This window comes from Papio anubis, chromosome 6, assembly GCF_008728515.1.
Source record: "Papio anubis isolate 15944 chromosome 6, Panubis1.0, whole genome shotgun sequence".
Taxonomy (NCBI): domain Eukaryota; kingdom Metazoa; phylum Chordata; class Mammalia; order Primates; family Cercopithecidae; genus Papio; species Papio anubis.
The window spans coordinates 28,483,894-28,627,497 of record NC_044981.1 but is presented as its reverse complement, the minus strand read 5'-3'; the positions used below and the strand labels follow the sequence as shown (position 1 = coordinate 28,627,497).

General features: G+C 42.6%; 18 non-coding genes and 3 pseudogenes across 19 annotated transcripts; 14 read left to right on the top strand and 7 right to left on the bottom strand.

The window, feature by feature from the left end:
• Positions 1-6,492: 6,492 nt before the first annotated feature.
• TRNAA-AGC lies at positions 6,493-6,564 on the top strand. The gene has a single exon. It is a non-coding gene; the product is annotated as a tRNA-Ala (tRNA).
• Positions 6,565-31,349: 24,785 nt separating this feature from the next.
• TRNAA-AGC lies at positions 31,350-31,421 on the top strand. The gene has a single exon. It is a non-coding gene; the product is annotated as a tRNA-Ala (tRNA).
• A 15,383-nt stretch (positions 31,422-46,804) lies between these two features.
• TRNAF-GAA lies at positions 46,805-46,877 on the top strand. Its single transcript has one exon. It is a non-coding gene; the product is annotated as a tRNA-Phe (tRNA).
• Positions 46,878-48,552: 1,675 nt separating this feature from the next.
• Positions 48,553-49,858, top strand: LOC101019599 (annotated as a pseudogene). The gene has a single exon (XR_160542.3). The product of XR_160542.3 is annotated as a glyceraldehyde-3-phosphate dehydrogenase pseudogene (transcript).
• A 3,905-nt stretch (positions 49,859-53,763) lies between these two features.
• Positions 53,764-53,835, top strand: TRNAA-UGC. The gene has a single exon. It is a non-coding gene; the product is annotated as a tRNA-Ala (tRNA).
• A 5,101-nt stretch (positions 53,836-58,936) lies between these two features.
• TRNAA-AGC lies at positions 58,937-59,008 on the top strand. Its single transcript has one exon. It is a non-coding gene; the product is annotated as a tRNA-Ala (tRNA).
• A 4,729-nt stretch (positions 59,009-63,737) lies between these two features.
• TRNAF-GAA lies at positions 63,738-63,810 on the top strand. The gene has a single exon. It is a non-coding gene; the product is annotated as a tRNA-Phe (tRNA).
• Positions 63,811-69,187: 5,377 nt separating this feature from the next.
• Positions 69,188-69,259, top strand: TRNAA-UGC. The gene has a single exon. It is a non-coding gene; the product is annotated as a tRNA-Ala (tRNA).
• Positions 69,260-73,797: 4,538 nt separating this feature from the next.
• Positions 73,798-76,385, bottom strand: LOC101024057 (annotated as a pseudogene).
• TRNAA-AGC lies at positions 75,231-75,302 on the top strand. The gene has a single exon. It is a non-coding gene; the product is annotated as a tRNA-Ala (tRNA).
• Positions 76,386-83,619: 7,234 nt separating the features above from the next.
• TRNAF-GAA lies at positions 83,620-83,692 on the top strand. The gene has a single exon. It is a non-coding gene; the product is annotated as a tRNA-Phe (tRNA).
• An 889-nt stretch (positions 83,693-84,581) lies between these two features.
• Positions 84,582-84,653, top strand: TRNAA-UGC. Its single transcript has one exon. It is a non-coding gene; the product is annotated as a tRNA-Ala (tRNA).
• A 12,460-nt stretch (positions 84,654-97,113) lies between these two features.
• On the bottom strand, positions 97,114-97,186 carry TRNAF-GAA. The gene has a single exon. It is a non-coding gene; the product is annotated as a tRNA-Phe (tRNA).
• A 5,735-nt stretch (positions 97,187-102,921) lies between these two features.
• TRNAA-UGC lies at positions 102,922-102,993 on the top strand. The gene has a single exon. It is a non-coding gene; the product is annotated as a tRNA-Ala (tRNA).
• Positions 102,994-111,824: 8,831 nt separating this feature from the next.
• Positions 111,825-111,898, bottom strand: TRNAK-UUU. Its single transcript has one exon. It is a non-coding gene; the product is annotated as a tRNA-Lys (tRNA).
• A 5,355-nt stretch (positions 111,899-117,253) lies between these two features.
• Positions 117,254-117,326, top strand: TRNAR-CCG. The gene has a single exon. It is a non-coding gene; the product is annotated as a tRNA-Arg (tRNA).
• A 7,651-nt stretch (positions 117,327-124,977) lies between these two features.
• On the top strand, positions 124,978-125,049 carry TRNAA-AGC. The gene has a single exon. It is a non-coding gene; the product is annotated as a tRNA-Ala (tRNA).
• Positions 125,050-127,653: 2,604 nt separating this feature from the next.
• Positions 127,654-129,946, bottom strand: LOC116275262 (annotated as a pseudogene).
• A 1,035-nt stretch (positions 129,947-130,981) lies between these two features.
• Positions 130,982-131,053, bottom strand: TRNAA-CGC. Its single transcript has one exon. It is a non-coding gene; the product is annotated as a tRNA-Ala (tRNA).
• Positions 131,054-135,772: 4,719 nt separating this feature from the next.
• Positions 135,773-135,846, bottom strand: TRNAT-AGU. Its single transcript has one exon. It is a non-coding gene; the product is annotated as a tRNA-Thr (tRNA).
• Positions 135,847-142,115: 6,269 nt separating this feature from the next.
• On the bottom strand, positions 142,116-142,187 carry TRNAA-AGC. Its single transcript has one exon. It is a non-coding gene; the product is annotated as a tRNA-Ala (tRNA).
• Positions 142,188-143,604: the final 1,417 nt, after the last annotated feature.

The following is a 143,604-nucleotide window of genomic DNA, read 5'->3' as shown; positions in this document are numbered from 1 at the left end:
CACGTTAGCCAGGCTGGTCTCGGGCTGGTCTCCAACTCCTCACCTCAGGTGATCCTCCCGCCTCAGCCTCCCAAAGTGCTAGGATTACAGGTTTGAGCCACTGTACCCGGCCTGATCCAGCTATCTTTTGTAAAATAATAAATTTATGATGTTGTCTCATGGCTAGGGTTCCAAGTAAAAGCTGTTGGATATTGGTTTGTGTGTATATATACATGCTTAAATGTGTTTATGTGTATGTATGTATATTATGTGTTATGCCTAGCATACTACCAAATGGCTTATACATAAATGAGTACTCATAAATTAAGTCCAAATGCTTTTCAAGTTCATATGAATTTAGTAATATTTAATAAATAATCTGGCTTTAAAATTATTGGTAAAATAAAAATAGAAATGTCTTCAGAATTGTCAGCATACGTTTTTGTCTCAGTTTACCAATTAGTTTTACATTTGCCTCTGCTAGATATTTTAAGGTGTCAGGGTTTGACATAAAGGCCATAAGTCTGTAAACCCAGCCAAAACCAGAATCTTTGTGTGATTTTTTGGTAAGTATGACTAATTTAATATTGTTAGCTCCGTGAAAACAGCTAAACTTCCTGAGTTATTGGCAAAAATGCCCATGTGTTTAAAGTTCTTGCCTAGGTGAACACCTGACATTCACAGTTTAACAGAAAAATAATTCAGAATGATGAGTAACTTTGTTTAATGTCTTCGTTCCCTTGAGTAATCTAGGTAAACTGCTAAAAATGAATAAATTGAGTAAATGTAAGAGATAAATGCTTACAGGTGAACTTTTTGTGTAGTTTAAAAGCTTAAAATTGTTTTAAGTACTTGTTGAATGTCTGGGTCATTTCCAATTTTAAAAAATGGCATTTATAATATAGGGCATTGGTCACACTTCTGAGCCTCTTAGTGGGAAATGAAATCTGTGATATGGGGGAAGCATTGGCAGACCTCAGTGAACTGGATAACAATAAGGACCAGGTCCAGAGAGTAATCAAAAAGCAAAAAGGGAACAAGCCAAATGGGCACCTGTATACTTGCAGGTAATGAACATGAAACAATACTGCCTGCTCTCGGGGTGACTCTCTGAAATCACCCAAATAATCCAGAAACTGCATAAGGTACAAATAGTCAGACTGGCCCAGAGCCCCTACAGCAGCCCTGTGTGGCCTGTGAAGAAGCCAGGTGATGCCGGGAAGAGGATGGTGGATTACCGCTAGCTGAACGAAGTGGTACGCCCTGTACATGCAGCTGTATCCAATATTGCTCAACTGCTAAAGCAAGCAGTACCGAAGCTGCGAAGTATCCATGCTGTGACTGACTTCATTAATACCTTTTCCAATATTCCTTTAGCTGAAAATTCACAAGACCGGTTTGCCTCCACTTAGGAGGGCCAAGAATGGACTTTCCACGTGCAGCCACAAGGGCACCTGCAAAGCCCCACCATCTGTCACAGTATGATTGCACAGGAGCTGTCTATAATCTTTTTGCCTGCCTTGGTCTCCCTGTTTCACTATATTAATGATAACGTGCTAACCTCAGAGGCTCCTACAGATTTGGAGACTACCCTACAAACTGTTTTGGACAGCCTGAAGGAGGGATAGGAAGTCAACCCCAAAAAGATACAGAAGCTTGGCATGGTTGTCGAATTCCTGAGAGTTACCTGGTTGGGTAAGATGTGAAACATACCCAAAGCTGTCATTGATAAGACAGCGCAGTAGCCTGCTCTCCAGACAGTAGAGCAACTCCAGATTTTCCTAGGTTTACTGGCTACTGGAGGATATTCATTCCTCATCTGTGACAAATACTCCACCCATTATCTACCCTAATAAAGACAGGTAAAAAATGAGATGACATAAATAGAGCAAGAGGCATTTGACAAAACAAAAATATTGGTGAAACAAGCCCAAGCATTAGAGACTCCATTGCTGTATTAGTAATCACCAGAGATGTCACAGGGATGAATTTAGGTTTGGGGCAAAAGAACCAATGGGAATGGTACCTATAGGGTTTTGGTCTCAGTTATGGGAGGGAGCCAACATGGCAGTGGAGCCACCTATAAGGCCAACCACCATATATAAGGGTACCCCGCCAATATCTTCTAGGCCCTGATACATTGATGGGTCTAGCAAAGATATCCAACACTGGGCATCAAAAGAAAACATAGACTGGGCCGGGCACAGTGGCTCATGCCTGTAATCCCAGCACTTTGGGAGGCCGAGACGGGCGGATCACTTGAGGTCAGGAGTTTGAGAGCAGTCTGGCCAACGTGGTGAAACCCCATCATTACTAAAAATACAAAAATTAGCCGGGCGTGGTGGTGCACGCCTGTAGTCCCAGCTACTTGGGAGGCTGAGGTGGGAGAATTGCTTCAACCCGGGAGGCGGAGGTTGCAGTGAACTGAGATTGCGCCATTACATTCCAGCCTGGGCGACAGAGCGAGACTCTCTCTTAGAAAAAAAAAAAAAAGAAGAAGAAAACATAGACTGGAAGTTCCACTTACCACCACAATCCAACAGAGGCAGGGCTTACAGAAAGAATGGCCTGTTAAAGACCCAGATGTGTGCACTGTTTCAGGATGGCTCTTTAAGTTCCTGGACTAAGAATCTCCCTAAAGCCATACAAACTTTAAATGAGTCACCCACTAGCACACATGACATCACTCCTCATAAATGGTTGGCAAGGCCTGTAAGACATGTCCCACAAACTCTCAGGGTTACCTCCAAGACACTGAGCCATGCTCCTGAGGCAGATGGTGAAACAGGTTCCTGAGAACACCTGTGGATCTGCCAGGCAGTGATGGCCACAGGGACCTGAAGCGGAGCTGGAATGTGCCTCCATACTGGATTAGTTTTATAGTACTGGAGGGTGCCGTGATAACTGCCATAGAGGCAGTGGTCCAAGCTGTGCTCCTTGATAGAGTTCCGAGAGACTTACTTTATCAACACATGGCAGCACCCATACCTGCTGGAGTAATTATAGTATGGATAGCATGGGCAAGGCTGGAAACTTATCAATTCGCTATTATGGCTGGTCCTTGGAAAAGAAGCCATGTGTGGTTTCGTAGTCCAGGCCTGAAGCCCGCAGTGGCATCCCTAATAGTGCCAATGGGAGAAAACACAATGATAATAATGTTGCCAGGAGTGAATACGCCCATGAGGGTTCCTACTAACCACCTGTGTTTGTGCCCATAGGTTGTTTCTGCTACTCATGGCAGCTGGTAATGTCTTTCTAGACTGAGCTGCAACTTCCGAAGCAGTCAACAACCAGTCAGATACCTCTCCCTATCAAATAATAGTGATATGCCTTAAAATACTCTGCCTTTCTCCTGACAGAACTGGAGTGACGTGTACAATAGCACTGATAATGCAACCTGGGCTCACTAGGGATTGCCTCCACTTAGAGGCTCAATCGCCAACGTGACAAAGACCCAAAATGTGCCTTTCTAGGTGCTACCTGTTGCACCTATTTCCCTGATTTAGAGAATAATGTCACAGATACTTTAAACCATTTGTCAACTCAGATCTATGATATAACCTAATTAGGTTTCTTTTAATGATTTTCAAATTGGTTACACAGTTTCCCTAGTTATGGGAATTATGTTTTGCTAATAGACATTATAATTGTAGTTAGCTTCTGCTTTTTGTGCTGCTACGTATACTGTAGATATGGCCTGTATGCACAAGCCACGGCTATACGTTATAGACCTGTATGGTTCTTTCCTTGCACCCTGCACAGGGAGTCTTGCACAAGATTGGCAGAAAGAATGTAAGAGCTGGGGGGCAGGGTGGACTGTAGTGTGACAGATCACCTACCATGTTACTTAAGAGTGTATGTCTACTCCCTGAACCCTGAAGGCCCGGTGGTGAGCCAAGGCCACGATGCCCAGCAGAGGAGCAGGTGTCCTTGAGAACAAACATCCCAGACAGTATCTGAGAACCTCCCAAGAAAAACAGTCTCATTGCTCAAACACAGTAGGCAAAAAGCCAGAAAATTAACTGAAAAACAGTTTAAAGACAGGAGGCAGCATGGATGTCTACAGCTGTCCTGCTGCACCCAGGAGTACCCTGTATCTAAGTCCTACTAAACTCACCTGCTTATTAAGCTGGACTGTCTTTGATCTTCCGGGACCTTCCCAGTTTGGGGGAAACGTTACAGTCCCAAGTTTTTCTTGTAATACTTTCCAGTCTTTCTCCTCCCCTTGCTAACTTTCCCCAGATCCTAGTTTCAGTTTCTGTTGTTGTGGCTAGATTTTCAGGCCCAGTGGTTTTCAAACTTGCCTGAGTATCAAATTCAACTGGGAAATATTAAATAACACTAGAGTCCACAGATGTGAAGATGATCTGGCTGCGACATCTGTGACCCCATAATGATTCCTGGGCCCTTTTCTGGAGACTCTGAAAGCACTCAGCATCTCAGTCTCTGGGGTAAGGCCTGGGGATACTTGTTTTTATTAACTCTCCCGGGTAAATTTTCACCTCTGGGGACTCCTGCAGTGTTGTCCCAAAAGCACTCATAGGAAGGTCTAGGGCAGAAAAACATGAGCCAGCCCTATGTGTATGAGCCAGCCCTACGATGGAATGGCTACCTGTCCACCGTGGGTTCCCTCCTGAGGAGTGGAATTAGGCTTCAGCCACCCAGGACCTTGAACTGGTGTAAGTAGGTTGAAAAATACATGAACGAATACAAGTTACTGTAAAATCAAAATTCAGGAAGCATACCATAATCCTACAAATGCATTATAGTAAACGATATGGTGCTAAAGCAATCAGCCAGCCGCCATATTCTTGTTTTTGAACTGTGTGTTAGTAGGAATTGCCCTCTACAACTGATGTTTTGCAAACATTTATTCCTTGATCTAACCCACCACCTCTAGAACTGCAGTCACTGATTCACCAAAAATAGGTCAATAATTATATTATTTGTTTTTATTAATCTTAACTTTATCTGTAGCTCACATTTTTTTCAATATTTAATATTAGAAGTGTTTGGAGTCTTTATTTAGAAATTTGGTGTTTTTGTGACCTGAAATTTGCTATAGAAACTTAACTCTTGTTGTATCAATTAGTCTAGTCTATGGTAAAATTGGTTTTGTTTTGCTTACAGTCATAGTTTCCAAGAACCAGCTGACAATAAGTGAGGACTTTCTGTATTTTTATGCTTAGGTTTGATGAAGAAGTGGATAGTCCCATAGAAATATAATTGGACAAAAGGGGGTATGATCTAATGGTTATAAACTGGGATGAACTTAGCAAAGCCTGTTTATTCAGATTCCCCTTGGCATCTCTGTGTCTTCATTTCTTTCCTCCAGGTACATTTCCTCCCCTCTGAAATGACAGTCTTATCACCTACTTCAATGAGAAGCTCAGCTAGCTTTCATGGCCCGCTTCACGGCCCGCCCAGAGAAAGACTGCTTCTGTTGTTTTCTCAAATTCTGTTGTTTTCTCAAATGCCGAGGTGCCGTGTTTTGGCAGTAGTGTGACCTGAACCCAGTCAAAAGACTTAGTCTAAGTCTCTTTAATCTCTGGGTCATAGGGTCGCCTGTGGCCCATGCATTGTACGTATACAGTATGCCGTTTCCCCGGTCTGTCCACCTCTAGAAGCACAGTCCAGCTGGCTCTGACTGGTCGGGAGGGCCAGCCCTGGACCTGGGGAGGTACTATAGGCTAGATGTTGTTTTCAGGTTTCCAAGGAGAAACAGGTCCCTTAAAGGTGACAGCAAATCAGAAGAAAACAGACAGAAAGGGATTTAGGATTTGCTCCAGAAGCTCATTTCTGGATTGACTGTCGTACCAAGGTTTGGCAAACGGCAGAAAGCGCCTGCCGGTGTGCCAAAGAGTGGAGAGGTCTAAGAACTCTCCAGGAGCACGAAGAGTTTAGGCAGTCATAAATCGCCTTGCTTCTGCATACTTTTTATTCCGTGGAGGATTCCCCCCGCGAGGTGGCGCCATAAACGCAGGTGCGTCCTCGCTGCTTTCTCTTCGCAGTACGTATCTCCGCGACTCACCACCCGAGCCTCAGAGCCCGCGAAACTCAGCGTGCGCAGGTTCTCCACCCCGAGGCTGTGCGCGGGAACCTGCAGGGGCAGTAACTACGACCGGCCCAAGCCGATCTGCAGTTCGCCTCCTGTCTTCTCTCCCACTTGGACCTAAATTCCCACGGCGGAGTTTAGGGCTTTCTTTTTATCTTCCTGCATTGTGCTCGCAGTTTCCTGGCAACTTTTCAAGGCAGAGATCCCTCCATCACAGACCTTTCTCTGGGGGCAGCCAGGCAGGACGGCTCCCTTATAAACCCCGACAGGTGGCTGTCGAGCTGGCGTCCGAGAGGGTGACCTGCAGTGGGAGATCCCAGGCCCAGCACGGGACTTTCGATATAATATTCAGTTTTCCTTCTCTCAGGTAGCCAGGAAACAATACGCAGTGAAGCTTCTTAGCCCGCCCGAATATAGGAACAGGTCATAGAAATATTTTGGCACAAGACAAGTGCGAGGGGGGTGTAGCTCAGTGGTAGAGCGCGTGCTTAGCATGCACGAGGCCCCGGGTTCAATCCCCGGCACCTCCAGGGTTTTTTTCTTTTTCTTTTTCTTTTTTCCTCTCCTGGTTGTGTCATTGTTTGCAAAACCAAGTCTGTCCTGTCTATGACTCGCCTCAATTTTGTTTTGTATTTTGTTTTGTGACACTTCCATTCTCTATCAATTCTTCGAATTCACATGGAAACGAAGGAAAACAAGCTCTGTTTTGCTTTTAATATTGATTCATTTCTGCTCTAAGGCTTTGACGCCATCCTCGGTGGCTGTATCAGGAGACGAAAGACAAAATGAAAGAGGCTGGGGAAGCACAGACTGGCTCAGAATTCCAAAACCCGAAAAACAAACAAGGCACCAAATGAACAAGCCCAATCACATTGATTACAATTCCCAGTATTCTGGAAGAGCAAGCAAGAAAGAAAAAGACAGAAAAGAAACCACAGATAATTTTCTTCAGATCTCTTCTTTTTTGAGCTGTTCCTTGGTCAAGGGACAGACCCAGAGAATAAGAAAACTGTCCCACGGATTTCCCCACCACTCTTCCCATTGCAATCTCCTCCGTTTTTCTTTTCCCCCATCAGTTGTCTCTTGTTCCTCCGATTTTAGACTTTGTATGCCTTTTATGCCCTTTTTTTTTTTTTTTTTTTTTTTTGAAACAGGGTCTCACCCTGTCGCCCAGGCTGGAGTGCAGAGTGCAATGGCGCAATCTCGGTTCACGTGCAATCTCTGCCTCCCAGGTGCAAGCGATTCTCCTGCCTTAGCCTCCCGAGTAGCTGGGATTACAGGTGTGCGCCACCCCGTCCGGCTAATTTTTTTTTTTTTTTTTTTCCAGTGGAGACGGGGCTTCCACCATATTGGCCAGGCTGGTCTCGAATTCCTGACTTCAAGTGATCCACCCGCCTCGGCCTCCCAAAGTGCTGGGATTACAGGCGTGAGCCACCACGCCCGACCTACTTTGTATGCATTTCATTGACTCATTGTTATTGTTTCTGACTTTTTTAGGGTAACATTTATTAGAGCATAATGTAAGCTTTGGATCCAAATAGAAATTATTTATTGTGTTAAATAAATTGAAGCCTTCGTGTCTGGCTGACTTGAAGCAGCACTTAGCTAGCTTTAAAAGATGAGATGAGGAAGGGAATCAGAAAATATACACATCCCCACTCCCTTCTCTTCCCGATTCTAACTGCAGCTCACGTTTTGAAGGGCCTCGCACATGCATGTGTGACCATCTCAACATATTAGCTGTGGCATTATCTGTAAGGAGTCTGCAGCAACTTTAATTCTTGCCTTCTCAGGAGGAGGAAAGAATTCGATTGAGGGGCATAAGGCCGAAGGAAAGACCAAGGCAAGTCTTAGAGCAGGGGTGAAAGTTTATTAAGATTTAGAGGCTGGGTGCGGTGGCTCACGCCTGTAATCCCAGCACTTTGGGAGGCCGAGGCAGGTGGATCACGAGATCAGGAGATCGAGACCATCCTGGCTAACACGGTGAAATCCCGTCTCTACTAAAAATACAAAAAAAAATTAGCCTGGCGTGGCAGCGGGTGCCTGTAGTCCCAGCTACTTGGGAGGCTGAGGCAGGAGAATGGTGTGAACCCGGGAGGAGGAGCTTGCAGTGAGCAGAGATCGCGCCACTGCACTCCAGCAGCCTGGGCGACAGAGCGAGACTCCGTCTCAAAAAAAAAAAAAAAAAAGATCATGCCATTCCAGCTGGGCGCCTTGGCTGTAATCGGCCCTCCTGCGCAGGAAACACTTTATAGATTTCTATAGCAGTGCTATATAGTAACTTTTTTACGGCGAGTTTTGTAGCATAGATCATATTATCTTAGGACTGATGGTAAAATTTTAGTCTAAGGAAAGCTCTGAAAATTTGAAAATGTGTAACCACCCAATGGGTTCAGCTTGCCCACTGCCTAGACAGAACCATTTATCAAGACAGGGGCATGCAGAGCTGGCTGCGCGGGAGACTCGTTTTATTATTATTCAAATCAGTCTCCCCGAGTGGATTGGAGTTTTTAAAGATAATTTGGTGGGTAGGGGACCAGTGATTGGGAAAGTTGATTGGTCGGGTTGGAGATGAATCAGAGGGAGTCGAAGTTGTCCTCTTGTGTTGACTCAGTTCCTGGATGGGGGCCACAAGACCAGATGAGGCAGTTTATCATTATGGGTGGTGCCTGCTGATCCATAGAGTGCAGGGTCTGCAAAATATCTCAAGCACTGATCTTAGATTTTGCAATAGTGACGTTATCCCCAGGAGCAATTTGGGGAGGTTTAGAATCTTGCAGCCTCCAGCTGCATAACTCCTAAACCATACTTGCTAATCTTGTGGCTAATTTGTTAGTCCTGCAAAAGCAGTCTAGTCCCCAGGCAGGAAGCGGGTGTGTTTTGGAAACGGCTGCTATTGTCTTTGTTTCAAAGCTGAACTAAGTTAAACTAAGTTCCTCGCAGTTAGGCCAGTCTATGACCAGGAATGAACAAGGACAGCTTGGAGGTTAGAAAAGAGATGGAATTGGTTAGGTCAGATCTCTTTCACTGTCTCAGTTGTAATTTTACAACGGTGTTTTCAAATGTTGATTTAAAGAAGACCATAAATTTGTGCTGCTTTCTCAGATTTTGAGAATAAGAACAAAAAATGTGTGTTTTAATGGGAGAATCTTAAGAATTTCCCTACTGAAGTGGATTTCTCTGTCCATTAACAGTGCTAAATGTTTTGTATTTCCCAGGTGGAAAAACAAAATCTGCAAGCTTTGAATGATACTTGTTACTATGTTTTGGTAACAGAGCTATTGTACTATTCCTATTTCAACGCTCAATAGTCACACGTGGCATGTCATACCTACCAATTGGACAGCACAGATATAGAACATTTTCATCATTGTAGAAAGCCCTATTTGACAACAATAATTTAAAGTATTAATCTTTTAGAAGAGAAAGCTTCAGTCCAACCCAAAATTACACAATTTTACTTTTGAAAATATTGTTGAAACACATTCAGTTTTTAAAAATTTTGGATAACTGAATAAAATCCATTTGTAAATGCCCAAACGGTACTGGAGATGAAAAACTGAAGCCTTGCTTCAGTTTTTTGGAGGGTTACGATCACCACAGAGAAGAAAAGATTCAGCCACCCATAGAGCTTCTTGAGGAAAATTTTCTAACAATAATCTTGAAAATTTGGAGTGAATTTGTTTCTGCCGTTATTTATGGGTACTTTCATGTGCTAGGCACATCAAGGTTCTGGAGAATGACTTAGGCGCCACCAGATGGCTATCTTGGGAAGACCAAAGTCCTTTGCCGTATATGAGAGTTTTGAGATGGCCAATACCTTTCCGTATGGTAGATTCTTGTTTTTGAATATGCTCTTCTGGGTTTTCAAAACACAGAGAAACTGTTTTTACAATACCTATAGTAGTTATCTAGGGCATTTTCTTTAGCTTCAATAGTTCTATCTTTAGAATGGGCTTCAATATTCATAACAGTTATTTTACTCTAATAAATCATTAACATTTTCCCATGTTTTATTGCAGTGCTCATGGAAGTTTAAAATACCTTATAATAGCGTATAATAATATGTATGAACAACGTGATGCCACATGTATATGAACAACCTGAAGCCACATGTACTCTCACCATACAGGTTAACTCTTTTTTTTTTTGAGACAATCTTGCTCTGTCTCCCAGGCTGGAGTGCAGTGGTGCGATCTGGGCTCACTGCAAGCTCCGCCTCCCGGGTTCACGCCATTCTCCTGCCTCAGCAGAGTAACTGGGACTACAGGCGTCTGCCACCATGCCCGGCTAATTTTTTTTTTTTTTTTTTTTTTTTTTTTTAGTATAGACGGGGTTTCACTGTGTTAGCCAGGATGGTCTCAGTCTCCTGACCTTGTGATCCGCCCACCTCGGCCTCCCAAAGCAGTGGGATTACAGGCCTGAGCCACCGCGCCTGGTAGGTTAACTCTTAAAACTTCAACAAGGTGTCACGCTCAAACTGGAACTACAGTTGTGCTTCACACAAAGACCTTTCCGTCAACGACTGACCACATATACGACCGTGGTTTTGTTAAGACTATTATACCGTATTTTTACTGTACTTCTTCTGTGTTTAAGTACACAAATACTTATCTGTGTGTTCCACTGCCCTACAGTATTCAATACAGTAACGTGTTGTAGTGGTTTGTAGCCTAGAAGCAATGGGCTACACCATATAACCTAGGTGTGGAGTAGGCTATACCATCTAGGTTTGTGTTAAATACTCTCTAAAATGTTCGCACAGTGATGAAATGGCCTATGGCTAATTTTTCAGATCATATCCCTGGGGTTGATCTAGGCATGACTGTATTAGTCCAGTCATCTGAGTAGATGTTGGCAAAAGGATAGTTTCCATTACAGAAAATTAAGAAGTTATGGCATATCCAGTAGAAAAGTATAGCTTGAATTTGTTTTATTTTATTTTTAATTGAGAAACAGCACTGATATCTTGATGACTTTTTAAAGATATGAACCATCAACAAATCAGAGTTGCCTGGCGGAAAGTACCAGTCAGTACATGGCATTATTTTGCATTCCCATCTGATAAAGGGATCAAGATGGGCTCATTGGTGCACCAATATCAATAGATAATTCTGATCATCTCAGCCTTCTTCACCAACTCCTAGATATAATCAAGTCTGACTTCATCAGGTCTTTCCCTCCTTTTTCTGTTTATGCTTTTGTTTTGTTGTTTGTTTGTTTGTTTGAAGAGGAGTCTCTCTCTATTGCCCAGGCTGGAGTGCAGTGGTGCCATCTTAGCTCACTGCAGCCTCGAACTCCTGGGCTCAAGGGATCCTTCCGCCGCAGCCTGCTGAGTAGCTGGGACTACAGTTGGAGCCACCCCAGCGGACCTCACCTCATCTTTGCCTCTGAAAAAAAGCAGTCAGCACACACCCGCCTATCCTACATCCTAATAAGATTGTTTTATAATTTCCACTTTTACGTATTCTTGCTCAAATGATCTGTGCCTCTTTATAGCTTGCAAACAGTAATAAATCTGAAAACACTTTTTTCTCCATCTCAGTATTTCCCTAATCCTTTCCTCTGGACTGTGTTTAACTAGTACACTTTCTTTAGGGAGATAAGTGCACCATCCGTGCCGTGAAAGACAATGAGGTACTATATACAGTGCACAGAGGTAACTTCTGAGACTAACAAATGCACCAATGTGAGGTGAACAACTACTTTCAAGTGAATATGGCTGCGTTGGTTTCTGAGACAATGAAATGTGAAGGACCTACTGTATTAAAGCAGTTCCCTGCCTACTTGAAATCATGCTTCAGGGCAAAAGCTGAAAAAGAACAGCTGGGATTTAAACCAGAATCTCCTTTTATATATATTTCCTTTAACCAGAAAGACAAAAAATGCCATACTTTGGGGGTATCATTTTCTGGGTTCTAACATTATACGTTTTAAAGGACTAGCCCTTTATTCTTCACTCATGGCTTTTCTGCTTTTTGATGTTAAAAGTTTAGGGTAAGGGCAGTGAAACTATTCTTTGTGCTACTATAAAGGTGTATACATGTCCAAACACATAAAATGTACAATACCACAGTGAAACCTAATGTAAACTATGGACTTTGGGTGATAACCTGTCAATGTAGGTTCATCAGTTGTAACCAATGTATCACTTTGGTGAAATGTTGCTAACGGGGAAGATTGTGATTGTGGAGTGAGGGGGTGTAAGCACTCAATTTTGCTGTAAACCTAAAACTGCTCTTAAAAAAATGAAGTTTATAAGATCACATTATAAGTTCATTTACCATATTATACCACCATAACTTGATGGAAGCCTGAATGAACATTTTATAAGTTCAGCCTTACCATATACTAAATTCAGGCTTCCATCAAGTTATGGTGATAGTATATGTTTGTGAGACGTTTTGCCCTGAAAGTCCTTATTTTAAAATATGTATAGTTAAACTGATACATAACAAAGCATGTGAGACAAAAGGAAAGAGGAGACAACCAGATGGATTCTAGTGAGTTTGAGCTGCCATCCTCTGACTTGCACGCAAGGCCTAAGATTTACTAATCCAACAAGTGCTTACTAAAGATTTAGGGGAAATGACATTGCTTTTTTATTTCATTTTCCCCCTAACAGTTCATTCCATAAGTAGTGCTAGGACGTTTTGACATAAGAATAGGAACACTTTTCTCAGGTTTTGAAGTCATATAAAGAAGAGCATTGTACAGTCATACAAACCTACAGTATGAGGGTGTAGCACAGATATAAGGTACTGGATTATATCTCTATTTTCTTTTTTTTTTTGAGATGGAGTTTCACTCTTGTTGCCCAGGCTGGGGTGCAAGGGTGCGATCTTGGCTCACGGCAACCTCTGCCTCTCAGGTTCAAGCAATACTCCTGCCTCAGCCTCCTGAGTAGCTGGGATTACAGGTATGCGCCACCATGCCTGGCTAATTTTGTATTTTTCGTAGAAACAGCGTTTCTGCATGTTGGTCAGGCTGGTCTTGAACTCCCGACCTCAGGTGACCCTCCTGCCTCAGCCTCCCAGGTGCTGGGATTATAGGCATGAGCCACCGCCCCTGGCCATCTCTCTTTTTTAAACACAGATTTGGGTGTAAATGTCTCAGTTATTTTAAAAACCTTGGGGTGCTATTTAATACTGTGGTTAACACTTTGGAAGAAAATGGCTAGGTTTGAGCCTGACCTTATTGGTACAGGCTCACTCACACCTTCAGAATATGGGCATTGGTAAAGGAAAAACTTCAGCTGAATTAGCTTTAAAAGAATTTAATTGAGCAATGAATGGTTTGCGAATTGGGCAACCCCCAGAATCACAACAGATTCACAGAGACTCAGCGCAGCCACGTGGTGGAAGAAGATTTATAGACCAAAAAAAAAAGGGCAGTGTGGGGGCTGAGGCCGGGCGCAGTGGCTCACGCCTGTAATCCCAGCACTTTGGGAGACCGAGGCGTGTGGATCACGAGGTCAGGAGTTCAAGACAAGCCTGACCAACATGGTGAAACCCCGTCTCTACTAAAAATACAAAAAAATTACCCAGCTGTGGTGGCATGCTCCTGTAATCCCAGCTACTCAGGAGGCTGAGCCAGGAGAATTGCTTGAACCTGGGAGGCAAAGGTTTCAGTGAGCTGAGATCGAGCCACTGCACTCCAGCCTGGGCAAGAGAGCAAAACTCTGTCTCAAAAAAAAAAAAAGAAAAAAAAGGAATGACGAATGGAAATTGGAAGTGAGGTACAGAATGGCTGGATTGGTTACAGCTCGGTTTTTGTCTTATTTGAACACAGTTTGAACACTCAGCAGTGTATGAATGGTTGAATTACAGCTGCTGGGATTGGCCAAGACTCAGCTGTTGTTATAGGCACATATTCCTAAGTTAGGTTTTCAATCTTCTCTACCCATTAAGCTAGGTAGCAATTCCTCTGCAAGGACCAAAATAGAGAAGTATGGAATCTTTCTCAGGCCATATTTAGTTTGCTTTAACAGCATAATCCACAGATTATGGTGCAATGGATTCAGCTGGTATTCAGGGGTGCTGACTCTAGTTTCAATTAAGACAAGTGAAGAGAGACAGAACTTTATTCCAGATAATGGATGTCTAGGTAATTCAGATAATCCCCCTGGTGAAGACAACAATAAAGCTGGATGATATATAAATATAATTCTTAAAGCATTAAAAATATAATAAACTAGTAATCAATTACCTGCTGAGTTTTAGTAAAAGAAACAAACCCAGAGAAGTGAATCCAGCAGTTGGGACCACTTTTGTCCTGGCAACATTTGTAATCTGGATGTAGAGGCCAAGAGACTTATCTATGTTTCTGATAGCCTCATAGGGCTAGAGGAACAAAAACAGAAACCCAGGGCTGCTCAAAGTGGGGACACTGGTGATTATGTCCCCTTAGTTTGCTTTCTAGGAGTAAAGGGGGCCTGTAAGTACACCTGCTCACCCATAAACTGCAGCTTGGCTTACCATCATCTGGGTAGCTCATAAGCCCCCAAACTTTGACATTGGTTTAAGGTGGGCTGTATTTCAGCACAATGTAGGTCCCTGAAGACACAAAGGAAAATCCTTTCTGAAGGAATAAAACTTTAACCTAGACTTCACATTATTTCTAGAAATAATTTTTTTCAAATACAAAACCCAGCATATAAACATGTGCATACACATGAAGAAACAAGTCTCCATGAAAATCAACAGAAACAACAGACACAAAAAAAGAAAAGAAGGAAAAGAAAGAGAAGAAAGTAAAAGAAAGAAGGAAGGAAAGAAAGAAAGAAAGAGAAAGAAAGAAAGAAGGAGAAAGAAATGACAGATACCAGAAATAGAATCTATTGAACTTCAGATCTGGAAATTGTCAGACAAGGGGGTAACAAAACTGCTTACTATATTCAAAGAAACAGAAGCTAATCTAAAAAATTTAAGGAACAAATTGAAAAATATAGAAACTGATAAAGTAAATTTAAAAATAAAAACCAAATTTTATTTGTAATTGAAATATATAATAACCAAAATTAAGAACTTGAAGGATAAATTAACAGCAAACTTGACACACTGAAGAAAGTATTAGTGAAGTAGAAAATAATTTAGAAGAAATTATTCAGAACAGGCACAGTGTGGTGGCTCATGTCTGTAATCCCAGCACTTTGGGAGGCCGAGGCGGGTGGATCATGAGGTTAGGAGATCGAGACCATCCTGACTAACTCAGTGAAACCCCATCTCTACTAAAAATACAAAAATTTAGCCAGGCGTGGTGGCGGGCGCCTGTAGTCTCAGCTACTCGGGAGGCTGAGGCAGGAGAACGGCGTGAACCCAGGAGGCAGAGCTTGCAGTGAGCTGAGATCGCCCCACTGCACTCCAGCCTGGGCAACAAAGCAAGACTCTGTCTAAAAAAAAAAAGAATTATTCAGAACAAAGTATGGAGATACAAAATAATGGTATTAATAGAAGAGAGGATAGGGAGATCCAATATATATTTAATTAGAATCTTTAATGGATGAGAGACAATAGGGCAGAGGCAATATATGAATAATATAAGACATGGAGAAATGCCACCTACCTTCCCTATCAAAGAAGGACTCAATTACCTTAGTTGTTTGGAGTGCTGCCAATGTTCTAAGGTTTATCTCAGCTGCAGAAAGTGAATTCTCCCAAAAGCACACCCTTCCTGGGATGATACACCTTCAACAATTGATTGCAGTGGAGTAAAAAGGTTTGTCATTTTGGCACCACAAGAGTATAGGCTATATGTAATCCAGTGCTCCTGATGGTGTTGGTTGAGACTTTGGCAGGTCTGCATCTCAGCTTAACTCACTTTTCCAGTTGGACGGCCTCATTCACAATGCTCAGACCATGGAAGTATTTTGTGTTAGAAAAAGGACAATTGGCTGGGCACGGTGGTTCATGCCTGTAATCCCAGCACTTTGGGAGGCCGAGGTGGGTGGATCACTTGAGGTCAGGAGTTTGAGAGCAGCCTGGCCAGCAAAACCCCGTCTCTACTAAAAATACAAAAAAATTAGCCAGGTGTAGTGACAGGCACCTGTAATCCCAGCTACTTGGGAGGCGGAGGCAGGAGAATCACTGGGATCTGGGAGGTGAAGACTGCAGCGAGCTGAGATTGAGCTATTGCAATCCAGCCTGGGTGACACAGTGAGCCTCTATCTCAAAAAAAAAAAAAAAAAAAAAAAGGATAATTGTCAAAAAGTAAGAAGCTATAGTAGGGGGTCAGAACTTCAGACCTATAAATAAATACTAATAGGGGCTCAGGTCACAGGGGAGAAAATGTTTGTTCTCTGCTTTTTTATACTTTGAGTTCTAGAATTTTTATGTGCACAATGTGCCTGCAGGTTTATTAAGTAATGGCCATTACCATGTGTAATGTTGGTGTCCCTGCATAATTAACTCGTCATTTACATTAGGTGTTACTCCTAATGCTATCCCTCCCCGCTAACCCACCTGATGATGGCCCTGGTGTGTGATGTTCCCCGCCCTGTGTCCAACTGCTCTCATTGTTCAATTCCCCCCTATGAGTGAGAACATGTGGTGTTTGGTTTTCTGTCCTTGTTATAGTTCGTTCAGAATGATGGTTTCCAGCTTCATCCATGTCCCCAAAGGGACATGAACTCATCACTTTTATGACTGCATAGTATTCCATGGTGTGTATGTGCTGTTTTCTAATCAGTCTATCATTGATGGACATTTGGGTTGGTTCCAAGTCTTTACTATTGTGAATAGTGCCGCAATAAACATACATGTAAATGTGTCTTTATAGTAGCATGATTTATAATCCTTTGGGTATATACCCAGTAATGGGACTGCGTTAAAATGGGCATTCTAGTTCTGAATCCTTGAGGAATCATCACACTGTCTTCACAATGCTGAACAGAGTTTACAGTCCCAACAATGGTGTAAAAGCATTCCCTATTCTCCACACAGCCTCTCCAGCACCTGTTGTTTTCCTGACTTTTTAATGATTGTTCTAACTGAAAATGAGATGTGGTATCTCATTGTGGTTTTGATTTGCATTTCTCCATTGACCAGTGATGATGAAGGCATTTTTTTTTCGTGTGTCTGTTGGCTACATAAATGTCTTGTTTTGAGATGTGTCCGTTCATATACTTTGCCCACTTTTTGATGGGGTTGTTTGATTTTTTTCTTGTAAATTTATTTAAGTTCTTTGTAGATTCTGGATATTAGCCCTTTGTCAGATGGGTAGATTGCAAAAATTTTCTTCCATTTGATAGGTTGCCTGTTTGCTCTGATGGTGGTTTCTTTTGCTGTGCAGAAGCTCTTTAGTTTAATTGGATCCCATTTGTCTATTTTGCCTTTTGTTGCCATTGCTTTTTGTGTTTTAGTCATGAAGTCCTTGTCCATGACTATGTCCTGAATGGTATTGCCTAGGTTTTCTTCTAGGGTTTTTATGGTTTTAGGTCTAACATTTAAGTCTTTAATCCATCTTGAATTAATTTTTGTATAAGGTGTAAGGAATGGATCCAGTTTCAGCTTTCTACATATGGCCAGCCAGTTTTCCCAGCACCATTTATTAAATAGGGAATCGTTTCCCCATTTCTTGTTTTTGTCAGGTTTGTCAAAGATCAGATGGTTGTAGATGTGTGGTATTATTTCTGAGGGCTCTGTTCTGTTCCATTGGTCTATATATCTATTTTGGTACCAGTACCATGCTGTTTTGGTTACTGTAGCCATGTAGTATAGTTTGAAGTCAGGTAGCATGATGCCTCCAGCTTTGTTCTTTTTTCTTAGGATTGTCTTGGCAATGCAGGCTCTTTTTTGGTTCCATATGAACTTTAAAGTTGTCTTTTCCAATTCTGTGAAGAAAGTTATTGGTAGCTTTATGCGGATGGCACTGAATCTATAAATTACATTGGGCAGTATGGCCATTTTCACGATATTGATTCTTCCTATCCATAAGCATGGAATGTTCTTCCATTTGTTTGTGTCCGCTTTTATTTTGTTGAGCAGTGGTTTGTAGTCCTCCTTGAAGAGGTCCTTCACATCCCTTGAAAGTTGGATTCCTAGGTATTTTATTCGCTTTGTAGCAATTGTGAATGGGAGTTCATTTATGATTAGGCTCTGTTTATCTGTTATTGGTGTATAGGAATGCTTGTGATTTTTGCTCATTGATTTGGTATCCTGAGACTTTGCTGAAGTTGCTTATCAGCTTAAGGAGATTGTGGACTGAGATGATGGGGTTTTCTAAATATACAATCATGTCATCTGCAAACAGGGACAATTTGACTTCCTCTTTTCCTAATTGAATACTCTTTATTTCTTTCTCCTGCCTGATTGCCCTGGCCAGAACTTCCAACACTATGTTGAACAGGAGTAATGAGAGAGGGCATCCTTGTCTTGTGCCACTTTTCAAAGGGAATGCTTCCGGGTTTTGCCCATTCAGTATGATATTGGCTGTGGGTTTGTCATAAATAGCTCTTATTATTTTGAGATACGTCCCATCAATACCTAGTTTATTGAGAGTTTTTAGCATGAAGTGATGTTGAATTTTGTTGAAGGCCTTTTCTGCATCTATTGAGATAATCATGTGGTTTTTGTCTGTGGTTCCGTTTATGTGATGGATTACATTTATTGATTTATGTATGTTGAACAAGCCTTGCATCCCAGGGATGAAGCCAACTTGATCTTGGTGGATAAGCTTTTTGATATGCTGCTGGATTCAGTTTGCCAGTATTTTATTGAGGATTTTTGCACAGATGTTCATCAGGGATATTGGTCTAAAATTCTCTTTTTTTGTCATGTCTCTGCCAGGCTTTGGTATCAGGATGGTGCTGGCCTCATAAAATGAGTTAGGGATAAGTCCCTCTTTTTCTATTGATTGGAATAGTTTCAGAAGGAATCCGACCAGCTCCTCTTTGTAGCTCTGGTAGAATTCGGCTGTGAATTCATCTGGTCCTGGACTTCTTTTGGTTGGTAGGCTATTAATTATTGCCCCAATTTCAAAGCCTGTTACTGGTCTATTCAGGGATTTAACTTCTTCCTGATTTAGTCTTAGGAGGGTGTCTGTGTCCAGGAATTTATCCATTTCTTCTAGATTTTCTAGTTTATTTGCATAGAGGTGTTTATAGTATTCTCTGATGGTAGTTTGTATTTCTGTGGGGTCGGTGGTGATATCCCCTTTATCATTTTTCATTGCATCTATTTGATTCTTCTCTCTTTTCTTTTTTATTCATCTTGCTAGTGGTCTATCAATTTTGTTTTCTTTTCAAAAAATCAACTCCTGGATTCATTGATTTTTTTGAAAGGTTTTTGTGTTTCTATCTCCTTCAGTTCTGCTCTGATCTTAGTTATTTCTTGCCTTCTGCTAGCTTTTGAATGTGTTTGCTCTTGCTTCTCTAGTTCTTTTAATTGTGATGTTAGGGTGTCAATTTTAGATCTTTCCTCCTTTCTCTTATGGGCATTTAGTGCTATAAATTTCCCTCTACACACTGCTTTAAATGTGTCCCAGAGATTCTGGTACATTGTATCTTTGTTCTCATTGGTGTCAAAGAACATCTTTATTTCTGTCTTCATTTTGTTATTTACCCAGTAGTCATTCAGGAGCAAGTTGTTCTGTTTCCATGTAGTTGTGCAGTTTCAAATGAGTTTCTTAATCCTGAGCTCTAATTTGATTGCTCTGTGGTCTGAGAGACAAGTTTGTTTTGATTTCTATTCTTTTACATTTGCTGAGGAGTGCTTTACCTCCAACTTTGTGGTCAATTTTGGAATAAGTGCAATGTGGTGCTGAGAAGAATGTATATTCTGTTGATTTGAGGTGGAGAGTTCTGTAGATGTCTATTAGGTCTGCTTGGTCCAGTGCTGAGTTCAAGTCCTGGATATCGTTGTTAATGTTCTGTCTCGTTGATCTGTCTAATATTGACAGTGGGTTGTTAAAGTCTCCCGTTATTATTGTGTGGGAGTCTAATTCTCTTTGTAGGTCTCTCAGGACTTGCTTTATGAATCTGGGTGTTCCTGTATTGGGTGCATATATATTTAGGATAGTTAGCTCTTCTTGTTGTATTGATCCCTTTACCATTATGTGATGTCCTTCTTTGTCTCTTTTGATCTTTGTTCGTTTAAAGTCTGTTTTATCAGAGACTAGGATTGCAATCCCTGCCTCTTTTTGCTTTATATTTGCTTGGTAGATCTTCCTCCATCCCTTTATTTTGAGCCTATGTGTGTCTCTGCATGTGAGATGGGTCTCCTGAATGCAGCACACTGGTGGGTCTTGACTCTTTATCCAGTTTGCCAGTCTGTCTTTTAATTGGGGCATTTAGCCCATTTACATTTAAGGTTAATATTGTTATGTGTGAATTTGATCCTGTCATGATGTTAGCTGGTTATTTTGCCTGTTAGTTGATGCAGTTTTTTCCTAGCATCGATGGTCTTTACAATTTGGCATGTTTTTGCAATGGCTGGTACTGGTTGTTCCTTTCCATGTTTAGTGCTTCCTTTAGGAGCTCTTGTAAGGCAGGCATGGTGGTGACAAAAGCTCTCAGCATTTGCTTGTCTGTAAAGGATTTTATTTCTCCCTCACTTATGAAACTTAGTTTGGCTGGATATGAAATTCTGGATTGAAAATTCTTTTCTTTAAGAATGTTGAATATTGGCCCCCACTCTCTTCTGGTTTGCAGAGTTTCTGCCAAGAGATTCACTGTTAGTCTGATGGACTTCCCTTTGTGGGTAACTCGACTTTTCTCTCTGGCTGCCCTTAACATTTTTTCCTTCATTTCAACCTTGGTGAATCTGACAATTATGTGTCTTGGGACTGCTCTTCTCGAGGAATATCTTTGTGGTGTTCTCTGTATTTCCTGAATTTGAATGTTGGCCTGCCTTACTAGGTTGGGGAAGTTCTCCTGGATAATATCCTGCAGAGTGTTTTCCAACTTGGTTCCATATTCCCCGTCACTTTCAGGTACGCCAATCAAATGAAGATTTGGTCTTTTCACATAGTCCCATATTTCTTGGAGGCTATGTTCATTTCTTTTTACTCTAAATTCTCTTCTCACTTTATTTCATTCATTTGATCTTCAATCACTGATACCCTTTCTTCCACTTGTTGAATCGGCTACTGAAGCTTGTGCATGCATCACGTAGCTCTCGTGCCATGATTTTCAGCTCCTTCAGGTCCTTTGAGGTCTTCTCTACACTGTTTATTCTAGTTAGCCATTTGTCTAATCTTTTTTCAAGGTTTCTAGCTTCCTTATGGTGGGTTCAAACGTCCTCCTTTAGCTCAGATGAGTTTGCTATTACTGACCTTCTGAAGCCTACTTCTGTGAATTCGTCAAATTCATTCTCCGTCCAGCTTTGTTTCGTTGTTGGTGAGGAGCTGCGATCCTTTGGACGAGAAGAGGCGCTCAGGTATTTAGAATTTTCAGCTTTTCTGCTCTGGTTTCTTCCATCTTTGTGGTTTTATCTACCTTTGGTCTTCAATGATGGTGACCTACAGATGGGGTTTTGGTGTGGATGCCCTTTTTATTGATGTTGATGCTATTCCTTTCTGTTTGTTAGTTTTCCTTCTAACAGTCAGGTCCCTCAGCTGCAGGTCTGTTGGAGTTTGCTGGAGGTCTACTCCAGATCCTGTTTGCCTAGGTATCACCAGTGGAGGCTGCAGAACAGCAAATATGCAGAACAGTAAATATTGCTGCCTGATCCTTCCTCTGGAAGCTTCGTCTTAGATGGGCACCTGGCTTTATGAGGTGTCAGTCAGCCCCTACTGGGAGGTGTCTCCCAGGTAGGTTACACGGAGTCAAGGACCCACTTGAGGAGGCAGTCTGTCCGTTCGCAGAGCTCAAACTCTGTGCTGAGAGAACCACTGCTCTCTTCAGAGCTGTCAGACAGGCACGTTTAAGTCTGCAGAAGTTTCTGCTGCCTTTTGTTCAGCTATGCCCTGCCCCCAGAGGTGGAGTCTACAAAGGCAGGCAAGCCTCGTTGAGCTGTGGTGGGCTCCACCCAGTTTGAGCTTCCCAGCCACTTTGTTTACCTACTCAAGTCTCAGCAATGGTGCTCCCTCCCCCGGTCAGGCTGCCACCTGGTGTTTGATCTTGGACTGCTGCACTAGCAGTGAGCAAGACTCCATGGGCATGGGACCCTCCAAGCCAGGCTCAGGGTATAATCTCCTGGTGTGCCGTTTGCTAAGACCATTGGAAAAGTGCAGTATTAGAGCAGGAGTGTTCCGATTTTCCAGGTACAGTCTGTCACAGCTTCCCTTGGCTAGGAAAGGGTAATCTCCTGACTCCTTGCACTTCCTGGGTGAGGCAATGCCCTGCCTTGCTTCAGCTCACCCTCCGTGGGCTGTATGCACTATCCAACCAGTCCCAGTGAGAGGAACCAGTTACCTCGGTTGGAAATGCAAAAATCACCTGTCTTCTGCATCAATTACATTGGGAGCTGCAGACTAGAGCTGTTCCTATTCTGTCGTCTTGTTTCCACTCTATTTTATTCTCTTCTAACGGGATTTCTTTTTCTTTTTCTTTTTTTTTTTTTTTGAGATGGAGTCTCACTCTGTCCCCCAGGCTGGAGTGCAGTGGCACAATCTGAGCTCACTGCAACCTCCGACTTCCGGGTTCAAATGATTCTTCTGCCTCAGCTTCCCCAGTAGTTGGGACTACAGGCGTGTGCCCCCATGCCCAGCTAATTTTTGTGTTTTTAGTAGAGACAGAGTTTCACCATGTTGGCCAGGCTGGTCTCAACCTCCTGACCTCGTGATCCACACACCTCAGTCTCCCAAAATGCTGGGATTACATGTGTGAGCCGCCGCGCCCCATAATTAAGTATATTCACATTGTTATGCAACAGATCTCTGAAACACTTTCATCTTTCAACACTGAAACTCTATGCCCAACAAACACGAATTCTCCTCTCCCTTCCAGCCAGTCCTTGGCAACAACCTTTCTACCTTCTGTTTCTGTAATTTTGCCTACTTTAGATACTTCATGTTAGTGGAATCATACAGTGTCTGTTCTTTTGCGACTGGCTTACTTCACTTACCATAATGTCCTCAAGATTTATCTATTATTGTAGTGTGTGATAGGATTTCCTTCTTTTTTAAGGCTACATAATATTCCATTGTATGTATATACCACATTTTGTATATCCATTCATCTGTCAATTGCCATTTGCTTTGCTTTTACCTCTTGGCTAGTGTGAATAATGCTGCAAATATCTCTTTAGGATCCTACTTTGAATGCTTTTGAATTCTTTTGAAACCCCTCCCAGAATTAGGATTGCTGGATTGTATGAGAATCATAATTTTAATTTTGTGTTGGGAAAACTCTCACCAACCATTTTCCTCTAGTCTCACACCACAATAATCATCAATATAGAAGACTACTGTGGGCTAAATGTGTGAAGGTTTTTCCCCACACATCAAGCAGCAGACACCAGCTAGGTGTCCTCCAATTCAGTTCTGACACTATCTACCTGAAGGTAATTTCAGTTCCTGCAGATCGGGAGCTCAGTCCCCAAGACCTCCCCCTATAGCCTCAGATACCAGTTGCAAGTCCGGGTCTCTGGGACTTCTTGACTGACTGGTTTCAAGTTGGGGTTCCTACAACCTCCTCTTTGGGTTCAATTAATTTGCTGGAGTGGCTCATAGAACTCAGGGAAACATTTACATTTACCAGTTTATTATAAAGGATATTATAAAGGACACAGATGAATAGACGTGAAGGGCAAGGTATGGTGGAAGGGGTATGCGGCTTCCACGCCCTCTCTGGGCATGCCACCCTCCAGGAACCTACATGGGTTCAGCTATCTGGAGGCCTTCGAACCCAGTCCTCTTGGGTTTTTATGGAAGCATTCCTTCCTCCAGGACATGAGGCTGGAGCCTCCCAGGGGAGGGTCTTAAGACCCATGATGAAAAAGATGGGGTAATATTAGAGTTCTGCCTTGGGGCAGGTGAAAGGAAGGCAGGAGAGAGATTCTGTTCCTTGAGGCCTGCCCCTGAGGCCTAACACACACAACATTATAACAAAAGACTGTAACAAGGGAGATGGAAGTTATGAACCAGTAACCGTGGATGAAAACATATAACTTGTATATATACATGTATATATATGTATATAGAGCACGAACTCCACACTGTTTTTCATAATGGCTGCACCACTTTACTTTCCCACCAACAGTACACACAGTTCCAATTTCTGCATATCCTCTCTAACACTTGTTAAATTTTCTGTTCTTTTCACAGGACCGTCCTAACAGATGTGAGGTTATATGTCATTGTGATTTTGATTTCTATTTCTTTAATGATTAGTCATGTTGAGCATTTTTTCATATGCTTATTGGTTATTTGTGTATCTTTTTCAAGAAATGTTTATTAAAGTCTGTTGCCCATTTTTAAATCAGGATATTAGTTTTTTGTTGTTGAGTTATAGAAGTTCCTTATATATGGTGGATATTAACCCTTTATCAGTTGCAAACTTTTTCCTCCTGTTCTATAAGTTGTGTTTTCACTTTTTTGATTGTTTCCTTTGATGTGCAGAAGTTTTTAAGTTTGGCGTGGGCCCATTTGTCTATTTTTGCTTTTGTTGTCTGTGTTCTTGGTGGCCTCTCCAAGAAATCACTGTCAAATCCAATATCCTGAAGCTTTTCCTCTATGTTTTCTTCTAGGAGTTGTATAGTTTTTGGTCTTACGTTTAGGTCTTTAACCCATTCTGAATTAATTTTTTTGCATATGTATGGAGATAAGGTCCACTTCTTTCTTTTGAATGTAGATACCCACTTTTTCCAATACTGTTTGTTAAAGGATCTGTCCTTTCTCCATTGTGTAGTTCTTGGCATCATTGTCAAAATTATTCATCCATATATGCAAGGATTTATTTCTGGGCTCTCTGTTCCATGAGTCTATATACCTGTCTTTATGTCAGTACTACAGCCATCTTTTTTTTTTTTTTTTTTTGAGATGGAGTCTCGCTCTGTCGCTGGAGTACAGTGGCACAATCTCGGCTCACTGCAACCTCTATCTGCTGGGTTCAAGCAATTCTCCTGCCTCACCCTCCCGCCGTAGCTGGGACTATAGGCGCGCACCACCATGCCCAACTAATCTTTTGTATTTTTAGTAGAGAGAGGGTTTTACTATGCTGGCCAGGCTGGCCTCGAACTCCTGACCTAGTGATCCACCCTCCTCAGCCTCCCAAAGTGCTGGGATTACAGGCATGAGCCACCGCACCTGGCCCCTACAACCATCTTAACATTGCTTTGTAGTATGGCTCAAAATCAGGAAGAGTGAGTTCTACAACTTTGTTCTTCTTTTTCAAGATTGTTTTGGCTATTCGGGTTCCCTGGAGAGTCTATATGAGTCTTAGGATGGTTTTTTCCTATTTCTGCAAAAAATGCCATTGAGTTTTTGACAAGAATTCCATTGAATGTGTGGATTACGTTAGATAATAGGTATGTATTCACAGTATTAAAGTCTTCCACTCCACAAACACAGGATGCCTTTCCATTTATTTGTATCTTCCCTGATTTCTTTTAGCAATGTTTTATAGTTTTTCCTGTACGAGTCTTTTACCTCCTTGGTTCAGTTTATGCCTAAATATTTTATTCTTTTTGGTGCTATAGTAAATGGGATTGTTTTCTTAATTTTCTTTTCAGGTTGGTCATTGTAGTTTGTAGAAATGCAACTGATTTTTGTGTGTTCATTTTATACCTTGCTACTTTCCTAAAGTTGTTTATTAGTTGTAATAACTTTTTTGTGTGATATGATCATGCCATCTGTAAACAGATAATTTTAGTATTCTTTTCCAATTTGGATGACTTTTGTTTCTTTTTTTCTTCTTCCTTTTCTTTTCTTTTCTTTCAAGACGGGGTCTGGCTCTGTCGCCCATGCTGAAGTGCAATGGTGTGATCTCGGCTCACTGCAACCTCCGCCTCCCAGGTTCTTGCCTCAGCCTCCCAAGTAGCTGGGATTACAGGTGTATGCCATCGTGTCTGGCTAGTTTTTTGTGGTGATGGGGTTTCACCATGTTGCCTAGGCTGATCTTGAACACTTGGGCTTAAGCAGTGCACCCTCTCAGCTTCCCGAAGTGCTGGAATTACAGGCGGTAGTCACCGCAATGGGGCTCTTTTTCTTGTCTGATTGCTCTGAGTAGGACTTCTAGTGCTATGCTGAACAGTAGTGGTGAGAGTAAGCCTCCTTGCCTTGTTCTAGATCTTAGAGGAAAAACTTAAGGCCACTGAATATATTATCTGTGGGCTTTTCATGTATGGCTTTTATTAAGTTGAGGTAGTTTCATTCTATTCCTAGTTTGCTGAATGCTTTTTTCATAAAAGTGTGTTGAATTTTGTTGAATGCTTTCTCTATGTCAGTTGAGATGATCGTGTGATTATTACCCTTCATTTTGTTAACATGGAGTATTGTGTATCCCTGGATATTTCACTCCCAGGCGTGCTAATCCTCTGATATTACCCTTCGTGGTGATGCAGTTTTCGGTATGCCCCAGTCACCCTGGGATAACAGTGGTGCTGGCAACGTTCTTTTTCACTCTTTTTCTGACCACACCCTACTGTTATGTTTCAGTTATTGCTGACCAGTTGTTGCATTGTTTTCAACAATGCCCTGAGGTATAAATTCCTCTATGAACAAATCCAACCAAAATGTAACTCCTTAAATGGAATAGTTTCTGATGTAAGTATTTGATATTTGTCCCGACCCCAAAAGAGTTCCTCCTAACTGCCTTATCTCCTGATGCTCTCCTGCATAATAGCCAGACTGCAGTTTAAGATCCATCTTTCTTAGATTCACAAATTTCCTCCCAATTACCTTTCATCAGAATCTCCACCATTCTTGAGAATGCCCTTAGCTTTCAACTTCTCTATTCTCTGTTACAAATTAAATTAATTATTTTGGGAAGGATTGGAAGCTATCTACTTTTCGGCTCACTTCTTCTTTTTTGTTTTTTTTGAGATGGAGTCTTGCTGTGTCGCCCAGGCTGGGGTGTAGTGGCGCAATCTCAGCTCACTGCAACCTCCACCTCCTGGGTTCAAGCGATTCTCCTGCCTCAGCCTCCATAGTAGCTGGGATTACAGGCACACACCACCATGCCCAGCTTTTTTTTTTTTTTTTTTTTTTTTGTATTTTTGGTAGAGATGGGTTTTCGCCATGTTGGCCAGGCTGGTCTCAAACTCGTGACCTCAGGTGATCTGCCCATCTTGGCCTCCCAAAGTGCTGGGATTATAGGCATGAGCCACCATGCCTGGCTGGCTCACTTATTTCTATAGGAAAAATCTCTGAGCTAGGACTCTGGAGCTAGAGGTGGGAACAATTGCATGCTTCTCTTTGTGAAAGAAATGTTCTAGATGCTGAACACTCAGTGGACAGAGTGCAGTAGTCTGAAATCCTCTTGGCTTGTATTTCCTGTTTTGAAGCCACTGCCTCACATGCTGCAGTAAGAGCTATTAGCACCTCAGTATTCTCTGTGTGCCATGCTCAAGGTAGAGTATTAACTATCTAAGGATGGAGGAAAAGTTTCTTCTCTGCCCACTGAAATTTGCTGAAAATGAAGTGACAAAGGCAGATTAATAAAAGAAAAAGACACACAGCATTTATTTAACATACATAAGCATGGGGTAATTGCAGGAGAGTGATTGCCCAGTGTCCCAGTGAAGTTCAGATGCATATACGCCCTTCTTCATACGGGAAGGGGAGATTGAAGCTGATCATTTTGTATTCCTTTTTACAGTGACATTATATTGATGTATCATAGTTTTCTCAAATTGACCCTTTTGTCAGACATTTGGCATTTGGATTGTTTCCTTTTTTTTTTTTTTTTTTTGAGAGCGAGTCTCGCTCTCTCTCCCAGGCTAGAGTGCAGTGGAGTGATCTTGGCTCACTGCAACCTTCCCCTCCCAGGTTCAAGTGATTCTCCTGCCTCAGCCTCCCGAATAGCTGGGACTACAGGCACCCGCCACCACGCCCAGCTGATTTTTTGTATTTTTAGTAGAGACAGGATTTTTCATCATGTTAGCCAGGATGGTCTCGATCTCCTGACCTCGTGATCCACCCGCCTCAGCCTCCCAAAGTGCTGGGACTACAGGCGTGAGCCACCGCACCTGGCCTGGATTGTTTCCTTCTTTTGCTTTACAAACAGAGTTGTGATGAATAGTCATGCATCTATTTTCCTTCTTATGTATGTATGTATTTATTTATTTATTTATTATTTGAGATGGAGTCTTGCTCTGTCGCCCAGGCTGGAGTGCTGTGGTGTGATACTGGCTTACTGCACCCTCTGCCTCCTGGATTCAAGCAATTCTCCTGCCTCAGCCTCTTGAGGAGCTGAAATTACAAGCGCCCGCCATCACACCTGACTACTTTTTGTATTTTTAGTACAGACAGGGTTTCACCATGTTGGCCAGGCTGGTCTCAAACTTTTGGCCTCAAGTGATTTGCTGGCCTCAGCCTTCCAAAGGGTTGAGATTACAGGAGTAAGCCACTGTGCCTGGCCCTTTTAATTTTGATAGTATATATTAGGGATAGCTTTGTAGAAGTGAATTGTGGGTTAAAGGGTAAAAAATTATACCCTTTTTCTAGATACTGCAAATTTTCTGCCCTTGGAATTATACCATTTTCCATTCCCACCAGTACTCTATGAAAAGACTAATTTCTTGGCAACCTTGACAACAAAGTATGCTATTCAATCTAATTTAGTATGTATTTCACATATTATGAGTAAGGTCAGTGTATTTGGGGTATCCATCACTTTGAGTATTTATCATTTCTGTGTGTTGGTTTCAGGTTCTGTCTTCTAGCTACTTTGAAATATACAATACATTGTTGCTAACTACAGTCACCCTACTCTACTATCAACATTAGAGGCTGGCTGTGGTGGCAGGCACCTCTAATCCCAGCTACTCCGGAGGCTGAGGCAGAAGAATCACTTGAACCTGGGAGGTAGAGGTTGCAGTGAGCTGAGATGGTGCCACTGCACTCCAGCCTGGGCAAGAGAGCCAGACTCCAACTCAAAAAACAAACAAACAAAAAAAAGAACCTATGCCTTCTATCTAATTATATGTTTGTACCCATTGACCAACCTCTCTTTGTACGCAGCTCCAACGCACACACCCTTCCCTGACCCTGGTGTCTATGATTCTACTCTCTACCTCCATGAGATCAACATTTTTAACTCCCACATATGACTGAAAAGATGTGAAATTTGTCTTTCTGTTTCTCACTTACTTTACTTAACATAATGACCTCCAGTTCCAATTACAATGGATTATATTAATATCTTTCCTAATAATTAGTGATCTTTACATGTCTGGAATAAACCCCACTTGGACATCTGTATTATTGTTTTAAATGTGCTGTTGGATTCTGTTTACTATTAATTTTATTTAAGATTTAGGCATTACATTTCATATATTTCATATGTGAAATTGACCTGTAGTTTGCATTTTTAGTGCAAACTGAAATGTTTGTGATCAATGTTATACTAACTTTATAAAATGCTGGTTTCTATGCTTCAAATAATTTAAGTAGCATTGTGATTTTTTGATATTTGACAGTTTGGTAGAATTTCTTTATGAAAGTATTTGAGCTTGGTGCCCTTTTTATTGAGTATGCCTGTTAAACTATTTTTCTTAACTGGTCTGTTTAGACTTTCTGTCTCTACAAGGGTTAATTTGAGTATGCTACATTTATCTACAAAATCCATCAAGTTTGCCAGTTATTTGCTAGTTGTGTTATATTATCTCTGATGATTTCAAAAAAGGTCTTCTGTGTTGATTATTTCCTTCAGTTAGTTCTAATTTTGTGTATTTGCACTTATTTTCTCTTTGTTGGCTAGAGGTTTGTCTATTTTGTTGACTTTCAAATATCCAGCTTTTTTGTATCTTTATTAGTTCTACTTTGTTTCTAACTCATTCTCTGAATTTATCCTTATAACCCTTCCTTCCTCATGCTTTTGTTTTATTTTGTTGTTCATTTAATAGCATCTTGAGCTGTGTTTGATTCATTTGTTGTTTTTCGTTGTTATCGATATAGGTATATGAGGGAATAAATTTCCTTCTGATAAATACTTCAGCTCTATCTCACAGATTCTATGTCACATTTGCACTTTTGTCCTTTTCAAAAAATTGTGTAATTAAAATTTGTATTTCCTTCTTGACTCGAGTTGTATTATAGCATGCTTTAACATTTTCAGATAGAAGGGACTTTTATTTTTTATTTTATCAATTTCTAGTTTTATTGCATGATGGTCAGAGAATGATGTTTGTGTAACTAATATGCTTTGGAACTTACGGAGGTTTTCTTCTGTGGTCCGTTTTAATGTATGTTTCACAGGTACTACAAAAGAATGTGGTGCGGAGACAGAGGTATACTGGACCCAAACACTCTCACCACACTCTTCCCCGTTCCTTGATTATTTCCGGTAGTGCCCCTGAATTCACAGTTTTATGAAAAAACACACTTTATTCTTCTTGCATGCGACCCATTGCAAACTTTTTTATTTTTTTAATAAGGTATTCAAGTGTGATTGACGTCCCTTTAATCTCAGTTGGGCTGATAATAGGATTAGATAATTCTATTATTCATCACATCCCCTTATCTTGTCTTTCTGCCCATTTAAGTTACTCTCCAAATATTGGCTGAGACCCTGTGGGTTCGTTGGGCTGGGAGGCAGAAATCCAGAGCTCAGAGGATGAGGTTATTGAGCCAGACCCGGCACACGGAGGGCACGATGAATCGTTCATGCTCGTGTTGAATGTATACCGCCCTCGTATCTTTTTCTGCCGAATCGGGAACGGACCAGGAGCAGATTCTTCCCGAAAGGGGGCGCAATCTGGCACGTGCTCCTCTTCCTAGCGCCCAAGTCCGCGCCTCGCTGGGCTCAGCACCCCGGCCGCCGGCGGGACGGACGCTCGGGTCCAAAGCAGTGGCTGCACCGACACGAACCTGTCTGCTTTTGTCCACCTGTCTTCCCTCGCCATCTGCATCTAATATGGTCTCTAAATGCTTCGCTTTGTACTTTGTGACTTTCTCGCAGCCCTTTAAAGCAGCGGAGAAAGAAAGGAGACAGTCAAAACTCGGGAGAAAATGTTTCATCCCTGGTTCTTCTAGTGGTGGCCGGGAAGTGACTCCGGACTGACGAGCAGAAAATTCCCAGGACCATCAATAGAGGCCTTCGGTGTAGAATGCGGTTTGCTCAGCTATCAGCAAACAGGGACACAAAACCTAAATTTAAGATATAAGAAATAGCTAAATAAAGTAGACTTTGGCTTGTTACAACTAATTGTTCTGAAAGGTAGCAAAATGGTCAGATTCCGTCTTGAATATATTCTCGAGAGAGTGGCTTCAATAAGGGGGTGTAGCTCAGTGGTAGAGCGCGTGCTTAGCATGCACGAGGCCCCGGGTTCAATCCCCGGCACCTCCAGTCGTTTTTGTATTTAAATTCTTTTCCATTGCTTTACTTTCTTTTCCTTGTTAAACAGAAACCAAACCTATTTCACAAAGGTTTCGCCATTAATATTAGTGCTGTTCCATTTCTACTCCTCAGCCTTGACACGACTCACGGGGGCTGCCCAAGCAAAAGGTGGAAAAGATGGAGCTGGAAGACAAAGACGGCTCCCGATTCCAAAACTTCAATGGCGTCGCCAAATTGACGAGCTCATTAACCTTTGGGGTATTATTACTTTGCAGTATTATTATTTAAAAAGTAGGAAATAAAAGATAAATGTAGAAATACTTAATAAAAGTAAAACGTAAGCTCTCAGACAATTTCCTTTCTTTTCTGGTCCTTAAATAGCCATGATCCATTGCAGGCTGAGCACTGAGAAACGCAGAGCCTTCCAAACCGGGAAATTGAGAAAGTTATTTTCATCAGGGAATGTAGAGGCGTCACACTTCTGACGAAATAGCTCCATTGAGAAGCATGCTCTGCTGAAGATCTCAAAGTTTACGCATTGATTTCCAGTTTTATTTTGTCTTTACTCTTGCCGGATAATTTGACTTCCCTTAGATGACGTTACAGAAGTAATTTTACCTAAGACAGGGGCGCCCTCTATCGTAAAGATATTTTTCAGACTCTTGGTCCACACAAGAGCTTGTTGGAAGAGCGAAATCTCAGCGTCACCTCAGACGTATTGAACCAGAAGCAGCAGTTTAACAGGATCCACAAGAGATTCTTTTGCATATTTAAGAAGCATTATGACGTGCTTTGACGTGGAGTAAGGGTGTATGGTATAAATACACGGCTGTATTTTTTTCCCCAATTTTCTACTCTAACATAGAAAACATAATTGCAAAATAATCTGTTTCTATTGCTGCATCATTTTTGTGTTCTTGTCATTGACTCTGTTCCCTCTCTCTCTGGTAATATTGTATTTATTAATAATTTTTGAATCACTATTCATGATTGAATATGATGTAACGTTTTCATTTTCTTTTTTCTTTTTTCTTTTTCTTTTTTTTTTTTTTTTTTTTTTTTTGAGACAGAGTCTCGCTCTGTCGTCCAGGTTGGAGTGCCCTGGCGCGCTCTCGGCTCACTGCAACCTCCGCCTCCCCGGTTCAAGCGATTCTCCTGCCTCAGCATTCCCGAGTAACTGGGACAACAGGCGCGCGCCACAGCGCCCGGCTAATTTTTTATATTTTTAGTAGGGACGGGGTTTCACCATATTGGCCAGGTTGGTCTCGAACTCCTGACCTCATGATCTGCTTGTCTCACAAAGTGCTGGGATTACAGGCATGAGCCACCACGCCCGGCCTTCATTATCTTTTTAATAAAAATTTCTCGGCCGGGCGCGGTGGTTTAAGCCTGTAATCCCAGCACTTTGGGAGGCCGAGACGGGTGGATCACGAGGTCAGGAGATCGAGACCATCCTGGCTAACACGGTGAAACCCCGTCTCTACTAAAAAATACGAAAAACTAGCCGGGCGAGGTGGCGGGCGCCTGTAGTCTCAGCTACTCGGGAGGCTGAGGCAGGAGAATGGCGTGAATCCGGGAGGCGGAGCTTGCAATGAGCTGAGATCGGGCCACTGCACTCCAGCCTGGGCGACAGAGTGAGACTCCGTCTCAAATAAAATAAAATAAAATAAAATAAAAATTTCTCAAGTTTTGCAATAAAGGCTGTGCTAACTTTTAATGTAAACTGGGAAGTTTGTATCTTTGCTCTGAAACATTTTAAATAGGATAAGATCTTGTAATCATTCCAGAATACACAGCCCTCTCCTGATCAACTACCACCAAATCTTCAGGAGCTTTTGTATTAACTCCATTTTGTATTCTAAGCCCTGTGATAGATTTTAAAGATCCAAAACCCTTGCTAATCCTAATGAATGTGTGAGCTGAAGGATATCGCAAGAATTGGGAAATCCTGGGTTTCCGATATAATGTCAGGCCACCTCTCTCCCTGTTAAGTGATTAGGAAATTTTCAGTGGAGAAAATAAGTTCCAAAAGTCGTTCTTTCTCAGATTAAGATGTCTTGGGTTTCAGTTTACTTCTTTAAAGAAAGATTCAGAGCTAGTACTGAGGAGCCACACTTTCTTGATGTGGGAAATAGATCATTTTCTGTTCTGTTGACATTTTTTCTCTCTCTTCTCTTGTTTTCAAAGTACAGTTCCACAATGTCTCTTTGCCACTTATACCCACTGTGGAAGGAGAAAATTATTCACAGGCTTCAGTCATGGGAATCAATTTGCAAAGGAATATAGTAAAAGTGTGAGGAAGAATATCATGAATTATTACCATTGCTTTATGCTAGGGCTCAGGCCCAAATGGAAATTTTTTTTATGCTCCCCACAATAGACTTTAAGGAAGTCCACCTCTGTAATTTAAGGTAGAAATGGATAGGATGCAAAAACCAAGAGTTTAATATAAGAAAGCTATAGGAAATATAGGATGGAGATTTCAAAAACATCTTGGGACAACGAAAACAAATGACATATGACAGACAGAAATACTTCTTTGAGAGCAAACAGTGCCTATCTTTGGCCTGGGACAATAGTGAATCATTTTAAGGTACATTATAGATGAATTTTGGAAATTCAACTATATTTTATTTTGGGGTTGTATACTTCAATGAGATCATATTTAAAAAATTTTTTCTACAGGGAGAAATTAAGAACCTCTTTCAAAAATCAGCTGGGCATCGTGGTGGCCACCTGTAATCGCTGCTACTTAGGAGTCTGAGGCAGGAGAATTGCTTGAACCCGGGAGGCAGAGGTTGCAGTGAGCCAAGATCGTGCCACTGCACTCCAGCCTGGGTGACACAATGAGACTCCATCTCAAAAAAAAAAAAATTAAGGACTTCTGAGAGGAATGAGGACGTGGCCATGTGTGAGACCCTGGGTAAATGTGTGGGAAGCGGCAGGTGGGCAGGACCACTGGTTGCACAGTGATATGGAAGCAGACACTACTCATTAGACCATGTAGTCAATCTGACTTAAAAGGTTGAGTTTTATTCTTTTCAAATACATATTTAATTGAAGAAAAAATATTATTTAACCCTTTACTGTCTAGTTCAGGAATTCTTTTTTAATATTCAATCAAGGTGGGAGACTTACAACAGTGTAATCAAACCTCCCTCTCCCTGTCAACAAATCAAGATGTAAATACCAAAGAATATAGAGTGTGAATTCAATTTCTAGATTATCATATAAAAGTTCCTTACGTGAAAACTATTACTCCACCCTTTTGATCTGTCAACTTTAGGAAAACAATACTCAACCAGTTATAATCTTCTCTGTGGTTCTAGATGCACTAGAGATGTCCTTCACATGTCTGCAGGCTCCCTGAACAGAGTAATTAGGTATGAATGAGTTCTATCTCCTGAGATAAGTGGTTGGTTCATCAGAAAAATCTCATATATTTAGAACTCATCCTATGTCTCCCCATGCATAGATATTTCTGAATGCTTACAGAAACTTAATAAACAATTCTCACAGTGTTCTCTGTACCTTGGGGCAAACAGAGCAAAAAAAAAAAAAAAAAGAAAGAAAGAAAAAGAAACACCTCCTTATGAGGAACTTCGAGTAATCTAACTGGTATCTTGGTTTCTTCAGGTGCAAGTCAGAGAAAAATCACATGATGACTCTGGAAACTTTCACATCATCAAACAGCCTAGATAATTTTCCTCACATCGTCCCAGCACTTTCACGTACACACACACGCGCGCGCACACACACACACACCCAAAGCTTGTAGAGTTTTTTGGGTGACACATCTCTAATACCCAATTTCAGTGAAACCTGCCATTTATGTTTCCTCTTACCTATTCCACTATCCCCATGAGCCAACTGAGAAAAATTCTGCCAAACCATAAGGTGGTCTCAACTTCAAAAGGGGCTCAGTGATATACTTACCAATATAGGTAAAGTCATATACATGGAGGATGACAATGAAGATGAATGAGAAAAGATAATACCTACTGGGAAACTGGCAGGAAATGAGACTTTCTGGGTCTTTTGTGAAAGTTTCAAGTCCATGGCGATAACCAGTGTGAATTCCAGGGTTGAAGATTATCTAGGAAGAAGTTCATTTTTTTGCTTTTCACAACTATCAGTAAATAAGTTCCTAATCTTCATATCTCAAAGGACGCTTTGAGTTCTCATTGTACTCACACTTTATTGGTGCCTTCTACTCACTCCCACCTCCACGTATTCAGGTCAGAGCACTGGGCTGAGTTCACTGTGTTTCATCAATGGGCAGGATCCTAAGGAAGAATATGGTAAGTTCAACACGTTCCCAAACAAACTCGCCTCCTCCTCCTAATATCTTATTCATTCCTTCAAAGAACAATAAGCCTCTCTATTCTGCTTTTTTTCCTCCTGTTTGTTGAGGCTTTCTTTTACGGATTCCCCACTTTCTGGCTTGCTCTATAGATCCAATAAGTCTTTGAATCCTGTGTCTAGCTACCTATGAACGTGCTTTCAAAATTTCAAAGTTTTTCTCCATCCTTGAAGCTACTATTTACTTCATGTCTTGAACATTATTCTGGACTACTCCATGAACCTCCTCAGGTGCCTTCATGCTGTAATACAGTCAAGAACCCCTTGGCAATGAATAACAAGTTGCATGTGGTTTTATTCTCACCTGGGGTTTTCTCATCAAAGTTTTGCTCTTACCATTCCTGAGGAGCAAACGGCAATAGCAGAAATGTTTTATTCAGGAAAAAGCTGGTCAGTTTTCTAATGCAAGTTTCCAGTATTTTGTGTTCCATTTCAAACTTTATTTGCCAAAATTTCAATATCCCCCACAGCTGGGGGTCTTCTAAGTTAAAATGGTCACAAATCCTGCTTCTACACCCAACACTTAGTGCTAAAACAATGAACCCAGGAATGGTGACCCACAGAATAGAGTGAGATATTCCTTTATTTTTCATTTTATTTATTTTTTTACATTTTTAGATTGGAGAAATACCTTTTTAGGGTTTTTTTTTTGTTTTTGTTTGTTTGTTTTTTGAGACAGAGTCTCACTCTGTCCCCCAGGCTGGAGTGCAGTGGCACCATCTCAGCTCACTGCAGCCTCCACCTCCCAGGTTCAAGAGATTCTCCTGCCTCAACCTCTGAGCAGCTGGGATTACAGGTGTGTGCCATCATGCCTGGCTAATTTTTGTGTTTTAAGTAGAGACAGGGTTTCACCATGTTGGCTCGGCTGGCCTCGAACTTCTGTTCTTAAATGATCTGCCCCCCTCCGCCTTCCAAACTGCTGCGATTACAAGCATGAGCTACTGTGCCCGGCTACCTTTTAAATTTTAAAATTATTTTTTATTTCCATATTTTTATTGTTTTCATATACTGCAATAGTACTTGGAGGACCACACAAATATCTCTTCGCATGAGGAGATGTAGTTCAGCGATAGTACGTGTGCCTTACATACAGGAGGCCTCAGGATCAGCTCCCGAGCACCTCCAACGGTCAGTTTCCAAGTTCTTAATACCACTCCTCAGTACAATGCACACTCAGGTGTCTTACTCTCTTTTCGTTGCCTGTCACATGAGAAGTAAACACGTGACTCAAGACGTTAATTTCTTTTTTTTTTCTTGAGTATTTTTTTATTTTATTTTATACTTTAAGTTCTAGGGTACATGTGTATAATGTGCAGGTTTGTTACATATGTATACATGTGCCATGTTGGTGTGCTGCACCCATTAACTCCTCATTTACATTAGGTATTTCTCCTAATACTATCCTATCCCCCTCCTCCCACGCTGCAACAGGCCCCGATGTGTAACGCTCCCCATCCTATGTCCAAATGTTCTCATTGTTCAATTTCCCACCTATGAGTGAGAACATGTGATGTTTGGTCTTCTGTCCTTGTTATAGTTCGTTCAGAATGATGGGTTTCCACCTTCATCCTTGTCCCTACAAAGGACATGAACTCATCCTTTTTTATGGCTGCATAGTATTCCATGGCGTATATGTGCTACATTTTCTTAATTCAGTCTATCATTGATGGACATTTGGGTTGGTTCCAAGTCTTTGCTATTGTGAATAGTGCCACGATAAACATACATGTGCGTGTGTCTTTATAGTAGTATGATTTACAATCCTTTGGGTATATACCCAGTAACGGGATGGCTGGATCAAATGGTATTTCTAGTTCTAGATCATTGGGGAATCATCACACTGTCTTCCACAAAGGTTGAACTAGTTTAGAGTCCCACCAACAGTGTAAAAGTGTTCCTATTTCTCCACATCCTCTCCAGCACTGTTGTTTCCTGACTTTTTAATGATTGCCATTCTAACTGGTGTGAGATGGTATCTCATTGTAGTTTTGATTTGCATTTCTCTGATGGCCAGTGATGATGACCATTTTTTCATGTGTCTGTTGGCTGCATATATGTCTTCTTTTGAGAAGAGTTTGTTCATATCCTTTGCCCACTTTTTCATGGGGTTGTTTGATTTTTTCTTGTAAATTTAAGTTCTTTGTAGATTCTAGATATTAGCCCTTTGTCAGATGGGTATATTGCAAAAGTTTTCTCCCATTCTGTAGGTTGCCTGTTCACTCTGATGGTGGTTTCTTTTGCTGTGCAGGAGCTCTTTAGTTTAATTGGATCCCATTTGTCTATTTTGCCTTTTGTTGCCATTGCTTTTGGTGTTTTAGACGTGAAGTCCTTGCCCATGCCTATGCCCTGAATGGTATTGCCTAGGTTTTCTTCTAGGGTTTTCATGGTTTTAGGTCTAATATTTAAGTCTTTAATCCATCTTGAATTAATTTTTGTATAAGGTGTAAAGAATGGATCCAGTTTCAGCTTTCTACATATGGCTAGCCAGTTTTCCCAGCACCATTTATTAAATAGGGAATCTTCTCCCCATTTCTTGTTTTTGTCAGGTTTGTCAAAGATCAGATGGTTGTAGATGTGTGGTATTATTTCTGAGGGCTCTGTTCTGTTCCATTGGTCTATATATCTATTTTGGTACCAGTACCATGCTGTTTTGGTTACTGTAGCCTTGTAGTGTAGTTTGAAGTCAGGTAGCATGATGCCTCCAGCTTTGTTCTTTTTGCTTAGGATTGTCTTGGCAATGCAGGCTCTTTTTTGGTTCCATATGAACTTTAAAGTAGTTTTTCTCCAATTCTGTGAAGAAAGTCATTGGTAGCTTGATGAGGATGGCATTGAATCTATAAATTACCTTGGGCAGTATGGCCCTTTTCACAATATTGATTCTTCCTATCTATGAGCATGGAATGTTCTTCCATTTGTTTGTGTCCTCTTTTATTTTGTTGAGCAGTGGTTTCTACCTCCTTGAAGAGGTCCTTCACAGGCCGTGTAAGTTGGATTGCTAGGTATTTTGTTCTCTTTGTAGCAATTGTGAATGGGAGTTCATTCATGATTTGGCTCTCTGTCTGTTTTTGATGTATAGGAATACTTGTGATTTTTGCACATTGATTTTGTATCCTGAGACTTTGCTGAAGTTGCTTATCAGCTTAAGGAGATCGTGGACTGAGATGATGGGGTTTTCTAAGTATACAATCATGTCATCTGCAAACAGGGACAATTTGACTTCCTCTTTTCCTAAATGAATACCCTTTATTTCTTTCTCCTGCCTGATTGCCCTGACCAGAACTTCCAACACTATGTTGAATAGGAGTGGTGAGAGAGGGCATCCCTGTTTTGTGCCAGTTTTCAAAGGGAATGCTTCCAGTTTTTGCCCATTCAGTATGATATTGGCTGTGGGTTTGTCATAAATAACTCTTATTATTTTGAGATATGCCCCATCAATACCTAGTTTATTGAGAGTTTTTAGCATGAAAGGCTGTTGAATTTTGCCAAGATGGTAATTTCAATGTTATGTTATTTAGACTTCATGAGCCTCAAAACCACTCAAGGCAGTTGGCAGAGTAGAATAAACTTGTTGTTGATTAGTTTCCTATGGCTGCTGTAACAAATTATCCCAAATTAGGTGGCTTATAACAACAGAAATTTATTTATTTATTTATTTGAGACGGCGTCTCACTCTGTGGCCCAGGTTGGAGTGCAGTGGCCCCATCTGGGCTCACTGCAAGCTCCGCCTCCAGGGTTCACGCCATTCTCCTGCCTTAGCCTCCCAAGTAGCTGGGACTACAGGCGCCCGCTGCCACGCCCGGCTAATTTTTTGCATTTTTAGTAGAGACGGGGTTTCACCGTGTTAGCCAGGATGGTCTCGATCTCCTGACCTCGTGATCCACCCGCCTTGGCCTCCCAAAGTGCTGGGATTACAGGCGTGAGCCACCGCGCCCAGCCAAAAATTTATTATTTCACACTTCTGGAAGCCAAAAGTCTGATATGAGTACAGTAATGTGCTACAGGTTGACATTTTAGTAAACCACAGACCGCGTATCCTACGGTGGTCTTATAAGATTACAAAGGAGCTGGCCAGGCACAGTGGCTTACACCTGTAATCCCAACACTTTGAGAGGCTGAGACGGGCAGATCACCTGAGGTTGGGGGTTTGAGACCAGCCTGACCAACATGGTGAAATCCCCATCTCTACTAAAAATAAAAAATTAGTCGGAGATGGTGGCGCACACCTGTAATCCCAGCTACTTGGGAGCCTGAGGCAGGAGAATCACTTGAACCAGGTAGGCCGAGTTTGCAGTGAGACGAGATCCCATCATTGGAGTTCAGCCTGGGCAACAAGAGCAAAACTCTGTCTCAAAACAAAACAAAACAAAACAAACCACCTGCTAAATTCTAATATAAATTGGGGAATTTGTGTCTTTGTCTCATCCTAGCAACATTTAAAATGGAATGGTAGCCATCTGAGAAGCACATGTTGTCCAAATCTTGACATCATTTCAGAACACTATCTTGCCTCTTCCTTACCTCAACAACCAAACAATCAGCAACAGTGGAATGTATATGTGTGTGTGTGTATGAGTGTGTGTGTGTGTGTGTGTATGTGTGTGTATATATATTTATCTATATATGACAAAAGTTATTTGTCTAAACTGTTTGATAATGATTTTCAGACATTATATCTTTTTATTCCTAAATACTTCAATGTGTATTTCTTAAGAATGAGGTCAATTTCTTACCACAGCACAATTATCAAATTTAGTGAACTTAACATTGATAAAATAGTATTATCTAATATACAGTCTATATAAATTTAAATCATATCAATGAAATCTTTTATAGAAATTTTTCTCCCAAACTAGGTGCCATTTCAGAATCACATATGAATCTAGTTGTCTTGACTTTTCAGTCTCCTTCACTTTGGAACAGATTCTTAATCTTCTTGTCTTTCACGATATGAATATGTTTTTGAAGAGCGTATGCCTGTGGTTTTGTGGAATGTTTCTTAATTTGTGTAGCCATGGTTAGATTCAGTTATGGAAATGTCACAGAAATCATGTTACCCTCTATCACACCAAGAGGCATGTGATGCCAGTTTTTCTCATTATTATTTACTATTATTATTATTATTATTATTGAGATGGAATTTCATTCTTCTTGCCCAGGCTGGAGTACAATGCTGCGATCTTGGCTCACCGCAACCTCCGCCTCCCAGGTTCAAGCGATTCTCCTGCCTCAGCCTCCTGAGTAGCTGGGATTACAGGCATGCGCCACCACGCCCGACTAATTTTGTATTTTTAGTAGAGATGGGGTTTCTCCATGTTGATCAGGCTGGTCTCGAACTCCCAGCCTCAGGTGATCCCCTGCAACTTGGCCTCCCAAAGTGCTGGAATTACAGGTGTAAGCCACCATGCCCGGCCCAAATGAGGATTTTCTAATTTTATCCTTACTTCCACATTTACCACTTGGCATACAACTGTAAGGAAAATCTTCCCATCTTCCATATTTATTCGTTTAATTTCCCAAGATTGATAATCACTTATTGTCGTCATTAATGCTCAAAATGTGTCAGATTTGGCCATTGAGATCCCTTTCAAGCTGGCTTCTATGTCCTTTTAATCATACCCATCAATTCTGAGCACCTACATTCTGGCACAGCAGGATATCTTAGGTTCATCTTGTAGTTTCCCTGGCACAGTCCTGGAGTCAGTGTAGTTGACACTAGTAGCTACTTTCTATTAGTATGGCTGGTTCCTTTTAGTAGGGAATGGTATTTGAAAATCAATATATAGAATTATCTTTGCTCATTGCATCTGAGGTATCATTTCTTCTAGTCCCAGTTAGCAGAGAGATCTGTGGAGAAATTTTACAATTAAGTGTATAACTTCATACTGATGCCTCTGATTCCCATCATCACCAATAGGACTATTCTTTACCATCCTCCTTTCCCACGGTGAGAACCTGGTTCCAACAACACACAGGTGCACACACTCTCATTTTCCCAATCCTAAAATTCACACAAAATATCAGAATTGCTGTTGCCTTAGCATTACAGAAAATATTCCTGATACATAGAGTTTAAGATTTGCTTGCTGTTCTTTTTCTTTTTACAATGAGAACAATGTGTAAACCATTTTCTTAGGTCAATTCTTTCCTGAATTTTCAATGCGGTTATGTTATACTTTTGAAATGCAGTTAATTTGCTCTATTTGGAAATAGATTTGCTGATCCCAAATCAGGAACAGTGCTTTTCTTTTTACTGTTAAGGTACCTTTTCATGGTGTAACCGTGCCTAAGAGAGGGGGCACTCAGATATAGGGAAATCAAAAACAGTGGAATTGTAAACACATGGTAATTGTCTTTATGACATAGAGCACATACTCAGATAATGGTGGTCACCAGTGTTCCAAATACACAAGAGTTACGAGGGGGTATAGCTCAGTGGTAGAGTGTGTACTTATCATGCACAAGGTCTTGGGCTCATTCCCCGGTACCTCCAGAGGTCCATTTCCTTCCTGGTGGCACTGTAAGAAGAGCTCCATGACCTTCCCTAGCTGTCCAAAATTTCCTGCCTTGTCAAGATATCTGGGTTGACCTCTACATCTCTCTCTCATACAGAGAGGTAATTCTTGTTCATTCACTTAAGGTTATTTGCTGCTTATGATTATCCACCTATTCTTTCTAAGCAGTCCCAGCAGTCACTAAGGTGAACCACGCACTATGGAAGCAAGTACTATTCCTGGCCATCCAGCCAATTTCTAGCTGTAAATGAAATAATCAGAAACCACAGAACCGTGTGGCTTAAGTCCTTTTGTGTGTGTGGTGTTTGTTTGGTTGGTTTTTTTGAGACAGAATTTCGCTCTTGTTGCCCAGGCTGGAGTACAATAGTGCAATCTTGGCTCACCACAACCTCTGCCTCCTGGATTCAAGTGATTCTCCTGCCTCAGCCTCCTGAGTAGCTGGGATTACAAGCATGCACCACCATGCCCGGCTAATTTTATATTTTTAGTAGAGGTGGAGGTTTCTCCCTCTTGGTCAGGCTAGTCTTGAACTCCCAACCTCAGGTGATCCATCCACCTTAGCCTCCCGAAGTGCTGGGATTACAGGCTTGTGCTACCACGCCTGACCTTGCGTTTCTTCTTCTAAACAAGGTTGCAGAAGCCCTACAAGCTTTCACTAAACGATTTCACTGCCAGTGGCTGAGGACCTGATATGCTGGTGGTCACTCTTTCCATTAGAAACCCACAAACTCTAAAACTTAATGTAAACTATTTAACTACAAGCATACAATAAATGGCAAACATAATGACAAATGACAAAAAGACCACAGTCACTTCAGCTGACATTTGGTAGGGAGAACATACTTCTCTGGGTCCTCTGAGGAAGTTTCTGCCCTGAGATGCAAGCACTCTGAACTCCAGGGACCAAGACCAGTATAGGATAAAGCTCATTTCTTTGTTTTCCATAAATAAAAATAATGAATGAACTTTTATTCTCCCAATCCCAATGGATCCTTTTCTACTGGCTGCACTTATTCTCCAGGAATAACCTCTTTCTAAGCTACTGAACAACCCACACCTCCAGATTAGAGCTCTTTGCATAGTTTCTGATGCTGGTATCACAGGGCTAAGCAGAAATCCACGCGGGGATACTCTGCAAGCATCTCAATACTATCTCGTTGAAAGGAATTCTCCTTATATTTTCAGCTCTATTTCATTTAAACAAAAGATAAAAAATTAAGTTACTAAACACCCGGAAGGCAGAAAAGCGATCTCTCTCTCTGCATCTGTAGAAGCCAAGTAAGCGAGTGGGCATCCGTATGCATCCTTTCTTTTATTCACTTTCTAAACGCTGTGATGGTCCACCACCTACCAGGTGGTCACAAGCCATCGCTAAAGTCAATTTTGAGGTCCACTTGTGAGGGATTCACCTGTTACCTCTGCACCTATAATAGGACTAAGAAGACGGTGGCTGCACACGTAGTTAACCTGTTGTACCGCGACTTTGCCTTTCCGTAGCCGCTGTGCGAATCTGCAGAGTCATTTTGAGCCAAGAGGTGGACGTGAGGAGAAAAGAAGCTCATTTCAAACGCCAGGAGGAGTTTCTTCAGGGTGAAATTGACTTTCTATCGGCTTCATTCTAAAGGAAATATGTGGAGCAAACAAACGGGAACTTTCTGTCTCATCTTTTGCATTAAAAGCAAAGCCTAGGCCGGGCGCGGTGGCTCAAGCCTGTAATCCCAGCACTTTGGGAGGCCGAGATGGGCGGATCACAAGGTCAGGAGATCGAGACCATCCTGGCTAACACGGTGAAACCCCGTCTCTACTAAAAATACAAAAAACTAGCCGGGCGAGGTGGCGGGCGCCTGTAGTCCCAGCTACTCGGGAGGCTGAGGCAGGAGAATGGCGTAACCCGGGAGGCGGAGCTTGCAGTGAGCTGAGATCCGGCCACTGCACTCCAGCCTGGGCCACAGAGCAAGACTCCGTCTCAAAAAAAAAAAAAAAAAAAAGCAAAGCCTAATAAAATTAGACGTTTCCACTGTCGTGCTCAGTCTCGAAGCTGTCGGCGGATCCCGCTTCTAACTCTCAACACAGGCACGCAGGAAATCGGGAAATCCCTGCAGCTCCCTCAGAAGCTACAGTATCAGCGGTTCCGGAACCACAAACAAAAAAACGCAACATCACGTGCTCCCCCAAAGAGCCCAGACTATCTATCGAGCGACGGAAAGAGCGGCGAGGCGCTCTCGAAGCCGTGGCAGTCTGGACAAAACGAACTAGGTCTCCTTCCTGGTCGACCCTACTTCCCTAGGGACAAAAAGGAACCTCTCTTCCCTCATATCCAGAGGAAGCGATGGAGAGATGCATGCTTAGGCTCACTACCATCCCGTCCATCCAAGTCCTAATAATCTTGAGGATGCTTTTCCTTGCCCTCTACCCCTCTCCCTTTTTGTGTTTCTTTTTTTTTTTTGAGACGGAGTCTCGCTCTGCCGCCCAGGCTGGAGTGCAATGGCCGGATCTCAGCTCACTGCAAGCTCCGCCTCCCGGGTTCACGCCATTCTCCTGCCTCAGCCTCCCGAGTAGCTGGGACTACAGGCGCCCGCCACCGCGCCCGGCTAGTTTTTTGTATTTTTTAGTAGAGACGGGGTTTCACCGTGTTAGCCAGGATGGTCTCGATCTCCTGACCTCGTGATCCGCCCGTCTCGGCCTCCCAAAGTGCTGGGATTACAGGCTTGAGCCACCGCGCCCGGCCTTGTGTTTCTTTCTCCACTTCACCGCACCCCGTCTCTTCCCTCTCTCCACCAGCGGGCGCTCGGCTCCTCTCCACCTTCCCTCCCGTTTACTTCTGAATGAACTTTTCACAATAGTACAGTGCACTCCTAGAACCATTTACACACATTTTAAGCACTGTGTTGATATTTATATATGTAGCCACTGTTTTAATTTCCACATCACTTTCCGCTTTTTTTCCCTTCTCTATATGCTCAACTTCAAACATTTCTGCAGCATAGGCTGAGGCTGCGCTCAGCTAGGGAGAGACGTCAGGCGGCGGGGATAAACCTAGAGGAATGTTGTTTCCTGTCTGGGGAGGCTCAGGCCTTACAAGAGGGAGAGAGAAAAAAAAAAAAAAGCCTGTAAGAGAATCTAAATTTTTTAACAGAAAGCCTGGACTCTCATAGGAGACCGAGTTTGAAAACTGTCCAGACATAGCGACGGTTTTATTAAAATTCAATTTGCAAGTCGTTGTTGGCTGTAGTTATTTCCTCATTCCAGAGAGGATTGTTTCAGACATTTGGTAAACGCTGAAATTGTTTCTAAGTTATTTAACAAGAGGAGTCCAATGTTCTCACACTTTTGAAGTTATATAAGAATTTCTAGGCTGAGGTGGGAGAACTGATTGAGCCGGGAGGCGAAAGTTGCAATGAGAGGAGATTGCCACTGCACTCCAGCCTGGCAGAGTGGGACTGTCTCTCTCTCTCTCTCGCTGGAATCTTCTCTGTCTATATAGATGTATTTTTATATTATATAATATTTATATCATAATATATTTTTATTTTAAATTTTAAATTTATATATTTATATGTATTGTATATATTGCGTGGTCACACTAAAATAAACATATGCTTGCCGTTTCCACTCCCTGGGTCTCCGTACCACCTAAGGAGGATGTGTTAGCACTAGACTGGTAAAAGGACGAAAACAGAGAAAAAGAATTGGCTCGCTCAGGATTTCTTCAGTTGCAGGCTATAAACCTACTACCACGTTAACGTGTCCAATAATCTTCTGTTCCTTTTTGGCGTGTCATTGAAGAACAAGACAGAAAACAAAACAAAAAAGAGCCAAAAGAAGAGAAAAGGAAAAGTCTAGATACTTTCATTTTAGTTTTAGATAATTTCCCTTAGTTTTCTGAGCAGCGTTTCCATGGTGACCAAGCATGGGAGCATCTTCCTGATCTGACCTATTCCTCGCTTTTTCTTTTTTTCTTTTTCTTTTCTTTTTTTCTTTCTTTCTTTTTTTTTTTTTTTTTTTTTTTTTTTTATGTTTAGAGACGGAGTCTCACTGTCGCCCAGGCTGGAGTGCAGTGGTGCGATCTCAGCTCACTGCAACCTCGAACTCCCTAGTTCAAGTGATTCTCCTGCCTCAGCCGCCGAAGTAGCTGGTACTATAGGCGTGTGCCACCACTTCTGGCTAATTTTTATATTTTTTGTAGGTGGGGTGTGTTTCACCACGTTGGCCAGGCTGGTCTTGAACTCCTGACCTCAAGTGATCCACCCACCGCAGCCTCCCAAAGTGCTGAGATTACAGGCGTGAGTCACCGTGCCCGGTCGTGTCGCCTTTTCTTTCCCGTCTTTTGCGGGGGAAAATTGGATCCTATTTTCGGACATAAATTGCAGCAGAACTTGTATTTTTGGATTGTCCGGAAGGTGAGTGAATGACGGGTGATACTAAAGACAACAGAATTAGGCATTGGAAGATACACTGACCTTACAAATGGCAATTTTTATATTTTGAAGAAATGACTAATGAAACAAACCTAGGGTGGCCGAAATAGCTCAGTTGGGAGAGCGTTAGACTGAAGATCTAAAGGTCCCTGGTTCAATCCCGGGTTTCGGCAGATGTCTTTTGGTTTTTGCATAGTTGTCTTTCCCTTATACAACACTTGCACACCAATTCCAGAGGTCTATATATAACTCCAATTTTTTTGCTGGTTTTTGAAAATTCCATAAAGGTAATGTACATATATATGTATGTATATTTGTATCACTCTCTCCACTGAAATCTTCCATGAAGTGTTAACTGATGGCATGTAAATTATTTAAAATCTGAAATCTAGAAAGTTACCAATTTTAAAATCTAAGAAATTCCGATATGCTATAGACTGTGGCAATTACAATTCATTTCTAATTTGATGTTATTTATGTGTGTTGGGTGGGGGTAACATTTTGCAATTAGAAACCCCTCGGTTTGTATCTTGAGTCACCTCCATAGCTCTGCAGTTAAACTGCTGGAAAAATAACTTTTGTTTTGTTTTGTTTTGTTTTGTTTTTTTGAGGCAGGGTCTCACTCTGTCACCCACACTGGAGTGCAGTGGTATGATCACAGCTCACTGCAGCCTCAGCCTCCCTGGACTCAAGCGATCCTCCCGTGTCAGGCAGGATCTGAGACTACAGAAATGCAACAACAAGCCTGGCTTTCTCTGTCTCTCTTTTGTACTTTTTTTGTAGAAACTGGGCTTCACTATGTTCCCCCGGCTGTTGTTGAAATCCTGGGCTCAAGCAACCTGCCCGCTTCTGCCTCCCAACATGCTGGGATTACAGGTGGGAACCACCGCACCAGACCTAATTACAGGAATATTTTAAGTTTCTTACTGACAGGACATTTCTTCAGCCTGGAACCCTTGTCTAGAATTTCCAAATCTTAAGTTATTTCTTTGTTGGTATCCAGGAAAGAATAAAAATAAGTATTTCTTTTTTTTTTTTTTTTTTTTTGGAGACGGAGTATTACTATGTCACTCAGACTAGAGTGCAGTGGAACGATCTCAGCTCACTACAACGTCCACCTCCCCCACACAAGCAATTCTCCTGCCTCAGCCTCCCAAGCAGCTGGGATTACAAGCATCCACCACCACGCCCAATTTTTTTTTTTTTTTTTTTTTTTGAGACAGAGTCTCGCTCTGTCACCCAGGCTGGAGTGCAGTGGCCGGATCTCAGCTCACTGCAAGCTCCGCCTCCCGGGTTCATACCATTCTCCTGCCTCAGCCTCCCAAGCAGCTGGGACTACAGGCGCCCACCACCTCGCCCGGCTAGTTTTTTTGTATGTTTTAGTAGAGACGGGATTTCACCACGTTGGCCAGGCTGGTCTCCAACTCCTGACCTCGTGATCCGCCTGCCTCGGCCTCCCAAAGTGCTGGAATTATAGGTGTGAGCCACTGTGTCCGGTCAAAAATAAGTATTTCTAAATTAATTATTCTGTCAAACATTCATGAGGGGCCCTAGAATACTGGAAATGAAAGCAAATGGGCAGGAAAGTCAAGACTCAGGTGCATGTGCCCCATTTTCCTTTTCTCACTTCAACTCCTCTCTTGAAATTCTGTGTTGGGATAATGGGCCTTTTTCATCCTGGTTTTTTTTTTTTTTTTTTTTCATTTGAATATCTTTTTTTCTTTCAAATTGGTGTTTCATTTTCAGTGTTATTTTCGTCTTACTCCTGCATACTGTGTGAGGAGACAATAATCTACAGTACTTCAACATCAGAACTGCAGCAAATTGTGAAAGGAAAATTGGTACCAAATAAGAAGCAACCTAGGCTCTCTGCTCCTCCTGTTCGAGAGTCAGCCGCATTTTCTCTTGCGTCGCCAGCGCATCCCTGAGACACCATGGGGAAGGTGAAGGTCAGAGTCAACGGATTTGGTCGTATTGGGCGCCTGGTCACCAGGGCTGCTTTTAACTCTGGTAAAGTGGATATTGTTGCCATCAATGACCCCTTCATTGACCTCAACTACATGGTTTACATGTTCCAGTATGATTCCACCCATGGCAAGTTCCATGGCACCGTGAAGGCTGAGAACGGGAAGCTCGTCATCAATAGAAGCCCCATCACCATCTTCCAGGAGCGAGATCCCTCCAAAATCAAGTGGGGCGATGCTGGCGCTGAGTACGTCGTGGAGTCCACTGGCATCTTCACCACCACGGAGAAGGCTGGAGCTCATTTGCAGGGGGGAGCCAAAAGGGTCGTCATCTCTGCCCCCTCTGCTGATGCCCCCATGTTCGTCATGGGTGTGAACCATGAGAAGTATGACAACAGCCTCAAGATCGTCAGCAATGCCTCCTGCACCACCAACTGCTTAGCACCCCTGGCCAAGGTCATGCATGATAACTTTGGTATCGTGGAAGGACTCATGACCACAGTCCACGCCATCACTGCCACCCAGAAGACTGTGGATGGCCCCTCCAGGAAACTGTGGCGTGATGGCCGCGGGGCTCTCCAGAACATCATCCCTGCCTCTACTGGCGCTGCCAAGGCTGTGGGCAAGGTCATCCCTGAGCTGAACGGGAAGCTCACTGGCATGGCCTTCCGTGTCCCCACTGCCAACGTGTCAGTGGTGGACCTGACCTGCCGTCTGGAAAAACCTGCCAAGTACGATGACATCAAGAAGGTGGTGAAGCAGGCGTCGGAGGGCCCCCTCAAGGGCATCCTGGGCTACACTGAGCACCAGGTGGTCTCCTCCAACTTCAACAGCGACACCCACTCTTCCACCTTCGACGCTGGGGCTGGCATTGCCCTCAACAACCACTTTGTCAAGCTCATTTCCTGGTATGACAACGAATTTGGCTACAGCAACAGGGTGGCGGACCTCATGGCCCACATGGCCTCCAAGGAGTAAGACCCCTGGACCACCAGCCCCAGTGAGAGCACAAGAGGAAGAGAGAGGCCCTCACTGCTGGGGAGTCCCTGCCACACTCAGTCCCCCACCACACTGAATCTCCCCTCACAGTTTCCATGTAGACCCCTTGAAGAGGGGAGGGGCCTAGGGAGCCCCACCTTGTCGTGTACCATCAATAAAATCCCCTGTGCTCAGCCAAAAAAAAAAAAAAAGAAGCAACCTCAGGGTGGGGACACTGACTGTACAGGAACTAGGAATCAGATACTTTATCCTTTAAGTCACTGACGCTTTCTCAACTCAGAAGCTTGTGTTTTATTTCAGTAAGAAATATTTGATAGGCTGGGCGTGGTGGCTCACTCCTGCAATCCCAGCACTTTGGGAGGCCAAGGCAGGTAGATCACCTGAGATCAGAAGTTTAAGACCAGCCTAGCCAACATGGTGATACCCTGTCATTACTAAAAGTACAAAATAATAATAATAATACTAAATTAGCCGGGCGTGGTGGTGGATGCCTGTAATCCCAGCTACTCAGGAGGCTGAAGCAGGAGAATCCCTTGAACCCGGGAGGCAGAGGTTGCAGTGAGCCTAGATCGCACCATTGCACTCCACCCTAGGCAACAAGAGCAAGACTCTGTCATTAAAAAAAAAAAAAAAAAAAGGAAATATTTGATTACACAAATGACAGCATTAAATGTTTTCTTGACTAGCACAGTAATGATTCCTTTACATTTTGTTGAAATTGAAGGCCTAGGGTAATTCTAAGCATGATTTGTCTCTCATTCAATACCTTAAAAATGAGGCTAATAATGATTATGTAAAATGGGATGTTGTAAAGGTCTAAGGAGATCATGCATAGAAATGCATTTAGTCAAGTCCTCTCGTGGTGTGAAACCTAATTACTGGCAGGCCATGTTCCATGTCCTTTGGCTCTGGGATTCTCCCAGAACAGCACCTAAATAGATAACATTGTCTCTAGACAATGCTGTCCAATCAAAAGATTATACAAGTCTTCTACTTTAGCTTCTGGGATAATACAAATCTTAAACTAGAGCCACTTCTGTAGTTTTAAATTTTCTAGTAGTCACATTTAAAAAATAAACAGGCAATACTTATTTTATATCATTTTTTAATAACTTCAACTTTTAGCTATGGAAAATGGGTCATACCTGTAATTCCAGCGCTTTGGGAGGCCGAGGTGGGCAGATCAGCCGAGGTCAGGGGTTCGAGACCAGCCTGACCAACATGGTGAAACCCCGTCTCTACTAAAAATACAAAAATTAGCTGGGTGTGGTGGCGCGCGCTTGTAATTTCAGCTACTTGGGAGTCTGAGATAGGAGAATCACTTGAAACCTGGAGGAGGAGTTTGCAGTGAGCCCAGATAGCACCACTGCACTCTAGCCTGAGACAGAGCAAGACTCTGTCTCAAAATAATAATAACATTAATAATAATAACTTCAACTTTTATTTTAGATTCAGGGGGTACATGTCCAGGTTTGTTACATGGGTATATTGCATGATGCTGGGGTTGGGGTGGGATTAATCCCATCACCTGGGTAGTCAGCATAGTATCCAATAGTTAGCTTTTCAAGTCTTTCCCCTTCTCGCCTCCTCCTCTAGTAGTCCCCAGTGTCTATTGTTTCCATCTTTTATGTCCAGTTTTACTAATATATGTAAATCACCTTGTATGTCCAAAATATTGTTTTAACAAGTAATCAATCTTAAAATTATCAGTGAGATATTTTATGTTTAAAAAATGATACTACATCTGGTCAGGCGCGGCGGCTCCTGCCTGTAATCCCAGCACTTTGGGAGGCCGAGAAGGGCAGATGACGTGGTCAGGAGTTTGAGACCAGCCTGGCCAACACGGTGAAACCCCATCTCTACTAAAACTACAAAAAAAAAAAAAAGAAAATTAGCCGGGCATGGTGGCACACGCCTGTAGTCCCAGCTACTCAGGAGGCTGGGGCAGGAGAACAGCTTGAACCCGGCAGGCAGAGGTTGCAGTGAGCCAAGATTGTCCCACTGTGCTCCAGTCTGGGTGACAAAGCGAGACTCCACAAAAAAAAAGGAAATTACATCTTTGAAATCTGGTTCATATTTCTCACTTTCAACACATCTTAACTTGGACTGGGCAATTTTCAGTACTCAATACCCATTGTGGCTAACGATAACCATAATGGACAGTGCAGATTTAAACATATACTTTACATATTTTTAGGTTTTCAAAATTGAGTATGTATAACAGAGTATGTACGTCTTCAAAATTAAATGTTTAATTTCTCAGAAGAATGCTGTGTTAAATGAGCTCATCCTACAGATTATATGCAAAAAACAAGTTGTTGGTAGATAGCCTGAAAATAGCTACAGATACTTAATTATTTAAAATTCTCCCATTTTTTTTTTTTTTTTTTTTTTTTTGTGACGGAGTCTCGCTCTGTCTTTTATCAGGCAACCTTCTTATTATGAATTCCCAAGAATCCAATAGACGGCCAAGTTTCTCTTGGTGTAACACAACATAAAGATGAAGGAGTTTCTGCAAACTGTGCTAATATTGCTTTTACAGCATCAAAGAGCCAAGATAATTCTTCCCATCATTTACATGCACACACAGACAGAGTTAGGCAGGCAAACACACATGAATACACATCAATTTTGTATATAACAATTTTCTAGTTTCTCCTTCAGTGAAATCTATCACTCAGTGTTTCCTATTTTTGTTCTAGAAATCTCATCAGCCAACTGAAAAGCCAAGTCTGCCACACAACTTGCAATCTGCCAGTTGTTAAAGGCATCAATGTTATTTTATTAACATTGGCAAAGGCTCATATGTGGGCAAACCAGAATGAGAAAGAGTTAATAGTCACTAGAAATTTGGTGCTTAGAAATAGGTTTTCTTCTCATCTTCTTATATAGTTCAAAGGACACACAATAAGTCCCAAGATTCAAGAACTTCTTAGGAACAAACTTGTTTGTTGACTACAAATATCACGAATAGGTTTCTAATTTCCATATCTCAAAGTACACTTTTTAGTCTTTATCCATCCTCCATGTAATGTGTCTACTACTACTAACGCTTACAAATCCCAGGCTGGAGACGGAGTTAATTGCCTGAATTATCTATGTAACATCCTCACAAACGTGCCCCACAGATACTTTAAATTTAGTATGAGCCAAACTCATCTCCATCTTCCAATCTATCTCCCATTCCTAAAAGCTGTTAAAACCTCTCCCCTTTTCTGCACCTGCTTGTGTTTGACAATAGGCTTTGTTTTTTTTAAACCATTCTTCAATCCTGTTTGTATTTATCTTCGGTCTTATTCTCATAATTCAACCCTTCTCTCCATCCCCATAGCTGTTTTTCATTCACGCCTTATGAATCCCCTCCCCTCCCCTCCTCTCCTCTCTTCTCCTTCCCTGCCCTGCCTTGCCCTGCCCCGCCCCGCCCCTCCCCGCCTCGCCCCGCCTCGCCTCGCCTCGCGTCGCCTCGCCTCGCCTTCTCTCTCTGTTGCCCAGGCTGGAGGGCAGTGACGCAATCATAGCTCCCTAAAACCACCAACTCCTGAGCTCAAGCCATCCTCCCGCCTCAGCCTCTGGAGTACCTGTGAGTACAGGCGTAAGACGCCACACCAGCTAGGGACCCTTATGAAAACATGCTGAGTGCCTCGCTCTCAGGTTTTCTTCTGATTGTGGCTTTCCTCCACCAAATTTTACCTTTAATATTCCTATTGAGCAAACAACAATTATGAACCGTTTTAGGCAGGAAAAGGCTGAATTTCAGTGGCTTCGTGTGGTATCTGGAAGAAATCAAAAGAAACGAAAACCAGAACTTGATTCTTGCCAAGCATAATAGTAGGAGACCCGAAGAACTCAATGTCTTGAAGCCACAATGGAAACTTCTTGTAGTTATTACCTGACACTTTTCTAATCTTTTGTTTTTCATTTCAAGTCCTACATAGTATTCTAAAGAATCTGTATCCCCCATTAGTACCAAGTATCTCCTGCTCAGAACGGCTCTCCACACTCCATAATACTGACCACTACTACCAGCATGCTCACGGAGAGTCTCAGGAAATGAAAGTTACCTCCTGGAAATTATTACAAACAGCCCTCTAAGCAAGGGGGTGTAGCTCAGTGGTAGAGCGCATGCTTTGCATGTATGAGGCCTCGGGTTCGATCCCCGACACCTCCAACTGATGGTTTTGCTCTGGCAGTTCTCAAGCAGCAAATTTCTGCCTTCTCACATTTTTCTATCCTATTTCTGCACAAATAGACAGTAAAAATGTAGCTCAATACGCAGCTTAGAACTATCTCCACTGGCTATCCCGTGAGCCTCGACATCACCTAAGGCGATTGCGACAGCAGAAGGAAGACAAACAAGAAATGAGGGGGAAAGAAGAACGGAATCGCAACAGGGTCTCTGGAAACCAAACAAAAGCGTGCACATTCACAGGCGGCTCGCGTTCCCTCGCATTTTGTACTATGATTAAAGAGACGCCAAGACAAAGGAGAAGAAGGAAGAAAAGCGCTCTGCAGCCATCTATTTTTTTTTTTTTTTAAAGTTATTTTTGTTTTCTGGGTTAAAGAACAGAGCGAAAGCCTCTGTCCACTGATTTCTCCACCAGTCTCTCCTTGTTGACCTGAGCAGAGAGCGCAGCCACCAGTGTGATCCGGTACTGAGACAAGGGCTGCTGTGGCTCTCCAGCCGCTTGAGATTGGAGTGGCAGGACGCTGGACAACCGAACGAAGACTGTAGGGGAATCAGAGGCCTTCAACGTGCGAGGAGCAGAAAGCAATACGGATCAACATTCCGTACTGATATTCCATAAGACTAATTTGTATTCCTGTATTTCCTCAGTCACTCCGTTGTTCTCGTTACAATAAAATATTGCCTGGGAACTTCTGGTAACAGCAAACGGAGGCCCCATATAAAAAACTAGGAAAAGATTTTCTGGCACAGTGGAAAATACATGCAGACTAAAAGGTAAGTAGATCGCAGGTGTGTTCGGCACTTCCTGCCGTGGGAAAAACCAGACAAACATTTCATGTTCTTTCTCGATCCATCTGATTACATCTGCTTTTTTTGGAGAGGGAACTCCCAAGAAATCCTATACACTCATGATAACTTTTAGGGTTTCCAGTGATGTATGATTTCAAAACTGCTGTTCTCTCTGCACGTATTTCCTGTTGAATTAAAGTGTCTTTGAGAGGCAAGAGAATATGACGTTTGTTCCTAGTCCACCAGCCTATCAGGCTGGCATGATAGATACACTCTATGAGGCTGATATGACCTTACTTGCTTCTTTTGTCCAGTGAAAATATCTATAACCAGCATCCAGGAGGGATACCGTCTGGTGAAACCTGCTTAGCTGAGGTCTGGCCGTGTGTGTGCCTCCAGACCAATCATATGTTTGTTTTGAGATACATTTTTTGGAGGAAGGTAATACACACATGCCATGTATTTTCTTTTTGTTTCATACTTTTTCTTCTTTAATTTCCTGATATCCATTGGTTTTCTCCAGGCAAACGGTGGCATGTTAGCCACAGTGGACACTGCACAGGAGAGCAAGGGGTGGGGGATTTGGGTGCTGCAAGCAGAATAATAAATTTCAGGCCCAACCTTAGGTCTGTTGAATCAGAACTGCTGAGTATGGGGCTCAGCCTCCTGTGTTTGAATAAGCCCTCAAGTGATTCTGATGCTAAAGTTTGTGAAGCACTGCTCTAGAAGTTTCAGAAGGTCCCAGGGTCAGGTACCTGCTGAGGAGGAAGAGTTGGTCCTGGGGTTCCCTACCTATTCTCAATCAAAAACTCAAACCTAGGAAAGCCAGTGAGTATTGTATTCATCTTATGTCAGGGCTGGGGTTTCATTTACCATTTCTTTGACCTTTTGAATATTTTAGGTAACTTTTCAGGTCACACACAACAGACTGATTTTCCTCTGGAAGAACTCACAGGAATTCTTTTGAACCAGGAGACTCTTTTGAACCAGGAGACTCTTTTGAGCTGAAATACCTGGAGCTTTCTCAAGCTATTTGGGTCCTTCAATTTGAAACCCAGGCTTGGACGATTCTAAGCCCTATGACAGAGAGTAATCATTTTCTCTCCACCTTCAGGGTGGGGACTAACCCTCAGGGCTGGGAGTACTGCTGTCTCTTCAGCCCCCACCAATTCTACCAATGTTCTGGTTGTTGAAATCCAGTGTATGCATGAAATGTAATAAAAGTATCTTCGCAACAGTAAGTAGAGAGTTCCTTGTTGTGAGTAGACCATTCCTCTTCCTCCTTGGAAAAAATTCTCTATCCACTTTCTACATTTTCACGTTTGTCTCTTCCTCTACACACACACCTCAGCTGCTGCTTTATTTCCACTTGTCTCATGTAAGGATCTTCTTTTCTGTGGTAACCTTGGCTTTTCCCACTGTTCATGCTTCCACGAGTTGTATGTAAGTAATATAGGAGCACACTGCAAAAGTGTAGGTGATATTGTCCAGAAAGGAACCCGAATTTCAGAGGCTTGCTGATGTAGAAGAAAGCCAAGATATTAGACTCATAGAGCTTCCCTCTGCTGGGTAGGTTGAAATCTGGACACCCTGAATTCCATAAAAACAAGGTACTACTCCTTCTGAAAACCCTCAAGTTTAAAATATACTGGAACTGCCCTACCTTTCTTGTTTTCCATGACTTGTATTCCAAGCTTGACAAGCTAAAACAAAAACAAAAGCAAAGAACACTCCTCCTACCTATAACAAAGGGGCTTAAGCAGGAGGGTCTCTCTTCCTGTTTCAACACTCTTCCCTCGCCAACAGTAGGGATTGGAAAAAGGCGGCTTCTCTGTCGTTTCCTCGGAAGCCACCAGTACCACCCACCTGTACCAAAACTCAAGAGTACCCGTGATCCCCAGTGTCCGAGTCAGTAAAGGAGCTGCGAGGCATTCTCAATGCCGCGACTGCCTTAAGCAAAACGAGAGAGATCTTGCGGGAAAGTGTTTTCAGTTCACTTCTACAGGGAATGAGCCCTCTCGCTTATCGCCGACACCGAGGAAACGCAGCGGAGACGGGCTTCCGGGCTGCACTCCGCCTCCCGGCCCACCCAGATCCTCTGGCAGCCTCCGGGGCTCGCCCACTTCGCTTCTCCTCCGCCTTTGCCGCCGCCGCCGTAGGTTGCGCATCCCACCGCGTCCCTGCTTCCCTCTCGAGCTCGTTTCGCAGGCGGTCCTCGTTCTCTCCATCCGTCGTTTCTTGACTGTCAGAACTGGAGCAATAGCGTCCGCAAAACGAAATCCATGCTGGGTTTCGAGACCACGGTGCTGGCCCAGGCGCTGGCGAGGGTAAGGACTGGCAGCGACCCACGCTCCTGGTTCTTCATTTCTAATAGCTGGGAATTCCACTTTCTCACCTCCTCGCCCGCACCTAAATCCCCGGAGGCGGTACTGACCCTTCTGTTTTAGTATCCACCTACGTTAACTCTTGATAGAAGAGTGCAGCCCTTGAAGGAAGAGGGAAAAGAAATTTGAGAAGGGATAATTTAAAAAAAGCTTTTTGGTTTGAAATTATTTCAAACCTACAGAAAAGTTGCAAAACTAATACAAAGAACTACCATACACACGTTACTCAGATTTAGCAATTCCCGATATTTTGCCACAATGATTCTCCTCTCTCTTTACGCCTAAATACACACGCACACTATTATTTTTCTCATGGACTTTATTTTTATTTATTTATTGAGACAGGTCTTGCCCTCTTGTCCAGGCTGGAGTGCAGTGGTGCGATCTCGGCTCACTGCAACCTCTGCCTCCGGGTTCAAGCGATTCTACTATCTCTGCTTCCCAAGTAGCTGGGATTAGAGGCATGCACCACCACGCCAGGCCAGTTTTTGTATTTTTAATAGAGACGGAGCTTCACCATGTTGGCCAGGTGGTTCTGGAACTCCTAACCTCTGGCCCGCCTCGGTCTCCCGAAGTGCTGGGATTACAGGCGCGAGCTACCCCTGCGCTTCTGTATTCTTTTAAATCATTCCCATCATTCTGGCACAGCAAGATATCTTAGGTTCATCTTGTAGTTTTCCTGGCACAGTCCTGGAATCAGTGTAGTTGACAATAGTAGCTATTTTCGATTAGTATCTCTGGTTCCTTTTAGTAGAGAATGGTATTTGAAAATCAAAATATAGAGTTATCTTGCTCATTGTTTCTCAGGTATTTCTTCCAGGCCCAGTTAGCAGACAGATCTGTAGGGAAAATGTACTTTTTTTTTTTTTTTCTTTTTTTTCTTGAGACAGAGTCTCAGTCGCCCAGGCTGAGTGCAGTGGCGCGATCTTGGCTCGCTGCAACGTCCTCCTCCCGAATTCAAGCGATTATCCTGCCTCAGCCTCCCGAATAGCTGGGACTACAGGCGCGGCCCCCACATCCGGCAAAGTTTTGTATTTTTAGTAGATACAGGGTTTTGCCATGTTGGCCAGGCTGTTCTCGATTTCTGACCTGAAAGAAGTGATCCACACGTCTCAGCCTCCTGAAGTGTTGAGATTACTAGCGCTAGCCACTGCTCCCAGCTATGTATAATTTCATACTGATGCCTCCAATTCCCATCAACACCAACAGGACTATTCTTTACCTTCTTTTTCTTACAGTGACAGCCTGTTTCCAACAACACACACACTCTCACACACTCATTTTCCCAATCCTAAAATTCACACAAAATCTCAGAATTTCTACAGCTTTAGCTCTACAAAAAATAACCCTCATACATAGAGTTTAAGATTTCTTTCCTCTTCTTTTTGTGCTTACAATTAAACAACGAACTGTGTAAAGCGTTTTCTTAAATCAGTTATTTCAATGGGGTAATGTTATTGTTTCACAATGCAGTTTTAATTTGCGTCTATTTGTATTGAATTTTAGGGTATTTTCACACACACTTGAGTCAGTTTTATTTTATGACTATGTGAGACTAACATGCTTCCAAGAGTCAAAAGAATACAGAATATTATAATCAGAAAATTTGCAAGAGAATGTTGTATGCCAGGACACACTCAAATAACTGAATGGAAGTATGCTCCAGGAAATCTAACGCGATGGGGAGACCACCTTGGGGTGAGTTGATCTTGGGCTGACCACAAATCAGGAACAGTGCCTTTATTTGTACTATTAAGCTGCCTTTCTTTTGGTGTAGCGGGCCCTAAGACAGGAAACGCTTCTTGTAGGAAATTAAGAGTGGAATTGGAAACATAAAGATTGTCAAGACAGAGCCCAGACTCAGACAGTAATAGCCATGAAAATATTCTCTGAAAAAACAGACTTGCGGAGGGGGTATAGCTCAGTGGTAGAGCGCGTGCTTAGCATGCACGAGGTCCTGGGTTCAATCCCCAGTACCTCCACATTTTCTTTTCTTCCCCGGACACCAGTAAGAAGCGGTCCATGATATTCCCCAACTTTAAAATTTTCTCTGTCAAGGTGAATTGTGTTGACATTTCTCTCTCATACACAGAGGTGACTCGTGTTTATTCCTTTGAATCTATTTGCTGCTTAGGATTATCCACTTATATTTTCTAAGCAGTCCACCAGTTACTAACATGGACCACGCACGAGGGAAGCAAGTAGTATTCCTGGCCATGCAGCCGATTTCTAGTTGTAAATGAAATCATCAGGAACCATAGAACCGTGCGGCCCAAGTCTGATTTCAGATCAGAAGCTAAAAGCCTCAAGTCCTTTTCTGTTTCTTCTTCTAACTCCCTCTAACTAGGTTTCAGAAGCCCTACAAGCTTTCACTAAACGATTACACGGCCGGTGGTTGACGATGTGATGTGCTGGTGGTCACTTTTTCCATTAGAGACTCACATAGTTTGAAACTTAGACTATTTAACTACAAACACAGGGCAAATGATGAAAAGATAGTCACCTCAGCTGAAATTTGGTGGAAGTAAAAAGTACTTCTCTGGGTCCTCTGAGGAAGTTTCTGGTCTGAGATGCAAACACTCTGAACTCCAGGAACCAAGATCACTATAGGAGAAAGCTCATTTTGTTGTTTTTCATACATAAAAGTAGTGAACGTTTATTCTCACAAGCCCAACGGATCCTTTTCTACCTCATTGTACTTACTCTCCGGAAATAATCTCCTTCTAAGCTAGGGAACAACCCATATCTCCAGATTAGAGATCTTTTTAGAGTTTCGGATTCTGGCATTACAGTACTAGGCAGAAATCCACAGGGAAATACTCTGCAAGTATGTTAATACTAACTTGTTTTTTTTTTTTTTTTTTTTTTTTTGAGACTGAGTCTGGCTCTGTCGCCCAGGCTGGAGTGCGGTGGCCGGATCTCAGCTCACTGCAAGCTCCTCCTCCCGGGTTCACGCCATTCTCCTGCCTCAGCCTCCCGAGTAGCTGGGACCACAGGCGCCTGCCACTTCGCCCGGCTAGTTTTTTTTGTATTTTTTAGTAGAGACGGGGTTTCACCGTGTTAGCCAGGATGGTCTCGATCTCCTGACCTCGTGATCCGCCCGTCTCGGCCTCCCAAAGTGCTGGGATTACAGGCTTGAGCCACCGCGCCCGGCCAATACTAACTTGTTAAAAGAAAATCTGCTTTTATTTTCAGCTTTATTTCATGCCAACAAAGGGGAAAAGAAATAAGTCACTAAACACCCAGAAGGCAGAAAAGCGACCTCTCTCCATGTGCAGGAGCCAAGCAAGCGTGTCGGCTTCTGTATGCATCCTTTCTTTTACTCACTTTCTAAACGCTGTAACGGTCCACCATCTACCAGGGGGTCACAAGTCATCGCTAAACTCAATCTGAGCTCAGCCCACTCGACTTGTGAAGGGTTCACTTATATTGCCTCTGCACCTGTAATAGGACTAAGAAGACGGTGGCTGCACACTTAGTTAACACCCGTTGTACCGCGACTTCCCCCTGCTGCAGCCGCTGTGCAGCTCTGCAGAGTCCTGAGCCAAGAGCTGGACGTGAGGAGTAAAGGAGCTCGTTGCAAACGCCAGGAAGAGTTTCTTTAGGGTGAAGTTGGCTTTCGATTGGCTTTATTCTAGGAGATACGTGTGGAACAAACAAACGGAAACTTTCTTTCTCATCTTTTGCATTTCAAGCAAAAACTAGTAAAATTAGGTGTTTCCACTGTCATGCAAGCTGCCGGCAGATCCCACTTCTAACTCTCAACACAGGCACTCAGGAAGTCGAGAAATCCCTGCAACTCCCTCAGAAGCTACAGTATCAGCGGTTCCTGAAGCGCAAACCAAAACCCAACATCACTCCAAAGAGCTCAGCCGGTCTGTTGAGCGACGGAAATAGCGGAGAGGCGCTCGTGAAGCCGTGACAGCCTGGGCAAAACTAACCAGGTTTCCTTCCTGGTCGAGCCTACCTCCCTAGGGACACCTCCCTTCCCTCACGGCCAGAGGAAGCGAAGGAGAAATGTGGCTTTTAGATTCACTCTACGATCCCGTCCATCCAAATCCGAACCATCTTAAGGATGTTTTTCCTTGCCTTCTCTCTCTCTCCCTTTCGTGTTTTTCTCCCTCCACTTCACAGCACCCCACCTTTTCCCTCTCTCCGCTGTTTGGCGCTCGGCTCCTCTTCACCCTCCCTACCCTTTACTTCTGAACGAACTTTTCACAATAGTGCAGAGCAGTCCTAGAACCATTTACACATATTTTAAGCAGTGTTGAGATTTATATGTAGCTGCTGTTTATATTTCCGCATCACTTTCCATTATTTTCCTCTCTATATGTTCAACTTTAAACATTTCTGCAGCATGGGCTAAGGCTGAACCCAGCTGAGAAGAGACCTGAGGCGGCGGGGATAAACCTAGCGGAATGTTGTTTCCTGTCTGAGAAGACTCGGACCTTACACGCGGGAGGAAAAAACAAAGCGTGTAAGAGAACATATATATTTTTAAATTTTATTTATTTATTTTTTAGGAAATCATCCAATCATCCAAAAAAAATTTTTTTTTTGGAACGAAGCTTGGCTCTTGCTGCCAGGTTGGAGCGCAGTGGCACGATCTCGGGTCACTGCAAACTCTGCCTCCCGGGTTCAAGCGATTCTACTGCCTCAGCCTTCTGAGTAGCTGGGATTACAGGCGCCTGCCACCACGCCCGGCTAATTTTTGAATATTTAGTAGAGACAGGGTTTCACCATGTTGACCAGGCCGGTCTTGAACTGCTGACCTCAGGTGATCTACCCGTCTCTGCCTCCCAAAGTGCTGGGATTACAGGCGTGAGCCACCACGCCCGGCCTTAAAAACAATTTCTTATCGACCCTTCCATCAAATTTTGGCTAAAACCGAAAGCCTCGACTCTTTCAGAACAGGAGACTCAGTTTGAAAACTGTCCAGACACAGAGAGCGTTTTATTAAAATTCAGTTTGCAAGTAATTATTGGCCACAGCAATTCTCTCATTCCAGAGAGAATTGTTTCTGAAATTCTGTAAACGTCTTAAATTGTTTCTAAGTTATTTAGCAAGAGGATTCCAATGTCTTGACACTTTTGAATTGATATAAAATTTCTAGGCTGAGGTGGGGGAACTGATTGAGGCAGCAGGTGAAAGTTGCAGTGAGAGGAGATTGCCACTGCACTCCAGTCTGGTAGAGTGGGACATTGTCAAAATAAAAATAAATAAAATCTCATGATCACAGATGTGTATGTAAAAAGCATTTTTTTTTGAGACGGAGTCTTGCTTTGTCGACCAGGCTGCAGTGTAGTGGTGTGATCTCGGCTCACTGCAACCTCCGTCTCCTGGATTCAAGCGATTCCGTAGCGGGACTGCAGGGGCGCGCCTCAACGCCGGGCTAATTGTTGTGTTTTCAGTAGAGACAACATGGGGTTTCACCATGTTGGATAGGCTAGTCTCGAACTCCTGACCTCAGGTGATCTGCCCGCCTTGGCCTCCCAAAGTGCTGGGATTACAGGCGTGAGCCACCGCACCCAGGCGGAAAAAACAATACTTATGCCTCAATGTGCAGACCACAATTCTTTGAACCCTAAGGCGTAGGCCGGGAACGGTGGCTCACGCCTGTAATCCTAGCGCTTTGCAAGGCCGAGGCGAGACCAGACTGACCAACAAGGTGAAACCTCGTCTCTACTAAAAATACAAAAAACTTAGCTGGGCGTGGTTGCGCGCGCCTTAATCCCGCCTACTGGAAGAGATTGAGTCGGGAGAATCGCTTGAACCTGGAAGATGGAGGTTGCAGTGAGTTCAGATCGCGCCACTGCACTCTAGCCCGGGCGACAGAGCTAGACTCCGTCTCAAAACAAAGAAACAAAGAAACAAACATATTATACTTTCCATTTTCACTCCCTGGATCTCCGTGCCAACCAAGGTGGGTGTGTGAGCACAAGACTGGTAAAAGCAAGAAAATAGAAAAAAAGAACTGCCTCGCTCAGGATGTCTTTTTTCGGAAGCTATAAGCCCACTACCATGTTAACGTGTCCAATAATTCCTTTATGCCTCGTCATTGAAGAGCAATTCAGAAAAAGAAAAGCTGAAAAAAGAGAAAAGTAGGCCGGGCGCGGTGGCTCACGCCTGTAATCCCAGCACTTTGGGAGGCCGAGGCGGGCGGATCACGAGGTCAGGAGATCGAGACCATCCTGGCTAATACGGTGAAAATACAAAAAATTAGCCAAGGCGTGGTGGTGGGCGCCTATAGTCCCAGCTACTCGGGAGGCTGACGCAGAAGAATGGCATGAACCCGGGAGGCGGAGCTTGCAGTAAGCCGAGATCGCGCCACTGCACTCCAGCCTGGGGGACAGAGTGAGACTCCGTCCCAAAAATAAATAAGTAAATAAATAAAATAAAAAATAAAAAAAAGTAAAAGCAGAGGTAATTTCATTTTGAATTCCTTAGTTTTCTGAGGAGTGTTTTACACGGTGACCAAGCATGGGAATATCTTCCTGATTTGACCAATTCCTCGCCTTTTCTTTCCCGTCTTTTGCTGGGGAAAATTGGATCCTATTTCACACATAAATTGCAGCAGAACTTATATTTTTGGGGTGTAGGGAAGGTGAGTGAATGACCAGTGATATTGAAGACAACAGAATTAGGCACTGAAAGATACACTGACCTTACAACTGGCAGTTTCTGTATGACAAAAGGAAATTGCGCACAGCGGCCGAAATAGCTCAGTTGGGAGAGCGTTAGACTGAAGATCTAAAGGTCCCTGGTTCAATCCCGGGTTTCGGCAGATTCCTTTTGGCTTTAGCATGTCATTCCCTTAACACAGTACTTGCTCACCAATCCCAGAGGTCTATATATAACTCCACTTCTTTTTGCTGTTTTCTGAAAATTCCATAAAGGTAATGTACATAGATATATATATTTGTAACACTCCACTGAAGACTTCCATGAGGTGTTAACTGACAGGACGTAAATTATTTAAAGCCTTAAACCTACGAAGTTATTACTTTTAAAACCTAAGAAATTCCAATATGCTATATGCTGTGGCACTTACAATTCATTTCCGACTTGATGTTATTTATGTGTGTTGGACGGAGGTGTTTTAAATCACAAGAAATGTGAAGAAACCTGTAGAAGAAGAACTATTATACTGTATGAGTGCATATATGTGGTGGTGGTATATTCAAGAAATATTTTGCAATTAGAAAAACCTAGGTTTGTACCTTGAGTCAACTCCATAGCTCTGCAGTTAAACTGCTGGAAAAATAACTTTTGTTTTGTTTTGTTTGAGGCAGGGTCTCACTCTGTCACCCATGCTGGAGTGCAGTGGTATGATCACAGCTCACTGCAGCCTCAGCCTCCCTGGACTCAAGCGATCCTCCCACGTCAGCCTCCTGAGTAGCTGAGACTAGGGAAATGCAACAACAAGCCTGGCTTTTTTTTTTTTGGAATTTTTTAGTGGAGACTGGGTTTCAACTTGTTGCCCTGGCTCTTTCGCCCTGGCTCTTCTCGAAATCCTGGCCCACCTCTGCCTCCCACCATGCTGGGATTACAGGCTGGAGCCACCACACCAGGCCTAATTACAGGAATAGTCTAAGTTTTCTTACTGACAGGACATTTCTTCCAACTGGCACCCTTGTCTACAATTTCCAAATCTTAACTTATTTCTGTGCTGGTATCCAGGAAAGAACAAAAATAAGTACTTCTATATGAATTATTCTGTCAGACATTCATGAGGGGTCCTGGAATACTGAAAATGAAAGCAAATGGGCAGCAAAGTCATCAAGACTCAGGTGCATGTGCCCCATTTTCCCTTTTTCACTTCAACTTCTCTGTTGAAATGCTGTGTTGGGGGTAATGTGTCTTCCCCCTGCCCTTTTTTTTTTCTTTCAAATTGCTGTTTCATTTTCAGAGCTATTTTCCCCTTACTCCTGCATACTGTGTGAGGAGACAATAATCTACAGTACTACAACATCAGAACTGCAGCGAGTTGAAAAAGGAAAATTAGTACCAAATAAGAAGCAACCTCAAGGTGCGAACATTGACTGCACAGAAACTGGGAATCAGATACTTTATCCTTTAGGTAACTGAGGCTTTCTCAACTCAGAAGCTTGTGTTTTATTTCGTTAAGAAATATTTGATTAGACAAATGGTAGCACCGAATGTTTTCTTGCCTAACACAGTAATGATTCCTTTATATTCTGTTGAAATGGAAGTTCTAGGGTAATTCCCAGCATGATTTTTCTCCTATTCAATCGCTTAAAAATGCGGCTAATAATAATTACGTAAAATGGGATGTTGTAAAGGTCTAAGGAGATTATGCACAGAAATGCATTCTGTCGAGAACACTCGAAGCATGAAACTTAATTACTCAGAGACCATGCTCCATGCTCTCTGGCTCTGGGAATCTCCCAGAACCACATTTAAAGAGATAACATCATCTCTAGACAATGCTGTCCAACAAAAGATAATACAAGTCTTCTACTTTATCTTCTGGGATAAAAATAATTTTTAAAAAAATACAAGTCATAAATGCGAGCCACTTTTGTAGTTTTACATTTTCTAGTAGTCACATTGAAAAAACAGGCAATATTTATTCTATATCTTTTTTTTTTTTTTTTTTTTTTTTTTTTTTTTGAGACGCAGTTTCGCTCTTGTTGCCCAGGCTGGAGTGCAGTGGTGCGATCTTCGCTCACCGCAACCTCCGCCTCCTGGGTTCAAGCGATTCTCCTGCCTCAGCTTTCCGAGTAGCTGGGATTACAGGCATACGCTACCACCCCGGCCAATTTTTTTGTTTGTTTTGTTTTGTTTTGTTTTTTGACACGGAGTCTCGCTCTGTCGCCCAGGCTGGAGTGCAGTGGCGCGCTCTGCAAGCTCAGCCTCCCGGGTTCACGCCATTCTCCTGCCTCAGCCTCTCTAGTAGCTGGGACTACAGGCGCCTGTCACCACGCCCGGCTACTTTTTCGTATTTTTTAGTAGAGACAGGGTTTCACCGTGTTAGCCAGAATGGTCTCGATTTCCTGACCTCGTGATCCGCCCGCCTCGGCCTCCCAAAGTGCTGAGATTACAGGCCTGAGCCAACTCGCCTGGCCTTAATTTTGTATTTTTAGTAGAGACGAGGTTTCTCCGTGTTGCTCAGGCTGGTCTCGATCTCCCGATCTCAGATGATCCGCCCGCCTCTGTCTCCTAAAAGTGCTGGGATTACAGGCGTGAGCCACTGTGCCCGGCCTCTATATCATTTTTAAAATAATTTCAACTTTCATTTTAGATTCAGGGGGTACATCTGCAAGATTGTTACATGGGTATATTTTATGATGCTGGGGTTGGGGTGGGATTAATCCCATCACCCGAGTAGCGAGCATAGTATCCAATAGCTAGCTTTTCAAGCCTTTCCCCCTCCCGGCTACTCCCTAGTAGTCCCCGGTGTTTACTCTTTCCGTCTTTTATGTCCAGTTTTAATAATATATGTAAATCGCCTTGTATAACAAAAACATTATTTTAAGTAATCCATCTTAAAATTATAAGTGAGTTATTTTATATTAAAAATGATATTGCATCTTTGAAATTCGGTATATATTTTATACTTACGACACATCTTACCTCGGACCGGGCAATTTCATGCATTCAGTAGCCAATGTGGCTAATGGTAACCATATCGGACAGTGCAGATTTAAACAGGTACTTTATATATTTTTAGGTTTTCAAAACTGAGTATGTATGACATGAGGGTGTTCTGTCTTCAAAATTAAACGTTTAATTCCTCAGAAGAATGCTGTGTTAAACGAGCTCATCCTACAGATTATACGAAAAAAAAAAAAGTGTTTTGATCATGTTGTTGGTAGATAGTCTGAAGATAGATATGGAGATTTAATCATTTCAAATTCCCCCCTTTTATGTGGCAAACAAAAAAACATACCTTCTTATTATGAATTCCCAAGAATCTGATAGATAACCAGGTTTCTCTGGGTGTGACATGACATAAGGATGAAGGAGAGTTTCTGCAAACTGTCCTAATATTGCTTTTACGGCATCAAAGAGTCAAGATAATCCTCCCCGGTATTTACATGCACACACACAGAGACACAGACAGGCAGACACACACGCATGAATACACATCTATTTTGTGTGTAACGCTTCTCTTGTCTCTCATTCAGTGAAATCTATTACTCGGTGTTTCCTATTTTTATTCTAGAAATCCCATCAGTCAACTGAAAAGACAAGTCTGGCATACAACTTGCGATCTGCCAATTCTAAAATGGATCAATGTTATTTTATTAACATTGGCAAAGGTTCATATATGGGCAAACCAGAATGAGAAAGAGTTAACAGTCACTAGAAATTTCATTCCTGGAAATGGGTTTTCTTCTTATCTTCTTATATAGTTCAAAGAACCCAGTCTCACCATGATAAGTCCCAAGATTCGAGAACTATTTAGGAGCAAACTTGTTTGTTGCCTACAAATATCACGAATAGGTTTCTAATTTCCATATCTCAAAGTACACTTTTTAGTCTTTATTCACCTCCATGTAATGTGTCTACTACTACTAACGCTTACAAATCCCAGGCTGGAGATGGAGTTAATTGCCTGAGTTCTCTGTGTAATATCCTCACAAGTGTGCCCCACAGATACTTTAAATTTAGCATGAGCCAAACTAACTCATCTTCTCCATCTTTCAATCTTTCTCCCATTCCTAAAAGAGTTGTTAAAACCTCTCCCTTTCTGCACCTGCTTGTCTTTGGCAATAGCATGTTTGTTTTTCTGAACTACTATTCAATCCTATTTCTATTTATCTTTTGTCTTACTCTCATAATTCAATCCTCCTCTCCACCCCCAAAGCTGTTTTTCATTTATGGCTTACGAATTCCCTCCCCTCCCCTCACCTCCCGTCTCCTTTTCTCTTTCTCTCTCCTTTCCTTCCTTCCCTCCCTACCTCTGTCTTTCTCCTTCCTTCCTTTCTTCCTTCCTTCTTTCCTTCCTTCTTTCTTTCCTTCCTTCCTTCCCTCTTTTCTGCCCCCCGCCCCACCCCCGCTTACTCCCTCACTCCCACTTTCTCTTGCTTGCTTGCTTGCTTGCCTTTCTCACTCCGTTGCCCGGGCTCGAGGGTAGTGGCGTAATCATAGCTCCCTACAATCACCAACTCCCGAGCTCAAGCCATCCTCCCGCCTCAACCTCTGGAGTAGCTGTGAGTACAGGCCTAAGACACCACGCCAGCTAGGGACCCTTATGAAAACATGCTGAGTGCCTCGCTCTCAGGTTTTCTTCTGATTATGGCTTTCCTCCACTGAAACTAGGCCTCATAATTCCTAGGCCTCAAAAAAAGAAAAAAACACCAGATGGCCATGGATAGCCCCCCGATGTTCCCAGAACTCAAACAGAAAAACAATTCCGGGAAGTAACCTTATGGGGTCCCACCCTTGACCCTGACTCAATGTTCCCGGAATTAACAATTCCAGGAAAGAACCTCATAAGGTCCTGCCCCAACCAATCAGAACAAGACACCTTGCTCAGGCCATAGCTAGACCCAATTATCACGCGCCTAAAGCTTTGTTTGAATTTTGCGCCCTAAGCTGTGTTTGCACTTGTGTTTGCCTATATAAACAGCCTGTAACAAGCACCCGGGGTCCCAGGGCCAACTTAGAGCTTGGGACCCTAGCGCGCTAGCAATAAATAACTCTCTGCTGTGAATCTCGTGTCGGTGATCCTTCGCGGCGACCCTTGCCCAGGAAGGAATCGAGAGTTCGGTTCCAACACCATCAAATCTTACCTTTGATATTCTGACTGAGTAAACAACAAATATGCAACGTTTTAGGCAGGGAAAGGCTGAATTTCAATGGCTTTCTGTCATATCTGGAAGAAATCAAAAGAAACGAAAACCAGAACTTGATTCTTGCCAAGCATAATAGAAGGAGACCCGAAGAACTCAATGTCTTGACAATGGAAACTTCTTGTGATTATTATCTGACACTTTTCTATCTTTTGTTTTTCGTTTCAAGCCCTACACAGTATTCTAAAGAATCTGTATCCCCCATTAGCACCAAATATCTCCTGCTCAGAGTAGCTCTCCATGCTCTATAGTACTGACCACTACTACCAGCATACTCACGGAGTGTCAGGATGTGAAAGTCACCTCCTGGAAATTATTACAAACAGACCTTTTTAGCAAGGGGGTGTAGCTCAGTGGTAGAGCACATGCTTTGCATGTATGAGGCCTCGGGTTCGATCCCCGACACCTCCAGCTGATGGTTTCACTCTGGCAGTTTTCAAGCAACAGTCTTCTGCCTCCTCACATTTTTCTATCTTATTTCTGCACATAGAGAGAGTAAAAATGTACTCCAATGCATTGCCTTGAACTATCTCCAACCTCTATGCTGTGAGCCTCAACATCACATAAGGCTATTGCGACAGCAGAAGGAAGACAAAAAAGTAACGAAGGGGAAAGAAGAACGGGATAGCAACAGGGGTCTCTTGAACCCAAACAAAAGCGTGCACATTCACAGGCGGCTCGCGTTGGCTCCCATTTTGTTTTGGTTTGTTTTTGGGTTTTTCTTTGAGACGGAGTTTTGCTCCCGTTGCCCAGGCTACAGTGCAGTGGCACAATCTGGGCCCACTGCAACCTCCGTCTTCCGGTTTCAAGCGATTCTCCTGCCTCAGCCTCCCAAGCAGCTGGGATTACAGGCGCCCGCCACCACGCCCAGCTAATTTTTTTGTATTTTTAGTAGAGACGGGGTTTCGCCATGTTGGTCAGGCTGATCTTGAACTGCTGACCTCGTGATCCACCCGCCTCGGCCCCCCAAAGTGCTGGAATTACAGGCATAAGCCACTGCACCCGGCTTTCCATTTTGTACTGTGATTAAAGAGACGCAAAGACGAAAAGGGGGTGAGTATGTTTTTGTTTGTTTTCTGGGCCAAAGAACAGAGCGAAAGCATCCGTCCACCGATTTCTCCACCAGTCTCTCCCTGTCGACCTGCACAGGGACACAAGTGCGATCCAATACTGAGACAAGGACTGCTGTGGCTCTCTAGCCACTTGAAATAGGACTGGAAGGACGCTGGATGACCGAACAAAGACTGTCGGGGAATTAGAAGCCTTCAACATGAGAGAAACAGAAACCAATATGGATCAACATTCGTACTGATATTCCATGAGACTGATTCATATTCATATTCCTGTATTTCCTCAGTCACTGCAATATTGCCTGGGAACTTCTGGTAACAGCAAACGGAGGCCCTTATGAAAAAAACAGGAAAAGGTTTTCTGTCACAATGGAAAATACATGCAGAGTAAAAGGTAAGTAGATCGCAATCGTGTTGGGCACTTCCTCCGATGGAAAAAAACAAACGTTTCATATTCTTTCTCAATTCATCTGATTACAACTGCTTTTTTTTGAAAAGGGAACTCCCAAGAAATTTTATGCATTCATGGTACCTGTTAAGGGTTTCCAATAGTGTACAGTTTCAAAACTGCTGTTCTCTCTGTACACATTTATTTATTGTTGAATTAAAGTGTCCTTGAGAGGCAAGAAACTACAATGTTTGTTCCCAGTCCACCAGCTTAACACTCTATCAGGCTGGCATGTCTTTACTTCTTGATTCTTTTGTCCAGTGAAAATATCTATAACTAGCATCCAGGAGGAATACTGTCTAGTGAAACCTGCTTAGCTGAGGACTGGCTGTGTGTGTGACCCCAGGCCAATCATATGTTTGTTTTGAGATACATTTTTTGGAGGAAGGTAATTCACACATGCCATGTATTTTCTTTTTGTTCCATACTTTTTCTTTTTTAATTTCCTGGCATCCATTGGTTCTCTCCAGGCAAACAGTGGCATGCCAGTCACAGTGGACACTGCATGGGAGAGCAAGGGGTGGGAAATTAGGGTGCTGCAAGCAGAATGCTAAATTCCAGGCCCAACCTCAGATCTATTGAATCAGAATTGCTGAGTGTGGGGCTCAGTCTCCTGTGTTTGAATAAGCCCTCAAGTGACTCTGATGCTAAAGTTTGAGAAGCACTGTTCTAGAGGTTTAAGAAGGAGGTCCCAGGATCAGGCACCAGCTGAGGGGCAAGATTTGTTCCTGGGGTTCCTTGCCTATGCTCAATCAAAAACTTAAACCACGTGGGAAAGCCAGTGAGGTTTGTAGTTGCATTATGTCAGGGGTGGGGTTGGATTTACCATCTCTTTTTTGTTTGTTTGTTTTTGTTTTGTTTTTTTGAGAGGGAGTCTTTCTCTGTCAGCCAGGCTGGAGTGCAGTGGCGAGATCTTGGCTCACTGCAACCTCCGCCTCCCAGTTCAAGTGGTTCTCCTGCCTCAGTCTCCTGAGTATCTGGAATCACAGGTACCTGCCACCATGCCCAGCTAATTTTTGTATTTTTCGTAGAGACGGGGTTTTGATGTGTTGGTCAGGCTGGTCTCAAACTCCTGACCTCAAGTGATCTGCCCACCTCAGCCTCCCAAAGTGCTGGGATTACAGGGGTGATCCCACCACGCCGGCCTATGCTTTTCTTTTATAGGTAGGGAGGGCTAGGCAAAATTTTGTATTTCTCTACTAAAAATACAAAAATTAGCCGGGCGTGGTGTTGTACCTGTAATCCCAGCTACTCAGGAGGCTGAGGCAGGAGAATCGCTTGAACTCAGGAGGCAGAGGTTGCAGTGAGCCAAGATTGTGCCATTGCACTCCAGCCTGGGTGACAGAGCAAGACTCCATCTCAAAAAGAAAAAAAAAAAAAAAAAAAAAAGAAAAAAGAAAAGTGTTTTCTGTTTGATTTTCAGATGCTTAGATTGCTGAGTGCTCTCCTATTGCAATAGTCTTTCTTTTGAATATTATCTCTTCTTATTTTAGCTTGGATTTGTCTTTATATGACAGTGATAGACGAGCTTGTGTTTTGCATTTTTGAGGCCCTGGGTTCAACTCTGTGTACTTTTATTTTTTACTTTTCTCTGACTCACTCCTCAAACCCACTCCTCAAAGAACTCTGATTCAACTCTTCCAATTTTCTTTCTTTCATTTCTTCTATCTTCTCCCTTCTCTTTCTTTCTTCCCTTCTCTCTCTTTCTCTCCTTTTTTTCTTTCTTTTTCTCTCATTTCTTGATCAAATAAAAAGTAAAAACAGGCCGGGTACGGTGGTGCACGCCTGTAATCCCAGCACTTTGGGAGGCAGAGGCAGGTGGATCAACTGAGGTCAGGAGTTTGAGACTAGCCTGAACAACAAGGTAAAACCCTATTTCTACTAAATACAAATAATTAGCTGGGCGTGGTGTCACATGCATGTAATCGCAGCTACTAGGGAGGCTGAGGCAGGAGAATCGCTTAAACCCGGGAAGCGGAGGTTGCAGTGAGCCGAGATTGAGCAATTACATTGTAGCCTGGTCAACAAGAGGGAAGAAACTCCATCTCAGAAAAAAAAAAAAAAAGAAGAAGAAAAAGTAAAGACATGACCCAATTAGTTGCCTTTAATGCTCTCCTATTTGCATTTCCTATTTCCAGCCTCAGCGTCACCCAAAGCAAATGACACAGCAGGAGAGAGTAAGAGGAAAAGAAGAACCAGCTTTTCAAGATCTCTGGATCATGTTTCCATGTCAACTGCAAAATTATTTGCCTTGCCCTAGATCCAAAAGATTTTCTTCCATGTTTTTTCCTAAAAGTTTTATACTTTCATGTTTTACGTTTACATCCTTGATCTATTCTGAGTTCATTCTTGTGTAAGGCATAATATTGACATTCTTTTAAAATTTTTTAAAATTCAAAAACAAAAATTTTTTTGATAGCCGGGAGTGGTGGCAGGCGCCTGTAATCCCAGCTACTCGGGAGGCTGAAGCAGGAGAATCACTTGAACCCAGGAGGCGGCAGAGGTTGCAGTGAGCCGAGATCATGCCATTGCACTCCAGCCTGGGCAACAGAGCAAGACTCCGTCTCAAAAAACAACAAAAAAATTGAGACAGAGTCTTGTTCTGTCGTCCAGGCTGGAGTGCAGTGGTAGTATCATTGCTCACTGCAGTCTCAACCTCTAGGGCCCCAGTGACCCTCCCACCTCAGTCTCCCTGAGTATCTGGAACCACAGGCGCAAGACCACTATGACTAGCTTTTTTTTTTTTTTTTTTTTTTTTTGGTAGAGGCAGGATCATCCTTTGTTGCTCAGGCTGATCTGCAACTCCTGGGCTCAAGCAATCCTCCCGCCTCAGTCTTCCAAAGTGTTGTTGAGGCTACAGGCATGAGCCAGGGGGCCCAGACTTGCTTCCTCCCTTTCTTATACAATAACATAAAAATACAACAATGTAATACAATAGTCTTGAAATCAAGTTGACTATTTCTTCCCCTTATATTTTTATTCTTAATGATTATTTTAGCAATTCTAATTCGTTTAACTTCCTACATATATTTTAGAATAATCGTGTCTATGTTAATAAAAATCTTGCTTGGATTTTGATAAGAATTTCATTAAACCTATATGTCAATTTGAGAAGAACTGCCATCTTTACCATGTTGAGTTTTGCAAACTGTTAACCCTGTACATCTCTCCAATTATTTAGTTTTTGTTGTTGTTGTTGTATTTTTGGTTTTTTAAAACTTATTTCATCAGCATTGTGTACATTACATTGTGTACGCTTCTTTTTTTTAACGGAGTCTTGCTCTATAGCCCAGGCTGGAGTGCAATGGCGTGATTCGGCTCACTGCAACCTCTGCTTCCTGGGTTCAAGTGATTCTCCCGCCTCAGCCTCCTGAGTAGCTGGGATTACAGGCATCTGCCATCATGCCTGGCTAAGTTTTGTATTTCTGTAGAGATGGGGTTTCTCCATGTTGGCCAGGCTGGTCTTGAACTCCTGACCTCAGGTGATCCAACTGCCTTGGCCTCCCAAAGTGCTGGGATTACAGGCTGGCGGCACCACGCCTACCTTACATTGCATTGTGTCTTTTTCAGCATTATTCAGGTTTTGTTAGATTTACGTCTAAGTATTTCTTTTTTGTTAGAAATTATACATGTTACTGTCTTTTTAAAATTATTATTATTTTTTTTCACGTTACTAAGTTCTCTCCTTTAATATGGCAATATTCAGCAGCTTACTCTACTCTTTTATCCTTTGGTTCCCCGTGACAAACAATGCAGTAATAATGCCCCTGGTTTCAGTTCCTCTTGGATGACATTTATTAGCAGAGAGAGAGACCTGGTGCTTTAGCTGAAATTTGTCAGCCCAAGAAGTGCACTAACTGCTCCAAAGTATTCCTCAGGTTCTAGAAACAATGCTTTCAGTTGACCTTTTGACCAGAAACTCAGTGCATATGCCAAAAGTTTCATTGAGAGGGAATTGACATGTAAAACGTTTCCAACAAAGACAACTCTGTTTATTTCCTCATTAACAGCACACATTCGTGCCACAGAACCAAAGCTATTGGTGATAGTAACTAAAGTAGCTCTTGCCAGATCTTCTTTACTAACAGATTCTCTCTTCTCCTTATAAATCATATTCCTAAAACTAGATGTTACAGTCCAACCTGGCAAACCAAATCTTTCATGATCTCCTCCATAAATATCACAGGACAGCTTGTCAGCTTGTGTGCTGTCACCTTTGGATGCCATTTCAAGAGCCTCTTCAAAACTTTCACAGCCATACGATAAACTGCATAAACCCAGAAAGGTACCCTCTCCAAGGCTTGTCCCAGTCACTCGTTTGTAGTTGTCTTTGGAATGGACTGCTAAAATACTGACTCCTGAGCCAATGCTCACTACAAGCAGCAGATAAGGATCATCCGGGTTAAAAGGCATCTTTTGGCGTCGCTGAGGTTCTGGGCATTAGCTAAATAACAGCACTCTGCTTGTCCATTGAAACTGACAGAGTCTATACACAGCAAACGCTTTATAAGACAGTCAAGTTCATCCAAGTGGAGGTTTCCAATTGTGCGAAAATCTTTTTCAAACTTGTAGGCACCACCTCTTGTAGCACATAGCACCGTTTGCAATGTTGACAAGTTTTTATCTCTTCCCATTTGGATAAAAGTAGACAGGTCCTGGGTTGGAAAACTGATAAAGTGCAAGTCCCCTCTTTGGCCGAAAAGTGTTAAATCTTTCAGTTCAAGGTGTACATCCCGAATGCCGGTGGATCCATATGTAGGAATTAACAGTGGAATTGGAAACATATAATGATTATCCTGACACAGACGGCAGACTCAGATATTGGCGGTCACCAACGTGTTTTCTGAAGCACTTGGGTTGTCGAGGGGGTATAGCTCAGTGGTAGAGCGCGTGCTTAGCATGCACGAGGCCCTGGGTTCGATCCCCAGTACCTCCAGGTTTCGTTTTCTTCCCCGGGACACCAGTAAGAAGCGGTCCATGACATTCCCCAACTTTAAAATTTTCTGTCTGTCAAAGTGAATTGTGTTGGTCTCTGCATTTCTCTCTCATACAGAGGGTGATTCGTGTTCACGTGAGGTTATTTGCTGCTTAGGATTATCCGCCTATTCTTGGTAAACAGACCCATCAATCATTAACATGGACCACGCACGGGGAGAAGCAAGTAGCATTCCTGGCCATCCAGCTGATTTCTAACTGTAAATGAAATCATCAGAAACTGTAGAACTGTGTGGCCCAAGTCTGATTTCAGATCAGAAGCTAAAAGGCTCAAGTCTTTTTCTGTTTCTTTTTCTAACTCCCTAACCAGGTTGCAGAAGCCCTACAAGATTTCACTAAAAGATTACACTGCCAGGGGTTGATGATTTGATGTGTGGTGGTCACTTTTTCCATTGGAGACCCACAAACTGTGAAACTTAAACTATTTAACTACAAACACACAGCAAATGACAAACAGATAGCATTCACCTCAGCTAAAATTTGGTGGAAGTAAAAAGCACTTCTCTGGGTCCTCTGAGGAAGCTTCTGGTCTGAGATGCTAACACTGAACTCCAGGAACCAAGATCAGGATAGGAGAAAGCTCATTTTGTTGTTTTACATAAATAAAAGTAATGAACGTTTATTCTTCTAATCCCAAAGGATCCTTTTGTACCTCACTGTACTTACTCTCCAGGATTGACCTCCTTCTAAGCTAGGGAACAACCCATACCTCCAGATTAGAGCTCTTTGTGGTATCACCGTGCTAAGTAGAAATCCTCAGGGAAATTTTCTGCAAGCATGTTAATACTGTCTTGTTAAAAGAAAATCTGCTTTTATTTTCAGCTCTATTTCATGCCAACGAAGGAAATAAAAAGTTACTAAATACCCAGAAGGCAGAAAAGCGACCTTTCTCTCTCTCTCCATCTGCAGAAGCCAAGCAAGCGTGTGGGCTTCTGTATGCATTCTTTCTTTCTTTCTTTTTTTTTTGAGATGGAGTCTCGCTATGTTGCCCAGGCTGGAGTGCAGTGGCGCGATCTTGGCTCACTGCAAGCTCCGCCTCCCGGGTTCACGCCATTCTCCTGCCTCAGCCTTCGGAGTAGCTGGGACTACAGGCGCCCGCCACCACGCCCGGCTACCTTTTTGTACTTTTAGTAGAGACGGGGTTTCACCGTGTTAGCCAGGATGGTCTCGATTTCCTGACCTCGTCATCCGCCCGCCTCGGCCTCCCAAAGTGCTGGGATTACAGGGGTGAGCCACCGCGCCCGGCCTGCATCCTTTCTTTTACTCACTTTCTAAACGCTGTGACGGCCACCATCTATCAAGCCATCGCTAAAGTCAATCTGAGGTCAACCCACTCGACTTGTGAGGGATTCATCTATACTGCCTCTGCACCTGTAATAGGACTAAAGAGGCGGTGACTGCACACGTAGTTAACACCAATTGTACCGTGACTCCGCCTTTCCGCAGCCGCTCTCCAGCTCTTTAGAGTCCTTTTGAGTCAGGCTGGAAGTGAGGCATAAAGGAGATCGTTGCAAACGCCAGGAGGAGTTTCTTCAGGGTGAAGTTAACTTTCAATCGGCTTCATTCTAAGAGAAATATGTGGAGCAAACAAACGAGAACTTGCTTTTTCATCTTTTGCATTTCAAGCAAAAACTAATAAAATGAGATGTTACCACCGTCAGGCTCAGTTTCGAAGCTGCCAGTAGATTCCGCTTCTAACTTTAAACACAGGCACGCAGGAAATCGGGAAATCCCTGCAGCTCCCTCAGAAGCTACAGTATCAGCGGTTCCTGAAGCGCAAACCAAAATCCAACATCCCTTGCTCCTCCAAAGAGCTCAGCCGGTCTGTTGAGCGACGGAAATAGCGGAGAGTTGCTCTTGAAGCCGTGACAGCCTGGCAGAAACGAACCAGGTCCCCTTCCTCGTCGAGCCTACCTCCCTAGAGATAAAAAAAATACCTCTCTTCCCTCATATCCAGAGAAAGCGACGGAGGAATGTAGCGCTTAGACTCACTCTACCATCCCGTCCGTCCAAGTCCTAATAATCTTGAGGATGCGACAGAGCGAGACTCCGTCTCAAAACAAAACAACCCTAAAGAAGAGAGAGAATGTGCTGGAGGATAGGAAGTATCTAGGAGAACCTTCTTCTTCTTTTTTTTTTTTTTGTATTTAAATTTAAGCCTTCATTTATATAAAATAAAACGCATGAAACCTATTCAGTTTATGGCTTATTATATATATAACCAAAACTCAGACCAAGATACTGAATTTTTCAGCAACCAACAGCTGCCTTTTGCCTCATTTCAATCATCCTAACTCTCTGACATCCACCTCCATAGATTATTTTCGTTATGTTTTAAATAATATAAGGCCGGGCGTGGTGGCTCAAGCCTGTAATCCCAGCACTTTGGGAGGCCGAGACGGGCGAATCACGAGGTCAGGAGATCAAGACCATCCTGGCTAACACAGTGAAACCCCGTCTCTACTAAAAAATACAAAAAACTAGCCGGGCAAAGTGGCGGGCGCCTGTAGTCCCAGCTACTCGGGAGGCTGAGGCAGGAGAATGGCGTGAACCCGAGAGGAGGAGCTTGCAGTGAGCTGAGATCCGGCCACTGCACTCCAGCCTGGGTGACAGAGCAAGACTCCGTCTCAAAAAAAAAAAAAAAATTAAATAAATAAATAAATAATATAAGTGGGACCATATAATATCATCGTATTTTGGGCTGCTACAAAATCACTCAAGACTGGTAATTTGTAACCAACAGAAACTTATTTCCTTCCTTCCTTCCTTCCTGGTAATTTGTAACCAACAGAAACTTCCTTCCTTCCTTCCCTCCTTTCCTCCCTCTTTCTTTTCTTTTCTTTTCTTTCAACAGAGTTTCACTCTTGTTGCCCAGGCTGGAGCCATCTTGGCTCACTGCAACCTAAGCCTCTGGATTCAAGCAATTCTCCTGTCTCAACTTCCTGGGTAGCTGGGATTACAGGCGAGTGCCACCACACCTGGCTAATTTTTCTGTGTTTTTAGTAGAGATGGGGTTTCACCATGTTTGCCAGGCTGGTCTTGAACTCCTGACCTCAGGTGATCCATCCACCTTGGCCTCCCAAAATGCTGTGATTACAGGAAACAGCCACCGTGCCAGGCCTAGAAACTTATTTTCTCACAGTTCTGGAGGCTGGGAAGTCCAAGATCAAGGCACTGGCTCTGGTGTCTGGTGATGGCCTTTTTGTTGTGTCCTCACATGGCAGAAAACTGAGGGCAATAGAAAGATGAATTTCCTTTGTCAAATCTTATTATAAGGGTACCTAATATTATTCATGAGGAAGGAACCATCATGGCTTAAACTTCTTAAAGGCCCTTTCTCTTGATAATTATCACATGGTGACACCTAAGCTTTGGAGGGGACACTTTCAAACCATAGCAAATCTGTACTCATCTGTATATGGATTCTTTTACTCAATTTCTGTAAAAAAAAAAAAATTAGATTCATTGTCGATATATTGTTGCTAGTAACAGTAGTTATTTTTTATTGCTGTAGAGTGTTCCATTGTCTGAATACTGTACATCATGATTTATTCATTTTACTGTCCAAGTACATTTGCAGCACCCCCAGGTTTTGGTTGAAATGTTTAATGCTGCTGTAAATGTTCTGATACATGTCCTTCAAGGGAAATGCTCATGCACTTCTCTTGGGCATAAATGTAACTGTCTAGTTTTGGGTCACAGGTTTTATATATATATTTAGTTTTAGTTGATATTTTCAGATAGTTTCCCAGTGTAGATATAGCAGTTTACAGTCTCATCAGCCATGTTTGCATGTTCCAATTGCTTCACATACTCAGCAACACTTGATATTGTTCACTTTTCACGTTAAATGATTCTGATGAAGAGCAGTATTATTTTGTGTGTGTATGTGTTTTTGATGGTGTCTTGCTCTGCTGCCCAGGCTGGAGTGCAGTGGTACAATCTCAGCTCACTGTAGCCTTTGCTTTCCAGGATCAAGAGATTCTCATGCCTCAGCCTCCCCAAGTAGCTGGGACTACCGGGGCACGTGGCAGTCTAAATTTTTGTATTTGTAGTAGAGACCGGGTTTTGCCATGTTGGCCAGGCTGATCTTGAACTCCCGACCTCAGGAGATACATCCGCCTCGACCTCCCAAAGTGCTGGGAGTATAGGCATGAGCCACCGTGCTCAGCTTTGTTGTGCTTTTAATTTGCATTTCCTTTTTAGCAAAAGATGTTGAGCATATTTTATATCACTCAAGAGCAATTTTTTGTGAAGTGCACATTAATTTGCTCTTTCTTATTGAAGTTTTAGTCTTTTTCTTAGTACTTTGTAGAAGTTCTTAACATATTCCAGATAAAGATCCTTATAAAACATAAGTATTGAAATGTCTTCTCCTAGACTGTGGCTCATCATCTCTTCTTATTTTTATTTATTTATTTTTTTTGAGACAGAGTCTGGCTCTGTCGTTGGGGCTGGAGTGCAGTGGCCAGATCTCAGCTCACTGCAAGCTCTGCCTGCCAGGTTCACGCCATTCTCCTGCCTCAGCCTCCCGAGTAGCTGAGACTACAGGCACCCGCCACCTCGCCTGGCTAGTTTTTTGTATTTTTTAGTGGAGACGAGGTTTCACCGTGTTAGCCAGATGGTCTCGATCTCCTGACCTCGTGATCTGTCTGTCTCGGCCTCCCAAAGTGCTGGAATTACAAACTTGAGCCACCGCGCCAGGCCCCCCACCCTTTTTTTTTTTAAAGACAGAGTCTTGCTCTGTCGCCCAGGCTGGAGTGCAGTGGCGTGATCTCGGCTCACTGCAAGCTCCACCTCCCAGTTTCACGCCATTCTCCTGCCTCAGCCTCCAGAGTAGCTGGGACTACAGGTGCATGCCACCGCTCCGAGCTAATTTTTTGTATTTTTAGTAGAGATGGGGTTTGCACCGTGTTAGCCAGGATGGTCTTGATCTCCTGACCTCGTGATCCGACCACCTCGGCCTCCCAAAGTGCTGGGATTACAGGGGTGAGCCACTGCGCCCAGGCTCGTCTTTTCTTAAGTAGGATGGGGCTTGAAAAACTTTGTAAGCAGATGAAAGAGAAGAAATGGACACAGACAAGTTGAAGACCCCAGAGAAAGTTCCATCTGGACATCTTACCTCTTGGCTGTGGGAGAAAATGCCCTCAGGCAGTTGGCTGGAGAGAAGAACCTCAGAATAAACTGATGGGCTGAAATGTTCTAGAAGCAGAAACAGTGTGATTTGGTCTGTGATTCTCTTACTTTTCTCCTAGCAGCTTTTAGAGGATATAGTTTAGAGGTAAGAAATACTGAGATATGAGGCAGTGGATTTTCTATCTGGCCAACTTATCATATTTTTGAAGACCTCTCAGAAATATGGCTAAAGCATCAAAAAAGATCTTCACGATGTTTCTTAGTGAGAGAGGTGTGGCTCAGTGGTAGTGTGTCCTTGCCTTGCACAGGGTTCAAAAGCACACACGTTCATCTGTTTTTCACAATTCTTGCCATTCTGTACTTTTCTCCTTTTAAAAACACGTTTTGCGTGGTCACACTAAAATAAACATACTTTCTTTTTTTTTTTTTTTTTTTTTGAGACGGAGTCTCGCTCTGCCGCCCAGGCTGGAGTGCAGTGGCCGGATCTCAGCTCACTGCAAGCTCCGCCTCCCGGGTTCACGCCATTCTCCTGCCTCAGCCTCCCGAGTAGTTGGGACTACAGGCGCCGGCCACCGCGCCCGGCTAGTTTTTTGTATTTTTTAGTAGAGACGGGGTTGCACCGTGTTAGCCAGGATGGTCTCGATCTCCTGACCTCGTGATCCACCTGTCTCGGCCTCCCAAAGTGCTGGGATTACAGGCTTGAGCCACCGCGCCCGGCCCTGGTTAGCTATTTCTAATAACTGTGATGTATTAATCCCTGCAAAGCCAGCCTGTTTCTGCAGTTTTCCTCTAATGTCTTCTGCGCTTTGACTAACTAAAGCCATGTTAATCATGCGCTGATTTTCAGGGCTATCGGGATCAAAGGGAGTATATGTATGATGGGCCTCACACAGTCTCTGGTAGAATTGTGCTGGACTTTCTTCTATTCCCTGAACGACCTCAGAGACTTCATTAACGTTTGTGGCCTTCTGGGCTCCCCTCTTTAATCCTTCCAAGAGAGCTTCCCTGTATTGGTTTAGCCTTTCCACATCCTCTCTTTCATTTGGGTCCCACTGGGGTCGGTTGGTTCCTGGTAACTAGGTCTTTACATACTCTTGGGGGTTTTGGTAATCAGCCACTTGGTTGCTGCTTGGAGCCCTCTCCGCCTTTCATCTGTGTTAAAGAGGAACGTGAGCAACAGGTAGCAATCAGCCCAGGTGGGGTTGTGGGTCTGGATAATAGTTTGGAGCAAATCAATTAGAGCTTGTGGCTTTTCAGTATAGGACAGGGTACCAGTTGAGAAGGTCAGCAGAGGTGAAGGGCTGGTACACAAAAACATGCCTCTCCACCATGTGACCATCCTCATCTATCCCAGTATACTGCTGCTCTTTCAGGGGCATTTGTATCCCAATTTTGGGTCGTAAACGAGCTGCCAAGGGAGGGGTTTCTCCCAAGTCTTCATCTCTTCTCTTGTCTACTCTGGGTGGCCTAGGGATATGTATGTTTTGCGGAGGGGCAAGCACTGTGGGCTCAAGAGTGGGGAGCCTCTCTCCCTGGTAAGGGGAGGGCACCACTGGGATCACTGGTGCCATCTCCTGCAATGGATCTTCTGATGTTGGGTTGAACAGAGCTTCAGGAGTTGATTTCCCTTGGCAGGTGGAGTGGGATCCTTCCTTGGCTATCTTTCTCTTTGCTACTAGGACTGCTGCTGCCTGCCCGCTTAGCCACCGTGGGGGGTCTAGCACCAGCTGTAACCAATTATCTATGTATGGGAACTGGTCTGAGTATCCTGCCTTACCAGTTACCCTGTGCCATACTTTAGAAACAAGGGACCTGTCCAAACTTCCTTCTGATGGCCAACCCACTTCTAATGTTGGCCAATCTATTTCACACAAAGTTCTAAGTTTTCCTGGTGTCATAGTAACCCTATAGTCTCCACTAAATCCTTCCCTGAAATTTTGCAACATAGTTCCTAGTGGAGTGGGCTTTCTTTGTGTCTGACCCATGTTTCCATGAGACAAAACACCCCACTCACACCACATGCACACATCACAGAACAAAGAGCGGGTAAAAAGGGCACACACACACACTCTTTTAGTTTACACCAAACCAGAATCAAAACCAAAATCAGAGTATCCAGAAATCCAAGCCAGGTCAAAACCAAATCCAAAGTATCAAGCAATTCAAGTCAAGTAAAGCCAAAGTGCTGGCTCAGGCAAGCCGTGGGTGATCTGGTGATCAGGCCACGCTTCCACTCAAATGGAGTGGGCAAGTTCCAAAGACCAGTTTTACCACGTTTCAGATGTCCAGACTTAAAGGGCCAGTTCCTTCCCCATGTTCAGCCACCGTGTGGATCCTCTATGGGGCCTGCTGTGCACTGCTCTGAGGAGGCATTCCACCGGGGCAATTGCCTACCCGGGAGCGCTCTCAGGACCCCGTCCCTCAAGCTGGCCAGAGTACCCCGCAGGGATGTTCCACAGGGCAGGCCTAAGTGGCCTAAAGGGCTGCCTCGACCGCGTGTTAATCACCTCGATTCCCGGTCAGGGAACCAACAAATGTAGCAGGACGAGCCACAGACAAAACTCCTCAGACACCAGATTAAAGAAGGAAGAGGTTTTTATTCCACCGGGAGAAATGGCAGACTCGTCTTAAGAGCCGAGCTCCCCGAAGACAGAGTTCCTGGCCCTTTTAAGGGCTTACAACTCCAAGGGGTTCCACGTGAAAGGGTCGTGATAGATTGAGAGCACATGTGGTTAGAGTGGGGGGTTAATCTTTTAACCTCAGGCCTGGTCATCAATGGCACTGGCTGGTCTTGCCACTGACTTAATTCCTGTTGTTTTTCAACTTTTTCTTCCTCCTCCTCTTCAGAGACAGGAGACAGTAAGAGAAATAGTTTTCTCCTCATTGCTTTGCTCTATTCTTCACCTTTGCCTTTTCTTTCCCCGGCTTTTGCTAACCCATTCATTGTCCTTAAAATTGGGTCCTATTTTCAGACATAAATTGGAGCAGAATCTATATTTTGGGGATGAAGGGGTGAGTGAATGACAGGGGATATTGAAGACAACAGAACTGGAAGATACACTGACCCTACAAATGACAGTTTTATATTTTGAAGAAATAGCTAAAAGAAGAGGCTTAAAGCAGCCGAAATAGCTCAGTTGGGAGAGCGTTAGACTGAAGATCTAAAGGTCCCTGGTTCAATCCCGGGTTTCGGCAGGCTTCTTTTTTCAGTTTTAGTTTTGCCTAATAGAACTCTTATTTTTATTTATTTATTTATTTTTCTCGGAGTTTCACTCTTGTTGTCCAGGATGGAGTGCAATGGAGCGAACTCGGCTCACTGCAACCTCCGCCTCCTGGGTTCAAGCCATTCTCCCACCTCAGCCTCCAGAATAGCTGGAATTACAGGCAGGCACCACCACGCCTGGCTAATTTTGTATTTTTAGTACAGACGGACTTTCTCCATGTTGGTCAGGCTGGTCTCAAACTCCCGACCTCAGGTGATCCCTTAGCCTCAGCCTCCCAAAGGGCTAGGATTACAGGTGTTAGCCACAGCGCCCGGCTAATACAACCCTTATACAACACTTGCATGCCAATACCAGAAGGGTGTATAGAACTCCAATTTTTTGCTGTTGAAAATCCGATAAAGGTACTACACACACACACACACACACACACGTGTGTGTATATACATATATATATATGCATGTATATATGCATCACTCTCTCCTTTGGTTTCATATTCCACTGAAGTCTTCCATGAAGCGCTGACATTAAATAAATTATTTAAAGTCTTAAACCTAGGAAGTGATTTTTTTTTTTTTTTTTTTTTTTTTTTGAGATTGAGTTTTCCTCAGGCGCCCAGGCTGGAGTGCAGTGGCGCGATCTTGGCTCACTGCAACCTCCGCCTTCCGGGTTCAAGGATTCTCCTGCCTCAGTAGCTGGGATTACAGGTGCCTTCCATTTCATGTCGTATACAGTATTCTAAATAATTTATATCCCCTATTAGTACCGAGGATCTTCTACTCACAGCCGCTGCAGACGCTCCATTATACTCAGAAAAAGAAAGCTACCTCCTGAAAATTATTACAAGAAGGTTTTTCAGGAAGGGGGTGTAGCTCAGTGGTAGAGCGCATGCTTTGCATGCATGAGGCCCCGGGTTCGATCCCCAGCACCTCCAAACGTTGATTTTGCTATGGCAGTGCTCAAACCTAATGCTCAAGCAACGTTAGACTCCGAATTCTCGAGCAACGTAGACATCTTCCTCCGCACCTTTTTCTATCCTATTTCTGCACATATAGAGAGTAAAGACGTAACCCAATGGGTTGCCTCCATTTATAACCAATCTCTATGCTGTGAGCTTCGACATCACTGAAGGCGATTGCCACGGCCGAAGGAAGGTGAAAAAGAAATGAGGAAGAAAGAATGGGATCCCAACAGGGCCTCTTGAACCCAAACAAAAGACTGCACATCCACGGGCGGTTCACATTAGCTCTCATTTTGTACTATGATTAAAGAGAAGGAAAGACAAAGAAGAAGAAGGGAGAAAAACGCCGCGCGGCCTTTTTTTTTTTTTTTTTTTTTTTTTTTGAGAGGGAGTCTCTCTCTGTAGCCCAGGCTGGAGTGCAGTGGCTCGATCTCCGCTCACTGCAACCTCTGCCTCCCGGGTTCGAGTGATTCTCCTGCCTCAGCAGCTGGGATTACAGGCGCGTGCCATCACGCCTGGGTAATTTTTGTATTTTTAGTAGAGACGGGGTTACATCATGTTGGCCACGCTGGTCTCGAACTCCAGACCTCAGGTGATCCACCCGCCACAGTTTCCCAAAATGCTGGGATTACAGGCGTGAGCCACCGCTCCCAGCATCATCTTTTTTTTTTTTTTTACATTAGTTTTGTTTTCTGGGCCAAAGAACAGAGCGAAAGCATCTATCCACTGATTTCTCCTACAGTCTCTCCCTGTAAACCTGCGCAGAGAGCACAGCCACAAGTGTGATCCAATACTGAGACAAGGACTGCTGTGGCTCTCCAGCCGCTTGAGTTGGGAGTGGAAGGATACTGGATGACCGAACGAAGACTGTCGGGGAATTAGAGGCCTTCCACATGCTAGGAGCAGAAACCAATATGGATCAACATTCCGTACCGATATTCCATACAATTGATTCATTTTCCTGTATTTCTTCAGCAATTCCATTTCCTCGTTAAAATAAAACATTGCCTGGAAACCTCTGTTAACGGTCAACGGAGGACTCATATGAAAAAGTAGGAAAAGTTTTTCTGTCACAATAGAAGATAGATGCAGAGTAAAAGATGAGTGGATCACAGATGTGTTGAGCACTTCCTTAGGTAAAAACAAAACAAAACAAAAATTGTTTTGTTCTTTCTCGTCATTCCCATCACATCTGCATTGTATGACCAGGGAACTCCCAGGAAATCCTGTCCACTGATGATACCTTTTAGGGGTTTCCAATGCTGTATGTTTCAAAATTGCTGTACTCTGTGTGTAGGTTTGCTGTTGAATCAAAGCATCTTTGAGAGGCAACAGAGTATGATGTTTGTCACCATCCACCAGTCTAACACTCTATCAGGCTGGGATGTCCTTACTTCTTGATTCTTTTATCCGGTAAAAATATCCATAACCAGCTTCCAGGAGGGATACTGTCTTGTGAAACCTGTTTAGCTGAGGATTGGCTGTGTGTCCCCAGGCCAATCATATGTTTGTTTTAAGATGCATTTTTTGAAGAGGTAATGAAGACATGCCATATATTTTCTTTTCATTTCTTGCTTTTTCCCCCCTGCTATCTACTGGTTCTCTCGAGGCACTTTAAGGAAACAGTGTCATGTTTGCACAAAGGATGCTGCTGCACAGGAGAGCAAGGGGTGAAGGATTAGGGTGCTACCAGTGGAATGCCAAATTCCAGGCCCAACCTCAGATCTACAGAATCAGAATTGATAAGAGTGGGGCCCAGCTGCCCGTGTTGGATAAGCCCTCAAGTGACTCTGATGCTAAAGTTTGAGAAGCACTGCTCTAGAAGTTTCAGAAGGAGGTCCCAGGGCCAGATGTTTGCTAAGGAGAAAGAGTTGCTCCCGGGGTTCCCTGCCTATTTTCAATTAAAAAAACTCGGACCACCTAGGAAAGCCAGTGAGGTTTATATTTGCCTTACATCAGGGGTGAGAGTGAATTTGTTATCTCTTTGAGACCTTCAATATTTTAGATGGCTGGAGCTCACACACAAGAGCCTTTGATTTTCCTGTAGAAGAACTCACAGGGGTTCTTTAGAGCCAGGAGACTATTTCCAGCCAAAATACCTGGAGCCCTCTCGAGCTATTTTGGCCTTTCAATTTGAAACCTAGGCTTGGAAGTTTCTAAGCTCTAAGGAAGACACTGTAATCACTCTTTCTCCATCCTCACGGTTGGGATTCACCCTCCTGTCTCTCCAGCCCCCACTAATTCTGCCAATGTTCTGGTCTAAGATCAAGTTGTTAAAACCCAGTCTATGTGGCTGGGGGCGGTGGCTCACACCTGTAATCCCAGCACTTTGGGAGGCCAAGTCGGGCGAATCACGAGGTCAAGAGATCAAGACCATCCTGTCCAACATGGTGAAACCCATCTCTACCAAAAATACAAAAATTAGCTGGGCATGGTGGCCAGGGAGGCTGAGGCAGGAAAATAAAAAAATTAGCTGGGCATGGTGGCTGCGCCTGTAGTTCCAGCTACGGGGAGGCTGAGGCAGGAGAATCCTTTGAACCTCGGAAGCGGAGATTACAGTGAGCCGAGATCGCGCCACTGCACTCAAGCCTGGTGACACAAAGAGACTCCATCAAAAACAAAAAACAAAAACAAACAAAAAAGTTCAGTCTAATGCATAAAATGTAATTAAAATATCTTGCAGCATTAAGTAGAGAATTCCTTGTTGTTACCAGACTGTTCCTCTTCCTCCTTGGAAGATGTTCTCTGTCTGTCCACCTTCTGCGTTTTCACATTTGTCTCTTCCTTTCCACACCTAAGCCAGCGCTTTATTTCCACTTATCTCGTGTAGGGATACTCTTTTGTGTGGAGACCTTGACTTTCCACACTCTTCTTGCTTCCAAGAGTTGGGTGTAGGCAATGTAGGAGCCCACTGCCAAAGTGTGGGTGATATTCTCCAGGAAGAAACCTAAATTTCAGAGACTTGCTGATGTGGAAGAAAGCCTGGGTTATTCGATTCATAGAGCTTCACACTGCTAGGTAGGTTGAAATCTGGACACCCTGAATTCCTTAGGAACAAGGTAGAAGTGCTTCTGAAAACCAATTTAAGTTTAAAATATACTGAGGCTCCCTGACCTTTCTTGTTTTTCACGACATATTCCAAGCTCAAGAAGTTAAACTCTCTCTCTCTCTCTCTCTCTCCCCCCTTCTCTCCCTCTCTCAAATACAAAAACAGAACACACTCTCCTACCTATAACAAAGGGGCTTAAGCAGGAGGGTCTCTCTTCCTGGTTCAACACTCTCCCCTTCGCGAACAGTAGGGATTGGAAATAGGCGGCTTCTCTGTCGTTTCCTCGGAAGCCACCAGTACCACCCGCCTGTACCAAAACTCAAGAGTACCGGTGATTCCCAGTGTCCGAGCCAGTAAAGGAGCTGCGAGGCATTCTCAATGCCGCGACTGCCTTAAGCACAAACGAGAGAGATCTTGCGGGAAAGTGTTTTCAGTTCACTTTTCCTACTGGGAATGAGCCCTCTCGCTTATCGCGGACACCGAGGAAACGCAGTGGAGATGGGCACCCGGGCTGCCCAGATCCTCTGGCAGCCTCAGGCGCTCGTCCACTTCGCTCCTTCTCCGCCTTTGCCTGCCCCGCCGCAGGTGCGCGCCCCACCGCTCCCCTGCTTCCCTCCTCGCGCTCTTTTCGCAGGTGGTCCTCTTTCTCCTCTCCATCCGTCGTTTCTTGAGTCTCAGAACTGGAGCCACAGTGTTCCCAAGATGAAATCCATGCTGGGTTTCAGCCACGGTGCCGGCCCAGGGGCTGGCGAGGGTAAGGACGGTCGGCGACCTACGCTCCTGGGTTTTCATTTCTAAGAGCTGGGATTTCCACTTTCTCACCTCCTCACCTGGACCTAAATCCCCCCAGGCGGTACTGACCCTTCTGTTTTTGTATCCACCTACTTTACTCTCCGTGTGACAGCCCTTGAAGGCAGAAGGAAAAGAATATGTAAGAAGCGAGAAGTTAAAAAAAAGTTTTAGTTTGAAAATATTTCAAGCCTACAGAAAAATTGTAAAAGTAATACAAAGAACTACCATACACTCGTTACACAGATTTAGCAATTTCAAATATTTTACCACATTGATTCTTCTTTCTTTATCTGTCTCTACAAATATAAATACACACACACATTATTTTTCCCGATCGGTTTTTTATAGTTTGCATATATCATGTATTTTTTATCTCTAGTAATTCAATGTGTACTTCCTACAAAAAAGAACATTCTCTTGTAAACCACAGTTAATTTTCAAACTCAGAAAATTAAACATTAATACAATACTATTATTTAATATACAGTCTATATCTAAATTTCACCATGAATTCCAACGTATCCTTTCTTGTTTCTTTAGTATCCTTTGATCTGAAGTGGTTTCCCAACCTTTCTTTTGTATTTTATGGCATTGATTTTGAAGAATTCAAGCCAGTTGTCAGTAGAATGTCCTTCAGTTTGAGTTTTCTGATGTTTCCTCAGGATTAGATTCAGGTTATGCACATTTGGTGAGAATATAACATAAAATATGTTGTGTTTTTAGTACATCGCATAAGGATTTTTCCCCCCATTTTTGGTGATGTTAACTAAATGTAAAATCATAATTTCCTCCCCATGTAGCTAGTATGTAATCTGTAAGGAAATATTTGAGGGTATGCAAATATTCCATTCTTCATCAAAGTTTTACTCATAGTTTTATGGGTTGATCAATGAATTTTGCCTTAATCGATCATTACTGTGTTGGTATCACGATATTTTAAATTTATCATTTCTTCCACATTTATTAGTTGGTATACCATGGTGCAGTAACATGTCCACTGTCCCCCCACTTTCCTCTTCAGTAATTTATTTACTACTAGTAATGACTCAATCTTTTTTGTCCAATGGATTGAAATATTATTATTATTATTGTTATTATTTTATTTTTGAAACAGGGTTTCACTCTGTCACCCAGGGTGGAGTGCAGTGGCGCGATCTCGGCTCACTGCAGCCTCTACCTCCATGTTCAAGGGACTCTCCCTTTAGCCTCCCCAGTAGCTGGGACTACAGGCTGTTCCGCCATACCCAGCTGATGTTTGTATTTTTTGTAGGCACTGGATTTTGCCATGTTGCCCAAACTGGTCTCAAACTCCTGGGCTCAAGCTATCAGCTTGCCTCAACCTCCCACAGTGTTGGGTTTAGAGGCCTGAGTCACCATGCCTGGATGTTCTTTAAAAATTAATTAATCTCAATACTCAAAGTATCCCCAGGTCATGTATCCTTTTTCTTTTTCTTTCTTTTTTTTTTTTTTTTTGAGACGGAGTCTGGGCTGGGCTGGAGTGCAGTGGCGTGATCTCGGCTCACTGCAAGCTCCACCTCCTAAATTCATGTCATTCTCCTGCCTCAGCCTCCCTAGTAGCTGGGACTACAGGCGCCCGGCACTACGCCCGGCTAAGTTTTTGCATTTTTAGTAGAGACGGGATTTCACCGTGCTAGGCAGGATGGTCTCGATATTCTGACTTCGTGATCCGCCTGCCTCGGCCTCTCAAAGTGCTGGGATTACAGGCGTGAGCCACCGTGCCCGGCCCGTCATGTATCCTTTTAAAATATGCCTACATTGGCGGGGCGCGGTGGCTCATGCCTGCAATCCCAGCACTTTGAGAGGCGGAGGCGGAGGCGGGTGGATCACCTGAGGCCAGGAGTTGGAAATCTGCCTGGCCGACGTGGTGAAACCTTGTCTCTACTAAAAATACAAAATTTAGCTGGGCTTGGTGGCACTTGCCTGTAATCCCAGCTACTTGGGAGGCTGAGGCAGGAGAATCGCTTGAATCCAGGAGGTGGAGGTTGCAGTGAGCCGTGAGCCGAGATCGCACCACTGCACTCCAGCCTGGGAGACAGAGCAAGACTCCTTCTGGGGGGTGGAGTTGGGGGGAGATGAATTATACAGTGAAACTTTCTTGAACCTGAAGAGTCTGGTTTTTTTAAAAAAAGTTTTTATATCACAAATTTAATTCCCTTAGTAGTTACAAGGTTATAGAAAAATATATTTCATATTGAGGGAGTTGTGGTAGTTAGTGATTTTCAAGGAATTAGTCCATCTCATCTAAGTTTTCAAATTTGTGTGTAAAGTGTTGTTCATAGTATTCCTTTACTCTTTTGATGTCAGCAGAGTCTGTAGTGATATACTCCTCTTTTTATTCTTGATATTATAATTTGTGTCATCTCCTTAAAAATTCTCAGTCCTCCTAGAGGACTTCTTTTATTGATCTTTTAAAGGAACTAGTTTTTGCTTGTTTTTCCATTTTTTTGTGTGTGTTCAGTTCCATTTATTTCTGCTCATTTGCTTTCTCCTATTTGCTTTGGGTTATTTTGCCCTTTTCCCCACCTGAGTTCTTCACGTAAGAGCTTAGAGGACTGATTTGATACTTTTTTCTATTTTCTTTTGTTTTTGGCCAGGTTAGTCTCCAACTCCTGACCTCCTAATCCACATGTCACGGCCTCCCAAAGAGCTGGGATTACAGGTGTGAGCCACCGTGCTGACTTTTTTCTTTTCTAATGTATGCAATTAGTGCTGTAAATTTCTCTCTCAGAGCTCCTTTAAGTTGTCTTGGAAATTTTGATACACTGTGTTTTAATTTTTATTCAGGTTAATTTAGTTTTTGATCTCTACTAAGGCTTTCTCTTTGTCCTATGGACTGTTTTTCATTTTCCAAGTGTTTGGATATTTTGTTGTCTTTCTGTGACTGATTTTTAGTTTGATTTCATTGTGGTTAGGGATCATACCATATCAGTCACTTCTTTTAAATTTGTTGAGGCCCAAGATATGTTCTATCTTGATCTATGTTCTGTATGAATTTGAAATGAATGTGTGTTCTGCTTTTCTTGTGTGGACTGTTCTACACATGGTGCCTGAATTCTGCTGGCTGAAAGTGATTTGGGGTTCTTCAATATCCTTGTAGATTTTCAGTTTATTTGTTCTTTTATTATGAAGGAAGTGAAGTCTCCAATGTAACTGAATTTGTCGATTTTTTTAGTTCTATCATTTTTTTCTTTTTTAAAAAATATTTATTTATGTATTACATTTATTTATTTATTTATGAGTCAGGGTCTCGCTCTGTCACCCAGGCTGGAGTGTAGTGGCACCACCTCAGCTCACTGCAACCTCCACCTCCCAGGATTCAAGCAGTTCTCGAGTCTCAGCCTCCCTAGTAGCTGGGACTACAGGAGCACATCACCGGACCACTATGCCCGGCTAATGTTTGTATTTTTGGTAGAGACGGTGTCACCATGTTGGCTAGGCTGGTTTCCAACTCCTGGCCTCAAGTGATCCCCCCACCTCGGCCTCCCAAAGTGCTGAGATTACAGGTCTGCGCCCTGCCTTTTTTGTTTGTTTGTTTGTTTGTTTTTTGGTTTTTTTTTGAGACGGAGTCTCACTTTGTTGCCCAGGCTGCAGTGCAGTGGTACGATCTCGGCTCACTGCAACCTCTGCCTCCCAGGTTCAAGCGATTCTCCTGCCTCAGACTACCGAGTAGCTGGGACTACAGGTGCGCACCACCACGCCCAGCTTTATTTTATTTTATTTTATTTTATTTTACTTTATTTTATTTTATTTTTGCATTTTTAGTAGAAATGGGGTTTCACTATATTGGTCAGGATTGTCTCGATCTCCAGACCTTGTGATCCGCCCGCCTCGGCCTCCCAAAGTGCTAGGATTACAGGCGTGAGCCACTGCATCCGGTCCTTTTTTTTTTTTTCGTTACATATGTTGCAGCTCTGCTGTTTGGTGTATACATAGACACCAAAGGATTGTTATGCCTTCTTGGTGGATTTTCTTTGTTCTGAAGTTTATATTAATATAGGCACTTTTGCTTTCTTTTGATTAACGTTTGCATGTAATATATTTTTATCCCCTTAATTTCAGACTGCTTGTATAATTATATTTGAAATGCGTTTCTTTTAGACGGTGTATAGTTGGATTACGTTTTCTAATCTATTCTGTCAATCTCTCCCTCCCTCCGTTCCATTTTTCCTTTTGCCCTCTCTCTCTGTCCTTCCTTTCTTTCTCTCTCGCTCATTCCTTCTTTCCTCCTTCCTTTCTTTTCTTTCTTCCTTTCTTTTCTTTCTTTCTTTCTCTTTCTTTCTTTCTTTCTTTCTTTCTTTCTTTCTTTCTTTCTTTCTTTCTTTCTTTCTTTCTTTCTTTCTTTCTTTCTTTCTTTCTAGACGTAGTCTCGCTCTCTCGCCCAAGCTGGAGTGCAGTGGTGCGATCTCAGCTCACTGTAAGCTCCGCCTTCCGTGTTCACGCGATTCTCCTACCTCAGCCTCCCGAGTGGCTGTGACTACAGATGCCCGCCACCAAACCCGGCTAATTTTTTTGTATTTTTAGTAGAGACAGGGTTTCACCGTGTTAGCCAGGATGGTCTCGATATCCTGACCTTGCGATCTGCCCCCCTTGGCCTCCCAAAGTGCTGGGATTACAGGCGTGAGACACCATGCCCGGCCGAATTCATCCTTCCTTTAAAGTAGCTAAATAAAAATCATGCCTGGATGTCTGGAAATGTCAGTAAACATCAAACATCTTGCTGCCATGAAGTGCCAAACAATTCTTTTTTAGTATCTGAAAAAGTGTCCCTCGTCTCAGAAGAAGACAAATAGTTCCCAGATGTCTAAGACATTTCAACTGTAGTGAAGGAGCAGCCATTTTCTCTGCTGTTTCCTGTCCATCTAATCACTTTTGGTTTTATTTTCAAGGCATTAATCAAAATTTCTGGCTTACTGATGGCTCTATTTAAACGGTTTCCAGGGATGTTATAGTTTCCAATCCTACCTTTCCTGAAGACTAATAAAGAGGGAAGGGAGTTCTGTTTGTCAACTTCACTGTTTCTTTTCCTCCTTCCCTTCCTTCTATTCTTTCTCTTTTTCTCCTCTCTCTTTTTGCTTCTTTTCTCCAAAAAAGAACAACTTCACCATTTCTTTCCCTACCGCAGCAGCCCCTCATCACCTCCTGATGATTGCTGGTGACGTGCTGGTGGTCACTTTTTCTGTTAGAGACCCACAAACTCTGAAACTTAATCCAAACTATTTAGCTACAAACATAACGACAAATAACCAATACGATGACAAATGAGGAAAAGATCTCAATCACCTCAGCTGAAATTTGGCAGGGAGAAAATTACTTCTCTGGGTTCTTTAAGGAAGTTTCTGGTCTGAAATGTCAAGCTCTCTGAACTCCAGAGTCCAAGATCCATCTGGGGTAAAAGCTGTTTTTTTGTTTTTTGTGTTTGTTTGTTTGCTTTTGTTTTTTAAATAAATAAAAATAATGAGCTTTTATTCTCCCAATCCCAATGGATCTTTTTCTATCTCACTGTACTTACTCTCCAGGAATAACTTCCTTCTTAGCTACTGAACAACCCAGAACTCTTTGCACAATTTCTTTTTTTTTTTTTTTTTTTTTTTTTTTTTTGAGACGGAGTCTCGCTCTGTCGCCCAGGCTGGAGTACAGTGGCCGGATCTCAGCTCACTGCAAGCTCCGCCTCCCGGGTTTATGCCATTCTCCTGCCTCAGCCTCCCGAGTAGCTGGGACTACAGGCGCCCGCCACCTCGCCCGGCTAGTTTTTTTTTATTTTTAGTAGAGACGGGGTTTCACCGTGTTAGCCAGGATGGTCTCGATCTCCCGACCTCGTGATCCGCCCCCGTCTCGGCCTCCCAAAGTGCTGGGATTACAGGCTTGAGCCACCGCGCCCGGCCTGCACAATTTCTAATTCTGATATCACAGTGCTAAGCAGAAATTCACAGGGGGATACTTGGCAAGCATCTTGACACTGTTTTGTTAAAAGAAAATCTCCTTTTATTTTCAGCTCTATTTCTTCAAAGGATTAAAAATTAAGTCACTGGACACCTAGAAGGCAGAAAAGCAGCCTCTTTCTCCATTTGCAGAAGCCAAGCAACCCAGTGGGGCTTCTGTATGCATCATCTCTTTTACTCACTTTCTAAACGCTGTAACCGTCCACCATCTACCAGGCGATCACAAGCCATCCCTAAAGTCAATTTTGAGGTTAACTCACTTGACTTGAGAGGGATTCACCTGTACCACCTCTGCAGCTGTAATGTGAGAAATAAACTCAAACATCCAAACCCAAAGAATGGACTCAGAGACCCGGAGAACAGCGAAAGTGAGACTTTTAATGACGGTCTTGCGAGATCAAGATCGGGTGTCGGGCGTGCAGGCACACCCAGAATTTTCAACAAACAATTTATCCCCTAGTGCGCAAGTCCCTCCCCTGGTTCCTCATAGGCTGAGTGCTATGGGGTTACAATTTTCTCGGAGTTTGCCTATTGATTGTTAGGCAAGGGCTTTAGGTGTTTCTTTTTTAGGGTTGTCTTGCTGCATTTTGTTGCAGCCCACAATGCATTGCAATCCTGGTTAGCTCAGGGGTTCTTTAAGTATTTGACTTATGACCTAAGTAGCTGGGCAGGCTGATAAGAATAGACAAAGTGAGCTATTTTGCAGACTAGTAAACTTATATCTTAGACTAAACTGTTTTCGTTTGGGTGAGAGCAACTAAGGATCGGGGGAAGGGGGAGGAAAGAGGCGGGGGGCCACAACCAGGCATCCGCTTTCCAAGCAGGGGCCTAGTATATCCGGTTTCTTCTGTACTTTGCCGACCTAAGCCGATTCAAGGCACTTTGTCTTGGAAATGGACCACTGTACACATTATTTCCTTCAGTAATAGGACTAAGGAAACGGTGGCTGCACACGCATTTAACACGGATTGTACAGCGATTTAGCCTTTCCGCAGCCGCTGTCCGGCTCTGCAGAGTCCCTTTGAGAAAAGAGCTGGACAAGAGGAGTAAAGGAGCTCCTTGCAAATGCCAGGAGGAGTTTCTTCAGGCGGAAAGTTGGCTTTCCATAGGCTTCTAAGAGAAATATGTGGAGCAAACAAACGGGAACTTTCTTTCTCATCTTTTGCGTTTCAGGCAAAAGCTAATAAAATTAGATGTTTCCACCGTCATGCTTAGTCTCAAAGCTGCCGGTAGATTCCGCTTCTAACTTTCCACACAGGCACGCAGGAAATCTGGAAATCACTGCAACTCCCTCAGAAGCTCCAGTGTCAGCATTTCCTGAACCAAAAATCAAAATGCGACCTTACGTGCGAACCCAAAGAGTTCAGCTGGTCTGTCCAGCAACGGAAAGAGCAGTGAGGCGCTCTTGAAGCCATGACAGCCTGGGCGAAACGAACCAGGTCCCTTTCCTGGTCGAGCCTCCCTCCCTACAGACAAAAAGGAACCTCTCTTCCCTCATATCCAGAGGAAGGGACGGAGAGATGTGGCACTTAGACTCTCTCTACCATCCAGTTCATCCAAGTCCTAATAATCTTGAGGATGCTTTTCCTTGCCCTCTATCCCTCTCCCTTTTGTCCTTTTCTTCCTCCACTTCACGGCACCCCGCCTCTTCCCTCTCCCCGCAAGCTGCTGGGCTCCTCCCGTTTGCCTTTTTTTTTTTTGGAGACTGAGTGTCGCTCTGTCGCCCAGGTTGGAGTGCAGTGGCGCGATCTCGGTTCACTGCAACCTCTACCTCCTGGGATCAAGCGATTCTCCTGCCTCAGTCTCCAGATTAGCTGAGATTACAGGAGCCCGCCACCACGCCCGGCTAATTTTTGTATTTTTAGTAGGGACTGGGTTTCACCATTTTCACTAGGTTAGTCTCCAACTCCTCATCTCAAGTGATGCGTCCGCCTCGGCCTCCCAAAGTGCTGGGATTATAGGCGTGAGCCACTGCGCCCAGTTTTCAGAACGAACTTTTCACAATAGTGCAGCGCACTCCTAGACCCGTTTACGCACATTTTAAACACTGTGTTGTGATTCATATGTAGCTGCTATTTTAATTTCCACATCACTTTCTTTTTTTCCTTCTCTATATGCTCAGCTTTAAACATTTTTGCAGCATAGGCTGAGGCTGCGCCCAGCTGGGGAGAGACGCGTGACGGGGATAAACCTAGAGTAGAGGAATGTTTCCTGTCTGAGAAGGCTCAGACCTTACAAGGGAAGAAAAAAGTCTGTAAGGGAATCTAAAACTTTTTTTGAGGAAATCATCGAAAAACATATACTAATTGACCCTCCCACCATATTTTGGCTAAAAATAAAAAGCCTCGACTCTCAGAATAGGAGACTGAGTTTGAAAACTGTTAAGACATAGAAAGGGTTTTATTAAAATTCAGTTTGCAAATCATTGTCGGCCTCAGCAATTTCCTCATTCCAGAGAGGGTTGTTCCTGAAATTCTGTAAACTTCTGAATTTGTTTCTCTGTCTAAGCAGAGAAGTCCAATGTTTTTCCACTTTTGACTTAACGAAAGAATACTGAGATATATACATTTCTGGGATTGGCATGCAAGTGTTGTATAAGGGAGTGATAATTAGGCAGAACAACAAAAGAAGCTGCCGAAACCCGGGATCGAACCAGGGACCTTTAGATCTTCAGTCTAACGCTCTCCCAACTGAGCTATTTCGGCTCCTCTGTAAACGCACCTTTAGTTGTTTCTTCAAAATATAAAAACCGTCACTTGTAAAGTGAGTGTATTTTCTAATGCTTAATTCTTTTTTGTTCAGTATCAATACAAAAATTAGCCAGGGGTGGTGGTGCGCGCCTGTAATCCCAGCTACTCCGCGCCGTTGTACTCCAGCCTGGGCGCCTGAGCGAGACTCCCTCTCCGTCGGTTGAAGTGGGAGGATCGATTGAGCCGGGGAGGTAGAGGTTGCAGCGAGCCGAGATTGCACCACTGCACTGCAGCCTAGGCAACAGAGCGGGACCCTGTCTCGAAAACAACAACAACAAAAAAGAGTTGTTATGCACCGGGGTACAGAACACAGTTTTTAAAACTCTAAGGAAGAGATAGAATGTACTGGAGGACATAAGAGATCTTTCTTTCTTTTCTTGTCTCTTTTTTTTTTTTTTTTTTTTTGGACAACCTCCCGCTATCGCCCAGGCTGGAGTGCAGAGGCGTGATCTCGGTTTACTGCAACCGCCACCTCCCGGGTTCAAGTAATTCTCCTGCCTCAGCCTACCTAGTAGCTGGGATTACAGGCGCGCGCCACCACCCTTGGCTAATTTTTGTATTGATATTGAACAAAACAGAATTAGGCATTAGAAAATACACTCACTCTACAAATGACGGTTTTTATATTTTGAAGAAATGACTAAGCGTGTGTGCTTAGAGTAGCTGAAATAGCTCAATTGGGAGAGCGTTAGACTGACCAGACCTTAAAGGTCCGTGGTTCAACCCCGGGTTTCAGCCGGTATCTTTTGAGTTCTGCCTAATTATCACTCCCTTATACAACACTTGCACGCCAATCCCAGAAGCGTACATATCTCCAATTTTTGGGGTTTTTTGAAAGTCTGATAAAGGTAATGTACATGTTTGTATCACTCTCTCCTTTGCATGTTCCACTGAAGTATTCCATGAAGCGCTGTCATTACATAAATTATTTAAAGTTCTTGGAAAGAGTCTCGCTCTGTCGCCCAGGCTGGAGTGCAGCGGCACGATCTCGGCTCACTGCAACCTCTGCCTCCCGAGTTCAAGCTGTTCTCATGTCTCAGCCTCCCGAGTAAGCTGAGATTATAGGTCCCCGCAACCATGCCCGGCTAATTTTTGTATTTTTGGTAGAGACAAGGTTTCGCCTTGCTGGTCAGGCTGGGGTCGACCTCCTGGGTTTAAGCAATCCACCTGCCTAGGCCTCCCAGAGTGCTTGGATTACAGGCGGGAGCCATCGCACCAGGCCCAATTACAAGAACATTCCAAATTTTTTGCTGGGAAGACATTTCTTCAGCCTGGCAACCTTGTGTAGAATTTCCAAATCTTAAGCTGTTTCCATGTTTGTATCCAGGAAAAAAGAAATACATGTATTTCTATGTGAATTATTCTATCGAACATTCATGAGGGGCCCTAGAATACTGAAAATGAAAGCAAATGGGCAGCAAAGTCAAGACTTAGGTGCATTTGCCCCATTTTCCCTTTTTCACTTCAACTCCTCTCTTGAAATTCTGTGTTGGGATAATGGGTCTTTTTTTTTTTTGTCATTTTGATTTTTTTTTCTTTCAAATTACTGCTTCAGTTTCAGTGTTATTTTTCCCTAACTTCTGCATGCCCTGTGAGGATACAATAATCTACAGTTCTCCACCATTACAACTGCAGCAAGTTGCAAAAGGAAAATTAGTACCAAATGAGAAGCAATCTCAGGGTAGGGACATTGACTGTACAGAAGCTGGGAATCAGATACTTTATCCTTTAGGTCACTGAGGCTTTCTCAGCTCAGAAGTTTGTATTTGATTTCATTAAGAAATACTTGACTACTGTAATCCCAGCACTTTGGGAGGCCGAGACGGGCAGATCACGAGGTCAGGAGATCGAGGCCATCCTGGCTAACATACAAAAAACTAGCCGGGCGAGGTGGTGGGCGCCTGTAGTCCCAGCTACTCGGGAGGCTGAGGCAGGAGAATGGCGTGAACCCGGGAGGCGGAGCTTGCAGTGAGCTGAGATCCGGCCACGGCACTCCAGCCCGGGCGACAGAGCGAGACTCCGTCTCAAAAAAAAAAAAAAAAAAAAAAAAAAAAGAAATACTTGATTAGACAAACAGTAACACTGGTGTCTTTGTACCTAAGGCAGTAAAGATTCCTTTACATTCTGTTGAAATGGAGGGCCTAGGGTAATTCCAAGCATGATTTGTCTGCCATTCAATGGCTTAAAAATGAGGTTAATAATGGTTTTGTAAAATGGGATGTTGTAAAGATCAAAGGACATCATGAATAGAAATGCATTCTGTCAAGTCCGCTCACGGCATGAAACTTAATTACTGGCAGATCATGCTCCATGTTCTCTGCCTCTGGGATTCTCCCAGAACAGCACCTAAATAGATAACATTGTCTCTAGACAAGTCTGTCCAATCAAGAGATAATACAAGTCATAAATGACAGCCATTTTGTAGTGTTACCTTTTGCAGTAGTCACATTGAAAAAAAACAGTTAATATTTATATTTTTATATAATTTCAACTTTTATTTTTGATTTGGGGGTACATGTGAAGGTTTGTTACATGGGTATATGATGATGCTGGGTAAATCGCATGAGGTTTTGAGGGCAATTGATCCCATCACCCAGGTACAGTACCCAAGAGGTAGCTTTTCAAGCCTTTCTGTCCTCCCTCCCACCCCTCCCCATAGTCCCCAGTGTTTGTTGTTGCTATCTTTTATGCCCAGTTTCAATAATATATTTAAATCACTTTGTACATCCAAAAACTTATTTTAAAACGCTATGAATTTTAAAATTATTAGTGAGATATTTTATTTTTAAAAATAGTATTACACATCTTTGAAATCTGGCGTATATATACAAACATATATATATATATATATTTATTTATTTATTTTTTGAGAAGGAGTCACCGAGGCTAAAGTGCAGTTGTGCAATCTCGGCTCACTGCAACCGCCACCTCCTGGGTTCAAGCAATTCTCCTGCTTCAGCCTCCCGAGTAGCTGGGATTTCAGGTGTGTGCCACCATGTCCGGCTAATTTTTGCATTTTTAGTAGAGATGGGGTTTTACCATGTTGGTCAGGCTGGTCTCGAACTCCTGACCTTGTGATCCACCCACCTTGGCCTCCCAAAGTACTGGGATTACAGACGCCAGCCACTGTGCCTGGCCAAATCTGATATATATTTTACAATTACAACACATCTTAACTTAGACTGGACAATTTCAAGCATTCAATAGCCAATGTGGCTAATGGTAACCATATGGGACAGTGCAGGTTTAAACAGATACTTTATATATTTTTAGGTTTTCTGAATTGAGTATGTATCACATGAGGGTGTTCTGTCTTCAGAATTAAATGTTTAATTCCTCAGAGGAATTCTGTGTAAATAAGCTCATCCTACAGTTTTTACAAAAAAATGTGTTTCAATCGTGTTATTGGTAGGTAGTCAGAAGAGAGCTGCAGACATTTAATTATTTAAAATTCTCCTCTTTTCAAGAGGCAAACAAAAAAGCAGACCTTCATATTATGATGAATTCCCAAGAATCCAGTAGACATCCGGTTTCTCTGGGTGCAACATGACATAATGATGAAGGAGTGTTTCTGCAAACTGTCCTAATATTACTTCCACAGCATCAAAGAGCCAAGATAATCTCCCTAGCATTTACATGCACATACAGACAGGCAGACAAACACACCCATACACACCAGTTCGGTGTGTAACACTTTTCTTGTCTCCTATTCAGTGAAACCTAGCATTCAGTGCTTCCTATTTTTATTTTTATTTTTATTTTTATTTATTTATTTATTTATTTTTTTGAGACGGAGTCTTACTCTGTCGCCCAGGCTGGAGTGCAGTGGCCGGATCTCAGCTCACTGCAAGCTCCGCCTCCCGGGTTTACGCCATTCTCCTGCCTCAGCCTCCCGAGTAGCTGGGACTACAGGCGCCCACCACCTCGCCCGGCTAGTTTTTTGTATTTTTTAGTAGAGACGGGGTTTCACTGTGTTAGCCAGGATGGTCTCGATCTCCCGACCTCGTGATCTGCCCGTCTCGGCCTCCCAAAGTGCTGGGATTACAGGCTTGAGCCACCGCGCCCGGCCCTATTTTTATTTTTATTCTAGAAATTCCATCAGCCAACTGAAAGGGCAAGTCTGCCACATAACCTGCTATTTTCTGCCAATTCTAAAATTTGATGAATGTTGGTAAAGGCTCATATATGGGTAAATCAGAATGAGAAAGAGTTAGCAGTCACTAGAAATTTGGTGTCAGGAAATGGATTTTCTTCTCATCTTCTTATGTAGTTCAGAGAACATAGTCTTAATCATGGTAAATAATGATAAATACCAGGATTCAAGAACACAGAGGAGCCAACTTAAAAAAAAATTTTTTTTTTAACTTTATTATTTATTTATTTATTTTGAGATGGAGTTTCACTCTTGTTGCCCAGGCTGGAGTGCAATGGCATGATCTCGCTCGCTGCAACCTCCACCTCCCAGGTTCAAGCAATTCTCTTGCTTCAGCCTCCTGAGTAGCTGGGATTACAGGTGTGCACCACCACGCCCAGCTAATTTTTGTATTTTTAGTAGAGACAGGGTTTCACCATGTTGGTCAGACTGATCTTGAACTTACAACCTCAGGTGATCCGCCCACCTTGACCTCCCAAATTGCTGGAATTACAGGCGTGAGCCACACCCCCCCGGCCTTTTTTTTTTCTTTTCTTTTTTTTAACAAATATCATGAATAGGTTTGTAATTCCCAAATCTAAAAGGACCCTTTTTAGTCTTTATCCACCCTCCATGCAATGTGCCTACTGCTACTAATGCTCACAAATCCCAGGCTGGAGACAGAGTCAATTGCCTGAGTTCTCCGTGTGACATCCTCACAATGCGCGCCACAGATATACTGAGTTTCGCATGAGCCAAGCTAAGTTATCTTCTCCATCTTCCAATCTTTCTCCCATTCCTTAAAGAGTTGTTAAAAACTCCCCCTTTCTGCACCTCCTTCTGTTTGGCAAGAGCCTGTTTGTTTTTCTAAACTACTTTCCCCCCATACCTCTTAAACCTGTTCTACTTATTTTTTATCTCACCCTCATAATTCAACTCTTCTCGTCATCCCCACAGGTGTTGTTTCACTCACACCTTACAATTTTTTCTTTTCTTTTCTTTTTGTTTTTGATACAGAGTCTCACTCCATCACCCACGCTGGAGTGCAGTGGCGTGATCATAGCTCCCTGCCACCTCCAGCTCCCAAGGTCGAGTGATCCTCCTGCTTCAGCCTCTGGAATAGCTGTGAGTACAGGCGCAGGACACCATGCCAGCTAAAGACCCTTATGATGAAATGCTGACTGCATCGCTCTCAGGTTTTCTTCTGACTGTGACTTTCCTCAATCACATCTAACCTTTAATATTCCGGCTGAGAAAACAACAAATATGAAGCATTTTAGGTAAGAAAAAGCTGAATTTCAGTAGCTTTGTGTCATTTCTGAAAGAAATCAAAAGATGAAAAACTAGAATTTGATTCCTTGCCAAGCATAACAGAAGAAGGAGATCCTAATAACTCAACGTTTTAAAGCCACAATGGAAACTTATTGTGGCGGTTGTCTGGCACTTTTCCAGCTGCAGACGCTCCATAATACTAACCACTACTACCAGCATGCTCACGGAGAGTCTCAGAAAATGAAAGTTACCTCCTGAAAATTATTATAAAATAGTCTTTCAGGAAGGGGGTGTAGCTCAGTGGTAGAGCGCATGCTTTGCATGTATGAGGCCCTGGGTTCGATCCCCAGCACCTCCAAACGGTGGTTTTGCTCTGGCAGTGCTCAAACCTAATTCTCAAGCAACATGGCCTTCTGCTTCCTCACCTTTTTCTATCCTATTTCTGCATGTATGGAGAGTAAAAATGTAACCCAATGGATTGCCCTCACTTACGTCCCATCGCTATGCTGTAAGCCTCGACATCACCTAAGGCGATTGCGACGGCAGAAGGAAAACGAGAAAGAAATGAGGGGGGAAAGAAGAATGAGGTCCCAAGAGGGCCTCTTGAAAGCAAACAAAAGCGTGCACATCAACAGGCGGCTCACTTTGGCATCGGTTTTTTACTATGATTAAAGAGAAGGAAAGACTGTAGAAGAAGAAGGGGAGAGAAGCGCCCCCCGGGCATTTTGTTTTGGTCGTTGTTTTTGTTTTCTGAGCCAAATCCAGAGTCAAAGCATCTGTCCACTGATTTCTCTCCCTGTCGACCTGCGCAGAGAGCACAGCCACAAGTGCGATCCAATACTGAGAAAAGGACTGCTGTGGCTCTCCCGCAGCTTGAGATGAGAGTGGCAGGACGCTGGACAACCGATCTAAGACTGTCGGGGAATTAGAGATCTTCAACACGGAAGGAGCGAAATCAATACAGATCAACACATTCCCCACTGATATTCCATACGATTGATTCTTTTTCCTGTATTTCCTCAATCACTCCAGTTTCCTCGTTAAAATAAAGTATTGGGGTCCAGGCGCGGTGGCTCACGCCTGTAATCCCAGCACTTTGGGAGGCCGAGGCGGGGCGATCACCTGAGGTCGGGAGTTCGAGACCAGCCTGATTAACATGGAGAAACTCCGTCTCTACTAAAAATACAAAATACAAAATTAGCCTGGCTGGTGACGCATGCCTGTAATCCCAGCTACTCAAGAGGCTGAGTCGGGAGAATCGTTTCAACTCGGGAGGCGGAGGTTGCAGTGAGCCGAGATCTCGCCATTGCACTCCAACCTGGGCAAAAAGAGAGAACCTCCGTCTCAAAACAAAACAAAACAAAACAAAACAAAACATAAAAGGTTGCCTGGAAACCTCTGTCAACAGTAGACAGAGGCCCTATATGAAAAAGTAGAGAAACCTTTTCTGCCACAACGGAAAATAGATGCGATGTAAAGGTGAGTAAATTGCAGGTGGGTTGGCGCTTCTTCTGATTAAAAAAGGAAAAAAAATCTTACTTCTTTCTCTGTCAATCCTATTGCATCTGCTTTATATGACCAGGGAACTCCAGGAAATCCTATCTACTGATGACACCTTTTAGGGGTTTCCAATGCTGCATGTTTCAAAACTGCTGTCCTCTGTGTATATGTTTGCTGTTGAATCAAAAGTGTCTTTGAGAGGCAACAGAGTACGACATTTGTCATCAGTCCACCAGTCAAACACTCTATCAGGCTAGTCTGTCCTTACTTCTCGATTCTTTTGTTCAGTGAAAATAGCCATAGCCAGCATACAGGAGGGATATTGTCTGATGAAACCTGCTTAGCTGAAGACTGGCTGTGTGCCCCAGGGGCCAATCATATGTTTGTTATAAGATACTTTTTTTTTTTTTTGAGACAGGGTCTCACTGTATCACCCAGATTGGAGTGCAGTGGCCTGATCTTGGCTCACTGCACCCTGCGCCTCCTGGGTTCAAGTGATTCTCCTAACTCAGCCTCCCGAATAGCTGGGATTTCAGGCATGCATCACCATGCCCACCTAATTTTTAGTAGAGGTGGGGTTTCACCATGTTGACCAGGCTGGTCTCGACTTCCTGACCTCGGGTGATCTGCCCTCCTTGGCCTCCCAAAGTGCTGGGATTACGTATGAGTCACTGCGCCTGACCACCGATTCTGTCATTTGTTTGCCACATAAAAAGTAAAAATATGACCCAATTCATTGCCTTTAGTGCTCTCTTATTTCTATTTCTATATGGTCAGCCTCTGTACCAGCCAAAGCGACTGACACAGTAGGAGAGGAAAGGAGGAAAAAAGAACCAGCTTTTACAAGATCATGTTTCACTGTCAACTGTAAAATTATTTGTTTAGCCCTAGATCGGAAAGATTATCTTCCATGTTTTTTCCTCAAAGTTTTATAGTTTTACATTTTACATTCATATCTGCGATCCATTTTAAGTTCACTTTTGTGAAGTCATGAGACTTATTTTTCTTTCTCGGAATTACTACTTATGCAACTTTGTCAAAAACCAGCTGATGATATTTGTGTGGGTTTATTTTTCCATTCTCTCTATTAATCCACATGCCTATCTCCTTGCCAATACTATACAGTCTTAATTACTGTAGTAATAATACAATAATACAATAGTACGAGAATACACCAGTGTAATACAATAGTCTTGAAATCAGGAGGATTGTTTGTTCCTCCTAGATTTTAAATGATTATCTTAATTCCTTTGACTTTGTGGGAGAAACCTGGTGGGAGGTGGTTGGATCGTGGGGTGGCTTCCCCCATGTTGTTCTGGTGATAGTGAGTGAGTTCTCATGAGATCTGATGGTTTTCTAAGTGTTTGGCAAGTTCCTCTTTTGCTCATACTTCTTTCTCCTGCTGTCATGTAAAGAAGATCCTTGCTTCCCATTTCCCTTCTGCCGTGATTGTAAGTTTCCTGAAGCCTCCTCAACTATGTGAAACTGTGACTCACTTAAACCTATTTCCTTTATCAATTACCCAGTCTCGCCCAACACAGTGGCTCACGCAGGTAATCCAAGCACTTTGGGAGGCTGAGGCGGGCAGATCATAAGTTCTGGAGTTCCAGACCAGCCTGACCAATATGGTGAAACCCCGTCTCTACTAAAAACACAAAAATTAGCCGGGCATGGTGGCCTGCGCCTGTAGTCCCAGCCACTCGGGAGACTGAGGCAGAAGAATTGCTTGAACCCAGGAGGCAGAGGTTGAAATGAGCCGAGAGGACACCACTGCACTCCAGCCTGGGCTACAGAGCAAGACTCCATCTAAAAAAAAAAAAAAAAAAATTACCGAGTCTTGGGTAGTGTTTTCATAGCAGTGTGAAAACGGACTAATACACATTCTGTCTTTTAACGTGATGGCAGTGTTAGCTCCTCTCTATTCCTATTTTTCTGAGACTTTTTGTCATGAGTAGCTATTGAATTTTGACAAATGCTTTTTCTACTGTGATAACGATTGTGTGATTTTAGTTTTTAGCCTGTTAACCTGGTGGATTGCAGTGATTGTTTCTAAATTTACCTAGTCTTATATCTCTGGAATAAACCCCACTTGGTCATGGTGTATAATGCTTCTTATATATTGCTGAATTCTATTTGATAATATTTTGGTAAGTATTTATGCACCAAAACCCATCGTTTTGTACTGTATTTACTTGGTTTTGGCAACAGGATACTATTACCTTCATAAAAATACGGAAAGTTTTCTGTCCTCTTCTGTTTTTTCAGAATAGATTGTGTAGACCTTGTTTTAATTCTTTAAGCACTTTTTTTTTTTTTTTGAGACGGGAGTCGCCTTCTGTCGCCCAGGCTGCAGTGCAGTGGCGCGATCTCGGTTCACTGCAGGCTCCTCCTCCCGGGTTCGCGCCATTCTCCTGCCTCAGTCTCCCGAGTAGCTGGGACTACAGCTGCCAGCCACCACACCCGGCTAATTTTTTGTATTTTTAGTAGAGACAGGGTTTCACCGTGTTAGCCAGGATGGTCTCAATCTCCTGATCTCATGATTCACCCTCCTCTGCCTCCCAAAGTGCTGGGATTACAGGCGTGAGCCACCGCGCCTGGCTTCTTTAAGCACTTCTTAGAATTCTTCAGTGAAATTTTCTTAGATTCGAAGATTCCTGATTTTTTTCTTTTCTTTTCTTTTTTTTTTTTTTTAAACTAAGTCTTGCTGTTGTCCTCCAGGCTGGAATGCAATGGCGTGATCTCGGCTCATTGCAACCTCCGCCTCCCGGGTTCAAACGATTCTCCTGCCTCAGCCTCCCGAGTAGCTGGGATTACAAGCGTGTGCCACCACGCCCGGCTAATTTTTGTATTTTTAGTAGAGACAGGATTTCACCATGTTGGCCAGGCTGGTCTTGAACTCCTGACCTCAGGTAATCTGCCTGCCTTGGCCTCCCAGAGTGCTGGGATTACAGGCATGAGCCACCAGGTCCGGCCAGTGCTCAGCTTTTTGGATGTGAATCCACTCAGCGGGTGTATACCTTAAAATAAATACCCTCCTGTTCTCCCATATTGGTCTCTCCGTTCCTCAGTTTACTGCAACAATAGTATTCCCTTATCCTAATATTATTTTTATATATTAGGATATATATCATACTACATATGACATATAAAATATTATATTAATACTATGTTATGTTAATATATAATAAAAAACATAGTTATAAAATATATTTATATTATTTAGCAAGTTATGTTATATATTATTATTTACTTGTATTATTAGGATATAATATATCCGTATATGTAATCATGGTATATATATCATATACATGTCATAATAATATATATTTAATATATATAGTCCTAATAATCTTGAGGATGCTTTTCCTCCATTTTTTAACCCTCTCTTCCCTTTCCCCACCAGCTGGTGCTCGGCTCCTCTCCACCTTCTCTCCCGTTTATTCTAAATGAACTTTTCACAAAAGTGCAGGGCACTCCTAGTCTCGTTTATGCACATTTTAAGCACTATGTTGAGATTCATATGTAGCTGCTATTTTAATTTCCACATCACTTTCCTTTTTTTTTTTTTTTCCTTCTCTACATGTTCGACTTTAACCATTTCTGCAGCATAGGCTGAGGCTGGGCCCAGTTGGGGAGAGACGCGAGGCCGGATAAACCTAGAGTGGAGAAATGTTGTTTCCTGACTGGGAATGCTCCAACCTTACAATGGGGAGAAAAAGGTCTGCGACGGAGTTCCGCTCTTGTTGCCCAGGCTGGAGTGAAATGGCGCTGTCTCGGCCCATTGCAACCTCCACCTCCCAGTTCAAGCGATTCTCCTGCCTCAGCCTCCCGAGTAGTTGGGATTACAGGCACCCGCCACCACGCCCGGCTAATTGTTTTTTAAATGCCGGGATTACAGGTGTGAGCCACCGCACCAGGCTAAGTTTTTTAAAGGAAATCATCCAAAAACATATCCTTTTGATGTCAGCAGAGTCTGTAGTGATATCCTCTTTTTATTCCTGATATTGGTAATTTGTGTTATCTATCTTCCTAAAATTTCTCAGTCTTACTAGAGGTCTTCTTTTATTGATCTTCTAAAGGAACTGGAACTGGCTTTTTGTTTGTTTTTCTTTTTTTGTTTGTGTTCAGTTTCATTGAATTTTGCTCTTGTTTTTATTGTTATCTTTTGTCTATTTGCTTTGGGTTTATTTTGCCTTTTTCTCCACCTGGGTTCTTCAAGTAAAAGCTTAGATGACTGACTTGAGACTTTTTTTTTCTAATGTATGCAGTTAGTGGTATACTTTTCTCTCTCAGTGGTTTTTAACCATATACTTTAATTCTTTTAAATCTGAGGTTTGTTTTACGGCCCAGAATATGTTCTATCTTGCTATGTGTTCTGCTTTTCTTTTTTTTTTTTTTTTTTTTTTTGAGACGGAGTCTGGCTCTGTCGCCCGAGCTGGAGTGCAGTGGCCAGATCTCAGCTCACTGCAAGCTCCACCTCCCGGGTTTACGCCATTCTCCTGCCTCAGCCTCCCGAGTAGCTGGGACTACAGGCGCCGCCACCTCGCCCGGCTAGTTTTTTGTATTTTTAGTAGAGACAGGGTTTCACCGTGTTAGCCAGGATGGTCTCGATCTCCTGACCTCGTGATCCGCCCATCTCCGCCTCCCAAAGTGCTGGGATTACAGGCTTGAGCCACCGCGCCCGGCGTGTTCTGCTTTTCTTGTGTGGACTCTTCTTTAAATGTTAACTGAATTCTGTTAGCTGAAGATGATTTTGAGTTCTTCAATATCCTTGCTGATTTTCTGTTTAGTTGTTCTATCGATTATTACGAGAGAAGTGTTGAAGTCTCTAAAGTAATTGTGGATTTGTCTATTTTTTAAATTCTTTTTTTCTTTACATATTTTGCAACTTTCTTTGGTTTATACATATTTAGGATTGTTACACATTTTTGGTGGGTTTTTAAATTTTTTCTTTGTTCTAAAGTTTATATTAGGCCAGACATGGTAGCTCACACCTGTAATCCCAGCACCGTGGGATGCTGAGGCAGGTAGATCACCTACGGTCAGGAGTTCGAGACCAGCCTGGCCAACATGGTGAAACCCTGTCTCTACTAAAAATACAAAAAATAGCCAGTGGTGGTGGCACATGCCTGTAATTCCAGCTACTTGGGAGGCTGAGGCAAGAGAATCACTGGAATCCTGGGCGCAGAGTGAGCAGAGATCACGCCATTGCACTCCAGCCTGAGTGACAAGAGTGAAACTCCATCTCAAAAAAAAAAGAAAGATAAAGTTCATATTATATTAATATACTCACTTTTGCTTTCTTTTAATTAACATTTGAATGTTATATATATTTTTATACTCTTAATTTCAACCTGTCTGTAAAATTATATTTGAAATAAGTTTCTTGTAGACAACATGTAGTTGGATTATATTTTCTAATCTATGCTGTTAATCTCTGTCTTTTAATTGGTACCTTTAGACCATTTACATTTAATGTAATTATTGATATGTTAGGGCTTAAATCTAGCAGTTTGTTTTCTATTTGTACCCTGTTACTGCCATTTTCTGAGGATATGTATGTATGTATTTATTTATTAAAGTCTTCTTTATAGACTACTTGTATACTTTTTAGAATTTCATTGTCATTTATCTGTAGTGTTTTTTTGTGTGTGTGGTTTGTTTTTTTTTTTTCTCCTGCCTCAACCTTCCAAGTAGCTGTGATTACAGGCATGCGCCACCATGCCCAGCTAATTTTTGTAGTTTTAGTAGACATAGGGTTTTGTCATGTTGGCCAGGCTGGTCTCGAATTCCTGACCTCAGGTGATCCCCCTCAGCCTCCCAAAGTTCTGGCATTACAGGTGTGACCCACTGTGCCCAGCTTATGTGTAGTGTTTTTAAATGATCTCTTTATATAACTCTTTTAGTGATTTGTCTGAGTATTACATGATATTTATTTAATTTATCACTATGTACTGGTATCATTATTTTATCAGTTAAAGTGGTGTGTCTCATCTTTACCTCCCTTTTTTCACTTTGCGTCTCCCACTTGTAATATAATTGTCTTAAGTTATTTCTTCTACATACGTTTAGAACTACATTGGACCATGTTATACTTTTTTTTTTTTTTTTGAGACAGTGTCTTACTCTGTCACCCAGGCCTGAGTGTAGTGGCATGATCTTGGCTTGCTGCAACCTCCATTTCCCAGGTTCAAGTGATTCTCCTGCCTCAACCTCCCAAGTAGCTGGGACTACAGGTGTGTGCCACCACGCCCAGTTAATTTTTTGTATTTTTAGTAGAGACGGGTTTCACCATGTTAGCCAGGCTGGTCTTGATCTCCTCACCTCATGATCTGCTGGCCTTGGTCTCCCAAAGTGGTAAGATTACAGGCATGAGCCATGGTGCCTGGTCATGTTCTAACATGTTAGAAGGTGTAACATGACCTTCTAAATTATGCTTCAACTGTTAAACATAATTTAGAAAGCTCAAGAGGAAAAGGAAAATGTATTGTTTTTACCCATTTTTTTTTTCCTCGCTTATCATGTTCTTTCTTCTTTCCTGATATCAATTATTTCTTCTTTTATGATTTCTTTTCTGTCTGGAGAAATTTAGCTATTTTTTAAAGGATAATTCTGCTAAGCTAATTATCTTAGTTTTTTTTTTTTGCTCTGAAAATGTCTTGATTTCTTCTTCAGCTCTGAAGGATATTTTCTCTGGATATAGAATTCAGAACTAGCAATTCTTTTCTTTTGGTCCTTGAAAACTGTTGTGCCACTCTTTCTGACCTCTATGATTTCTGATAAGATACCCACTAATATGCAAATTGGTTTTCTCTGTAGGTAAGGTGTTTTGTCTCTTTTATTGTTTTCAATATCTCTTTATCTGTTTTTAGAGTTTAGAAATTTTGATTGATTTTGTTTTCAGTCAACAGTTGAAGGAGATTCTTCTCTAAAAAATACATTAAAATGCAAATCTCCAGGTCAACAGTCTCTAAAATAGTTTAGATTTCTGTATTCTGGTGTTTGGAAAACAACTTTACTAAGGCAATCCCTTAGGGCTAGTAATTTCATGATGTAAATCATTCCACATTTGTGATGCATAAAGTAGTAAAGTTTTAGTAACTGTACAAACAATATCTGAACCTTTTCCTGTGCTTAATTGGTATAAACTATCTAGGGCGGCAGTTCCCCACCTTTTTGGCACGAGGGACCGTTTCATCAAAGACAATGTTTTCCATGGATGAGGGAGCAGGGGTTGGGGGGATGATTTGGGGATGATTCAAGCACATTAGATTTATTGTGCACTTCATTTATATTGTTATTACATTATAATATATAACGAAATAAGTATCCAACTCACCATAATGTAGAATCACTGGAAGCCTTGTGTTTGTTTTCCTGCTACTAGAAGGTCCCATCTGGCAGTGATGGAAAACAGTGACGGATCATCAAGCATTAGATTCTCATAAGGAGCCCACAATCTAGATCCCTTTCATGTGCAGTTCACAATGGGATTTGGGCTTCTATGAGAATTTGACGCCTCCGCTTATCTGGGAGGAAGGGGGAGCTCAGGCGGTCATAGGAGCGATGGGGGAGTTGCTGTTTAAGGGCAGATGAAGCTTCGCTGGCTCTCCTGTCGCGCTGCCTTGTACCCGGTTCGTGTACTGAAGGCTGGGGACTCCTGATCTGGAGTAAAACAGATGAAAAGTCCGCCTGAACAGGGACTTGAACCCTGGACCCTCAAGATTAAAAGTCTGATGCTCTACCGACTGAGCTACCCAGACCCTCATAAAATGTTGTCCACCGGAGTATCTAATCTAGATTTCTCCATTTGTTCCGTTCGTTTTATGTTTCATGTTGCAATTTGTAAGTCACGTTACTTGAATTCTCCTCATTTCGAAGATCCTGCTTAAGAGAGACATTATGACCGCTAGGAACATTTTCCTTTTCTTCTTTTAAACATCTCCTTTCTGTAGACTTTCGTAACCTGAGATGAGGCGTCTTCTACACAAAGCACTGCAGAGTTGCTAGATACAGAGGGTTTCATTCTCGCCAGTTACCTGCAACCTAAACTTCTCGAGGCAACAGTGGAGCTACTTTTGTTCGTATCCCTCAGTATTGTCTTGTATGTCTTTCTTGCAGCCTTTGTCGGCAGAGGGTAAGAGAGACGAAGGAAGAAGAATTTGAAGATGCAAGAGAACATTCCATAACGGACCCCTTCCTGTTGGTGGATGAAACTGCCAGCTAGGTATCACTTTGTCAAGTGGACCTCAGACCGGCAGTCTGGCTGGCCAGAGAGGGAAAACCGCGTGTAACAGTGTCTTTTGGTTTAGCATTTAGTGCCGTTTTTGCTGGTCACAGTCTATTTTAAAAATAGTGATGTTGGCCGGGCGCGGTGGCTCAAGCCTGTAATCCCAGCACTTTGGGAGGCCGAGGCGGGTGGATCACGAGGTCAGGAGATCGAGACCATCCTGGCTAACATGGTGAAACCCCGTCTCTACTAAAAAAAATACAAAAAAAAAAAACTAGCCGGGCGAGGTGGCTGGCTTCTGTAGTCCCAGCTACCGGAGGCTGAGGCGGGTACGGTGAACCCGGGAGGCGGAGCTTGCAGTGAGCCGAATTGCGCCACCACACTCCAGCCTAAGGATACAGCCAGACTCCGTCTCAAAAAAAAAAAAAAATAAAAAAAATAAAATAAATAAAATAAAATAAGGCCGGGCGCGGTGGCCTGCCTGTAATCCCAGCATCTCTTTGGGGAGGCCGAGACGGGCGGATCACGAGGTCAGGAGATCGAGACCATCCTGGCTGACACGGTGAAACCCCGTCTCTACTTTAAAAATACAAAAAACTAGCCGGGCGAGGTGGCGGCGCCTGTAGTCCCAGCTGCTCGGGAGGCTGAGGCAGGAGAATGGCGTGAACCCGGGAGGCGGAGCTTGCAGTGAGCTGAGATCCGGCCACTGCACTCCAGCCTGGGCAGCACAGCCAGACTCCGTCTCAAAAAAAAAAAAAAAATAAAATAAAATAAAATAAAAATAGTGATGTTAAACACAGCAAGCCTTTTTCTGCCAGATATTCGTTCTCCAAACACCAATAGACAAAGGCAGTAATTAATAATGGATCTTTTCTTTCTTTTTTCCTTGTTTTATTTTTAAAGGTATTTTTACTTCATCTATGGATCTTTTTAAATTTTTAATTTTTATGGGTGCATAACATATATATGTATATATGATAAAAGGGATATTTTGATGCAGGCATGCAATGTGTAATAATCATATTAGGTTAAACGAAGCATCCATCACCTCATCCATCGCCTCAACACCTTATTATTTCTTTGTGTTACAGACATTCCAGTTATTATCTTTAAGTTATTTTTAAATGTACAATAAATTGTTGTGGACTATAATCACCCTGTTGTGCTATCAAATGGTAGATCTTATTCATGCTAACTATATTTTTGTATCCATTAACCATCTCACTGCCCCCTCCAATACCCTTTCCAGCCTCTGGTAACCATCATTCTACTCTCTGTCTCCATGAGTTCGATTGTTTTATTTTTGGCTTCCACAAATGAGAGAGAATATGTGAAGTTTTACTTTCTGTACATGGCTTAACATAATGTCCTCTAGTTTGTGGAGGAAAAGTTACATATTAAATTTGAACTCAATTGAACGTGGACACAAACAATGGTCATCAAATCCTGGAACAGGCTGTATGAGCCCCTTGAGGTGTTCATCCAGAGCTGTTTCGGAGAAATCTCTATTTCAATCTATTCCTACATGTAAGTTATTGAAAAACAACAGGCAATCTCAAAAACAAGTTGACCTTTTCTTGTTCCTTGAGCCCAGTCACGAAGGGCCCTTGTGACTGGGCCTTATGCCAAACAACTTGTTACAAAAAGAGCTAAGGTCCCAGACCGCAGCATAGCTTCTTGAGGCCTCTCCTTCTCTGTGTACAGATGAGTGGCTGACTCTGGAGCCTGGGCTGTTGCTTCCTGGTCTGGTGATGAATCCTTCATTATATATATATACACACACACACACACACTATATACATGCGTATATATATACTATATAAATATATTTACTATTTACATATATATATCTTTTCTCTTCTCCCCTTCCCATTGCAATTTGCTTATTATATCTGCATTGCCATTTATGTGGGATAAATGTTATTTACCCTTAAAGGTACTGTGTGTATGTCTTTTCTTCTCCCCTCTCGTGTTTCCTGCACAGAGCATAGTTCCATCCACTTTGCAAATGACAAGATCTCATTCTTTTCATGGCTGAATAGCACCCCGTTGTGTATATGTACAACATTACTTTATTCATTTATCTGTTGATGGGCACTTAGGATGCTTCCCAATCTTGGCTATTGTGAATAGTGCTGCAATAAAGATGAGAGTGCACATATCTCTTTGATATACTAATTTACTTTCTTTTGGGTATATACCTAGCAGGGGGATTGCTGGACTATATGGTAATATTTTTAGTTTTCTGAGGAGCCTCCATACTGTTCTCCACAGTGGTTGTACTAATTTATATTCCCACCAAGAGTGTACTAGGGTTCTCCTTTCTTCACATCCTTGCCTGTCTTTTGTATGAAAGTCATTTTAACTTGGGTGAGATAATATTTCATTTTAGTTTTGATTTGCATTTATTTGATGATCAAGACATTTGTATGTCTTCTTTTAAAAGACATATAGACAAAAGAATGGCAAATAGATATATGAGTAGAAAACCTTAATTCGCTGAGTTTTCTTTATCCTTTCCTTTCACAGTAGCCCCCACCCCAACACACACACACACACACACACACACACACACACACACTTCAGGTCAATAACCAAACCATAAAGGCTGCAAATCTTAGTTCTTTCTGTGTGTGTGAGTGAACGTTTGTTGTACACTGGATCACACCTCACAGGAAATGCTGTTTTCCAAATTCTAAGTTAAGAAGATTACTAGGGTCATGCATTATGAGTTTTTGTAAAATGGCTAAAGTAGCTACATTGGGAGATTCTTTGTCTAAAGGTCTAATACATCCCCCAATTTGATTCGGGGCTTGGCAGATTGTCTGGTTTCATCTAAATAAATCAATAAATGCTATTTTTTAAAAGCTCAATTATAAAAGCCTTTATCTACAGACACCCTCCCCCATCCATTTCTTCAGTGAAATTATCTAGACAGATTGATATAGAGAGATTAAGAATGTCATGCTTTCAAATTTCTCTTGGATTCCTTACAAAATGCTTTTGTTAGAAATGTTTAAAAATTTTAAAGGAATCTTGCCTGGAACACATCAGATAAAAATCAAAAGGCACCAGAGAAAACTTTGAAAGGCTTTGGAGAGGAAGTGATATCACTGGTATAAACAAACATTTTATACAATTTAATAGCTTCTTAGTATTATTCTTTCAAATTTCAGTGCCAATCCTTTTTAGCATCCTCCTGAAGAAAGAAATTTCAGGCTACTTTGGACACACTTTCTATAGGATAGCCCTGCTCCGCAAAGAGCAGGAAAAAGTAAATAAATAAATAATTTTTGACAGTTTTGCTCAGTGTGCCAATCTTACTAACTGTGCCAACTTTACTAATTGCTGTCTATGTCTGCCAGTTAACTTTTCCTCCTCCAGACTGAACGAAAAATGCCCATTTATTTAAATTTGTTAGATTTTGAGATTTTGGGTTGCTCTTCTTTGGGCACAACATCCACTAGTGAGAAGGTGAGGAACCAAAACTGAGAACAATCTCAAAACACGTGAATAAGTTTGAGTCTGTTGGAACATAAGTCCTGGTAGGGCATCTTGCCCAAAGTGGAGTTGGATTCTTCAGCATTGACTAGAGTAAGTAGCCTCCCCAAACTGAATCACACCAGAAACCATTATTCAATCTAATACCCTTCATAGGACGCTTTCCGAGAAAGAAAGGGACTTAACTAAATCGGTTTCATAGGAAACAGTAGAAGACATTTCCTTGGTCTACTCAGACTCATCTACTCCGGCCCCAGAACTAGCGTTCAGTGGTCTCATACATGGGTCATTACTTGATAAATTAGTGTACATAGGATATACCATCCAAAATATGGCCTAAAACAATTCTTGAGTTTTGACTGGAGAAACCTGGAGAAAATGGTGTACAAGGGATCCAGGACAAGTTAAGGGCTGAGAGATGTATCTCTCTCGGGAAAGGAGATAAGACTGGGCACTGGAAAAATGAAAGTTTCTTCCCAGTAGCTCGTCATTTCTAAGAAGCCAAGACCACGCGAAAACTGAGGGAATTTGCAATTGGTTTACTTTACAAACTTGTCTTTTTTTTTTTTTTTTTTAAATCTTTCCTACCCTATCAACATACGGGACATAACTGGGAAAAGGGTCACAAAAAGTCGTCCTAGATTGTTTTGTGGATCAATCCAAAGGTGAGCTTAGAGCAAGCAACCTTTAGGCAAAATGCTTGGGGCTTTTCTGACAAGGGGGAGCTTTTTAAATTTTTTTTAATTTTTTTTTAATTTCAACTTTTATTTAGATGCAGGGAGTACAGTGCAGGTTTGGGACAAGGGTGTATTGCGTGTTGCCGCTCTCTGGGTTACGATTGAACTCATCACCCAGGTGGTAAGCATAATACTCAACAGGCAGTTTTTCAATCCTTGTCCCCCTCCCTACCTCCCACCTCTTACGGTCTCCAGTGTCTTTTGTTCCAGGGGAGCTCTTCTTTGAGCTTACAGGCTTTTCTCCCTGGAGAAAGCACCATTATATCTTTGAGACGGAAAAGGTTAAAATATATCAAACAATGATGCTCCCTCTTACGCTGTCATGTCCACTCCTTCATTGCAGACTTGAGTTCTTGGCTTGTATTTCTGTACCCGAATTTGCATCATCATTATTAGTAACTTACAGAAAAGAGTCTTCAAAGAAGGCAAAGATGTCACTTCTGATCATCTCGCAGTTTATAATTCTAAGGAATTGCTATTAGGAATTTTGGATGGAGTTTTATTCCTCCTGCGCACATCCTCCCCCGCCTCTCCCTGCCCCGCTTCTGGTTGTTAAATCTCCAATTGCGAAGTTAAAGGTTTGAAAACAGAAACTCAACGTTTCCCCACTGCACTTCAGTCTTCGTGTTTGAGAATGAACACCTGCGTGCGGCCGCGTGGCCTAATGGATAAGGCGTCTGATTCCGGATCAGAAGATTGAGGGTTCGAGTCCCTTCGTGGTCGTGTCCTTACTATTGTCAGGAAATAGCTTTAGTTTCTGCATGGTTGCTTGAGCTTTCTGCAAGACGGTTTTTTAAAAAAACCCTTTGGAAACTTGAAATGAGCGAAGGATATTGACGAAAAGCAAGAACCCAGTAAGCAAGGTGTGTACTGATTCTTAAAGTGCACTTTGTGACGTAGGTACTACCGGAGGCGTTCGTAATTTGGAATTGGCTTGGTTTTTCCAATTTATGGTCTTGTCCTGTTTGTTTCATGAATTTAACAAACACAACACAAAAAGTACATTTTTTTTTTTTTTGAGACGGAGTCTCGCTCAGTCACCCAGGCAGGAGTGCAGTGCTGATCTCGACTCACTGAAAACTCCGCCTCTCGGGGTCAAGCGATTCTCCTGCCTCAGCCTCCGGAGTAGCTAGGATTCTTGTCACCACACCCGCCTAATTTTTGTATTTTTAGTAGAGAGGGGGTTTCACCATATTGGCTAGGCTGGTCTCGAACTCCTGATCTCAAGTGATCCGCCCGTCTTGACTTACCAAAGTGCTGGGATTACAGTCGTGAGCCACCGTGCCCGGCAGAAAACTACCATCTTAATAGTAAGGACTATCATAATAGTAAGAGTATTGGGTGCAGGGTGTATGGGAACTCTAATATCTTCTAATTTTTTCTGTAAATCTAAGACTGTTTGACAATTATACTCTATAAAATAAAAATGATTTTTTAAAAATATACAGTCATGTGTTCAAAAAAACTTACAGCAAAGATTTTGCCCTAGAAAGCAAATGCAACTCTAAGGGGGTACTTGTACGGGTTAACATCCACATTAAAGATGATGGTGACTTACAGGGTCTATGCCATTCTCTCTGATTTCTACCATTTCCTTATTACTCTCAACACAAGCTTAAATAAAACGGTAAACAGAAAAATAAAGTCGTTCCAGACCTTGGTTAATAAAAGCAGAAACAAGGAGGAGAACGAGGAGAAGGTGAAGGAGAAAGAGAAAAAGAAAAAGAGGAAGAAGAAGAGGAAGAAGTCACAATCAAGGAGAGTATATCACCAAGAAAAGGAAGTTTCTATCAAAAACTTTCCTTGGGCTCTCAAAATTCGAGAGTCAAACATTGTTAATAAATTTCCACAAAAATCTGAAGGTCACAAATCCAAATCCTAGTAGGAAAACCTTTCATCAAAATGTAGTGATAAAGGCTCAATTACAATAACCTGGAACTCATGTGGTTGGGACACTCACTCAACCTCATAGTTTTGAAGGGTGGCCAGAATTTAAAAACAAAGTGCTCAAAGAATGCACTATTATCACGGTAAGAGTCTGGCAACCCTATCAGCAAAATGAGCCAGGGCCCCCTAAGAAACCTCACAGGACCCTATATTGCTGAGGAAAAGAGGCATTTACTCACATCTGAAAAAACAAAACTGAATGTATGTCTTGCTTGAGCAGGGGTGAACTACAAGCGCAAATTCAGTCTCTTGGCAAACAAAACAAGAAACAAAAACAAAAAGACACAGGACGTGCAAAGGAGTTTAATTAATTCTGAAGTGAAATTAAATTCACATAAATCAGCCTTTGGGGTGGTTCAAAGTAGAGATGGGTGTGAATTAATTGTTCCTAGATTGGCCTACAAACAAATCTTTATTTATTTATTTATTTATTTATTTTTTTTTTGAGACGGAGTCTCGCTCTATCGCCCAGGCTGGAGTGCAGTGGTGAGAACTGCGATCCTGGCTCACTGCAACCTCCGCCTCCCGGATTCAAGCGATTCTCCTGCCTCACCCTCCTGAGTAGCTGGGACTACAGGCGCATGCCACCACGCCTGCCTAATTTTTTTAATGGAGACGGGGTTTCACCGTGTTAGCCAGGATGTTCTCTATCTCCTGACCTCGTGATCCGCCCGTCTCGGCTTCCCAAAGTGGTGGGATTACAGGCATGAGCCACCGCTCCCGGCCTTACAAATTTGTTTTACTTAGGAACTACTGAGTTAAGATAAATGTGGGTGCTAAATCCCAATTTGGCCCGGGCATGGTGGCTCACGTCTGTAATCCCAGCATTTTGGGAGGCCGAGACCGGCGGATCACCTGAGGTCAGGAGGTCAAGACCAGCCTGGACAACATGGCGAAACCCCATCTCTACTAGAAACACAAGAATTAGCTGGATGTGGTGGCGTGCGCCTGTAATCCCAGCTGCTCGGGAGGCTGAGACAGGAGAATCACTTCAACTCGGGAGGTGGAGGTTGCAGTGAGCTGAGATCATGCCACTGCATCCCAGCCGGGATGACAGAGTGAGACACCATCTCAAAAAAATAATAATAATAGCCGGGCGCGGTGGCTCAAGCCTGTAATCCCAGCACTTTGGGAGGCCGAGATGGGCGGATCACGAGGTCAGGAGATCGAGACCATCCTGGCTAACACGGTGAAACCCCGTCTCTACTAAGAAATACAAAAAATAGCCGGGCGAGGTGGCAGCGCCTGTAGTCCCAGCTACTCGGGAGGCTGAGGCCGGAGAATGGCGTGAACCCGGGAGGCGGAGCTTGGAGTGAGCTGAGATCCGGCCACTGCACTCCAGCCTGGGCGACAGCGCGAGACTCCGTCTCAAAAAAAAAAAAAATAAAAATAAAAATAAAAATAATAATAATAATAAAAATAAAATAAATAAATTTCGATTTGCTGCGTGAATTCATGGTTAATTATGCAAAAGTGGAATATTGTATTTTTAATTGACTCAAATCAAAATTTCATTTAAATGTCAAGTTTTAAGATACCAAGATTGAGTGCTGATATTATTGTTATTACTTGAGCACAAACTCCTGGACTCAGTTCTCATGTTTTGGTTTCCCAAAATGCTAGGACTACAGGCGTGAGACACTCTGGCTGCTCCTTCAGTAATTTTTTTAAAGTAAAGTTTATTTTATTTATTTTTTGAGTTGACGTCTTGCCCTGTCACCCAGGCTGGAATGCATTAGCACTGCAAGCACAGCTCACTGCAGCCTCAAACCCCTAGGCCCAGGCAATCCTCCTGCCTCAGTCTCTGCTGTAGCTGGGACCACAGGTGTGCACCACACCTGGCTAATTTTTCTTTTTTTTTGTTTTTGTAGAGACAGGCTCTCACTATGTTAGCCAGGCTGGTCTCTAACTCCTGAACTCAATTGATCCTCCTGCTTTGGCCTCCCAAAGTGCTGGGATTTGAGGTGTGAGCCACTGCTCCTGACCAATAATTTTTGATGATATTAATAAATTTATGGCCAAGCGCCGTGGCTCATGCCTGTAATCAATCCCAGCACGTTGGGAAACCGAGGCGAGTGGATCACCTGGGGTCAGGAGTTCGAGATCAGCCCGACTAACATGGTGACATGTTATCTCTACTAAAAATACAAAAATTAGCCAGGCGTAGTGGCGGGTGCCTGTAATCCCAGCTACTCGGGAGGCTGAGGCAGGAGAATCGCTTGATCCCGGGAGGCAGAGTTTGCAGTAAGCCGAGGTCGCGCCACTGCACTCCAGTCTGGGCGACAGAGCGAGAGTCCGCCTCAAAAAATAAATAAATAAACAAATAAATACAATAATAATAATAATTTACATTATGAGCAAACTATATCTATGTTTTGACTTAACACTTTTTACACTCTCAACACTGTGCGATCCTCCTCATATCTTAAGTCAGTGTTTTGTTCATCCACTTGACAATAGGGCAGAAAAGAGCCTTGAATGAACAGCTCTCTGTAAATCCGACTTTCCCCGTTGTCAAATATTGCTCTTCAGAAACCCGCTGAGACAAAAGAGTATATAAGTAGCAAACCGCACCGCAAATACTCCCCCGATTGCTCCAGGAGAGAGCTGGGTTCAGTAGCCTGTTGAGTATGAATTAAAAAGAAGTATGGGAAAATGGGAAGTATCTACTTCAGAACAGCATCGTGCTTCCTAAATTTCCGGACGAATGGCCTGATGCATTTCGAGCTGAGCTAGCCAGAAGTGCGATGGTTTTAGTGGGTATCCACTCTAACCCCAAACATTCAGTCACTACTTAACCTTTCTTCCTCATTGTTTCTCTTGTGTTTTAAACTCAAACGTGCCAAAATAAACAAACAAAAAGAAGCACAAACAAAACAGTTGCTGCCTGTATCAAAGCTGCAGGCTGCTCCCACATGAGAACTGATACAACGTCACTTTCCTCAAACCTCCAATACCAGGGGCTACTGCTCCACGAATACTCAACCATACGCCCTCGAAAATGCTCAGCCTGTTTCCTGCGATGGAGAGTGCAGTGAGGCACTCTCACAGTCACAAAATCTTGGACAACACAAGCCGTATCCTTTTGTGGGATACACACTTTGAAACCACTCCCCTAGAGCCTTCTCTCTTCCCCAGGGCGTAGAGAAAGCTTGGCAGAGACGCGGCGCATGGCTGCTTTCTTCCTCCGCGCTTGTCCCAATACTATCCATCTTTAAAGACGCATCCCCGATTTTTCTTCTGCCTTATTCTCCGCTGCTTCTTCTCTCCTCCACTCAGTTTCATCCCTCCCGGCGCCAAGAGCCCTTCCTTCCTTCTCAAAGCCTTCCCTTGCATCCACTTCTCAGATCATTTCAGTTCCCAGCCACTTGCCTTTCTAGTATAGTAAGAACATAACCTGTAGATTAGCGATAAACTTCTCCGTACTCTCCCTTACACCCCTGCCGGGTTTACAGTGTTGTCCAATATTTGTATCTGGATTCAACAGTCGCAGCACGTTTTGGCTAAAGGTAAAAGAGTTTACTTTCTGCACTTCAGGGACTGATGAAATTTTCACTCGTGCGGGTGTAGGGAAGGTTTTATAAAGGCTGAATTGGTTTTCTCAGGTTGAGCCCAGCTTCCTTTGTGCTTTCCTCCTGTTATGCCCAGACTGTTTGTTCCCCAAAGAAGACCACCAGAGTCCAGAGTCAAAGCCAAGCGGCAAGGATCTTTACTGCAAGTTCGAACTTGGTCCCTCCTTTACACAGTATACAAGAGGGCCCCGAACAATGCGAGCGTTTGCTTTTTATAGCCCGAAAGTTGCAGGGGAACAAAGAAATTCTTTTGGCTCCCGCGCTTTCAGTAGCCTTGAACGGCTGTCTCCTTATCGGAGACTTTCCAGGTGGTGTTTATACTGGGCTCAGGGAGTTTGAGAGATATATGGTGGTGGGATGGGAGGATGGGATGTGTCTGTGCTAGGCTCAGGGAGTTTTGAGCCCGGGGCTGAGGAATGTGCCCAGCTCCTTTCACTCCTTGCTCAAAAAAATTTGCTCTGAAAGAGTCCTCTGTCTTCGTCTTCTTTTGTATTGTCTTTAAAACCAGAGCTAGCCAGGCTTGGCGGCAAAGACCTGTAATCCAAGCACTTTGGGAGGCCGAGGAGGGAGGATCGCTTAAGCCCAGGAGTTCAAGACCAGCCTGGGCAACATAGGGAGAAGACAGACCCGCCCCCCCCCATCCCATCTCCATAAAAAATAAAAAACAAAACAAACAAAAAAAATCAGAGCTCTAGAGTCGCTGATGAAGCCGCTGCCACATTTCCAAATCCAGATGTTGGACGCAACCATGTGCAAAACTGCCACCTTTGTCTCTCTTTGTTTTTGTCAAGCGTTGTGAATTAACCTCTTGTCTTTGCTTGCACGGTTGTTTTTCAGGAGTTAATAACAACTTTATTGAGTACAGTCGATATATGCAAAACCCCTACACAAGTTGAAGGTAAGCAATTTGTGAGTGAGGACATATGCATACATTTATAATGCTATTTCCACAATCAGGGTAATAAACACATTTATCAACTCCAAAAGTTTCTTTGTGTTCTTTCATGTGCATGGGTGGTGAGAAGACTTAAACATGAGAGTTATCTTTTTAACAAATTTTTAAGTGTACATTATAGTATTGTTAACTGAAGGCACTATGTTGTGCAATAGATCTCTAGAATTTTTCATGTTTCATAACTAACATTTTAACTCACTGAGCAACAACTCTCCATTTCCCTCTGCCTCTGGTCCCTGACAATCACCATCCTGTTCTCTGCTTTTATGAGTTTGACTATTTTAGATACCTCATATAAGTGGAATCATGAAATATTTGTCCTTCTGTGACTGGCTTATTTCACTTAGCATAATGTCCTCCAGGTTAATCATTCATGCTGGTGCAAATGGCAGAATTTCTTTTTTTATAAAAGGCTGAATAACATTCCATTGTATGTATATACCATATTTTCTTTTTTTTTTTTTTTTTTTTTTTTTTTTTTGAGACGGAGTCTTGCTCTGTCACCCAGGCTGGAGTGCAGTGGCTGGATCTCAGCTCACTGCAAGCTCCGCCTCCCGGGTTTAAGCCATTCTCCTGCCTCAGCCTCCCGAGTAGCTGGGACTACAGGCACCCGCCACTTCGCCCGGCTAGTTTTTTGTATTTTTTAGTAGAGACGGGGTTTCACCGTGTTAGCCAGGATGGTCTCGATCTCCTGACCTCGTGATCCGCCCGTCTCGGCCTCCCAAAGTGCTGGGATTACAGGCTTGAGCCACCGCGCCCGGCCTATATACCATATTTTCTTTGTCCACTCATCTGTCAATGGACATTTGGATTGTTTCCTTATCTTGGTTACTGTGAATAATGCTGCAGTGAACATGGGAGTGTATATGTTTCTTTGAGATTCAAATTTCGATTTTTTGGTGACATATACCCAGAAGTGGGATTGCTGGATCATGTGGTAATTCTATTTTTATCTTTTGAAGAAACTCCATACTATTTTCCATAGTGGTGGCATCATTTTAGCTACCAACAGTTGTAGAAGGGTTCCAATTTCTCAACATCTTTACTAACACTTATCTTTCGAGTTCTTTTTAATAACAGGCATCTTAATAGGTGTGAGGTGATATCTGTTGTGGTTTTGATTTGCATTTCCCTGATGATTAGTAATGTTAAGAGCACCTCTTCACATACCTAGTGGCTATTTGTATGTCTTCTTTGGAGACATGTCTACTCAAGTCCTTTGCTCATTTTAAAATCAGGTTATTTGGGATCTTAAGTTTGTGTGTGTGTGTGTGTGTGTGTGTGTGTGTGTGTGTGTGTGTGTATTTGGCTGTTGACTTGTAGCAGTTTAAAAAATTTATTTTGTATATTAATCCCTTATCAGATAAATGACTTGCAAATATTTTCTCCCATTCCATAGTTTGCCTTTTTCCTCTGTTGATTGTTTTCTTTACTGTGAAGAAGCTTTTTCTTCTGCTACGTCTTTTCTTATCTCCTCACCTGGATCTAGGTTTTCTCTGCAGCATTCACAGAACTAGTCTTTATATTCTCTGGCACAACCGTGTGTGTGTGTGTGTGTGTGGGTTGGCAACTTCATAGGCAGAGAAGGTTTTTTTTAAAAAGGAGAGAATCTGAACACATACAAGCATACGAGAAGATTCAATCCTGGGACTTCGCTCCAAGTGGATGGAAACTGACACAGACAGTTGGCTAAAAGCAGTCCTTGAAATAGATGACGGGAGGATCCAAGGGTCTTTCCGTCCAGAATGCCTTTCTCCTCTTGACACAGCGTTAAGACAAGATTCCATTCAGAAATTTCAGAAACAGGAGTCCTACATAGTGGACTTTAACGTATCACACCTAAGCCCTCACCTTTAGATAACACTATATAATAAACCGATAAGAAAAAGGAACATCAAGTGGGGGTGTAGCTCAGTGGTAGAGCGCATGCTTAGCATGCATGAGGCCCTGGGTTCAATCCCCAGCACCTCCACGAGCGTTTTCTTATACTTTGAGCATTTCGTTTCAGTGCTTGAATACTTGTGTTTGAATACTTCGTTTCAGTCTTTTCTTTTTCCTTTGTGCATACCCTAGCTTGTGTTTTTTCTACTCACAGAGAAGGTAAGCCATTTGGTAGTCATTCATTTGTACTATGGATCCTAACACTCCTTCAGCCTCCCAACCTGACTGCTTCAGCACAGCTTTATAGTCATTTACTGAAATAGAGAAGCTGCTTATTCAAGATCCCCTGATAGTGAAGCAACAGGCATGCCAGCCATATAAGACTCCTTCTCCTTTGCTGCCGTTTCTCAATACTATTAAGAAATCGGGGGTGGGGGGGGGGGGGTGGGAAGACAGAAAAGCAAAACAAAATCGCCCTTGAAAAACAACCATTAGATTTCTCTCCTTCCCGCCACCTTTCCTCATACTCCCCTTACATTTCCACCACTCACAGAATCTTGGTTGGGCGGCAAAAGGTGGGTCCAATCACTAGTCATGGGAGCGCTGTGATCCCAGCTTTCTCTTTTTTTTTTTTTTTTTTTTGAGACGGAGTCTCGCTCTGTCGCCCAGGCTGGAGTGCAGTGGCCGGATCTCAGCTCACTGCAAGCTCCGCCTCCCGGGTTCACGCCATTCTCCGGCCTCAGCCTCCCGAGTAGCTGGGACTACAGGCGCCCGCCACCTCGCCCAGCTAGTTTTTTTTTTTTTGTATTTCTTAATAGAGGCGGGGTTTCACCGTGTTAGCCAGGATGGTCTCGATCTCCTGACCTCGTGATCCGCCCGTCTCGGCCTCCCAAAGTGCTGGGATTACAGGCTTGAGCCACCGCGCCCGGCCCCCAGCTTTCTCTAAAGAAGGAATGTTTAGAATTTTGTCCGAAAGAAAGACGCTTTTGGCGAAATTCCGAGACTTTCAAAATACACAGTTGAGAAAATTATTTTCAGAGATGGAAAAAGCCGCAGGTCACTCTCAAAGGGGTGTCAGTCTTGGACGTAAAGGGTTATGTTTTCCTGTGGAACAGAAACTTGTAGTTCACCTCCCTTAGGAGGGAAAGACCTTCTGGTTTCCTACAGCCAAAGAGGAGCCGAGGGGCCGGGCGCGGTGGCTAACGCCTATAATCCCAGCACACTGGGAGGCCGAGGTGGGCGGATTACCTGAGTTCAGGAGCTCGAGACCATGGCGAAACCCTGTCTCTACTACAAATAGGAAAAATAGCTGGGCGCGGTGGCGCTCGCCTGTAATCCCAGCTACTTGGGAGGCTGAGGCAGTAGAATCGCTTGAACCCGGGAAGCGGAGGTTGCAGTGAGCCGAGATTGCGCCACTGCTCTGCAGCCTAAGCGACAGAGCGATACTCCGTCTCAAAACAAAACAAAACAAAACATTATAGAGGAGCCTAGGAGACATTGGCAATGCGGGCACTTTCAGCGCCATCCAAATCTTGGGCCTCTGTAAAGATCTGGCTTCAAGCTCTCTCCTTCGTCCCTTCCTCTTCTGCAACCACCTGCCTCCTCCTATCTCCCCACTGGTTTTCTTCACCACCTCTTGTCAGCTTCACCTCCACTTTCTCCTATTTCCGTTGATTCGGTTTCATTGCTTCCTTCTGCCTAAATTTCCCCCAGCAGCTCAGCTCACTACAGTTTCTGCAGCTCCACTTTCTAGTTTGGCGTTCTCAAGCCTGAATGATAATCATCTGAGGGAGACCTTTCAATTGTAAAGATCCCCATCTTTCCCCCTATCCGGTGATTATCGGTTCACTACGGAGCTGTAAATTACAAACGGGAATACCAGTGAAGTTCTCAGGGCAGTTCCTCAGGCTCAGGAAACACTACATTCCAGTCTAAAACCTTTTGACTCTTTATTGGAGGTTGTTTCTGGTTGACTATGTTATAAATGTCGCCTTGCCTCTAAACCCCCATCTCAGTGACTTTCCAGCCACAACTGAGCCTCACTCAGTTAATTCTAGCGGGGGTGGGGACAGGAGACAAAAGTTGGGATGGAACCAAGAAGTTGATACCTAATTTATTCACGTATTCAGGAAGATACAGATTTTGCACAAACAAGAAAAAGTTAAAAGTAAAAGAGAAGGCACAATGGTTTAGGATTACCTCCTAAAATTTATGTAGACATATTTGGACACTCCAAAATTTAACAACAGGAGGAAAGTGTCTATTATTTGTGCCATTGTGATGGTTGAGGTTTCAGAATCTCTCCAGGAGCACGGGGTAAGAGTAAGGAGGTTGTAACAGAAGTTTAAGTCACTTAAACTTAAATGCCTCCTATGTGTTTCTTTGTAGGTCTCAGGAACCGAACTGCAGCTTCCCTGAGACAAAGGCGCTGCTGAGTTTCCTGATCATGATGATCCTCTGAAGAGTTTGCTAGAGCAGTGATTGTGACAGCATACACTTAGGTTTTTCTTTTTTCTTTTCTTTTCCTTTCCTTTCCTTTCCCTCTCTTCCTTCTTTCCTTCTTTTCTTTCTTTCTTTCTTTCTTTCTTTCTTTCTTTCTTTCTTTCTTTCTTTCTTTCTTTCTTTCTTTCGTTCTTTCTTTCGTTCTTTCTTTCTTTCTTTCTTTCTTTCTTTCTTTCTTTCTTTCTTTCCTTCCTTCCTTCCTTCCTTCCTTCTTTCTTTCTTTGAAACTGATGTTTATTTGCCGTCAACCTTATTTCCATGTTGTCTAAGAGCCTGTACAAGAATAGCTTAAGACCATTCAGTGGTTGCTTCTACCCATTCACCCTGAAATTCCTCCTTGGTCACAGCCTTTTCAGCAGCAGCCTGCTCTTCTTTTTCAAGCTCTTCAAGATCTCTGTGGAAGCAGGGATCAGGCATAACCTGCCACGGGTGTTCACGGGAAATGCTGCCACTTATGCGCTGAACTTTCGGGACCAGCATCCACCACATCAAACCAACTGAGTAAGCTCCTTTGTTGTTGCGTGGAATGGCAATGTACACATAGCACAGAGGAGAATCTGTGTTACACAGAGCAGTCGTAGGTAGGTTAACAAAAGACGCCTCCGTGAAAGACTGGTGGTCAACCCTGGGGTCAGTAACCGCAGGAAGCTGTGGCTCCCGGAAGGTTGCCTGGATCCGGTTAGTGAAGGTTCCAGGAGTGAAGCACCCAGCAATTGGAGTGGCTCCAGTGGCAGCAGCAAACTTCAGCACGGCCCTCTGGCCAGTATTCCTGGAGGATATAACACTGACATCAGCAGGGTTTTCAATGGCAGCATTCAATGGCAAGAGCAATGCCATCACTTTTCCTTTTACAGATGTACTGTTCCATTTGGAAGTAAAGATTGGTGCCACCAAAGTGGGTTCTTGCTGCAAGGAACTTAAGGACATATTCCTCCTCCATTTGCAGGACATCAACAGCTCCGGACATTGTGAAAGTTTCCCTTTAAGTTACAGCGGGAATCCAGAACAACGCCGTACGGACCCTTCTGTGGGGAACGCGGAAAAGTACATAGGTTTTCATTTGGGACTTGTTTTCTTCTTCTATCTGGATGTAGATTTACTCAGACAACTTTCTGAGTTCCGCTTTTTTGTACCGCCTCCTAGCATTTTCTAATTGGGCGGACAGTCAGAAGCAGTGAAAATTCAGGGGCCCTGGTGCAATGGTGTGGGAAATCTGTGATAGGGTGGAGACTACCTGGAGAAAGAGAAACACACTGGAGCTCCAACCTGAAGCCAAGTGAGTTAACTTTGGCCAGGCTTGTTTGTGTGTGAAGCTTTGCGGTCCTAGGGCTTAGCTATTCTCTTTTCCTGGAAAGGGGTGTCCAAAATATGGATTCCCTCATGGATTACAATGGCCAGAGTTCTACTGCTTCATGGGGATGTTTTGTCTTTCATGGCTTTTGATAGCTGCCTGAGAGGTGTGTTGAGGGCTCCACACTAAATACTGTAGGATTATAAACAGCAAGAGGTAAAAGATGCCCTGAGAATCCATGCTTGGCAAAATGGAAGGTGGTCCAAGCTGTTTTTCACTGATTTAGCGACCCTGTGGGCCAATCAGGAGGCAAGGATCAGGAATCAAGAGAAGGTCTATCATTTTGTCTTTGCCCAGAAATAATTCAGACAGCAGCATGACGTAACATACCTGATGGGGCTAGCGCTGCCAGGGGACTCTGTGACTTAGCTGGTTAAAACCTCTGAGCTGGGTTTGGATGTCAGAGAAAACTGAGCTTGTGAGTCATCCTTGCTCCCTCTCCTGCTCCTTAAGGAACTGGGAGGAGTATGCTCTTAGTTTTTTTCAAACAAAGGAAATTTGATGCTATATTTGGAATTTCAACTTCGCATTTAAAACTTCCTTTTCTAATACAAAAGGTAGCATGCAAAGGCTTTGACAAAGAAAACTGATACCGATTTTGATACATTCACCAACACACGATTTGTACGGAAAAGAAAGTGCAGAACAATGATATACCATAATTTTTACTGCCTCTTTAACAAGTGTTTCTTACTAGAAATTCAGGCAACTTTATCTAGACCTATTCCTCACCCACACCCCTTTGGCCACATCTGCCTTTGGAGCCTTTGGTGCAGTGATATGTGAAGTATTATTAATTCATTTAAAGACTCAAGAACAAAAAGCCCTGAAGTTCATCGAGGAAATGTAGAAAGCAAATGATTTAAATACGCTATTTGGCAATGCTTCTGAGATTTTTACTTCAGCTAGATGTTTTGGTTTGGGGAATGGGGCAGGGGGATTATTTGGTATCTTCTATTACATAGTTATTTGGTGTTTTCTATTACATATTTTGTGTACATTTCCTGTGAAAGTCGATTTAATATGCAATAAAAATAACTGCTGCCAAAACCCAAGACCTAACCTTTTTTTCTTTCTTTTTGAGATGGAGTCTCTCTCTGTTTCCCAGGCTGGAAGGGCGCGATCTCGGCTCACCGCAACCTCTGCCTCCCGAGTTCAAGCGTTTCTTCTGCTTCACCCTCCCCGGTAGCTGGGATTACAGGCGCCAGCCACCACACCCGGCTAATTTTTAAATTTTTAGTAGAGAAGAGGTTTACACCATGTTGGCCAGGCTGGTCTCGAACTCCTGACCTGAGGTGATCCACCCACCTAGGCCTCCCAAAGTGCTGGAATTACAGGCGTGAGCCACCGCACCCAGCCAAGACCTAACCTTTAAAACCTTTTAGTAGATCGCTTGCTGCAGGCTGTAAGCTGTTCCAGCGAACTAGAGCTGGCTGTCTTCAGTCATCCAAATTATGTTTTAAGCGTTCGCGAGGCAAAGCGCTGAGTGCCACCTTCCATTTGGACAATCTTTACCTACTCACTCACTCAGAAAAACTTAGGACTGAATGCCCAGCTCCTCTGTTGCTCACAATTCAATTCTCAGCGGCAGAGGCGGCTGTTGGAGAAGCCCCGAGGAGAGACGCGTAAGGCAACCAGTGGGAAGATTTTCTGCTCCTCAGCCTTGGACGACCTAATGCTCATAAAACAGAGATGCAAGGAAAATTTTCTCTGATTTTTTTCTTATTTCACAAAATCTTTTCTTGTTTACTTTCTTTTTCTGTCTCGCTCTTTAGCGATACCGCCTAATGCATGGGTCCGTAGTGTGACTGCAGGGTTCATGCTTCCTGCCAAGGAGACCTGGCCGAAAATTTATCTATTTATGATTTTTTTTTTTTTTTATGCTGGGCTACAAGTCGATATCTACATATAGTCAGAAATGATAATACCATGACCCACAAGAACTCCTTGTGGAGTAATTTGTGCCCCGTTTCAACGTCTGCTTGTTTCACTCACGTTAGCAATATATTCTTCTCACGCTAAGTTTTATAAAAAGCCACAGATGACTGTTCGAATAAACAGCATAGTATTAAAAGCAACACATTTGACACTCTCCTCTTTTTATAGAAGTAGGGGAAGCGCGACGAACGCATGCAAAGAATGAGAAAGGAGAATGAAGAAAACGTACGGCTGGAGGAGCCGGGGGTCGAACCCGGGGCCTCGTACATGCGAAGCACGCGCTCTACCACTGAGCTACACCCCCTGCTCGCGAAATATTTCTGTTGGCTTATATATAAAATATCACTTTGTTTTCAGTTTGTTGGTTTCATTTTCTGTTGGTTGGAGAAGGATCGCTGGATTAAATTCCACCACTTTCGTGAAATCACTAAACTGGATACTGTTTGGCAGCTAACAGTTTCCTAATACATTTATAACAGTATACTAAGACCCTAACATTATAGTCCAAATGACACAGTTCCTTATCCTTGGACTTTCCCATTCCTGTTAGCCTGCTCCAAGCTCCATTCACAAGCAAACTGCATGAAAGCTACTTTCCTCCACCAGCAAAAAGCCCAGACTTCCAACATTGAGGACTGTTCAGTCATAGAGAAGGATCCCTGATTTTAGTCTAGACCTTTAATCCAGAGCTCTTCCAACTGAGCTATGTTTGCCACATTTCTACTTTCTCCCGCAATACTGACTCAAAAGAAGTGCTGCTCAGTCCAGAGGCGGCCTTCGGAGAGTTTCCAACACTGTATTTGTTGGAAGCTGTGACAACATCCATTTTCCAGTTGACTCTCAATCCTCGTTAATGCATCACGAGCTCTGAGATTGTCTTCAATTTTGGTTCCACACCTCCATCTGTAACCCTCCCTTAAGAACTGTGTTCACAAAGGATTTTTTTTAAAAAAAACCTGCAAAATTTTATTAACTTTAATCAATCGACGATTTTCCAGACTAGAGGAATAAACAGGGCAATAGCAAAAGCAGAACAGCGAAGCAAGGATGGGCGACTGAGCAAAGCTATCACAACAGGAAAGTCTGCTATGCATATAGATGTTTGAAAGAATAAAGCCGGAGAGTCCTGGGAATGTTCAGAGTGCCATCAATGAATTAAAAAATGCAAGGAAGTCCTGGATAGCACAGAGCTAATAGAATTGGATTGGCCGGCAGGGGAAGAGCATAGTTAATAGCTGTTCTGTCCCTGGGATGCTTTTATCACTTCCATAACGAGTCCGGAAAAAAAAAAATTGTCCATGCTTGTCTTTTTTTTCTTCTTCTTGGTTTCTCTTCGTTCTCCTAAGTAACATTGTAGAAAGAAAGAATAGGTGAAAAGCTGGTTAGTGCTATTGCATTCGTGATGTTGAATAGGCCTTTTCTTTTTCTTTGTTTCTTCTTTCTGCTACCACAGAAATCATGCTTAATTTCCGTGTGAGCAGGTGAAAAAAAAAAGGGAACTGAAAGCATAAAGTAGGAGAGAGGCTTCCGCATTGCGTTACTGAAGGTATGTGTGGTATAAAAGTACTTGGGGAAATCAAATAAACAAAACCATGGAATTGCTGGGCATTGAACCCTGGACCTCATACACGCAAAGCACGTGCTCTACCACTGAGCTATATGCACAAAAGGCAAAGAAAACCTTTTAAATTTTTGATGAGTTCAAATTATTGCCTTTTATGCTTTTGTTGTCATATCTACAAAATCTTTGCCTAACCTAGGGTCACAAAAATGTTTTCTTCTAGAGGTTGTATAGTTTTATGTTTTACACTTAGGCCTATGATTCAATTTTAGTAGATGCTTTAGGCTTTATAGTATGCATTTAAAAAATCACACTGTAACTTCAAGTGGTATTACATTACTTCATGTATAGATAAGGTAGATAAGTACTTTACACCACTATATGTTCATTTCTTCTCTGCCGGAGTTTGTGCTAATGTTAACAACATAACCTCTCCATATGTTATAACTCCAAAACATATTGTTATTATTTGTATTCTAAACAATCATTTTTAAACAGATTTAAATAATAGCAAAAAAATTCTTATATTTACTACATCCTTATAATTCCCAGTGCTCTTCATTTATTTATGTAGATGCACATTTCTTTGTGTAGATTCTTTTTTTATGTTAGGGGGTGTCATTGAGACACATGGTACAGATATCAGTCTCATGTAGACAAGTGTAATATGGGTGTGCAGTAGAGAAAGGTAAATCTAGAAGACCTCCTGAGTTTTCTAATTTACACCAGAACATTTTTTAAAAGTCTTCAGTTGTATGAATGTGAAATATTTTTCAAGGAGGCATATTCTCTGAACTTCTTCTATCTCCAGAAAAAAAACTTAATACATTAGGCTATATAGACTTTTATATTCAGTGGAATTCCTTTGCTAATGTAGCTCTAGGGACTATTAAAATTTTACATAAAAATAAGAAAAGAATTTTCTGAAGACAAAAGGGAACTCAACTTCTAAGACTTTTGTTAGTGTACTATTATTATAATCCTAATAAATTTTTCCCTTCTCACCATTCCTATTCAATTAATTTTTACAGCAAAAAAAAATTTTTTTTACATTACACATCTAGTATCCTGATGTAATACAGTTGTATTTTGGCAGTTCTTTTTGATATTGTCTTTCCTAAATTTAAGTCCTAAATTTTGAATAATAAAAATTGTGTGATGTTTCTTACATTAAAACTAGCTCCAAGTTTCCCAGTCAGCTTCTGATCCACAATAAAGACTTGTTCTAGTTCTTAATAAAAAGAGGAATACTGAAAATAATTAGCAGTAATATGCTCCACAATTTAATTAGGTCAAAACAATTGTGACAATGGTCTGTGACAAATTCCACAATGTGAAAAACAAAGGAAAACAAAGCTCTATCAGTTCAAAAGAAAGAAACTTATTCACTCTAGGTTAATTATGTACAAGTAAAACAATATTCATACAAACATGTTTCAGCAATTGTCTACCCTTTTCAGGTTGGACTGGGAATGTCCTAGAAGCAGATGCATTGTCATTTAGTCTGCAGTTCAGTAACCTTTCTCGTGGTATAGCGATTAAAGGAGATCCAGTTTAGTGATTTCAGAAACAGTGGGATTTATCTCAGTGGATTTTCTCCTGCCAACCATCATGTTTTGAAAATTAGAAATACTGACACTGATATATCAAGATGTATGTGCAAGAGAGCTTGGCTATCACGAGAGTGTTGCTTGGTGGTAGAATGCATACTTAATATGTGCGCTGTCTTGGTTTCATTTCCTGAAAATGTCACTGTTCTTTAGCTACTCACCAACAACCACCCCTTCTTTTCTTTTCTCGTACACTTAACTCGCGTACATGATCCAAAGGACTCCCTTTAGTGCGACTCCATTTGTACGCCATAAACTTCCGCACTGCCCAGGGCAAAAGACTATGGCAAAGACTAGATGGAAGAGGATAAAACAAAGGATTAATAGCTCATTCGAAATCATCACTAGGAGAGAGAAACCTGACCCCACATTAACAGAAATTAACCTTGGATTCCGATTCTCTGCATCTTTAAAGGTTATCAAAGACAAAAAGAAAAGAAAAACAAAGAACATCATCACATTTTATTTTTTTATTTTTATTTTTATTTTTAAATTTTCTTTACTGTGTCTGGCTCAACCAACAGGATGTGGAAGAGCAGAAAGTTTTTTGTTTGTTTGTTTGTTTTTTAATTCCCGTCACTTATCTTCTGTGTCCCTCCTCCACCTATCCATTCCACACTGCCAGGGAATTGGATTCAGCCATCATATGTAGGAGTCAATAAGTTCCAAGTCTTTCTTAGTGGGTAAATACATTGTATAATAAAAGCACTTAAGAAACCTGAAAGCTAAAAAGTTGGAAACAATCGAAGTATTGAAAGAGAAACTGAATAAAGTTTTCAGTCTGCAGTAAGCTAAGATAGCTTGGTTGGGAGGGCATTAGACTGAAGATCTAAAGGAGACTGGTTCAGTTCAGGGTTTTGGCAACTGCCTTTTCAGATACTCTACCAGCGATCTACCTTTGCAGTCTTAAAATTTCGTATGAACTGCATCTCTTAATTTATGTTTAGTAGTTGATATTCAGGGGAGCAAAAGAACATGGCACATAAGCAAAGGAATAACGTGTCTGCCTTCTTTTGCTTCTCCATATGTAATAAAGCAATCGCGATGCCCCATGAATTTTGATGTGTGAAATAAAGATGAACTGTAAAATTCATTTTGATACTTACAATTTTATTTTATTTTTTCTTAATTAGAGTGACATTAGACAGAAAATGAAAAATACCATGACGGGCTGAAAAAAGAGCGACTGAAAGGGAAAAGCTTTGTATTTTAGCACTTTTTATGGCAGTTGCCCCTGCTTTTTGAATAAGGGACCCTGTATTTTCATTTTACACTGGACCTGTAAATTATGTAGCTGACCTTCATCAATATTAAATCGACATTCATAGTACATATAATTGTAGTATCTATAATCGACATTCATAATTACAGATTATTAATTCATAGTTGACATTTTACAAATTTGGAGAATTGAAGACATTCTAACTCTTCACATGCCTATAGCTGAATTATAATCCCAAGAGCATGGCCAGTACTGTATTAAAATCCACACCTACAGTATACCTTCCCTCTCTAAACTTCAATTCGTTGTTCTTAACTCTTTATATAAAATTGGAATACTTGAAATGACATTGCACAGAAAATCCCAATGGAAGATATAGCTTATATTTAAAAAAAAAAAAAAGCAAACAAAAAATGGGCAGTATACTATAATCACCGTACTGCTCTGTGCTATTTTTATATAGTCTTGTGTTGGGAGGATGCACAGTTTCAGTTTGTTTCCAAAGCCTTTGGATGCCACCTGTTATGTCCAAGATCAGGGGCAGAGGATCCTCGATAGTAGACAGGAACGACAGAAAAACCTCAAGTTTAAAGAGAGTTGGCATGAAGACACTCTCACCTTGACCAACAGAGGCCCCACTGGGATTCGAACCCAGGATCTCCTGTTTACTAGACAGGCGCTTTAACCAACTAAGCCACAGAGCCCATGGAAACTGTCCTTGGTTTCCTTCTATCAGAATATACCTTGGTATTTGCGGTAGAATTTAGATTTTCCTTTTAATTAAAAACAAAAAGTTGTTCATTTATTAGATTTTTATTTGGCCTTTGATCCCACCCACAGACACTCAAGACAGTGAATAACAGCTTTGATGGAAGCACTGATTTGCCAGTCTGTTTCTCTTGTTCTTTATAACCTTACTGTATTTGGCTTGGAGCCTCATTGCCTTATGGGAACTCAAGCCGAGGGAAAAATTGAAGCAACATCAAAAGAGAAGGGACTATGAGAAATACTTTTATTTCAGGCTCATTTTAGGCTTTCTAAGGCATTTGACTTAATGTTTAGATTGTGCATCTGTGAAAGAAGGGAAGTGCCACAATTTCTTTCACTTTAAAAGTCAACCCCTGGAAATGAGCTCAAGCAGTTCCTATGATTTACACAAGTTTGAAAAGGAAGGAAAATGAGTGAAGGAGCTAATAACCTCAGCGACTTTTTCTAGGGAACATTACAGCTCTTGACATAGAATCATAAAGAGGTGGGAGACAAGGAAGACAGGAGGCAGGAAAACAGAGCGTTCTGGAGCTTTAGCGATTATATTGTCCCTTTAAAATGGAACTTTCTCTGCAAAGAGGAGAATTCAAAGGAGATTCACAGATTAGGACTACAGCTACCAAATGAGTTAGTGGAATATATATGTGTGTCCCAGGTAGATCGATAGATTCATGTAGCTCAGATGATAAGCATTCAAACTATTAGTGTAAGGAATGAAGATTCGAATCTCTGTCAACAGTCTTTTTTTTTTTTTTTTTTTTTTTTGAGACGGAGTCTCACTCTGTCGCCCAGGCTGCAGAACAGTGGCACAATTCCGGCTCCCTGCAACCTCCGTCTCCCGGGTTCAAGCAATTCTCCTGCCTCAGCCTCCTGAGTAGCTGGGATTACAGGCATGCACCACCACACCCAGCTAATTTTTGTGTATTTAGTAGAGACGGGAGTTTCACTATGTTGGCCAGGTTGGTCTCAAACTCCTGACCTCAAGTGATCCACCTGCCTCGGCGTCCCAAAGTAGTGGGGTTATAGGCACGAGCCACCACACACAGCCTAGAAGTACAGTATTTTCTAAGAGGTTGAAAAAACAATAATTCATTGCAACCTGAAGCTAAATCTGCTAAGATATGTTACAGCTAGTGATGGTAAAATTATGAGAAGGACAGAAAGAGGCTTGATTGAACAAGTTTAAAAAACTTGTGATAAATGTAAGGCTATTGTTATTTATTGTATTATTTATCGACAGATAATTTGTGGAAAATATTTGATGATATCAGGTGTTATTGAACAGTAATGTCAACAGTGCACTTAATTTGTTCTAGTAGACCAGCCACCAGAAATTAGAAACTGAAGGTCCTGACAAGAGGGATCACACAGCAGTTTAATGACTTAACGCTGCAAAGTTGTGTGTGTGGTTTTTTTGTTTGTTTGTTTGTTTTTGTTTTTGTTTTTATTTTTAACTCAGGGCTGAGATGGAAATTTTTTTTTGAAGGGGAAGAACTGCCCTCAATTACTATGATCAGACACTGAATGGCTTTGGAAGTTAGCTTTTGTTTCAGATTGGATAATGCATTTTAATAAATTCAGCCCCAAATTACAAGGCAAAACAATGTTCATATACAAAACTTGTACCACAGTAAAGTCATTTTGATGACAGCTAACACTGCTAGAATCATAGTAATATCAAGCTGCCCTGTGCACTGCCTGTGCTGTCAAAAGTTAAAAGAGGCAATTCTCCAATCTCACAGAAATTTTCAGCAGATATATTCTCTGAACTCGAGCTAAAGTACCAACAGTGTGTTAAAAACTTAATGCAAGTGCAAAAGCAATTTCCATATTTCAAAATCTACTTAACTATGCAATTGAGGAGCTTCAAGCTAAGCCTCACTTTGAAGTGACTAATTTGCAATGTAATGACATGCTAAAAGCAAACATAAAGAGATGAACCTACTAGAATCCATAAATGTCTTCCATGCAATGAATATGCCCCAAATCATATACTCACAGATTAATATTAGCCATTTGACATCTCCTATCTTTATGAAAAGATATTTTCAAAATGAAATAAATAAAATTACACTACAGGTCATTAACAGATGAGCATTAGCAAATGACTTTGATGATAGAAACATTAACTTTGAGCCCCCATCTGTAATAATAATTATTATTATAAAGATGATTTAATTCTTCTCATTATCAATAATTACACTCAATTAGTATTGTATTTTGAATGTCATCAATAAATATGAGTGGATTTTTTTTCTCCCTTGTTATATAAGTACCTACATAATATCCTTGATTTGGCCATTTGACTTGCAAATCCTAAAATATTTACTACTTGGCCATTTACAGAAAAAGGTCTCTCTCAGGCTTATTTTGTAAGAGCACTAATCCCATTCATGAAGATTCCACCTTTATCACCTAATCACCTTCCAAAGGCCCTACATCCTAACCTAATGACATTGGTGATTAGGTTTCAACATACGAATTTTCGTTGATGGGGACAGTCACAAACATTCAGATTACAGTGGGAGTATATTTAAAAGCCTGGAAAACACAATTAATTTTGCACAAGCTTACTTTGGCAAAGAGTCCCTAGGTTGATCTCCAATAATTTCTATCTCCTAGTGTTCAAGTATTTGTGTAATACTCTCCCCTTGAGAGTGATTGGGACTTGCGACTTCTAACCAATAGAATATAGCAAGGGAAAGGGATGCCACTCCCATAATTACGTAAATATGTATATAAAATATACAATATATAGTTTATATTATTTATACACATACATTATTATAATCTATAATAATAGGTGTATATAAGCCATTTTATATATAGATATATGAGCAATTTTAAATATATGTACACACACAAATATATATTCAAAATAGAGCACAAAAACCCTGCCTAGGTCACTGATGATAATGACAGCATTTGGGGTGGAGTAGATGCAGAGATCGAATCTGCAGTGAAGAAGAAGGAAATGACAATGGGAGTTGATAGAAACAGAAGAGAGAGAGCCAGAGTCTGGTATATTTGACAGGCTTGAGTCTCAGGGGAATGACAACAGCACTCACTCCAAAAGGACCTGTAAGCAGCAACTGACGTCTCTACTAGAGAGGGGAGAAGTCTTTAATACAATTCATTTGTGCTGTAGATTCCAGGAACATGCTCCTATAATATGTGCTTGGCTGAATCACCAGACATTACGGGTGGATGGTCTTTCTGGGAAAGTGGAGGGAGTGTTTTCTGTGGAAAATGTAACTTTGATGCTACATAAAGCTGGTGGCATGGAATGGCTTGGTGTGGCACTTTTTGCATGGAAAAGACAATTTCCGTTTACTTTGGATGGAGCATGTGTTCTAGAGCTCATGTAATTTAGTTCACAAAACAACTGGTGATTTTTTTGTGACTCAAAGTTGTCCAAATTTGTGGGGTAGGAGAGACGCAGGTTTCTTTTCTTTGTTTTTTTAGACGGAGTTTTGCTCTTGTTGCCCAGACTGGAGGGCAATGGTGTGATCTCAGCTCACCGCAACCTCCGCCTCCCGGGTTCAAGCAATTCTTCTGCCTCAACCTCCTGAGTAGCTAGGATTACAGGCGTGTACTACCACACCCATCCCACACCCAGCTAGTTTTGTATTTTTAGTAGAGATGGGGTTTCTCCATGTTGGTCAGTCTGGTCTTGAACTCCACACCTCAGGTCACATACCTGTTTCAGCCTCCCAAAGTGCTGGGATTACAGGCGTGAGCCACAGCTCCTGGCCTGACATGCAGGTTTCCTAAACTCCTTTATTGAAACATTTACAGTGGCCTCTGACTTTAGTGACCACTTGGTTTCTTTTAAAAAGTGGCAAATTATTTGAGCAAGCACTAAATTAACACACACCAGACCAATCATCTTTTCTGTGACCAATGTCCTTTTCTTATGTTTCGTGGAAATATCCTTAGACAAGTTTAAATTTTAACTGGGCTTATTTGAGCAAAGAACAACAAAGTCTTTATTTTTCCTTCAAACCTCTTGCCTTATGCACTCAGGTCTCCCTCTAAAATATTTTCTCCTAGTTTAAGTGAAACACAAAAACTATTTTCTGTCATAAACTGGATTGTGTAATCCAATTTATGTTGATTCATCAAAGTTATTATTAGGACTACAAATTTAGACTACTGGGAGGGAAATGGTAGAAATATCCCACAAACATAAGGGGATTGTCGTAACTCAGTGCAGAGGATGTGTCTGTGCCCCCTGTTCATGTGATGGTGTGTCTGTGCCCTTCTCTGATGTCTCCATAAATGCTTAGGACTTCCACTACATTATTTCCTCCTCCTCCTCCTCCTCCTCCTCCTCCTCCTCCTCCTCCTCCTCCTTCTCCTTCTTCTTCTCCTCCTTCTCCTCCTTCTCCTCCTTCTCCTCCTTCTCCTCCTTCTCCTCCTCCTTCTCCTCCTCCTTCTCCTTCCTCTTCTTGCAGGTCTTCTCTTCTTTGTCTCTTTCTCTCTCTTTCTCTCGACGGAGTCTTGCTCTGTCGCCGGGGCTGGAGTGCAGTGGCGCAATCTTGGCTCACTGCAAGCTCCGCCTCCCAGGTTCACGCCATTCTTCCGCCTCAGCCTCCCGAGTAGCTGGGACTACAGGTGCCCACCACCGCGCCTGGCCAATTTTTTGTATTTTTTTTAGTAGAGATGGGTTTCACCGTGTTAGCCAGGATGGTCTCGATCTCGTGACCTCGTGATCCGCCCACCTCGGCCTCCCAAAGTGCTGGGATTACAGGCGTGACCCACCGCTCCCGGCCTGCAGCCTTTTCAAAAGGTGATACTCTCTCAACAATATCCCAGAGTCTCAGCTCAGCATAGGTAGAAGACAAAGGATTTTTTCTCCACTCTCGCTTCTTTCACTTCACGATTCAATACGGGGAGGACTAGGTAGCAAGTCTTTGTGGTGAATAAGCATCTCCTGCCTCCTCAGTTCACAACTGGCATTGTTGAACATCTACTTTTCTATCTTTTAGGAGAAGGTAAAGAAACAAGAAAATGGCTTCTTGTTGGGGATGATCTCTTCTATACTTGTCATCAGGGCCAGCCTCATGGGTCTGTGACCAGTGCTGTTCATAGACTTTGGGCTCCACACATTGTGTAACAAAAGTCTTGCTTTTCATTGCTGGGTTCTTCATCCCACAGGCTGCTGCTTTTTCCAAAGTACTCGATCAGGCTGACTTCTAAAAAATATTTCAACCTTGCCGGGCGGGGCGGCTCACGCCAGTAATCCCAGCTCTTTGGCAGGCCAGGCGGGCGGACCACGAGGTCAGGAGATAGAGACCATCCCGGCTAACACAGTGAAACCCGACTCTACTAAAAATACAAAAATTTAGCGGAGCGTGGTGGCACGCTCCTGTGGTCCCAGGTACTCGGGAGCCTGAGACAGGAGAATCGCTTGAATCCGGGAGGCTGAGGTTTCGGGGAGCTGAGATCGCGCCATTGCACTCCCGCCTGGGTAACAAGAGCGAAACTCCGTCAAATAAATAAATAAATAAATAAATAAAAAGCTCCAGCCTTCTAATATTAATATTAAACTTTCCCCCAAATCCAAGAATAAACCCTCTTGAACTAATTCCTGATGCTAGTCTCAGGTGCATGAAAGATGAGGTGGAAGTGTGGTTAAGTGTCTAAGGAGATGATTTTCAAGTTAAGGTGATTTTCCTGCTCTCAGAACTTTAATTTTTCCCACTAAATTTTTGTGAAGTACTGTAGCCCACACAGCAGTGATTGCTCAGAATGGCTAGAGAGAAAGTGAATAACAAAAATGTCAACAAGTAACTTTGGTAGGGTAGGGGAAGTATTGGGAAGATGTTGGTAAAAGAATACAAAATTACAATTAGAAGAAGTTCAAGAAATCTATTGTACAACATGATGACTATAGGTAAAAACAATACAATGTATTGAAACGTGATGAGATTTTAAAGTGTTGTCACTACAAAAATAACTGTGAAGTAATGCATATGGTAATCAGCTCGATTTAGCCACTCCACAATGCATGTGTGTGTTATAATTATAAAATCATAATTTTACTTGTCAATTTAAAATTTAAAATACAAAAGAAAAATGTTATTTTTCTAGAATATCCTCTTGAAAATCAACACGGGTTTTAAACACCACAGGAAATTAAAACTGGCGGTCAGAAAACCCACACTTCTTCATTTGCGGTAACACACACTACGCCACCAAGTGGAGTTGCCGGGGATTGAACCCGGGGCCTCGTGCATGCTAAGCACGCGCTCTACCACTGAGCTACACCCCCTCTCCGGGACTGGTAGTCTTTTTTATGTCCTAAACATTATAATTTCATCTTTCTCTGTGCGTTTCGAGGACTTGAAATTTAGTACAAAGATCCCTTATATGTGACTCTATTTCTGAAACCTTTAGGTTTTTCATTCTGTCTTACAGGTACATCAAGAGAAGAGTAATTTGATGCTACACAAAAATATTACCATTCCAGTCTTATCAGCCCATCCCAAATTTGGCTCCCAAGAAGAGGCTTGAAGGGCTCTTCCATTCCTCCACCTGAGAGGGTCCCAAGATGTAACAATCTCTGGCAGCTTGAAAATTTCTCTTGAGTGATATTTCTCTGTATAGTTTTGTTTACTGGAATCATGTTAATGGTTTACACAGTCACATTTAAAAATAAAACTAACAACTATACAGAAAAAAGTACTTTAAATTTGAAAACAAATAGAAAAAAAATTTTCAAATTAATAATATCAGAATTTAAAAAGAGAACCAACCCAGGTAAATGTTTTACACGGTAGTTTGACCTTATAACTACATTCTAGATACAAAAGAACTGCAAATAGATGATCTCCCCTGCAGTAGAACAGAATACACAGCCTCAAGTCATGGAGTTACACTGGCTTTTCTTACTTCTGTTGAACCAAAATAACATATGCAAGGAGAATGAAAAACAGACAAGTTTATCCAGGAGAAAGCTGGGTTTTACTAGGATTCTATTAGAACTGAGTGGGGAATACAAAAAACACTATCAGGGTCTGAAAAGGAACTCAAACACTGGACCATCAAATTGAAAGTTTAATTTTCTAACAAATTATTCAGGGTTAAAGACATTTTCATTTTTAAAATCTCTTCAATTAAAAAATATGTGGTTACTTCCTAACACATATATATATATATATTTAATATATGTATATATAACATATATACACATATATGTTTTTAAAACAATTATTCTGTTTATTTATTTTTGAGACAGAGCCTCGCTCTGTCACCCAGGCTGGAGTGCAGTGGTGTGACCTTGGCTCACTGCAACCTCCCCCTCCAGGATTCAAGAAATTCTCCCTGCCTCAGCCTCCCGAGTAGCTGGGATTACAGGTGCCCACCATCACTCCTGGTTAATTTTTGTATTTTTAGTAGAGACGGGGTTTCACCATGTTGGCCAAGATGGTCCCAAACTCCTGACCTCAGGTGATCCGTCTGCCTCTACTAAAAATGCAAAATTAGCCAGGTGTGGTGGCCTATGTCTGTAATCCCAGGTACTTGGGAGGCTGACGTGGGAGAATCGCTTGAACCCAGTAGAGGGAGGTTGTGGTGAGCCAAGATCAGGCCATTGCACTCCAGCCTGGGCAACAAGAGTGAAACTCCGTTAAATGTAGCACGCTCTCTCTCTCTCCTTTCTGTCTTTCTTCGCTGGCTTTGTTATTTGA